At 43.6% G+C, this 144,179-nt stretch overlaps 2 protein-coding genes and 1 pseudogene across 2 annotated transcripts; all 3 read right to left on the bottom strand.

Annotated features, from left to right (window-relative positions):
- Positions 1 to 23,416: 23,416 nt before the first annotated feature.
- On the bottom strand, positions 23,417 to 34,600 carry LOC117057975 (cytochrome c oxidase assembly protein COX18, mitochondrial). Its single transcript, XM_033168816.1, has 6 exons — positions 34,232 to 34,600; positions 33,787 to 33,887; positions 30,858 to 31,021; positions 28,469 to 28,590; positions 26,453 to 26,560; positions 23,417 to 23,736 (listed from the first exon to the last, which is right to left on the bottom strand). Exons 1-6 carry the CDS (start codon positions 34,598 to 34,600, stop codon positions 23,566 to 23,568), a joined length of 1,035 nt encoding a protein of 344 aa, XP_033024707.1. The 3' UTR covers positions 23,417 to 23,565.
- Positions 34,601 to 41,577: 6,977 nt separating this feature from the next.
- Positions 41,578 to 120,544, bottom strand: LOC117058480 (ankyrin repeat domain-containing protein 17-like). Its single transcript, XM_033169663.1, is given in 39 exon segments — positions 41,578 to 42,162; positions 44,525 to 44,689; positions 45,453 to 45,631; positions 46,423 to 46,674; positions 48,228 to 48,425; positions 50,340 to 51,994; positions 52,944 to 53,093; positions 54,386 to 54,541; positions 55,636 to 56,083; positions 57,752 to 57,923; positions 58,725 to 58,841; positions 59,852 to 59,947; positions 60,446 to 60,608; positions 61,254 to 61,429; positions 62,698 to 62,911; positions 64,301 to 64,443; positions 65,831 to 65,976; positions 67,573 to 67,684; positions 68,252 to 68,400; positions 71,200 to 71,292; positions 71,295 to 71,382; positions 71,385 to 71,410; positions 71,413 to 71,584; positions 71,586 to 71,712; positions 71,714 to 71,957; positions 73,430 to 73,532; positions 78,807 to 78,950; positions 79,489 to 79,616; positions 80,244 to 80,331; positions 83,021 to 83,130; positions 83,383 to 83,574; positions 84,309 to 84,546; positions 86,350 to 86,444; positions 88,181 to 88,414; positions 91,647 to 91,794; positions 95,840 to 95,987; positions 98,261 to 98,417; positions 99,742 to 99,895; positions 120,276 to 120,544. Coding segments are annotated over 39 exon segments (7,494 nt in total). The 5' UTR covers positions 120,330 to 120,544; the 3' UTR covers positions 41,578 to 42,102.
- Positions 120,545 to 140,646: 20,102 nt separating this feature from the next.
- LOC117057974 lies at positions 140,647 to 141,437 on the bottom strand (annotated as a pseudogene).
- Positions 141,438 to 144,179: the final 2,742 nt, after the last annotated feature.

The following is a 144,179-nucleotide window of genomic DNA, read 5'->3' as shown; positions in this document are numbered from 1 at the left end:
ACGAATGGATGTTGGCAATTGCTGAGCAAACCATGGATTTGAAAAGTAACAGTCCTCTGTTAAGAAGAGTGGTATACCTGGGACAGAAGATTCTTCTTGTTCTTCGTTGGCAGTGTTTGAAGATATCTTTTTGGCTTCGGGTTTTTTGCACTGCTGAAGTTGGCAACTCTGAAGCTGCTTGGCGTTGAGTTGGCAAACTTGAGGTTCTTCCGTTGGTAAGAGTTGCTGATGCTGTTGAACCTGTTGGCATTCAGTCAGTTGTGCATCAAACTGACAGGATGGAGCTTCTTCTTTGACACGAGGCAGTCGAAGTTGTTGTTCCTGATAGTTGTTTGGTTGTGGCGGGCTGAGCTTAAAAGCTGGAGGTGACACAAAGGTGTGGACATTGTTAACTGGAGTGATGTTGAAGCTTCCACAAGAGGGAGCTGGCTCACTCACTTGCATTCTTTGGCCACATGAAAAGTGATCATCAGCTGGGTTGCAACTTGAACACTGCTGTTTCATCAAGGGCATATGTCCTTCAATGACAGATTGACCTTGATTTGAAGATGAATAAAGCTCAGGTGTTGCAAGGTTGACTTCAGTAGGATGTCTTCTCAACGTTGAAGGCAATTCTGCGATCAGAGACTTGACTGTGATTGCTTGCTGTGAAGCAGGATCAACATCAGCAGGAACTGAAGGGCGGTCAGCAGAAGGTGAACTGAATGCTGTGTTCTCTACTGGAACCCTTTGAATAGGTAAGGCAGATGATGAAACCTCTGGAACCTGAATGCTTGATGAGGTCACATCTTTTCTCTGGACATCTGGAGAGTAGATATCTCTTTGGATCACTCTTTTTTCCTGATGACCTGGATAAGGAGTAGCGTTGTTCACCTTTCTGGGACGATTGACCTTCATGATGTTCTTGAACTTGCACCCTATTGTTTTACCGGGGCCGGGGCGCGGCCCGCAGAACCGTTTCCCTGAACTGGAGATGAGGTAGGTGATGTATTTTGTGGATTCAAACGACAATCGTTCGCCCAATGAAATCCTTTCTGACAGATGGGACATCTCTCTGGCGGCTTGGCAGAAGGCCTTGGCGTTGTTGTGCACTGCGACCGGAAATGCCCATCGCCTCCACACCCATAGCACTTCTTGACTGGCGTAGAGCTGTCTTGACGTGGCATCTGTACCGCAGCTGCCAAGAGCTGTGCTTTGTAGGAGTGGGTACCGACATTCTGGCAGACGCGTAGCATCTCAGTCAATGTGGCATCTGGACGAGCTGCAACTGCTGTTAGGGCATTCTTGCAGTCATCATTGGCATTTTCAAAGGCAAGTTGTTTTGTCAGCATGTTTCTGGCATGACGATCTTCTATCTGGCGTTCCACTGCAACAATCAGGCGATCCACGAAGTCCCCATAAGGCTCTTTTGGACCTTGCCTAACTGCAGCGAATCCTGATACTGAGCTAGCATCTGTGCGATTGGGTAGTCTGCGCCAAGCTTTGACTACAATGTCTGCTATGGTGACAAGTGCAGCATCAGGTATGGCTAGCTGTTGATTGAGATTGGAGTAATGTCCTGATCCTGTGAGCATATCCTCTGTGGCAAGTGGCGTTGCACGTCTGGCTGCTACTTCTTTCCACTCTTGCAGGCACAGAAGAGCATCTGTAGGCGACAGGAAGGTGCGAAGAATCAACTTCCAATCAGATGGCAGAAGTCTACTAGTGGACAGTCCTTCAAGTAAACTTCTAGTATAAGGAGCTTGAAGTCCATTTTCGCGTATGGCTTTTCGCAGTTCACGTAGTGTTTCAAAAGGAATGGCTTGATATCTTGCAGGTTGTCCTCCATTAGCACGAATCACTGGAAAGATGTGCATTGGATCAGCACTAAAGTCTATTTGTCCCAAAGCTGCTTCCAAAGCTTGGGTTCTGCAAATGGGCTGCATTGCTGTTGGATCTGTAGGTGGCATCAGTGAGTTTAAATCTTCTTGATGCTTTCCAAATGATGAGCCACTAGATGGTGCTAAAGAGTCTTTGACATCTGGATGCCTTGAAGATGGCTGACTATGAAGACAAGATGGCTGACTTGAAGTTGGATGAAGACAAGATGGCTGACTTGGAGTTGGATGAAGACAAGATGGCTGACTTGGAGTTGGAGCATAAGGTTGTTGGCTCTGTACTGCAAGTCCTGGCATCTGGATCATCATTGTTTGGCTTTGCTCTTGTCTTGGAATCTGCATTGGCATTGGAGGTGCTGAAGGGTTGGTAAATTGCTGTTGTGCTGCTTGCATTGAAGCTTGGATTGCTGTTGATTGGAAATCAGCTTGCTGCAAAACTGGAGCTGCTGGCTTGAGCGCGGCCTGCAGGGCAGCAGGATTTGCTGGCAAAAAGGCTGCTTGCTGCTGCTGCTGCTGGATCGCTGGCAAAAGCGCGGCTTGCGGTGGAGGAAGCGGGACCGTTGCTTGGAGCGAGGTCCGCGGCTGCTGCTGACTTGAAATCGCTGGCTGGTAAAAGGCCTGCGATGACTGCTGAGCGACTGGCGGTGGGGCAGTCCGCGGCGGGGCTTGAAAGGCCGACGGCGTCTGCTGCACCGGCACAGGCGGCAATGAATCTGGCAATGACAAATTGGACAAGGGCGAGTGCGTGTACGACAACGGGGCCTGAACTGGCTGCTGCGAGGGGGCCGAAAATGGCACAACCGCAAGCGGCAGCACAGGGGCACTATTAAAAGCAGTATTTCCTAAATTCACTGTTCCATTAAGCAAAACATTTCTTGGAGCGATTTGTTGAAAGCAGTTTCTTACTTTGCTCCATACTAATTGTACAGGAATTCCGATTTTCGGGTTGGCCATAAATTCTAACCCGATCCTTTCCCATGAGGCTAAATCTTTCGTTCCTTCCTTAGGGACCCAGGGACAAATTTCCCCAATGGTTTTAACTAAAAGCTCTACTTCTGATTCAGAGACAGGGTGACCATTTCTTTTCAAAAGGTACAATAAATCTTCACAAAATTTTACTTGAGCAGTTGAGAGTGAGGAGCCCATTTTTTAAACACTTTCTCAAAACTTTTCCTCCCCCACCCGTAGGCTTCTACTAGGGGACACCGGTTCTACCCGTAGGCTTTAACCGAAAAACCTGGCACCCGTAGGCTTTAGCCAGAAAACCTCCGCCCCCACCCGTGGGCTTCTACTAGGGGCTACCGGCCCTACCCGTAGGCTTTGACCGAAAAACCTGGCACCCGTAGGCTTTTGCCAGAAAACCTTTCCCTCCCACCCGTAGGCTTTTTCGGGAGACACCGGCCCTACCCGTAGGCTTTGACCGAAAACCCTGGCACCCGTAGGCTTTTGCCAGACCCTGGCACCCGTAGGCTTTTGCCAGAACCCTTCCCACCCGTAGGCTTTAGGGAAGACCTTATCCTGCCCGTAGGCTTACACTAAACTCCTTGCCGCTCTACCCGGGGACCCCTTGGGGCAAAATACACGCGCGCAATTTCTATTTACACTATTTTTGGGCAAGCGGTGGATTCGCGCTACTGCAGCGAAATCCTGGATAAACCGGGCCGTTATACCTCACCTCTCAATGTCTGTTTCCGAGCCACTTCCGATATGTTGCCTTCAACCGGAGTCTTCGTGGAAGCGATTTTTGACTACGCTTTGCCTCAGAGAGGGCACCACTTGTCGGGGTTTGGGTGCTGGAGCTCCTCGTGCACGGCCTTGGATTGGTTATGCACGAGGTACCAGTTGCGGGGAAAGTGGCCAGCGTTCCGCGTGCTTTTGAGCACGGTCGCCGGCCAAGCCTCACAGTCTGAAGGATGATGAGTAAGCCAATTGAAGACTCTGGTGGTGTGTGAGTTCCTAATTGCCTTCTTTAAAGAAACGTTGCCTCGTAAAATAAAATATGTACCCTGACTCTGAATAGACGGACCAATTTAAAGAAAATTAAATTTTTTACTTTACTCCCCCCTTTAACCCCAAGGAAGACAGACACCGGTTGTATCTTTAGTGGCTTCGGCAGAACCCGCGTAGGCTCGTCCCCTAAGCTAAGTTCTCCTAAGCTTAAAGACCCTGCGCGCCCAATCTTCCGCGAGGCTAACTAAATAAACTAAAACCGAATTATCTTCCGCGGGCCTAACCCTAGGCTAACCTAAAGAAAACCTAACTAAGGCTAAACCGAATGATCTTCCGCGATCTAACTCTAACTAAAAGAAAAACCCATCCAACCCGTCCAGCCCGCTCCTAGTCCCTTAAACTAAACTTGACTTCAACTAAAACCCAACTAAAAGAACATAAACGAACTTCTTCTAAAGAACGTGCGGTCTCGTGCCTAAGCGGGGTGCCTCTGCCTTTTATTAGGGAACAAACGTGACATCATCATTAGTACTTTAACCAATAAAATCACTGTTGCTGCCCTCCAAAAGGGCGGGAAGCAAGTTTAACGCTCATTAACAACTTTGAACATGACCGGATCTACAAAATAAAGGCGGATTAATCTTGTAAGTGAATCACACTATTCATTCATGCTTTCACTTTCACTTTTGCGCGCAATTATACCAAAAGTAGACCTCGAAAAACTTATAAAATAACCAAATAAATATGAATCCATGGCGGATCCGTGAAACGTATTCCGACATATCATCTTTCTTTTTTTGTTTTAAATTAAATTATTTTTGATTTAGTTATATAAAAAAAAGAAGGTTAGAGATATCATAAGCATTTATCTGACACAAACATTACCATTTGTTTAGATATTGAACCTCGACATGAAAGGGCAGAGCAGTCAACAGTGCCAACAGTGTCCACATCAAAACTGTGATATAAACACCATGGCAACACTATCAACATCCATCCCCCTTCATAAGAGGAAATACTTGTACAATAATGTAGCAATAAGATCAGTGAAAATAACAAACCACTAGCCGAACATAAAAAGTGATCGATCCGATACACTGTAAACCTTTAAGGCATATATAAATACTTCAATATGTAGTGTAACACAACAAATTACCTTATAAGCATATATACTTTCGCGTGCAGCGTAAAACAACAAATTACTCCCCAAACACAAGAGAGGACCTGATACAGGTCCAAAATTAAAAATAACGGATAACGACTGCCCAAACATAAGAGAGGTCCCGATCCGGGACCCAAAATCAAAGTATAACTAGAGCTGGGGCTACATGGCCTACCCAGACCCCTCCCCCATTTTTTTTAATTTTTATTTGTAAAACCAAGGAAAATGGATAAGGTAACATAAAGGTGTGTGGCTCTGAGGCTACAGAATCGAGGGAACTTTAGATTCTGGACTTACCACAGCGACCACAGGTAACGGGGAACTAGGGTCCGATTCCAGAGAGGGGATTTAAGCCACCTATGTACAAGTGGTTTTTCACCACAAGAGGGGATTTAAGCTACCTACATAAAGGTGTCCCAGCCAGGATGAGGATTTCTACCATCTACGCAAGGGTTTCCAGCGAAACGAGATGGAAATTAAACCAGCTACATAAGGGTCTCCCATCAACAGCAGGAAACAGAGTGAAAGGAAAAGCTGGGAACCTGGTTTACTGCCAAAAGGTAGCATATAGAGGGGTATTCTTCAAAGAAAATAGGGGTACCAAAAGGGTAGGACGCCACCAGACTTGACATATATATCTTGAACAAATCCGAGAATGACCAATTCTTTGACCAAAGGAAATATCTCAAATAAGGTATATAAATGTTACCACATTTTGAATTGCAACTTTTGCAAGCACAACGGGGAGATTTAGGATCATTGAAATAAAACATATATGCATGAATATGTCTATGACTAGAACTGCACAAAGACGATGCTTTTACCTTACATAAACATTTCCATATCATCAAAATTGTGACGCTCTAAATGGAAACCATTTCAGAAAAGCTTTGCATATATAAACATCCATATCATTAATTACCAAGCTATATGGAAATCACATGTAATATGCGAGGCGGATATTTCAAGAAGCATACAAAGGTAAATATGCAATTTTTACAAGTACAATATAAAGTACAAGACAGGTTTAGAACTGCAAAATGGTGTTGGAGAGGAGGATGAAGACGATGAATGAGTTGCCGGTCGTCTTCTTCTCCGATTACACACGACCATGTAGAAGAAATAGTCCTGGAACTCAGGAAAAGTTCATGGAGCTCAGGAAAGTACTGAAACATCGAGTTCTGAAGAAACAACGATACCTGTAGAAGAAAGGAGGTTAAGCAAGCAAATCAAGGTGATCTGCTAGTGAATGCAGGTATGAGAGTAACTGGAACAAATCTAGGCAGCCGGGAACCAAGGGGCTGCCCAGAGGCAAACAAAAGGCATAGGTTGAGGATAGTTGAAGAATTGCTGCATTTGACACTGGAAACTAGTGCAGTCAAACAACGAGGTGGATATTCTCAACTTGGTTCCTTAGCTCTCCAAGGGCGCACACACCTGGCAGGCACCCAAACAGCCTTTTCTTCAAGGGCAACGGCAGCATACCCACGACCCCAAGTGATGAGTGGAACTGGTCCTCGCCATTCAATGTCAGGCAAGAGGCGATAAGAGACCAAAGGTCGAGGAAGCTGTTCTTCTTTCTTGAAGTGGAGATCCACTGGGGAATGAGGCTTGTTATGTGGAAAGAGAAGAAAATTTAAGGTGAACAGCACCTTTGCAACTGCCAAAGGGATCTCCGAGGCTGGAAGGTGACGTCCTGCGGTCTGTTTGTGGAGCAGAGTTTTGAAAGTGAGGTGTGTCCTTTCAATGAGAGCTTGGCCTGTCGAATTAAACGGAATCCCGTGGGATAGGGAAATATTCCATTGCATACAAAAGTCATTAAAGGCCTGAGAAGCATAGGCCGGGCCATTATCTGTTTTAATGGCTTGAGGTTTTCCCATAACTGAAAAGGTTCTCATGCAGTGCTGTATGACGTGCCTCGTAGTTTCTCCCTTCAGTGCTGTAGCCCAAATGAAACCTGAAAAGGTGTCCACTGTGACATGCAACTTAGACATTGGAGCAAGGGCTGGGACATGTGTCACATCCATCTGCCACAGCTGATTCGCCTCCGTGCCTCGAGGATTTACAGCGTCAAATGGCAAGCAGATAGGAGACTTGGAGCACGAAGGGCAGCATGAAATAATGTCCCTTGCTTGTGACATTGGAATGTTGAAGGTCTTGTGTAGAACCTTTGCTGATTGGTGGAAAGTTTCATGGCTTGTCACAGGATTGTCGAACAAGGAGAAAGCTAGAGTCCTGAGGGCAGCGTCTGCTACTGCATTTCCTTCCACCAGGAATCCTGGAAGGTTAGAATGAGAGCGCAAATGTGCAGCAAAAAAGGGAAATGAACGTCTCTGTAATAGTTCTTGAAGCTGCGCGAACAAATTAAAAGATTTTCGTCCATGGACGGAGACAGATAAGCAACTGGAAGCGATGATAACAGTCTATATACATACTGAGAATCTACAACGAGGTTGAATGCTTCTGTAGTGAAAGTTTGAAAAGCGAGAATCACTGCTGCCAGTTCCGATCTTTGTGCTGAAAGTTGTTTCTCTGTAAACACAGTTTTCCATTGTCCATCCTCCCGCCAAGCAAGGACACCATAGGAAGAGGAGCCATCTGTGAACAGAGTTTTTGCAGTGGGAATGGGTTGAAGCACCAACATAGATGAAAGGTGATAGTTTACTTGTTGCAACAAAGTGAATCTTTTGTCCTTAGGAGGATTATACAAGAATGAACCGACAAAATCTGCAATAGCAATTTGGAAACTATCAGAAAACTGAATCAAAGTTAGTACTTGTTCTTGAGAGAAAGGAAGGTAGATGGAAAGCAGATCATTTCCACTCAGGCGAATTGCACGGCCTCTGCACTTAACAAGGAGATCAGCAACAGCGTCCATACTGGGGTACACATTCCTTTGAGGCGTGTGCGAAAGATGAATCCACTCCACGATTGCCACCTTTGAGGAAGTATCCGGAACGTATAAGGCTGCTGTCGGCAATCTTGGTGTAGTGAAGATAGCACATGAAAGAGCGCAGTTGGCTGTTGGCACACAATCTACAGCTATTTGGTGCAGTTTTGTGTTTACCCCTTGTAAAGCAAGACGCATCTCAGAAGTGCATGGAATAACATCTGAAGGAGATGCATGTCCCTTAAGAGCAGAAAACAATGGCGAGAGTTCAGATGTTGGAACTGCTAGAGACTTTCGAGCCCAGTTTATCTGTCCCAAGAGATGCTGCAATTGTGTTAAAGTAAAGGATTCTGGAATGACTATGCTCGGCATCTCTGGCAGGGCTGTATCTTGAAGCAGTTTGTGACCCAAGTAATGAAATGGAGCAGTGCGCTGTACCTTTTCTGGGGCAATACAAAGCCCAAAAGAGTTCAGGATGCGCGTAAGATGCTCAATATGATGCTCTGAGACCTTTTCTCCATGGATCAAGATGTCATCCATGTAATGACAAACTTCTAAGGCTGGATATTGTGCTCTGAAAGGCTGTAATGCTTTATCCACAAAGTTCTGGCAGAGAGTCGGCGAATTCACCATTCCTTGAGGGAGTACCTTCCAAGAGTATCTGGAAGCTGGTCTGGTGTTATTGAACACCGGTAGAGTGAAAGCGAACTTTTCTTGATCTGCAGGTGCCAGTGGGATGGTGAAGAAACAATCTTTAAGATCGATGATTGCAAGCTGATGGTTTCTAGGAATGAGGTTAGGGTTAGGAAGTCCACATTGAAGGGGACCCATTGGAACAATTCTTTCGTTGATCTTTCTCAGGTCTTGAAGCAAACGCCATTTTCCACTTTTCTTCTTGATGACGAAAATTGGAGTGTTCCAAGGGCTATTAGAGGGTTGCACACGATCCTGGTGTAGCAGCTCTTTGATTAGGGCCTCTGCTGCAGCGAGCTTTTCTGACGTCAGCGCCCATTGGTCGACCCATACAGGGGGTCCTTCCTTCCATGTGAGTGGAAGAGCATGTACTGGCGCTGATGCAAAGGCCCACATCAAAAATGTGTATGGACAACAGTTCTTGCTTAGACAATAAGTCTCTACCCCAAAGGGTGATAGGCACATCCATAACAAGTGGACGGAGCTGCACCATGGAGCCTGAGTCTGACTGGAAGGTAATCGGATGCACGCTCTGGTGGGCGGGTTCGAAACCTCCGACTCCGAAGACTTCCTGGGTGACAGTCGTTGCCCACTGGTCAGGCCAATCTTTTCTGGCGATCACTGTGACATCTGCGCCTGTATCAAGAAGACCCTTGATCTTTCGTCCACCCATTTCTAAGACGAGATGAGGGCGTTCTTCTGTAATCTTGATTAGCGCCATTGCTGTCTGAGGAGGCAAAGAGTCTACAGGAGCTGTAGGTGTGGAAGTAAGCAAATAGAGTCTGGCAATTTCCAAACCTTTTGTTAGGACACAAGGAACAGTTGAAAATCCTGGAATCAGCAACTGCGATGAATCTGTGATTCGAACTAGGCCTGCAGTCAGTGTGACTGTGGCAGGGAGGCGATCCATCCTAGGCAGGATAAGGCAAATTGAGGTGTCTGGGAATGGACCACGAATGGATGTTGGCAATTGCTGAGCAAACCATGGATTTGAAAAGTAACAGTCCTCTGTTAAGAAGAGTGGTATACCTGGGACAGAAGATTCTTCTTGTTCTTCGTTGGCAGTGTTTGAAGATATCTTTTTGGCTTCGGGTTTTTTGCACTGCTGAAGTTGGCAACTCTGAAGCTGCTTGGCGTTGAGTTGGCAAACTTGAGGTTCTTCCGTTGGTAAGAGTTGCTGATGCTGTTGAACCTGTTGGCATTCAGTCAGTTGTGCATCAAACTGACAGGATGGAGCTTCTTCTTTGACACGAGGCAGTCGAAGTTGTTGTTCCTGATAGTTGTTTGGTTGTGGCGGGCTGAGCTTAAAAGCTGGAGGTGACACAAAGGTGTGGACATTGTTAACTGGAGTGATGTTGAAGCTTCCACAAGAGGGAGCTGGCTCACTCACTTGCATTCTTTGGCCACATGAAAAGTGATCATCAGCTGGGTTGCAACTTGAACACTGCTGTTTCATCAAGGGCATATGTCCTTCAATGACAGATTGACCTTGATTTGAAGATGAATAAAGCTCAGGTGTTGCAAGGTTGACTTCAGTAGGATGTCTTCTCAACGTTGAAGGCAATTCTGCGATCAGAGACTTGACTGTGATTGCTTGCTGTGAAGCAGGATCAACATCAGCAGGAACTGAAGGGCGGTCAGCAGAAGGTGAACTGAATGCTGTGTTCTCTACTGGAACCCTTTGAATAGGTAAGGCAGATGATGAAACCTCTGGAACCTGAATGCTTGATGAGGTCACATCTTTTCTCTGGACATCTGGAGAGTAGATATCTCTTTGGATCACTCTTTTTTCCTGATGACCTGGATAAGGAGTAGCGTTGTTCACCTTTCTGGGACGATTGACCTTCATGATGTTCTTGAACTTGCACCCTATTGTTTTACCGGGGCCGGGGCGCGGCCCGCAGAACCGTTTCCCTGAACTGGAGATGAGGTAGGTGATGTATTTTGTGGATTCAAACGACAATCGTTCGCCCAATGAAATCCTTTCTGACAGATGGGACATCTCTCTGGCGGCTTGGCAGAAGGCCTTGGCGTTGTTGTGCACTGCGACCGGAAATGCCCATCGCCTCCACACCCATAGCACTTCTTGACTGGCGTAGAGCTGTCTTGACGTGGCATCTGTACCGCAGCTGCCAAGAGCTGTGCTTTGTAGGAGTGGGTACCGACATTCTGGCAGACGCGTAGCATCTCAGTCAATGTGGCATCTGGACGAGCTGCAACTGCTGTTAGGGCATTCTTGCAGTCATCATTGGCATTTTCAAAGGCAAGTTGTTTTGTCAGCATGTTTCTGGCATGACGATCTTCTATCTGGCGTTCCACTGCAACAATCAGGCGATCCACGAAGTCCCCATAAGGCTCTTTTGGACCTTGCCTAACTGCAGCGAATCCTGATACTGAGCTAGCATCTGTGCGATTGGGTAGTCTGCGCCAAGCTTTGACTACAATGTCTGCTATGGTGACAAGTGCAGCATCAGGTATGGCTAGCTGTTGATTGAGATTGGAGTAATGTCCTGATCCTGTGAGCATATCCTCTGTGGCAAGTGGCGTTGCACGTCTGGCTGCTACTTCTTTCCACTCTTGCAGGCACAGAAGAGCATCTGTAGGCGACAGGAAGGTGCGAAGAATCAACTTCCAATCAGATGGCAGAAGTCTACTAGTGGACAGTCCTTCAAGTAAACTTCTAGTATAAGGAGCTTGAAGTCCATTTTCGCGTATGGCTTTTCGCAGTTCACGTAGTGTTTCAAAAGGAATGGCTTGATATCTTGCAGGTTGTCCTCCATTAGCACGAATCACTGGAAAGATGTGCATTGGATCAGCACTAAAGTCTATTTGTCCCAAAGCTGCTTCCAAAGCTTGGGTTCTGCAAATGGGCTGCATTGCTGTTGGATCTGTAGGTGGCATCAGTGAGTTTAAATCTTCTTGATGCTTTCCAAATGATGAGCCACTAGATGGTGCTAAAGAGTCTTTGACATCTGGATGCCTTGAAGATGGCTGACTATGAAGACAAGATGGCTGACTTGAAGTTGGATGAAGACAAGATGGCTGACTTGGAGTTGGATGAAGACAAGATGGCTGACTTGGAGTTGGAGCATAAGGTTGTTGGCTCTGTACTGCAAGTCCTGGCATCTGGATCATCATTGTTTGGCTTTGCTCTTGTCTTGGAATCTGCATTGGCATTGGAGGTGCTGAAGGGTTGGTAAATTGCTGTTGTGCTGCTTGCATTGAAGCTTGGATTGCTGTTGATTGGAAATCAGCTTGCTGCAAAACTGGAGCTGCTGGCTTGAGCGCGGCCTGCAGGGCAGCAGGATTTGCTGGCAAAAAGGCTGCTTGCTGCTGCTGCTGCTGGATCGCTGGCAAAAGCGCGGCTTGCGGTGGAGGAAGCGGGACCGTTGCTTGGAGCGAGGTCCGCGGCTGCTGCTGACTTGAAATCGCTGGCTGGTAAAAGGCCTGCGATGACTGCTGAGCGACTGGCGGTGGGGCAGTCCGCGGCGGGGCTTGAAAGGCCGACGGCGTCTGCTGCACCGGCACAGGCGGCAATGAATCTGGCAATGACAAATTGGACAAGGGCGAGTGCGTGTACGACAACGGGGCCTGAACTGGCTGCTGCGAGGGGGCCGAAAATGGCACAACCGCAAGCGGCAGCACAGGGGCACTATTAAAAGCAGTATTTCCTAAATTCACTGTTCCATTAAGCAAAACATTTCTTGGAGCGATTTGTTGAAAGCAGTTTCTTACTTTGCTCCATACTAATTGTACAGGAATTCCGATTTTCGGGTTGGCCATAAATTCTAACCCGATCCTTTCCCATGAGGCTAAATCTTTCGTTCCTTCCTTAGGGACCCAGGGACAAATTTCCCCAATGGTTTTAACTAAAAGCTCTACTTCTGATTCAGAGACAGGGTGACCATTTCTTTTCAAAAGGTACAATAAATCTTCACAAAATTTTACTTGAGCAGTTGAGAGTGAGGAGCCCATTTTTTAAACACTTTCTCAAAACTTTTCCTCCCCCACCCGTAGGCTTCTACTAGGGGACACCGGTTCTACCCGTAGGCTTTAACCGAAAAACCTGGCACCCGTAGGCTTTAGCCAGAAAACCTCCGCCCCCACCCGTGGGCTTCTACTAGGGGCTACCGGCCCTACCCGTAGGCTTTGACCGAAAAACCTGGCACCCGTAGGCTTTTGCCAGAAAACCTTTCCCTCCCACCCGTAGGCTTTTTCGGGAGACACCGGCCCTACCCGTAGGCTTTGACCGAAAACCCTGGCACCCGTAGGCTTTTGCCAGACCCTGGCACCCGTAGGCTTTTGCCAGAACCCTTCCCACCCGTAGGCTTTAGGGAAGACCTTATCCTGCCCGTAGGCTTACACTAAACTCCTTGCCGCTCTACCCGGGGACCCCTTGGGGCAAAATACACGCGCGCAATTTCTATTTACACTATTTTTGGGCAAGCGGTGGATTCGCGCTACTGCAGCGAAATCCTGGATAAACCGGGCCGTTATACCTCACCTCTCAATGTCTGTTTCCGAGCCACTTCCGATATGTTGCCTTCAACCGGAGTCTTCGTGGAAGCGATTTTTGACTACGCTTTGCCTCAGAGAGGGCACCACTTGTCGGGGTTTGGGTGCTGGAGCTCCTCGTGCACGGCCTTGGATTGGTTATGCACGAGGTACCAGTTGCGGGGAAAGTGGCCAGCGTTCCGCGTGCTTTTGAGCACGGTCGCCGGCCAAGCCTCACAGTCTGAAGGATGATGAGTAAGCCAATTGAAGACTCTGGTGGTGTGTGAGTTCCTAATTGCCTTCTTTAAAGAAACGTTGCCTCGTAAAATAAAATATGTACCCTGACTCTGAATAGACGGACCAATTTAAAGAAAATTAAATTTTTTTACTTTACTCCCCCCTTTAACCCCAAGGAAGACAGACACCGGTTGTATCTTTAGTGGCTTCGGCAGAACCCGCGTAGGCTCGTCCCCTAAGCTAAGTTCTCCTAAGCTTAAAGACCCTGCGCGCCCAATCTTCCGCGAGGCTAACTAAATAAACTAAAACCGAATTATCTTCCGCGGGCCTAACCCTAGGCTAACCTAAAGAAAACCTAACTAAGGCTAAACCGAATGATCTTCCGCGATCTAACTCTAACTAAAAGAAAAACCCATCCAACCCGTCCAGCCCGCTCCTAGTCCCTTAAACTAAACTTGACTTCAACTAAAACCCAACTAAAAGAACATAAACGAACTTCTTCTAAAGAACGTGCGGTCTCGTGCCTAAGCGGGGTGCCTCTGCCTTTTATTAGGGAACAAACGTGACATCATCATTAGTACTTTAACCAATAAAATCACTGTTGCTGCCCTCCAAAAGGGCGGGAAGCAAGTTTAACGCTCATTAACAACTTTGAACATGACCGGATCTACAAAATAAAGGCGGATTAATCTTGTAAGTGAATCACACTATTCATTCATGCTTTCACTTTCACTTTTGCGCGCAATTATACCAAAAGTAGACCTCGAAAAACTTATAAAATAACCAAATAAATATGAATCCATGGCGGATCCGTGAAACGTATTCCGACATATATGTACATTCGTCTTCAAGAAATATGTAAATGCATTGAGAATTAACAGGAAGTCGAAATTGTTGTTCGATAAGATTTTCTGTTTCTGTTTCTGTTTTTTTGTTTTTGGCGAATCCCTTGTTTTTTGTGCTTAAGGGTCGATACAAAGTAAGGCAAGGGAGGTAGGGGGCAGGAAAATATTTTCTTTTGTATGGGAAAAGCTATCAAATACGAGGTAAAAATAACACAATAATATGTAAGAACAAATGAATGATTTTGGTTATCGATTTGTGTTGTTTTTTGTATTATCAAAAATATGCAATAAAAATTATATATATATAGAAAAAAGGAAGAGTCCTGCTGCTGCTGCGGCTGCAAAGTGGCATTTCTCTCCCCTGCCTTAATCCACTGAGGTGGTTTTTGTACTGAAGTGTATCACTGTGTAGAGGAGTGGTGTAGCCTTGGCCACAGAAATAATCCCCTGTGTCCTTGGCATGGACACCGTTGATGGTGAACGAGAAGTCAGTGTTACTGTAGGTACCACTGAAGCGATCTGGGGTCCCTTCAAAACGGCTCGTAGCATCATGAATAAGCAGCTTGGGTTTCTGTCCTGGCTTAAACTGATATAAGGCCATATCATCACTCATGGAAGAGGAAGCTTTGCACTGGATTGTCACACTCTCTCCAAGACTTGCCTGTTTGGAAGCTGGTGTCTGAGTGATGGCAATCTGCCCGCTGGATTCTGGAAGGAGAGGAGGAAAAAAACAACAAGTTACTGAATCCGTAACGTCTGCCAGAGAAATTCGCTAGGAAGGACATCTCTGTGAAAGGTTACCCTCAAAGAAACTCGATATGAGCCAAATCAAACAAATCTTTAGCATGATGCTGCCGTTGGCGAAAGTCTTTCTCTTGGCTCCCAGGTATTATCACCACCAAGCAGCCCAGCTTCCGAATCGTGGGGATAAAATTGGGGGAGTTATTAAGTGCCAGGGATGGAAATCTATGCAAATGATCTAGACAGCAGACTGGGGTTTTGATCAGCTGTACGCCATAATCATCACAATTATAACAAATGAAGGCTTGACATATCTTGCTTTGCATGTCATGAGTCTATCTCATATATTAAACTCCAGTAGCTAATGAAACCAATTGCTTACATAAATGGACTTTTCCACAATATTCTAATTTTTCGAGTTTCACCTGTACTCTCCACTACAGGGCAGTGGTTCCTGAGCTGTGAATTTAGTTTCTCCTCCCCTTTATCTCCTTGCTTCTGCAATAACAACTGATGGCTGATTTGAGATTTTCAGCCCCAGCTTTCCACATTACAGATTTCTTATCTTCTAACTGTCTCAATTAGAAACGAAGGCACAATGCCAAATTCAATGGCACAAATGTGAAATATTTGCCAGGCATCAAAACATAGAAAATCTGCACATAGCATCTTTACATTAATGTAAAGATTATATCTGAAAATGTGTGTTAAGCTTTGTTTATTATTTGAAAATAAAAATATATTTGCAAAAAAAAGGAAAGAAAGAAAATCTGCACATAGCAAAATAAGGTACATATCTCTCTGTTTTGTTTTGTTTTTGTTTTTTTGAGAAAATACGGCTTACTGATAAAATTCATTAGGTGAGCCACTCATTAATCTACTGCTACCTCTTCCTTTGGAACTTCTTCTGTGTCACTCAAAAGGTTTCAAAATACCAAAAAGGTATTAAGAAACACACAGAATACGGTTTTCCCCAGTGTAAAGTGACAGGCACACTTTGTTCAAGAGAAGTTAATTCGGTAACCACACAACAGTGAGCAACATGTCCAGGCCCCACCGATTGGTTTTGGACTTCACCAGGCCTTCCTTCAGAGGTTTTTTTTAAAAAAAATCTGTACAAATGTATTTTTTTCTGACTGACGGTCGAATTAAAGAATGTATGTATGTATGACTTCACCAGGCCCCACCACAGAAGCCTGAAGTTATGGGGCGCTGGAGGGACCCAGCAATCCAAATGGGTGACCCAAATGATTCCTCATGCGTTTCTTGACTGATTTTTCAAGGAAACAAACAGAAAGGGAATTTTTGTTGAACTTTTCCATCCACACCGAGTGTGCGCAGCGAATGGCACGTAGAAATAAACAGTTGTCCACAATATCTTTTCTTCGTTTTATTTTCGAAAACATAACAACCAAACACTGCAAGCTATCGCTCCTCCTCACCAACTGCTTACAAGACCTTCGATCAAATGAAATACAGTTTCAATTAACCAATTATCCTATCACATCCCTTCCCGCAACTGGTGCAGAAAGTAAGTCAAGTAATTCCCCTTTTAATTAGGCAAAAAGTCGAGAGACCACATGTGCGTAGCTAAGTAGGTCAAACTGTAAACATACACCTCTGGAACCAACCTGGTTCCTGAGTAGCATTATTGAGCACTTTAAGATATTAAAGAAAAAACAACAGTTTTGGTCTGCGTGTATGTCTGAGTGACAAAGAGAGAAAATGTGTGCACATTTCAGGTCCACAAAGCATGAAACTAAAATTGGCCATTCTTTGTTCCGTGAAACATTGATTGGGTACTTTAATACCCAGCTGGTCTGAAATTTGCATATACGCACATGGCGCTGAAACAATTTTATTTTTTTTAATAATAAATTTTTATTGTTTTTCCAAAAATAACAAATTACAACAAATTATCATATCTAATAGACAATGCATTACTATAGCTCTGCCGAGCAATGACTCCCCTCCTCCATGTCAACAGGTTTTCTAGTCCAATTTTGTCGCGCAGTTCATATTACATCCTTATTAGTCTTTGTCAAAGGTTTATTCCAATCCTACAAGTGTTTTTTAACTTCCTCTGTTCAATCTTAGATACTCCACAAATTTACTCCAATCTCTTTGAAACCTCGAGTCATCCTGGTTTCTGACCCTGCCGGTCAGTTTTGCCAGTTCAGCATATTCCACCATCTTCGCCTGCCACTCATCAATTGTAGGTAACTCCTGTAATTTCCACTTTTGGGCAAGTAGTATTCTTGCAGCAGTTGTCGCATACATGAACAGTCTTTTGTCCTTCTTAGCTATTTCATCTCCCATCAACCCCAACAGAAAGGCTTCAGGTTTTTTTGGGAAAGTATATTTAAACATCTTCTTAAGCTCATTATAAACTGCTTCCCAGAAATCCTTAACCTTATTGCAAGTCCACCACATGTGATAAAAACTACCTTCTTCTTGTCTACATTTCCAACATAACTTATCATGCATTCTATACATTTTTGACAATTTTACTGGAGTCAAATACCATCTATACATCATCTTATAAACATTCTCTTTCAATGTTTCACACGCGGTGAATTTCAAAGTCTCATTCCATAGTTTAGTCCATGCATCATAATCTATATTGTGCCCAAAGTCCATTGCCCATTTTATCATCACTTCTTTCGTCAACTCATCTTTAGTATACCATTCCAACAACAAATCATACATTTTTGTTAAAAATTTACCTCTACCTTCTAATAGCTCAGTTTGAAATCTATATTTTTTATCTTCAAAACCAGTCTTTCTATCTTCTAAGAGCAAATTATGCACTTGATGGTATTGTATCCATCCTGTGAAACGATCTTCCATCTGGTGATATGGTTTTAACTTCCAACCTCTTTCTGTTCTCATCAGCAAGTCCTCATATGTGGACCTTTTACCTTCCATGTTAACTTTTTTTACAGTAAGAACTTCAATCAGTGAGATCCACCATGGGGTTTTGCTCTCTAAGAGTCTTTTATTCCTTTCCCATACTTCGAAGATGGCCCTCCTTATCACATGATTTAAAAAACCTCTATGAACCTTTATCTTATCGTACCAGAGATAGGAGTGCCATCCGAATCTATTGTCATATCCTTCTAGATCTAACAAATCAGTATTTTGCAATGTTATCCATTCTTTTAGCCAACACAAACAGGAGGCTTCATAGTACAACTTCAAATCCGGTAGGGCGAAGCCGCCTCTTTCCTTTTTGTCAATCAATAATTTCAATTTGGTCCTTGGTTTCTGTCCCTGCCAAATGAATCTGCTCAATATTTTTTGCCATTCTTTGAATTGTCCTGTTCCCTTAATTATTGGTATTGTCTGAAATAAGAATAACATCCTCGGTAAAACATTCATCTTGATTGCTGCTATTCTTCCACTGAGGGAAAGCTTGAGTCTAGTCCATACTTCCAAATCTTTCTTAATCTCCTTCCAAACAGGTTGATAATTATCTTCAAAAAGATTAATATTTTTTGGAGTTAACCATATTCCCAGATACTTTATTTTCTTTGATACCGCTATACCCGTTTTTTGTTCTATCTCTAAAATTCGCTCTTTTTCCATATTCTTTACCATCATCTTTGTCTTGGTTTTATTCAATTTAAATCCTGCTAGTTGTCCAAATTTCTCCATCTCCTCTAATACTTTCGGGACGCTGTTCTGGGGTTCTTCTAATGTTACTACTAAATCATCTGCAAAGGCCTTTAATTTAAATGAAACAATTTTTTTTCTAGTGTAAATATTGGTAAATTCTTTTCAGAACACAGCAGAATACACTGTTCTCGGGATATAAAGAGAAAGGGGAATACATACCTTGATAAATAAGTGTATGGGGTTCAGAAAGGGCAGGGATTATTATTATTATTATTATTATTATTATTATTATTATTATTATTATACTTCCTCTTAGGTTCCGATACAGCTGGCTGGCATTAAGAGGCCTGCCAGATAGGTTTTTGTGCTGAACTGTATCACTGTGCCATAGTCATCGCCTCAGCCGAATTCCTTGCACCATCAACTAAAGGTGAACGTAGAGCCATTGCCACCAAGTTTGCAGGACCAGCACTATTATAAAAATTCTAAGGTCTCAAATATAGAATAAATATTCATAAATGCTCACATATCTAAATATATAAACCATGTGCCTGAAAGGAGAGCAATCCTGAAGCCATTTGGACTCTCCCAAAGACCTCAAATATTCCTCTGCGGTACGGGGAGGCAAATGGGGAACACCTTCCAATTGTCTTTTCACTTACAAACCTTGTCTTAAGGGCCGATTTGCGTAGGAATAGGGTGAGCCTGTGATCTGGATTCAGGAACTAAAGCACGGGGTCAGCAAACTTTTTCAGCAGGGGGCCGGTCCACTGTCCCTCAGACCTTGTCCCTCAGACCGGTCCATATTCCCTCAGACTATATTTTGAAGAGAGAAAAATGAACGAATTCCTATGCCCCACAAATAACCCAGAGATGCATTTTAAATAAAAAGACACGTTCTACTCATGTAAAAACACACTGATTCCCAGACTGTCCGTGGGCCGGATTTAGAAGGCGATTGGGCCAGATCCATAGGTAGTTTGCCTACCCATGAACTAAAGTATTAACCACCGCCAAAGAATGGCCAGGCTGCCCAGGTAATGCAGCCAGCCACCATTATCAGGTATCCTAGCAGGCAGGATTTCTGCTGTAGATGCCTCCTGTGATGCATGTATGACGATTTTGGGGTGGTCTTTGGCTAAGGGGCTGGGGAGAGTCAAGTCTTTAAAGGTTCCTGCACACTTTGGTTCAGGGTCTATCGCTTCTTGGAAGGAGGGGAGGGAACTCTGTTGCAGCAGAGTTTCCGCTGGATCCTGCCTCCTCCGTCCATTCTTCTCTGACCGATCATGGATTTTGGGGACTCAGAGTCCCATGGGGAGCTGGGTAGCAAGAGCCAAACCTCCAATTTTTACACCAGCGCCAAAGCAGTTGCTCACACCTGCCTCCTCGAAACCACGCCAAAAGTGACCCACATGGCCGAATGACCTACACGGAGGTGATTTCAAGTGTTCACATCTCCCCTCACATTTCTCTCAGTGTGAAGCATCACCCCTGGGCCTTTCCAGTTTGGGCTGATGGGAATTGTAGTCCAAAACATCTGGAGGGCACCAGGTTGGTGAGGAAAGCTGCCTTGGACCGAGTTCAAAAGGCTCTGTATTGCTGCCCCTGACGGAGACTGGCTGCCTCACAAGAAACCTGCACATGAACCGACACTACTAAATGCTGCCTAAAGTTAACACTGTGAGGAAACAATTAGAAGCACTGAAAGCTAGCAAAATTTAAATATATCTGCTTGGTACAAAGCAGTCTAACTACCGGTAGCTTACAGTGACAAGCTTCCTCTAAACTGCTAGGCCTACATGTTGCGTTAGGCAATACTGCCGCTGGGTGTCCACAACTAGAAATGCATCGGGAATTTCAGTTTTGCATCTAAAGGTCTTAGCAGAATTTTATGACAATGTCTTCGAGGAGGGGTAGTACCTCTGGTGGGGGACACATCGTGTGCCTTCTGGGGTAGTTTCCAGCAAATCCAAGTAAACTTGCTTTAGTTCAGATTTAAAAAAAAAAAAAAGACCCCCCTCCCCAAAAGGTGTGCTCTTTGTCATTTTGCAAACTATACTTGTTAACTGCATGAAAGGAACAATCATACCTCGGAAGTCGAATGGAATCCGTTCCGGAAGTCCGTTCGACATCCAAAACGTTCGGGAACCAAGGCACGGCTTCTGATTGGCTGCAGGAATATTTTGGAATGTACATCCAGGAATATTTTGGAAATGTACATCCAGGTTTTTCCCCCCTTTAAATTTCATGGGGGCCCCCAAGAGAGTGGAGCCCTAAGCTATAGCTTGTTTAGCTTGTACGCAAATCTGGCACTGGCTGAGACGTTTCATTCTGAATCTGTTGGGCAGAGCCAGACAGAGGATAATGACAGGTGGGTGTCCTGCCCGCCCTGCCCCCGCATCCTCACTACGGCCATCCTCTCCTCTGCCCGCCTCTGAACACCAATTGGTGGGAATCGCAAGTGGCAAAAGTTTGCAGGCTTCCCCTAGACATTTGGTTGGCTGCTGCGAGAACATGATGCTGGGCTCAGGGGGGCTTTGGCCTGATCCAAAGGGCTCTCCTTCCATTCTTTTTATGCCCCCCCCCAGCCATTTCTTGAATTTTGCAAGCCAACTGCCAAGACTGCTGTGCCCTTGGTGCTGGCCACTTGATTCGTCTGTGACTGTCAAGAAACCAGGGCCAGCCGCAGTGGGGCAACAGCTTGCCCACTTTTCAGCCAGCATACTCCAACCTGAGTGAAATACGGCTAGGACCAAGCACTGGCCTACGGGCCACGCAGCTTCCCCACCTGTGCTGTACAGCCTGCCCTGAAAACATTCATATTCAGAGCATCCTGCAGCAGGTACAGATCTTGGCAATATGACGCCCGAGGCTGAAATCTGAAGCCCCACCCAAGGAATGCGTCGGGCTTTGGGAAGGAATCACAGGGGCTCTGGTAGGATCCTGGAGCTCTTCCGCCTCTTCCTCTTTGTTTTTTTTAATAAATAATTTTTACCAATTTTCAATTACTAAAATCCGGTAACACCCACATTTTTATCAGTGTCAAATTACAATTCACATTCAAATACACATCAGTTATAAAACCAATTGTACATTTTGTATGACTTGCCATGTGCTGGGTTTCAGGGTGCAAAGTTTTTATTTCTTACTGCTTCCAAAGTTTTAAAGGTAAAGAGACCCCTGACCATTAGACAACACTGGGGTTGTGGCGCTCATCTCACGTTACTTGCCGAGGGAGCTGGTGTACAGCTTCAGGGTCATGTGGCCAGCATGACTAAGCCGCTTCTGGCGAACCAGAGCAGCGCACGGAAACGCCGTTTACCTTCCCACCAGAGCGGTATCTATTTATCTACTTGCACTTTGACGTGCTTTCAAACTGCTAGGTTGGCAGGAGCAGGGACCGAGCAATGGGAGCTCACCCCATGGCAGGGATTTGAACCGCCGACCTTCTGATCAGCAAGCCCTGGCCTGGGCTCAGTGGTTTAGACCACAGCACCACCCGCGTCCCTTATGCCACCTGCATCCAAAGTCTTAATTAACCCAATTACATTCATGCTTCCATTTGTACTTTTTGTACTTCCGAAAATTTTGCGATACACCTCTCGCCTCAAAAAGCGTTTCAAAAAACATTTAATAAATTTAACACATTTAATAAATTTTATTTCTGCAAAAGTTCTGTATCATTTCCTGTGAGAGATGTTTGCCCCTCCCCCTCCCATTTTTCTTCATTCTTCCTGTTCTGATCATGTCCTGGACAGCATCTCTGCTTCCGTTTTCTCGCCCCTTCTTTTCCTGTGTCCCCAAGAGTTGCACTTCCATCTGCGTCACACGCCATCTTCTCCCGCCTCTTCCTGAAATATGGGAAAGAGTAAACTAGGCTGTGGCTCAGCGCCCTGCGCGGGGGAACTGATCGCGATGCCCTAAATCTAACCTCTGCTTGTAGAAATATGGAATGGCCAAGTTAGAGATGGAACAGACATACTTGAGCAGAAACTGAAAGTGTCAAGGATGGGGCGAGGTGGAAAACGAGTCAGCATGGGGAACAGGACAGTGTTGGATACCGAATAATGAGACCTGGGTTTGAATTCCCATGGCCAGCTGCATTTGATCCTAACCTTGCTATCTTGTGTATCAGGCGTTTTCTATTAATAACAGTACAAGAGGCAATATTTTATGTTTATTCCAATTCATCGCAATTGCATCATGAGATAACATTAGGTGGTCTTGCTTATTTAGAGACCACCCTGAAGGAATTATGGATGGGAGGCACTGTGATTGCTAGTGGAGAGACATTCTCAGCCTGGTTCTAAGGATGCATGTGAATGTCGTTCTGTCCTGTTTGTTTCACATCTCCCCATCTAATATATGGATTGCAACGTAATTGTTCCTTCAGATTTTGTACATCCCAAAATTCTGCAATGCACCCATCATCTCAAAAAGCGATTTGAAAAAGATTAAAGATGTGTGTTTTGGGGATACAGATGAGATGCATACACTGTGATAAAATAGGTACTTAAATATGTACTTTGTATGTAAATAAGCTACAAACTTAAATATGCATCTAATCACAAATTTCAGTATAGCTTTTGTTAAAATGCAGATTAATACAAAGAGAGGGACTTTCAGAAATCCGAGACAATCTGAAAGCATGCGCAATGTTTTAGGAGAGGCACCCCCAACCTTCGGCCCTCCAGGTGTTTTGGACTACAATTCACATCATTCCTGACCACTGGTCCTGTTAGCTAGGGATCATGGGAGTTATAGTCCCACAACATCCGGAGGGCCGCAGGTTGGGGGTGCCTGTTTTAGAAGCTGAACAAAATGTACCGATGAAATAATTACTGGTAGTGGTGAAGGATCGACACTTTTCCCGACTCTGCCAACATATTAGCCACAAGGCCTCCCAACATAACGACATGTACTCTTTTTATTAGGAAAATAAATAAGAGTGCCACAATTCTCATCAGTTCAATGGGGCCACATTAAATAAGTCTTTCATAGCAGAGCAGAGCTCAGTTCCAAATCTAAACATAGCACATAGTCTTCTGAAAGAGTATTTCACTTTAGGAAATACTTTGCATAGATTCCAGCAGCAATATCTCTGTAAGGAGTGTCTGAATCAGACTTGGTCCGGGGTATGTGGCAGAGTCTACGGAAAGCAGGAGAACGAAGCAGGAGGTTGTGGGAAAGGCCCATGAAACTTGAGGACACCCAGTACAAAGCCATTGCCTGAAACCAGAGAGGAAAGAAGTATTACTTTCAACAAAGACAGGATGCAGAAATAGTATCGCAACCACCCAAGAGGACGTAAGTTATCTTTCGTTTTTAGGAATATCCAATACAGTGGTGCCTTGGTTCCCAAACGCCGAAAAGTGTGTGTGTGTGTTCCGGTTTTCGAACGTTTTTCAGAAGCCAAACGTCCGATGTGACTGTCGGCTATTGTTTCCAGGGCATCTGCACCAATCAGAAGCTGCAGCTCGGTTTTTGAACATTTCAGAAGCCAAATGGGACTTCCGGAACGGATTAAGTTTGGCGCTTTTGCTATCTGTTTTGCGTTTTTGTGGCTTTTTCGGTTAATTTGTTTTTGTGGCTGTGTGGGACCCAGTTCAGCTACTGATAGATTGATTGTGTGACTGCGGAAATGGCTAAAAGCCCCCCTCCAAACAATGGCTATCATTAGTGCAGCTAAGGAAAAAAAAGAATTTTAATTATCATCTACAATACTGTCTTATTTATTTTATAGTACAGTACATTGATTATTGCTTTCATTTTATGGGCCAATGGTCTCATTAGATAGTTAAATCCATGTCAAGTTAATCCGGAATGGATTAAGTTTGAGAAACAAGGTACCACGGTATGTGGAAAACTAGATGGGGTACGTTTCGGCCCACCTTCCTTCAAAAAGCTCAGGGTGACATACGAAGTGCTCTCAGTCCCCTATTTTCTCCTCCTCCTAACAACCCCCTGAGTTATGTTAGGCTGAAAGATGGTCCAACCACCAAGGCTGATGGAAGTTTGAACCCAGGCCTCAGTCCAGCCGGAAAACCTGGCTCTTCCAAATTTACGAAGCCGTCTTAAAAACTGGAGCATCTTAGAAGCAATATTCTACCCAGCTTCAGCAGGGGTCAGCCAACTTTTTCAGCAGGGGGCCGGTCCACTGTCCCTCAGACCTTGTGGGGGGCCGGACTATATTTTGGGAGGGAAAATGAATGAATTCCTATTACCCACAAATGACCCAGAGACGCATTTTAAATAAAAGCACACATTCTGCTCATGTAAAAACACCAGGCAGGCCCCACAAATAACCCAGAGATGCATTTTAAATAAAAGGACACATTCTACTCATGTAAAAACACGTTGATTCCCGGACCACCTGGGGGCCGGATTTAGAAGGCGAATGGGCTGGATCCAGCCCCCGGGCCTTAGTTTGCTTACCTATGGCATAGATCAGGCATGTCCAACAGGTAGATCGCGACCTACTGGTAGATCACTGGACATCTGTGGTAGATCACTGGTAGACCACTGGCTCCCCCCAAAGAAGCTCAGCAACTTTGGCTTCCCTAAAAACAACAACTCTACATCTTTGCGCTGAAGCCCCCAAAACATGGATGGTTTTCCTTCCTAAAAAAAGCTCGACTCTGCAAGTAGATCGCAGTCTCTTGCAAGTTGGCCACCCCTGGCATAGATGTTCTTCTAAGATGCTCCAGTTTGGATGTTGGGCTTGGATATGAAAGACAATGGTTCAAACTCCTGCTAAGCCGTGATGTCATTCAGGTATGATATCATTCAGCTCATCAAAGGATGAGTAAGGACACTAATGCCGTTACAAATATGACGGTCTGCATGTTTCTGAAAGCGGGAAAATCCTCATGGCTTTCTATTGCAAGAGGCTTCCTGATTAAGCTGTTCAGTACTGGATGCAGGGAGCAATTGGAATTTAGATGTAGGAAGGTGTAGCAACGAAAGAAGAATGGCAGGTCAAGCTTATGGAATATGCAGAAATGGCGAAACGGATGGAAAGAATCAGAGACAGTGATAGAGGAGAATTTTAAAAAAGACTGGGAACCTTTTTATGTTGCATTTACAGAAACACTGTAAAGATATGGACTCACTAGCGGGGTTTGATTAAACGATTACAAGAAAGAAAATAAGATCAAAGGTTAAGTTAAGGACAACGTGGAATGAAACTGACTGTAAGATGCAATCGTGAAGGAAAATCTGGTATAAAACTGATAAGAAAATAAGAGTATTAAGGTGTAAGATTATAAAAATAAGATAATAATTAAGCAGAAGTAGTAAATATTTAAAGAACCAGAAGGGGAAGGGGGTTTCTTTTCCTTTTATATGACAAATGTTATATTGTGTCGTTTGATTGAATATAAAAATGTAAAAATCCAATAATTTTTTTAAAAAAAAATAAAATAAAATAGATGTAGGAAGGTGAGGTATATTTAGTCAGGCTGTTGGTCCTTCACTGATGTCAACCCCGATTGCCAGCAAATTTCCAGGGTCTCAGGCAAAGGTTCCTCACATCATCTGCAATCTAGTCCTTTTAAACCAGGCATGGCCAAACCTGGCCCTCCAGCTGTTTTGGGACTACAACTCCCATCATCCCTAGCTAACAGGGCCAGTGGTCAGGGATGATGGGAATTGTAGTCCCAAAACAGCTGGAGGGCCAAGTTTGGCCATGCCTGGTTTAAACTATGCCAAGGATTAAAACTGGAGCCTTCCTACACAGGAAAAGCAGCACAGGGTGCCTGTACACACTGCTGGAGCGTATTATTCTGGCATTACTTCTTGAAATGAAGCCACGGCACAAAAACCATTTCCGGGCTCCGAACTGGAGAATGAGGCGCTCACTCACAATGGGTTTCCCCAAACCACCTCAGAGCCTGAAAGAAGAGAGCACTGGCCCAACTCAGCGCTGTTGTTCTAGGTTACTTACTGATGGTACGGTTGCAGCGACTGGAATCATAAGCACTGAGACACCTCGAAAGAAGTTAGTGCCATACCTCTGGAGCCGGGACAGTTCAGTTTTTCGCAAAGCAAAAATCTGGAGAGACAAATTTCACTTGTAAGAGATTTTGGGGGAACGAAAGGTCAGCCGGAGCGTCGTCGAGGCAAATGTGCAACTCAGGAACTGGTGTGTACAGGTCAACGTAAGTTATTGTCTTTCCCCCCCCCCCCAAAAAAATAATTTATTGGATTTTAATAACAAAAATACACAAAACACAAATACACACACTACGAAAACCACACAGAATACACACAAACAAAACAATTATTTACTCATCCTTATCCTCTTTAAAATCCTACACTTGGGACTTCCTCACATCCTCTCTTTTGCGTTCATTTCTAATCTTCTTTAGTAACTTTGTAACATTGTGAAATCTACTTTCTTGCATCTAATCTTAGTCTTACAATTATAATCCACATATCTTAAATCCTAAATCTTATTCTTATCAAATAAACATCAAATTCCACATCTCCACTTCTTTTATCCTCTCTTCACTTAACTTTGCTATGCTGTAGCCTATAATTCTTCTGATTCCAATTTCAAATGTATAAAAAAAACAACACTTTAAAGTCCTTCCCAGATTTAAAGCGTGAGAACACCCCGTGTGACCAGAAACCTGCTTTTTATATAACAAGCTTCTCAACTCCTTTGTATCTAACGGTCTAAAGACGATGTTAACAGGAACGGTTTTGGGTTTCAAGAAGCAGAAATTAAATGCCATTACAGCGTTTGCTTATCTGTCTCTGCTGACAAACTGCTGCGCTATTTTATTTACAATACAGTGGTGCCTCGGTTCTCAAACGCCTTTGTACTCAAACAACTTGGAACCCAAAGACTCCAAACCCGGAAGTAAGTGTTCTAGTTTGCGAGCCTTTTTCGGAAGCCAAACGTGCTCAGATTTGAGTGCCACGCTTCCGTTTTGAGTGTTACACTGAGGCCTGTCTGTTTTTGCTAATTATGTTGCGTTTTTTCAACTGTGTGGAACCCAATTCAGCTATCGATCGATCGATTGATTGTGTGACTGCAGTACATTGTTTGTTGCCTTCATTTTATAGACCAAGGGTCTCGTTAGATAGTAAAATTCATGTTAAATTGCCGCTTTAGGGGTTGTTTTTAAAAGCCTGGAACGGATTAATCCATTTAGCATTACATTCTATGGGAAAGCGTGCCTTGGTTTTGGAACGCTTTGGGTTGGGAACGGACTTCCAGAACGGAATAAGTTTGAGAACCAAGGTACCACCGGTACTAAGCACACTTTTTAAAAAGCATGCATACTCATTTTGAAGGCAAAGCAGTCAAACGGGGCCCTGAACTGGATTGGGGCTCTACCAGTTGCCCACTAAAGATTGCTGTCTGACTTCTCTTTGTGCCCCCCACCTCCAAGTGCTGTTTTCAGTAAACAGCAGATTTCTGTGTGTCTCTGTGTGTCATACCCTCCAACATTTCTCCAGTGAAAATAAGAACTATTACTATTATTACTATCACTATTACATTATTATTACCCACGAAGAGTCGGACATGACTGAACGGCTGAACAACAACAACAACCCACCCATCTGACTGGGTTGCCCCAACCACTCTGGGAAGCTTCCAACATACTGTATATAAAAACGTAATAAAACACTAAACTTTTTTTTTTTTTTTTTTTTAAACTTCCCTGCACAGGATTGCCTTCATACAGCTCTGCGGTCGTTTAACACTTCTTCTGATTCACTGAAACAGAAGCGTATGAGCTTTCGTGTGCATGCACACCTCTTCAGATAACACTGAAACAGAAGTTTCAGTGTATCTGAAGAAGTGTGCATGCACACGAAAGTTCATACCAATAACAAACTTAGCTGGTCTTTAAGGTGCTACTGGAAGGAATTTTTTTAGTAAATTGCAAGTCGGCCAAATAGCTGCAGATGTGATTTGATGGTTGGTCCCAGAGTCACCCTTCCATACCTCCACTATCAGCAGATTGAGGAGCCCAAGAGCGATTGGCAGGATCCAAGTGGAGTCAGGTACAGTGAGGTCCGGAAACCAGAGGACACCTCCTGTGGAAAGTTGCTCCTGAATTAAGAACCCTGTTGAAAAACCACACACACACAGTTGGCGCATTTTGTTACCTTAAACATCCATCACTTTAGTGGATAAGGTTGAGGACAGACAAGAAAACATTGTTGGCAGATCTTGGATAAATGACTGACAACTGCAGGAACGTAACCTTTCTCCTCCTCCATGTTTCAGATTGTTGTTGTTGTTTAGTCGTGTCCGACTCTTCATGACCCCATGGACCAGAGCACACCAACCACTCCTGTCTTCCACTGCCTCCCACAGTTTGGTCAGACTCATGTTGGTACCTTCGAGAACACTGTCCAATCATCTCATCCTCTGTCGTCCCCTTCTCCTTGTGCCCTCAATCTTTCCCAACATCAGGGTCTTTTCCAGGGAGTCTTCTCTTCTCATGAGGTGGCCAAAGTATTGGAGCCTCAGCTTCAGGATCTGTCCTTCCAGTGAGCACTCAGGGCTGATTTCCTTCAGAATGGATAGGTTTGATCTTCTTGCAGTCCATGGGACTCTCAAGAGTCTCCTCCAGCACCATAATTCAAAAGCATCAATTCTTCGGCGATCAGCCTTCTTTATGGTCCAGCTCTCTCCTCCATATATCATTACTAGGATTCAGATTAGCAATAACTAATCCATCCTTGCACCCGGAAAGTCAAGGTGGCAGCAGTAGCTAAGGAGTCCTTTTAACAGTTCATGCTGTTGAACAGCTAACCAAGCACGGAAAAGGAGACGAATTCAATTAAGCCAAGGGATGAGAAATAGGGTTTGGGGAAACAAGCATACATTTTATATTGGAGGTTGCCGCCTGCACACTTCTACTGTGCTTGCTGCTGGTGTGGTGGCTCCTCTGTAAAACCACGTTAAACAGCTTTGTAGCAGTTTCTTCCTGGCGGCAGACAACAAGAGACCACAAGACTTGTACAAAATACTCAGTCAATAGTTGTTCTATTTCTTGGCTGGTTCACAAGCATTTTAGTTGCGACTATATACAAAACTATTTACATACATCTTTCCACCACGGTATAAACCAGGCATAGGCAAACTCCGGCCCTCCAGATGTTTGGGACTACAATTCCCATCATCCCTAGCTAACAGGGCCAGTGGTCAGGGATGATGGGAATTGTAGTCCCAAAACATCTGGAGGGCCGGAGTCTGCCTATGCCTGGTATTTGTAGGACTTGATCTCCTTCCGCAGGGCCTGTAAGACAGAGCTATTCCGCCTGCCCTTCAATTCGAATTAGCCTGATCCTCTATTCCCTTTCCCCTTTCCTCTTCTGTGAAGAAACCCTTCCTGGGACCCCACATTTAAATTCTTATTCACACACCTCCTTGCTGGCCCTAGTAGGACCAACTTGGCCAGTTAGCCCTGGTGATCACTGAATGTCTACTGACTGGGTCCCCCCACACACACACAAAAAAATGACCGCTGAATTTTTTGAATTTTATTGACATTGATGCTGCATTTTATGTTGTATTCTACGCTGTTTTATGCTGTTTTTAAGTCGCATTTTAATCATTGTTTTATATTTGCTCTTAGCCGCCCTGAGCCCGGTTTTTAAACCGGGAAGGGCGGGGTATAAATAAAATTTTATTATTATTATTAATTATTATTATTATTATCTCACACTGTGTGGGTACTCCTCCTTTATATTTCCACCCCCAGCTGTAACCCATCAGCCTAGAGTGTCATTCCTAACCTTTAAAGAACACTTTAAAGAATCTCTACAGCATGTAATGTTCAATTGCCCTATGTACAGATCGATACGTGCCAGTATATTAAATCCGATAATTCAGTCCATTGCTGATAAGCCAGTTGACCTACGTCTTGCTTGGGTTCTCCAAGATGTGGACCCTTATATAACTCTACAGGTTGCTAGATTCCTAACAGCCGTCATCTCGCACAAGAGACAAAATGGGATGTCAGCCGATTACTGATACCGGTAATTAGATATGTTTTTCAAAAATAGAATTAAGACATTGGTTTTAGTTTTGGGTGCCTAAATTTTAACCTTAATTCTTTTTTAGATATGTTTTATCGAAGTGATAATATTGGTCCCTGTGAGTTGTGTTATTATATCCGCGGCCTGTACTGGGTTGTCGTTTTATTTGATTTTATCTGATTTTTGATTGACTGCTTGTTTTGTATTGTATGATTGTATTGTATGATGGGCGCAAATGCCGAATAAACATCTATCTATCTTCTTTAAAGCTACAAGCTCCTTTTTTCTGTTTCTTTGAAGAAGGACTTCCTGACGTTTCACGACACCGGGTTTAAAAGCCTTACCGTCGGCAGCTGCTCTCCCGACGCTGAAGTTGCGCAAAGCCATGGAAACGAAGACCCACATTGGAATCTGAATCCATACGAGCAAGCCGGCCTTCAAAGGGTGGCAGTTATCTCGCACGTACAACTCGGAGACAATCCTTTTCAGATTCTTCTTGAAATGGAATCTTGTTGGGCAGAGGGAAACAGAAGTCAGGGAACACCACCAAGGAGGAGGTTGCATTGAGCTTTATACAAAGGGGCTCGGCTATGGGACTCTCCCCATCAAATCTACTGGAGCAGGATCTAGCTTCAGCCAAAAGAACAGTAATTTATAAACTAGATGAGATAGATTTGCAGCAGAAGGTGGCACTGGGTGATGGCACTTGCTCCCCCTTAAACCTTGGCTTATTACCCTTGCAAAAACTCCCCGAATACTTGGATTCTCTTTCGGTAGCAGCCCACAGATATGCCTTTATAAAGGCAAGATTCAACGCCTTCCCTTCCAATGTAATGGAAAATAGAATCTCTAATGGACAGATATCTCTTTTATGTGACTGTAACTGTGGATCACCTGAATCGCTGCACCACATACTCCTTAGCTGTCCTCATTATTCCTCGCTCAGGAGTAAGTTTCTTGCTCCATATTTAATGGGATGCACGGGTGATGCCAAAGAAACCAAACTGAGATTTCTATTGAACGACGAAGATCCATCTAGATCACGCACTGTTGCCAAATACTTGAACAGAGTCTTAGCTCTAAAGAAGAAAAAAGGGCTCTGATATGGTCAGGGGAACCCCGCCAATCCAGGAGCCAAAATGCGAAAATAGATAGTCGGACAGTCTGTGCTTTCATTTAGTAACGAGCAGAGGGTTTCAGCCTCTGGCGAAGGTTTTAAATATTATAGGTTGTTTGGAATTGTATTTTTATGTGTTGGGCCAATGGCCGTAAACAAAACTTACTTACTATAAAGGGGCTTACTAGCATCGCTGGAGAAATGCAGTTAAGCGGGCAACATAAAGGAACAGAGAAGGAGGGGAAGGACTTGCAGGCAGGTCTGTGGGCAGCACAGGGTGGGCACAGTGCTGAAAGGCCAAGCGCAGGACAACCATGCGCTGCCTTATGCGCCACATGCTGCCTGGGATCCATCTGTCTCGCGAGACAATGCAGGAGTGCGCCTTCAGGGATGAAGTCAAACCGTCGGAGTTACAGCACCTGCTGTGGCTGTAGAGACTGACAAGGGAGAGTGTTGGTCTTTTGTTTTTAACTGGAAAAAGCCTCAAAAACAGTTTAGCACTTGGAAAACACCAATGGCGTCCGGCAACGCTTCTCGCTGCCTTCCCCCTCTGCTTCTCCAGTGCTTTAGCAGCGTTCTGCAAACGTCTCCTGCGCAGCGGTGTGTGTGTGTGCCTTTCTTGCCAGCATATAAATTCCACAGAGTCCAGCTTGTTTTAAGCAAGCAGGCTTTATTTACAAGCATAAATCACGGACGTTCTTTCCCCGGAGATACGGACGACATCTCCGCTCCGGTCAAAAGTGAAATTGAACAGAACAGGAAATAAAACAGTGCGTCACAAATCACACAGGCTTTGCATACAGCGGATACCCGGATGTATGACACATTCTTCCCTGTGGGCGGAGCGAATCTCTTGATCTTGTTAACTGTGAAAGCTCCAAACCTCACAGAGAGACATGTTTTGTTGCAGGTGGGACAGGTGGTTGTGCTGCTGCAGATGAACCATGGCATTACTCCTCTCTGCGCTCCTCCTAGCGGTCATTCCTCCTCTGGTCACTGCTGTGGATGCACGACCTGACTGCCTGCGTTCACGTGCAAGGGGGTTCTCCCACACGGCAGCTTTCATGTCACGTCTGCGGACATCTTTGTAATACAGAGTTACAGAGTCCGCCCACGGGCCTGGTGCCTGGAGCCAGCTCCCCACAGAGCACGTCCTTGGGGATACTGTCATCTTTTGTTCTGTGGACATGAGCAAGCCAGCGTAGACGTCGCTGAGACAGGAGTGAGAACATGGTGGGAGTGTGGGCTTGGGAGAGCACATCATTGCTTGAGACTCCGTCCTGCCATTTGATACCCAAAATCCTCCTGGCGCAACGCATGTGGGAGGCATTGAGGCGTCATTCCTGGCAGGTGTAATTTGCCCACGACTCGCTTCCATAAAGCAGCATGCGCTCAACAGAGCAGCTTGGTAGATTTCCCCCACAGAACCACATGGGAATCTTACAAGTACAGTCGTACCTTGGTTCTCAAACGCCTTGGTTTCCAAACACCGGTGTTCGAACGTCTGATGCGCGTCTGTCGGCTATTGTTTCTGAGGCACCTGCACCAATCAGAAGCTGTGCTTTGGTTTTCGAACATTTCAGAAGTCAAACGGACTTCTGGAATGGATTAAGTTTGGCGCTTTCGTTTTCGCTATTTATTTGGCATTTTTGTTTTTGAAGCTTTTTCGGTTAGTTTGTTTCTGTGACTGTGTGGAACCCAGTTCAGCTACTGATTGATTGATTGATTGATTGATTGATTGTGTGACTGTGGAAATGGCTAATAGCAATGATTATCATCAGTGTAAGTAAGGAAATATTTTTTTAAAAAAATTTATCATCTACAATACTATCTTATTTATTTTATAGTACAGTACATTGATTATTGCTTTCATTTTATGGATCAATGGCCTCGCTAAATACTAAAATCCATGTTGAATTGCTGTTTTAGGGGTTGTTTTTAAAAGTCTGGAATGGATTAATCCGTTTTGCATTACTTTCTATAGGAAAGCGCGCCTTGGTTTTGGAACGGGCTTCCGGAACGGATTAAGTTTGAGAACCAAGGCACCAATGTCTACTGCTAGGTGGCTTGCGGTGGCCATGGGCAAGAGAAATGTTAAATGCCACAGAATTTTATTCTAGCTGGGTGAGCTGAGATACTGCTCAAAATGCTCTTACCTTGCTTCCCTTTCAGACCAACTCCGTTGTTTTGCACAAACAGAAACTTCATAGCGAAGCTGCTTGGCTAGGCTGTGGATTTCAGGCTGCAAGTTTTCCAGCTAGCTGAAAAGACACGGACGACTTAGTTATAAACCAGTTAAGTCCTTCTCCCCCCCCCCCCCAGCACTGTCCCTTAAACAGCTCTCCCTAATGGATAGGCCTAACCATTTTAAAAGCTTTACCGGACTCGAAATATTTTGCCGGATTTGTGTCCTTTGCTGTTTATTTAAATTTCGCGCGGACCACACCGACCTACTCCGACCCCCGCCACGGAAAGTCAGGCCGTACATTTTCCCTCCCTTCCTTTACGCGTTCCACCCCTCCGTTCCCGGAAACCCAGCCCGGCAGCCCTCTGCAGATGCTCAGGAGCCCCCCTCTCCGTGCGCCCCTGCGCAGAGCCCACCTTGGCGAGGACGCGGCTCTGCAGGGCGGCGAGCGGGAGGGTGACGCCGGTGCGCAGGAGGGCGCTGGCGGCGAGCACGGCGGCCCACCAGGGCAGCCCGGACGAGGCCTGCAGCGCCACCAGGCTCGACTCCATCCACGCGACGGGAGCAGAGGTCGACAAAGCTTCGTACCAGGCCCAGGACGCGGCGGGCTCTCCGGGGCCACCGCCGGCGCCGCCACCGACCGGCGCGCAGAGGGCGCGCGTGGCGCCGCTGCTCCCGCAGCCGCGGGAAAGCAGCAGCAGCCGAGGGCCCGGGCGGAGCGGGGCGCGCAAACTGCGCGCGGCCGAAGCGGCAGCCAGGAGCGCTGGAGTGGCGCAGGGCACCATCTTGGTCACCGCGCAGCGCGTGCGCCCAGGGCGCGCCGCGGCACTCCTCTCCGCGCTCCTCCCCGCCGCCTGCTCCAAGCCCGGCGGTTGTTGGAGAGCCCCGAACGGCCCGCGCGCAACCCTCGGAAGTTGCTTCCCAATTGCATCCTGAACTTGTAGAGTCGGAAAGGGACCCTCATCTCTAGTCCAGGGTTCCCCAAGCTTGGTTTTTTTTTTTTTTGGACTACAACTCCCATCATCCCACTGGTCCTGCTGGCTAAGTATGATGGGAGTTGTAGTCCCAACAACAGCCGGAGACACAAGTTTGGGTAACCTTAGTCCAAAACGTAACAAATAGGAGCCAACACAACACAACACAACACACTATTGCTGTATGTAGGTTTTATTTTATTTGCGCCTGCCTCGGGTACCGAGAGTTCACACTACATTGCAGGTGGCACATACCTGTCAACTGTCCGGTACATCCCGTTTGGGGGCGGGGACACGGCACCCAAAAATGTGCACGTCTCATGTGAGAGCACAGCACAGGTCACATGACTCGCGCAGGAGCACATGCACCCCAGTTTTGCACTGGGACATGTTGGAGGGTACGGTGGCACCATTCACACAACAAAAACTAGCACGGAGATATCAACATTTTCAGAAGTACTGTTTCCATGGCTTGGCTTTCAAAACACAGGGGGGGGGGTCTGCAGCACTTAGCTAATTGGGAAACAGTGAACTAAAGCATTAATGTATCTAGGCCAGGAAACAGAAAGTGGCCTTCCCGAGTTGTGTTTCTCTTTCACTCTTCTGCTTTGCAAGCAATAATGGTGCTGTAGAAAAGGATCCAGGTTAAGCTTCTCATCTTGTCTTCTTTATGGGACTATGACTCAGTATAACTTACTTTTTCCAATGGACCACCCTGGTTTACAACCACCTCCTTGTTTCTTGCACCAGTATAACTGAAGTGAACCTGGGAAGCTGCCCTTTCAAATATCATCTCATCCACAATCGCATTGGGGTGTGTGTTAATTCTCTCACCCTCAGCTCACCGTATGCCCAAGGTGGAATTGTTGCTGGCATCTTTTTTGAGAGACTGTTAACAGAGTGCATTTCCGGGGGGGAAGTCAAACTGCTGTTTAGCAGCTCCGAAGTGACATACCTGGGTCACAAGCCTGGGCAGTGTGTCTGGAATCATAGAATCATAGAGTTGGAAGAGACCACAAGGGCCATCCAGTCCAACCCCCTGCCAAGTCTGGAGATCCTGGGCTGCCCAGACAAGAAGACCCCCCTCTTGGCCTCGCTTCCAAAGGAAGTCAGCAATATCAAAAGCCAACACGATGACCAGAAACAAATACAATATGAAAAACTTTATGGAATGATTCAAAACATCAAAACTAACAAACAAGTCTCTGAAAGTCTTTAAATGGGCACTGTTCCAGAGTATTTTTCATTTTCACGTATATCTATTCGGGGGGGAAAGATTGGTTAATGAAGAAATATCTTTCTACTAACGAGTGTTGAACGAATTCGCTGATGAAGAATTCAACGAAACATTAATTGTTATCCGGAAACACTGTTCAGAGTTGGACATCAGAATTGGACATTTGCTGATTATACAAAGCTTCACAGCTTGTTCTCTGCCAGGTAGAGTCTGGCACCGTGATTCATTTAAGGACTTCCAGAGACTTGTTAGTTAGTTTTGATGTTTTGAATCATTCCATAAAGTTTTTCATACAGTAGTACCCCGGGATGCGTACATAATTGGTTCCGGTTTACAGTTCGTAACCCGAAAAGCAGGCAACCCAAACAAGCGCGTGAAAAACCCGGAAGTAGCGGTTTGCGCATGCGCGAACGTGTCCACGCATGTGCGAATTGCGCAGAACGCTTCTGCGCATGTGCCGTCGCGTGCGCTCCGGGTTGCACTTCCGGGTTACTGGAGTTCGTAACCTGAAAAGTACGTAACCCAGAGCATATGTAACCAGAGGTACGACTGTATTGTATTTGTTTCTGGTCATCATGTTGCTTTTGATATTGCTGACTCACATTTTGCAACACAGGGGTTTGCTTACTCGTTGTGGTCCAAAGGAAAGCAGAGCGATAGGTTTGACACCAGCTTGGCTGCAGGAGCTGCCAGAAGGATGCAAGACGCCATCCAACCGTCTTAGGGACTCCACTCCAGATTAGTGTCGGGTTTACTCCTTAGGCTTTTGATATCCCGCAAAGCAGCAAAGGTTTGGGATCAGTTTTTTCCCTCTTCCTAGACAGGCTACCTCCCCAGGTTGACCAGCCTCACCTGCCCTTCACTTCCCTCTGAAGCATGTGCAGAAACCACTTGCTGGGCCGTCAGACGCACGTTTGGCCTCATTCGCTCCTCATGTCTTTGCATGCAGTGGAAGCCCCTAACTCACCAAGGGTTTAAGACCCATCAACTAACCTCACTGGGTTTAGCTGGCTGGTTGAAGCCGTTCCCAGGGTGTGGCTGCTGTCACATACTGAGAGTTTCTAGGAACCACAGGTGAGAGCTGAGTGCAGGGGGGGGTGACCAAAGGTGTACCCAGCTCTCAAAATACAGCCTTTCCTCCCATCTCAGCAAGGAGAGACGAAGTTGGAAGCTTCCCATTCTGGCATGTTGATATTTCAATACTCTGTTTCCTGCTGACTGGTGCTGGAAAAAATCTTAAGAGTGTCACCAGTCAGCTAGGCAGGGGAGGCAAATGATGTGATCTCGGGAATCGCCACGCGCCTGCTCCTCAGCTGCTGCCAGTACCAACCCTGAGATGTGCAGGAATAACAGAAGAAAAACAAGTAAAATTGGACATAAAGGGATAAAGGGAAAAATAGAATCAGAAGAAACTGGACTGGTGGAATGTTGGAGGGGAGACCGGTGAGAGATGGGGAAGGTAATGGGAAGGGTGAAGATGGTCAGGAGTGGGGTAAAGTAGGAATTAATGGGTGGGGTAAAGTAGGAATTAATGGGGGTATTATGAAGGCTGACTACGGTACTCCGGCAGCAGAGGGAAAACGGTTTATGAGAATGGAACAAATATTTAGGTGTTTGTTAAGATGTGATGTTTTTTATATATCTGAAATTGGAATCAGAAAAATATAGGTTACAGTATAACAAAGTTAAGTGAAGAGAGGATATAAGAAGTTAAGATGTGGAACCTGATGTTTTATTAGATAAGAATAAGATTTAAAATTTAAGATTATTTGATTATGATTGTTAAATTAAGATTAGATGTAAGAAAGTAGATTTTATGTTACAAAGTTACTAAAGATTAGAAATGAACGCAAAAGAGAGGATGTGAGGAAGTCCCAAGCTTAGGATTATAAAGATGAGGATAAGTAAATAATTGTTTCGTTTGTGTCTATTTTGTGTAGTTTATGTAGTGTTTGTATTTGTTTTTTTGTGTATTTTTATTGTTGAAACCCAATAAATTCTTATAAAAAAAAAGAGATGTGCAGGAAGGACGCCAGGGAATGCCAGTATGTGTTGTACAACTTTCGTGAGATTGTTCTCACATAATGTAGGCAATCGGAACACTTTAATTAGTCTGTATAAATAGTATTACTTCATGTGGTTCTCTCCTGCTATGAATTGTGTTGAGCAGCGGTTAATAGCAGGTTAACATGGGAGGCGCAGAAGTGGAAACTTTAAGAACATGGCCGTGGTCTCGGATCGAAAGAACTCCTTCCAAGAACCCAAAGGAGGTTTTGATTTGTGTTTCTTGAGCAGCAGGTTCTCAGCCCCCATACCAGAGCCTCTGCAGTTTGTGGTATGTTTATGTCTGCCATTCAAAATGGAGAAAGCTAAAAACTCATCCAGTCATGCTCAAGTCCCTTAGGTACAGAGAAAACAGCAGGTTAGATACCGCATGCGGTCTGAAACGCACTTCGGCACATTAGGATTTTAAAGTGCCTGGGTGGGTTTATGAAGCAAGTTCAACCACATTTAGCGTGCTGAGATTTTAAGGAGTGAATGTAGGGCTTCTCTTTCATACACCAAAGCGGAACAAAATAAAAATACCCCATATCAACCCTAAATCACACAGGGGGAGGGGGGATTCTGCTTGTACTGTACACGGTTCCTGTATGTTATAAAAGAATATGTTTTTTTAAAAAAATAGAGAAGACCTAGAAGGTCTCAGAAGAGGACGTTCCTTGTTTTTATTGGTCAAGTTACGCATTACATTTGAAATATAAAAAAGTGTTCCAAAAATGTTGCTAATACAGACTTCTATCACCCCCAGCCCACCCCACCCCAAATATTTTGTTCAACAAGCCTCATCCAGGAAACAAGACACGGGGCGTTGTTCTCCTATTAAGAGTTTTGCTTTCAAGTCAATAAAATACAGATAGCTTTAATAAGAAATCACATCCTAAGAAATTAAGCTCAGCCGATTCTGACAATATAGTTTGCTGTAATAAATACTGAGCGTCTACTCCACTGAAGGATTATTTCACGTGAGCAAAAATAATCCTAGTTAGCTGTGGAGAGGCATTTTGCACACACTAAAGGGGAGTGGTGTTATATAAAATACTTGAAGAGCATTACTCCCCCCTCCTACATAGTAAAGTGCTGAAAATTAGTTTCTCTCCCTCTCCTTTCCACCAGTGGCTGCTTGGTTAGGTTGGGCATTCATTTCGCTTCAACCAATTTCAGACATATCAGTAGGAATAGTACATGACAATGGAAAGATTATTATTATTATTATTATTTAATTTTAAGAGCACCAACAGAGGGCATGTACACAGATGAATTTATTCACAAGCCTCTCAACATCTTTTTAAGTTAAATTCAGAAGGCCGCAGGGTTCTTTGGGGAAAGAATTGTTCTTGCTGGCTTTACAGGCGAAGCAAGCATTTTAGAGCTCGAGTTTTGTAGCTGAGAAATTGAGCTGGTCTAGGTCATCGGAGATTTCCATTCATCCAAATCTTGAGTTAAGAGAGCCACTACCTCTGTATGAGAAAGGGCTAATCTGAGCGCCAGTGTAACATTAAAACAGACTTTCAGTTCACTTTCTTCAAACTAGCAAAGGAAAGAGACAATGGACTGTTTGTACCCTAACATGCAATACTAAACATGATTAATAGATCAGTTTATAAATTTTAAAATGCACATCACACATTCACAGACATATCAGTTATATGTAGGGTCTTCCGTTAGGATAATTGGGTGTCACCAGCTGCCGCAGGCACTTCTAAAATCTCCTCTAGAGCTAAACAGCTTCTTTCTTAATTGGAATGCATATGCTTTCATGCCATCCAGCTTTCTAGGTGATGCAAGTAACTAAAGATGGCCACGTTACTCATCTTAAGATTGGAATCTTGCAAATCAATACAACTGAGCAGTTTCATTTAGCAACGAAGCAGTTTCATTTCAGAACAGATCTTTTTCTTGGCCTAGTAGCCCAACGTCTTCTGAATAATGCTTGTATTTGGGATACGCCTGATAGTGAGGTTCTATCAGCAGATGATGCAGGACACGCTCATCCGGTCTTCAAAAGTTGCTAGCCTGCAAAACGTTTCACTAGCCTGCTAGGAGTACAATAGCTCAGGGTCTCGTCCACTCAAAGTCTGCCCGGAGCCTGTATTTACATGCAGGGGAAGTCGGAAGTGTCCAGCCCTCCTTCACATGCTTGCTTGACTTCTACGCTGTGGTGAAGGAAGGGGATTTCCTTCCTCTGTGGCTAGCACAGAAACCAAGCGGACAGGTGCAGGGAGGAGTGGAAAGAGCTGTCTCTTCTCCACCAGACTCCAGACTCACCTGCATGGAACCCCTGGTTGCTTATGGCTACCCAGCAAGTTGTTGAATACAAGGCTGCTGACTTCACTGTATTTATTTAAAGAATTAATGAAACTCACTTGAATCCAAAATAGATTTTAGGGGCAGGACGCATTAGAATTTAAAATCCACAACGCAATATTTTACTTGTTCTGTTTTGTATTGTAAGATGGGCGCAAATGCCGAATAAACATCTATCTATCTAAGACATAAATTAAAGGGAAAAGCAACAAAATCGAGAGGAAAAGAACTGTTTAGCCAGCTGAAAGCAAGCATTTTAAATGCCTGGGCATATAGAATTGTTTGAACCTGTTGCCAGAAAGAATCCTGCTACCACCCTTGCAGTAGAATTTCAAAGTCAGGGTGCCACCACCGAGAAGGCCCTCTCTTTTGTGCATGCATAGTGTCGCCCTCCTACAGATGGAACACAGCAAAGGGCCTCTCCTCTGACAATCTGAATACACAGGCAAGTTGATATGGAAAGAGACGCTTGTTCTGAAATCTGGGCTCCAGGTGATTTAGGGCTCAATAGGTAAGCACCAGCACCTTGAATTGGGCTTTCCAGTACATAGGCAGCTTATATAGTTCCTTCCCAACTGACGTGGCTTCTGCACAGTTTGCAGGGGCAGCCCCACACATAATACATTCTGCAGTAATCCAGCCTGTGTTATCAAAGCACGGACCACTGTGGCCAGGCTACACCTGTTCTAGAAAGGCTGCAGTTGACCACTTGGGCCTCGAGTGACAGCAATTCTATGCACCTCCTCCTTCAGGGGAGCTATCTGTAAAAGGACATATGGCAACAACAATGGATGACAAAAGAAAGCAATGGAGGACTTTGCTCAAACCCACCTTGGGGCATCATTCACCAGGCTTTGTAAACCCACCTTTGGAGGAGATCAGTTAGATGAGATCTCCGCAGAGCTGCAAAATCTCTTAAAAGAACAGCGAAGCTTATTGAGGAAGGGGGAAAAGATAGCTTAGAAAGCGCCTAACAGTAGTTGAGACGAGAGATTTGTGTTCGTGTGTTGTGTTGCTCAATGTCTTCTGTAAAGGAGCAGGGGAACTAATTCCTCTTATTTCTGTTACAAAATTAAACAAAACAATACTGAATTGATGCCAAATTCCGTAGTATAAAAATGTGGGGCACCCCACAAATAATGCCCAGTTTTATGCTGTATTTAAAATTACACAAGTAGAAAAAAAGTTATGCTTATTAATAGTTTAATGTATGAAGGAAACATCCAGACTGCTGTATATGTAGATACATCTGTCACATTAAGTAGAGCCTGACATACTGAAAAAATTTACTTTCTGCGTAGCCATTTCTGTTATGTAAACAATTGTACATTTATTTGCCATTCTAAAACTTCAGGATCAAGTTTACATAATTTTGCTAAATTTCTGTGTATGCCCAGAAGCAGCTTACAGTACTAAAAACCAACCAGCCAAAGAACAGCTTCAACAGAAAGTTATGTCCCAAAAAAATTAATAATAATCAAAGGGGAAAGAAAATGAAACTAAGAGAGGCTAAGTGGAACCATATGACGGCGGGGAATGGGCAGTCACAATGTTCACAGAAAAGGGTCAGTTAGTACGCTCCTCTGCAAAAGCCTACATCAGTCCAACCTATCAGAAGAATGATCCGAGAGACGAGGGAAACGGTGCTGTCATTTGCATTCTCCTCCAAGCCGAAAGGAAATCTCCGGGCTATCCGAAGAGACCCCCCTCCTCAACCCAGCTGGTTCATATGCACACTGTTCATATGGGGTGTCCACGTTCCAGTCCATACCTGAAGAAGAAGAGCAGCAGCGGGGTTAAGCTATGCAGAACCAGCTGTTTCATATAGGTATAAAAATGGGTTGCAATTCATCACACAGTTACAGGTGGGTAGCCGTGTTGGTCTGCCATAGTCGAAACAAAATAGAAAATTCTTTTCAGTAGCACCTTAGAGACCAACTGTGTTTGTTCTTGGTATGAGCTTTCACCCCTTGCCTTTCCCTGCAAGACTAATTGCAGCCGAGAGTCGTCAACAGGTTTTCCACACCTATCAGCTGATCACCCATTCCCACCACCCTCTGAGTAATACCCCTCCCCACTCCCTCACTATATTTAAGGATCTGGTGACTTCTGTTTCAGTGTATCTGAAGAAGTGTGCATGCACACAAAAGCTCATACCAAGAACAAACACAGTTGGTCTCTAAGGTGCTACTGGAAAGAATTTTCTATTTTAATTCATCACACACACAGCCCAACAAGACAACGACAAAAATCTACCGACAGCATACAAATCAATATGGCTAACCTGATCCAAAACACCCACCCACCCCACTCACACAGGAAACCAAAGATCACCACAGCCAACCACAATGGAACAATCACAGCCTACACCAATCCCGACCTCTCACCGCCAAAGAAACACAAGCAAGCAACAAAGAACCAACACGAATGACGCTGACACCAAATCCTACATATATTAAGGAAAATAAAAGCATCATCTCCCCACCCCACCCTCCCCCATCCCACCCACTTCCTTCCCCCTTCTCTCCCTAATGTCTCAACAACCAAAACTGATCTGTAAAAATGTTATATGGGGGGAAAAAAGAGAGACATTACACACACTTCTGTAAACCAAGAAAATCTTTAATAATAATAATAATAAAATGGGTTGCAGTAGGGTTATATACTGCCTGGCTCTGTATTTCAAGAGCAAACTACTGTACGTATCTCAATTTACTTTTTTTTAAAAACCATGTGTAAAATAATCTTAGCATGCGTGCAACCATACTTGTAAACTGCTCAGAAGCCTATTTTGGCATTTAGTGGAATATAAAGCAGCAGCCGTTCCAATAGCAGTAGTAGTCATGACGATTATAATAATATTGCCACCACTATGTGACATGCACTTATCACTTCTTTCATTTCCAAAGCAAAAGCAAAAGGGGGACGTAAAACTGGTAACAACTCAGGGAACGTGCTTGCTAAAGGCTTGTGAAAACAAAAGGAGTGTGGAGTGCTAGGACTTAAGACGATGGGGCTTCGCTGTCCTGCAAAACTCCATGTTTCTGTTCTTTTCTTCTTCAACATCATTTTCTGCAAAAAAAGAGAGGCCAAAATTCCACAGGAACTCTGCTGTTACCATGATCAGATTAGTAAACAGCACAAAACTGAGTTGCTTTAATGCACCATCAGAATGTCAGTGCAGTGATAAACATATGAAGAGCCCCGCCAACTCAGGCCATCTAAGTCCAGCGTCCTGTTCTCACAGTGGTTAAACAGATGCCAAAGGGAACTCTGCAAGCAGGACCCGAGGGCAACAGCATGTTCCCGACTTGTGATTCCCAGCAACCAGTATTAAGCACATTGCCTCTGACTGCAGAGACAGGTTGCAATTTAAAGGCCACCTCTGCTCAAAAAACTCACCCACAACTCAGCACTAGGGTTATACATATCTCATGTAATTAGTAACAATGCCATGTTGGATACTGGGCCAACTAAATATGTGGTAGGGTCATGGTCAGACATATAAAAGAAAGGCCAAGTACCCCCTTTTGTGGAATAGTCAGTGTCATTCAACCAACATGCTTAAGCTTAATTAATGCATGAAGGGGTTAATGCCACAGAGCAAGCTGTTCTGCCAGGCTTAGCTAGGTCACTTGGAAGGAAGGTAGTCAAGCCTATTGTTCCTCTTCTGTCTACATGTGAACTCTGAGGAGCTCTGAGCTGCTGCCTCCAGCCACATGGCTCCAACAAGCCTCTCTTGAGTTCCTATACCAATAATTTAAGAACTTTCTTCACTTTGGAACTAGACTAAGTTCTACTGCCTGTGCATCTTTTTCTGACTATTGCATGGGAAAGTACAGGAAAGAGGGAAGTTTTGGAATTCACAAGGGCATATTTTAAAGGTCTAACAGCCTATATTTCCAGGCTTTACTTTGCTGCGTATTTTGCCATTTTAAATCTCTGCTGGGGTTCTTTCACCAAATAATACTTGCCCCTAACTTGGATCTAAAATCCAGGAATTATCCTGTTATACCTAATCCCCACCCCCACCCCTAGCCAATCAACACTTTTAACTTGGAAAAGGAGGTGGAATAGTAATGTTGTAGTTTGAAAGTTATCAGCACATTGACTACACAAACCCCTGAGCTTACCGTCTGAGGGCCATTATTCTCTGTGGAATTTGAAACCATCTTTATAAGTGAGTTCCAAGATGGGTCAGCAGCATGAGGTGCATTGAATATTGGCCCTCCAGTACCATCTGCAATGGGTGCGACAGGAGGAATCATTGCGTTCCCATACACTGAGAAAGGCATGCCCTGTAAGGGGAAAGAGAGCTAGTTGTTCGACATGCTTTTTATATTTCCGCAGTCACAATAAACATCATTTTATCTCTCAAATTTCGAAAAGTGTGTGCCTTTTCACCCAAATTATAAAGTCAACACACTTAATCTGCCAAAGAAATTGGTTTCAAAACTTCTCTGCGAAATGATTTTGTTTGCATCGTCTTGAATTACCGGTAATAGTTCTAGTTATAGGTAGGTAGCAGTGTTGGTCTGCCGTAGTCGAAACAAAATAAAAAATAAAATTCTTCCAGTAGCACCTTAGAGACCAACTAAGTTTGTTCTTGGTATGAGCTTTCGTGTGCATGCACACTTCTTCAGATACACCGAGTTTCTGAAGAAGTGTGCATGCACACGAAAGCTCATACCAAGAACAAACTTAGTTGGTCTCTAAAGTTCTACTGGAAGAATTTGTTTTTATTTTGTTTCAGTAATAGTTCTGCGTGTGTAAAGGTGGCCCAAATGTGGCTCCCAAGAAGCTCGAGTGCTGCTCCTGGTCAATTTAAGGAAGTAACTAGGAACAGTCAGTGCACCACACAGGCAACTTGATACTTGCCCACCCTCTGGCTATAAAGAGGTTTATAATACAAGGCCCAGCAAAAACTACTAAAACGGATTGACAAAGGTAATGCAGGCTCCGTTACAAAAAGCAAAGTATGGTGTAGCTTTTAATCAGGGTATTAGAAAGCTTCTATGTCTGAGTTTCTAGCAAAAACAACAACAACATTTGGATCGTTACCCCAACTTTAGGGAAGTCCATGTATCCAGCAGGGACATGCTGATGGAATGTACCGGAAGGAGTTACAATTCCTGTGCTGTCTCTCTCCATTGTTTGATGTTGCGAGAATACGCCTGGATCGGACATTGGTCTGTGCATCATATGGTTCCCCATTCCACTTTGACACCAATCTACTTTATCTAGCAAGAAAGAAGTGGGTATTATCCGTTAGCAACACGCTTCAACCTAAATTATTCCGTTTTGGTAGTAGCAGTTAGTGTCCTGAACACTTGGCAGAACCATCTAAACAAGAAGTACAGAGCCAGATTGGTCATTGGTAAGGTAAGGTATACTTAGTGGCAGCTAATACTTCATGGTGGGACTAAAAAGAAATTACGTTCTTAAAAGCAGGATTAAAAAAATTGTGAACTTTAAATTAGTCAATTCATGAACAATGCTGCAATGCAGATTTGTCAAGGCTACCATTTGTAGTGGGAATGTTATTTCTGCATTTTAAGTTGTCCTAATCAATTGTCTTTTTAGGACAATTAGGACACGGGTGGCGCTGTGGTCTAAACCACAGAGCCTCTTGGAGTTGCTGATTGGAAGGTCGGTGGTTCGAATCCCCGCAATGGGGTGAGCTCCCGTTGCTCTGTCCCAGCTCCTGCCAACCTAGCAGTTCAAAAGCATGCCAGTGCAAGTAGATAAATAGGTACCGCTCAGGCGGGAAGGTAAATGGCGTTTCCGTGCACTGCTCTGGTTTGCCAGAAGCGGCTTAGTCATGCTGGCCATATGACCTGGCAGCTGTTTGCGGACAAACACTGGCTCCCTCGGCCTACAGAGCGAGATGAGCACGCAACCCCAGAGTCATCCGCGACGGGACGTAATGGCCGGGGTACCTTTACCTTTACCTAATCAATTGTCTTAGCTCTCCTCTAATAGAAAATCAGAAGATGATAAACAAGTATGTCTGTTCAGGGGCAATACATACCAGCTTGGTTTCCTCCTATCCCTTCAAAAGACCATATACCACTGTGCCCCACTGGAGTGGCCAAGTTGCTCCCTATAACAGAGGGTGTGGACGTTCCAGTTTGTCTGATACGTGCAGAACGCTCTGTTCCAATTGGGACAGGGACCTTTCTGTCCTGAGAGACATTGCTGGGTTTTTCAGACCCCAGGGAAACAGATGAAGGCGTTGGAGATGGTGCTCTGACTCCAGCAGACACTGGCTGAGCAGGTGGTTCTAGAGGAAAACAAGTATTTAAATGAGTTACAGACATCCGTCCTAGTATTTAAAGGCAATATGACTGCATTCAAAAATACTCTCTCTCTACACCAGTCTCAGCAGAAGTAGCAATGCAGGCTCAGGAAATTTCATGACTTACTAAAACAGCATTAGGTACAAAAAGCCTACTAGAGGTTTGCCACATTATGCCACATTGAGCCAGTAGTTTAAACCTTTTATAACTGGCTTTCTATAATCAACGTAGAACAGAATGAATCTTCGTCAGTTGCAAAAATCACTGTCACAAGTTATCAGAACTCAATATATTAAAAAGTGATTACTTAGGATGTAATGGTCCTTTTTGCAAGTCATATTAAGCCACAGTTAAAAACGAAATGTGGTTTAATGTGAACGCTCAGTGTGCTGTACATACTTGACGAAAAGTTCTCTCTACTCTACTCCCGCTTTTACTGCTGCTGCTTGAAAACAAGGCAGAGTCTGGCTTGTTGTGATGTTTCTAGTTGGTTTCCTGGAAACAAACTGGGAGTAGTAAGCCAAGAACCTGATTACTGCTCAAGGTTTATTTGGAGAGAAATTCATGAGCCTGGGTTTGCACATCAGATCTGCAATGTTGTTGTTGTTGTTGCTGCTGCTGCTGTTGTTGTTGTTAACTGACCCGGACCCTGCAATAAGCACCTCAGGCCCTTCTTCACAAGAGGTCAGGAGGGTGGCAACATGAGAACAGGCCTTTTCTGTGGCGGCTCCCCGTTTGTGGAATGCTTTCCCCAAGGAGGCTTGTCTGGCACCTTCATTACATATACAGTGGTGCCCCGCTAGACGAAAATAATTCGTTCTGCGAGTATTTTCGTCTAGCGGTTTTTTTGTCTAGCGAAGCACCAATGCAAACCGCGGTTTTCGCTAGACAATTATTTTTTTTTGCGTCTTGCGAGGCAGCCCCATAGACAAATTCGTCTTGCGGGGCAGCCTTCCGCTAGACGAATGCCTTCGTCTAGCGAGTTTTTTGTCTAGCGAGGCATTCGTCTAGCGGGGCACCACTGTATTTAGACACCAGGCAAAAACATTTCTGTACAATCAGGTCTTCGGCTGATTAAAAATCTATGGCCTTTTAAACGTGTTTGTGAGTGGAGGGGGTTATTAGTTTCTTTTTGCTTATTATGCATTTTGTGTTCTCATTTTGTATTTTTATGTTGTGAACCGCCCTGTGATCTTTGGATGAAGGGTGATACACGAAATATAATAATAATAATAATAATAATAATAATAATAATAATAATAATAATAGTAGTAGTAGTAGTAGTTTTCTACTTTAACACCAGCTGAGCTACAGTGCACCAGACTTTGGTCTATAATTAGGCACACAGCATTAGAGCTTCATAGCAATGGATTAGAAAGAAGTACTTGGAAGAAAGCAGAACAGATCTCCCCAAGAAGGCAACCATCCCACTCTTCTCTGCGGCATCCAATTCTGGAGTTCAAAAATAAAGTTGGAACACCCGGAGCTATATTACAGCAACATAATAGTGTGGTGTGTGTTTTTTTTAACAGCTTACCATTTGATGCAGAGGAACATGGAGGCAATAGGTTCAGTGGAGAAAAATGCTGTCTGTTAAAATTAGCAGCTGCCGGTGCTCCCCCAAGAGTTGTTCCTGGTGCATATACTTGACTGCTTGAAAGGTTTGAGGCAAAGGTACCCAAGTGCGCAGAAGGTGGTGTTACGGAACCATATGGTGAATCCATACTGACAATACCTATAGAATGATTTGCAAAACGTCAGTACTTCCTGGGAAAATGGCAGCATTCAAAGCAGGAGGCGTAGGGAAGGAACTAACTTCTGCATCTTGTACAGCTTGCTTCCAGTTTGGACTATAATAGTTACGATTCTCTTCTATGGAGCCTGGAAAATTAATTTGTTCCAGACTGCTTTTCTGTAACAGATGTTTCTATGGCACTGATTCCTGAGACTATGTGCTTCCTTATAATACTATATTCGTACGGTTTGACCATTCAAATACAGTATATCTCAATGGATCAGTCATTCTATTTGAAATTGAACAAGATGCTCAGTAACACACATTTAAAATCATCTCTTTGAAAATTACACCTCCAGCATACTTTCAAACAAATAAAACATCTGCCTTATCCTCTCATGAAGCATAGCACCAATAGGTTATAATTTTGTTCTCATTTTCAATGCCCATCCACATCCGTTTCCATTTGTTTTCCCCATTCATCCTTACACTGAAGCCTCTTTTGCCAGTATCGAGTTGCTCTATAAAGTATAAAAACTGCCTACGTTTTAGAGAAAATATGTTATGCAAGCCAAAACCAAGGCATCTGTCAAAATCTCTTAATGATGTCTGTATGGCAGACTTAGGAGGAAAGGGCAGAAGAGCAAGTGATGCTACTATTTCCAGCTGGGCTACAGGCGAGAACACCACTCAGCAGCCCAGTTGTTGGACTGATGCGCCCTTGCTGCCCACTCTCAGTCAGAAGAGGTGGAGACAAATTTTCTAAGCCAAGTCTGAACAGCTACGTGCAGAGCAGCAGACTGAGAATTCCATCCCAGATTCCCTACAAAAAGTAAAAATGCATCCTTGACTTCGGAAGTGTGTAGAGAGGGGAGGGATGATTTTAAAGGGTTGAAAAAAAACTGGGGGTGCAGGCGAAACCAAAAGTCAGAAGAAGATGGGAACTTCAAGGGTCTCCAGGTGACCAGGGCTGCTCCCCATCCCGCACCAAACTGGGCTACTCTGGTCTACAGAGCTCACCCCGTCTTTCAACCAAGAGAAGGGACTATCCTGGAATGTGGTGACTGCATTCTGGCCATGGAGGAGTATAGATAGGAGATTGCACAACCTGAATCTATTCTTGTAAGATGCAAAGAATGCTTGTACAATCTCCCAATTCACTCCTCCATCTATTTTCACTGCAGGTGATCCTCAGTGGGATTACCCATGTCCGGACGAAAATCTAGCAACTGAAGAACTGAATCAAAAAGAAGTGACAAGGCAAGTTCTAGGGGAATTGCAAACAAGTCACCTGCTACAGTTGGCATCCAAAATTCTATGTCGGTTAACCTAGCAACTGTTTTGGTTAAACTGGGGGAAATAAATCATTATTTTAAAAAACCATAGAATTATGAAGCTTACAGAACAAGCCTTTCTGGGGAAGAATCACAGCATGCCTTGTATAAAGGGAAGTTCTACCATGCCAATCTTTTACTCTGAGAATGTTAACAAGCATATGAATAGATGTGATCCAGTCAACATTATATACCTGGATTTTCAAAAAGCTTTTGACAAAATCCATTACCAAAGGCCCCTAAATAAATTTAGAACATTGTGGTTTTCCTATGGCTTAGTAACTGGTAATGGAAAGAGAAAAAGGAAGCATGGAAATCTCCCAAGGATCAGTATTGGGACTGGTGCTATTTAACTTGTCCATAACTGGACTAGAGTCAGCAGTGATGTGACCAAATTTACCATTGTAACCAAGACAATGAATGGACAGCAAAACAGCAAATGAGGCTCAAGGTTTAAGTGTAAAGATATGCATGTTGGGGCAAACCCCACTCCCACCCCCCTACCTAATCGCACACACACCGATGGAACAATCAGACCCAAAGATCACTTTATCCTTGTGGAATATAAAGAAATATTCACCTGAGGGACTCGGAGCTGGTCTCTGAAGTGGGGGCCTGAAACCTGGGGCTTTGGAAGTATCTAACTGGTGCAACGGATCCGAGTTTGGCAGAAACGAAGACTTCCCAGACAGAATGGATTCCGGCGCTGCCTGAGACGACAAGACGGATCCACCCCAGAAGGCATGAGCAGAGGCGGGGCCGTTCTCAAACAGTGTGCTGAAGGGCCCAAATGGCAAAGCAGCGCTGAAATTCGGAGCCATTTGGGGCTTGTTTGCCGGATGGACAGAATTCTGAGGGACGCTTTGCGTACTTAAGGTAGAAGGAAGTTGCACTGAAGAAGGAACACTGTGGGGTCTTTTTATGTGGCTGATATTGAGGACGGCGACTGAAGAGCTCTGAACGGGAGCGGAATTCTTGTGCACGGGGTTTGCCCCATGGGATGGCAGCCTGATCGCGGGGCTTTCCATTTTAGCTGGCGGAGACGGCTGGGCAGATCCCGCCGGTGCCTGAGGCAAGAGATAGTTCGCTGGCGTACTAGCAGGCGCAACTACCGGGGCAGAGGAACTCGCAGTTACTAGGTTTGGAGGCACGGCCATTCGCGGGTCTTGTGACGGAACCTGAGGCTGCTGCAGAGGTAGCCTTGCTTCCTGGGGAACAGACCCGAGTGGCTGCGGCTGAGGAAGATGCTCTGAGGGAATCCCAGCAGAGCCGCCATTCGCCTGCCTGTTTCCGGTCAGATTTGCTGCTTCCGCTACCGGGGAGCTACTCACTTCCTGGTCCGAGGAGGGCACCCCTTTGCTCGGAGAACTTGTGACACATTCTGAAGGGCTGCTTCTGGAAACCCTGGCTGGCTGGGCTGGCGGCGAAGGGGAGGAAGCGGACGACACAGGGTGGTGCTCTTTGGCAGTAGGAAAAGGGTATGTGGCGTTGGTGGGTGTTGTGCTGTTGTTGCTGGCCGTGGTTGCAATAGTGGTCGTGGTGGTGCTGGATGTCTTGACCACGGTGACAAACAGTTGCCTTCGGACGGAAGGTGAGCTGGGGCTGCCATTTGCAGAAGGAACGGGCACAGCAGACACGGCAGGACTTGTGGTAGCTGTTGGGCTGGGAGCCGACGAACCCACTGAATTCACCTGAGAACCGCTGCTGTTCTGATTGCTATGGCGAGGCACCGTGTGAGGCTTAGGTGAGTTAGTAGCTCTTGCAGGGCTCAGAGGCCGAACTGGGAAAGGGCCCCAGGTGGACTGAGCCGGCGGAAAAGTCCCTCCAAAGTGGGTCATGGGTAACCTTGGCGGACGGATCTGCTGGAAAGTCTGAGCAGCGAGCAACGCGTGTGCAAACTGGGGAGGAGGGTATGCCAACGGCAGAGAAACTGGAAATCCAGGCCGCACGTTATTCACCGGGTTCTTGACCGCTTTATGCGTTGGTGCTGACGGGAGGACAGGCACAGAAAGTGCTGTGGCCATCTGAGACGACGACGAGATTGCGACAGTGGTCACCTTGCTCCCAGCGACGGAGTTGTGAGCAGTCGTGGTGCTGGCGTGCGTCCCTGTCTTGGGATAGGCCGCAGAGCTTCTCAAACGGTTCTTTGGAATTAGTTCATCGATTTCTTTGTCGGGATCCTTAATCAGAGCGTTTATGAGCTGTGTTGCTTGTCTTGTTGATTCTGTGCCTCCCCTGTAAGAGAGTTGAATAGAATCATAGAATTGTAGAGTTGGAAGGGAACCCGAGGGGCATCCAGCCCACCCCAACCCCTGCAATCTCTTGGCCAACATGGGGGTCGAACCCACAACCCTGGGATTAAGAGTCAAGCTCTACTGACTTGAGCTATCCTTCGCGTCTAAATGCATCCTTCGGGAATAAATGCATGAAGACCATTTCTTCATTCGTGGATAAGCTTAAGAATAAATATTTCCCCTTTTTAGAAAAATGCATGCAAGTGTAAAAACCTTCGCATGAATGAAATTTAACGGTTTTATGATACAACGGTTGAATACACAACCGTTCCCTCGGACAGCAAGGTGAGGTGGTTTAGTGCAGACAGGACTGATTCCATTTTTAAAATGTTGATGTTTCAGCTGAAACAGGGCCCCTGAGAAACAAAAGTGGGGTATCAGCATATATCTGAGTTTAAAAAATAATAATTAAAAAGCTTGAGGAGGATTGAGCATGCTCAGTGGCCTCCAGAAGCTACAAAACAGGCGGAATAGGAAAAAGCTGACTAAGTGGGCGGGGAGCATAAATGGGCCTGCTTGGGTATTGTAACTGACAGACTTATAGCATCTTGGAAGAGGATATGAATGTCTGGCTGGAGTTCTGAACAGGACCAACCCTGCTGGAGAGTAAGGAATCACGGAAACATTCTGATGCATACAAGTCCCATGTATGTTTACCGCTTTGAAGTTGCTGGGTTGTTTTTTTCAAAGTAATCAAGCAATATATAAATTGAAACAGCACATAAATTGTATTAAATAAATAAATGAATGAATGAATGAATGAATGAATGTCCATCTAACAGAAATTAGTTTGAAATCTGTTTCCCATATAAACTGAATGGCAAATTGATACGGTGACCTCCAAACTAATTCAGTAACTTAAGGTAAACAGTGCCTGGATAGGAATTTACCTTATTGTTATGATTCTGTCCCCCGTTTTGTCTTTCTGCTTATCAATGTCTATATGCGCGCCAGTAAACTCTCGGATAGCATTGATGTTGCAACCACCTCTTCCAATTACTCTGGAAATGACAGTTGATGGAACAGAAACCTTCTTTGATCTAAGAAACAGAGAAAATTATGGCAATCGGGCATAACAGATTTAGTATAGTATACAAGTTTGGTAGCGAATGGTCAGAAGAAGAAGAGTTTGGATTTGATATCCCACTTTATCACTACCCGAAGGAGTCTCAAAGCGGCTAACATTCTCCTTTTCCTTCCTCCCCCACAACAAACACTCTGTGGGGTGAGTGGGGCTGAGAGACTTCAGAGAAGTGTGACTAGCCCAAGGTCACCCAGCAGCTGCATGTGGAGGAGCGGAGACGCGAACCCGGTTCACCAGATTACGAGCCTACCACTACACCACACTGGCTCACAAGTATGTATGACACAATGAGATGTGCCAGCGGCTTGTAAACTTTGTAACATGTATTCCATGCCTGAAATCAAAGAGGCCCAAAGGCTGGCCATGGATGCGATCCAATGTAGCACAAGCAGGTGTCTGCTTGCACAATTGGGCTTCTTCTTTCTTTCCTTTCCCCTTTAGTCCCCTGCACCCCTCCAAATCCGCTCTGGGGGCTGGGGGGGGGGGCGAAAGAGAGAAACTGGAAGTCCCATTGAGCAAGCAAGACATCAATGGAATTCACCCTATGGATATTTAGTGGAGAAGAAAGGCATTCTTACGAGACATTCTCCTGTCCACCCACCTTTCAAATGTAAAAACAGAAAAGCTAATGCAGTGGACCCTCGAGTTACGTACCGCTATGGAAACGTAACTTTTGGGTTGCGAACGTGGCAAACCCAGAAGTGTATACTTCCGGGTTTCGCTGTGCGCACGTGCACAGAAGCGCTCTATCACACCGCACGTGTTCGCAGAAGCAGCGCCTCCAGTTATGGACTTTTCAGGTTAAGTACAGACCCCCGGAACGAATTTAATTTGTATCCGGAGGGTCCACTGTATGTGGCCTTTGGAGACTGAGGTGAACAGGGCCAAACATTAGAAAGCTTTGGCTGAAACAAAGCACTGAAGCACTCTGCTAATAGTTGCAGCTGTGAAAGTGTCCCGAATCTACACAAAAAGCTGAAGAGAGAGGAGAAAAAGAAAAAGAAAACAGGAAGACACTAGCATGGGGAATGATTCTCAGGCGCTGGCACAGAAAACAGGCTCTAATGCTGTCTCTTGGAAGTTGCAGACTTTTGACGACCAAGGAATGAAACTGTCATACCATGACTAATTTTGCCAGCAATGCAAAGCATGGTTTAAAGTAAAATATTCAAAGCAAGGACTAGGGGTGGGCGGGCGGATGAGGTAGAGAATCACTGGCAATTACCACCATCACGGAATTGGACTTACCTTCTTACAACCTCCTTCCATCCTTCCTCCCTCTTCTGACCACGTTTTGGGCTAGCTAAGGTCAATTTTCCATTAGGAGAAGACAGCGGCGATGGAGAAGGTTTTGTGCAAGTAGATAAGGAATTGCCAGTTACTTCGCTAATAACTTCTGACAACCTTTCAGAGGAAAGGGGGAGGGGAGGAGGAGGAGGAGGAAAAAAAGAGTGCTTGTTAACGTAACTCTTATGAGAAAAACGTAAAAGACAAATGCAGAGACTCTCGTCTAGCTCTTTAATAACATCTTTAGTAGTAGAATATTAAATTTAACACCATGCTAAAAAGTAAACTGATCAATCATAGACAAAGTACGCTTGGCTTTTGTTTGCTTGCTTTCGTTTGTAAGCCTGTTTGGAATAAAAGACATTTGGATATAAATGAGGATGAATCTCAGTACCGCAAGATTCACAGTGGGGGAAAAATGAGGCAGATGAAGAACAGCGCCAAAGCAATTAACACTAGCAAGACATAAGAAAACAAAGTTTTCCTGTTGCATTTCATGCAAACCATAGCTTGAAATGCACCTACTGTAGCAACTGATAATCAAAGTCCATTCATATGTAAAAACGCAAGCAGCAGAGTGTAATTGAACGCTACCTCCATCACAATCTAACTCAAAATTGGGCCTTTCCCTCTTCATCAGCAGATATGGGCCGTCTGAAGGCAGAAGTAAAATCTTAACGGGGAAAAGCTGCATGCGCTTGGATAGTCTAGGATGCAAAAGCCACCAGTTGTCACGGGACTCTCTTGATTTCAATGTTTGAATGTAGCCTGATTTTCAGCAGTGATTCTGGGAGGTAGGGAGGAGGGCTGAGGTGAGGGGCTGCTGTGGGGCTAGGATCCTGAAAAGCTCCCACCTATGATTTTGCACCGGCTGCATTAACTGGTCTTCTGTTACTACAGTCTTCAATTAAGCAACTCAGAACTAAGCCAAATTAGTTTGGCTGCTCAAATAGCTATTGATTATGCTATTTTATCTGCTGCTTCACGGTCAGTTCTACTGGCATCGTATATTCTCGTTTGTTCTTAATAATTCTGGTAAACTACTTTGAGTACCAAAGTTGGTAGAAAGGCAGCAGAGACATTTCAGCTAAATAAAAAGTAAATAATAATTTCACAGTTCTGTTGCATGAAGTAACACTGGGGGAAGAAGGTGGAAGCACTGAGAGATGAGATTACAACTTGTGTGTGTTTGTGTGTGCAAAGTAGCTTACTTGACTGAAGATTTTCCAGAAACTGCTTTTCGCTCTTCTTTTGGGAAAGTGACCAGCACCGATGGCTGCTTCTTGTTGCTCTGAGCATTAGTGACTGCTGTGGAAGAAAGACTGTCACTCTTGTGGCTGCTGTTACTATTGCTGCTTTCATCACTACAGCTGGAAATCCTCATGTTGTCACTATCGCCACTTTCACTGGTACTGCTGCTTTTTGATTCGCCATTTATTTTCTCTGGTTGAGAATAGGAGATGGGGAGCTGATCATCAAAGATGATCTGAACGGTATCTTGGCCAATTTTGTTTCTCCTGCTTTTCCTCTTAGAGCTGCTCGTAGTGACAGTATTGTTTCTTTTGCCATGGGAACCTGCCAGAGTTGTCCATGTTGCGGATATACCTATGGTGGTCGTTGTGGTAGCACTGGGTGGTTCTGTTAGGATCCCTGGCTCATCTAATTGAGAACGAGAAGAAGAATGACTAAAGTCCACAGTAATCATCTTGCCTTGAACAGGTTTTTACTATGCTACTGGCCCATGAATGTCAATGCAAGTCACTTATACAGCACAAACACCCTTTAATACTACCGTATTTTCTGGCGTATAAGACGACCCCCCCAACTTTTCCAGTTAAAATATAGAGTTTCGAGATATACTCGGCCGCAGATTCTCCACCTGGTGTATAAGACGACCCCCGACTTTTGAGAAGATTTTCCTGGATTAAAAAGTAGTCTTATACGCCAGAATATTCAGTAATTCATATTTCAAACCTATTTACCTAGTGCATATGCTCCCCCCCCCCCCACAAAATTTCTAAAAGCAGTTTAAATCAATTTACAATTGTAATTTACAAATATCCAGGGAACAGGAACACCTGGGTTTAGAGACTGATTGATAAGATAACTTTATTGCCTTTCCACATGAAGAGGGTTTGGAAAGATTAAGCTCTCAGAGCAACCTATGGAAAAGGTTTACAAGCGGACAGTCATATCTGAATGGCCTGGGATAAGGGGATTCCAAATACTCTCGATTAGAAACATGCTTACATGGGCACAAATGATTATTTGCATAGGTGGATAATGACATATTGGACTAAGCCACAATGTATCCACATAAGCAATTTTAGTTAAGTATTTGCAATTGAGAAAGGCTGATTCCTACTTTGATATGCTCTAAGCCTTATCAATTGCAGCCTTTCTCAATTGCAGAGGTGTACCCATGTTAGTTGCTTTCAGCAAACAAAAACAACCCAAAGAGTCTCATGGCACAAATTTATTATGGCAACTCAGGATATTATTTTGTCCATCTGATAAATCTGTGACATAATAAATGTGTATTTATTATGCCACAAGTCTCTTGTTTTTATAATAACTGCTTATTTACTAATATGCAAGTTGAGAACCAACTATAATCAGGACTGAACTGTGAAGAAATGCCTATCATGTTCTGCCTGTTGGCCTTGGTGTGCAACCTCTTGAATACCAGGATCCAAAGAATCATAACACAACTTCCATGGGCCCAAGGAGTCTCCACACTTATTTTACTTCAAGAAACAACTTTGAGTGCCTTGCGGCAAACTGCTGTTTAGAGAGAGGTTCGATCAGAATTAGACAGATGATTTGGAGGATCAGCTGCTCACAAGGTAGCCAAATGCCCCAATGGGAACTCAATCTCTTTGTGTGAACCTAAGCAGCTAATTGGATCCCAAACCAGGCGGTTTATCCAAAAGCTCATGAAAGGCAATGTTTCCCCCACTGCACGTGTCAAGAGTGGTAGTCCTTTGCAAAACAAAAAAACAAAAAACACCCCTCTAGTGAAATGTTTGTTATGACGGTTGAAAGGAAAAACCAGTTGCAGCAGATAAACTATGTAACTGACTACCATTTATCTTTATCCCATGATTTTAAGACTGATCTATGACAATGTCCTATTTTCTTCAATCATTTGTAATTCCTATTAGATGTAAACCGATTGAATATATTCAAGCTGACAGGATTTAATGATTTAACATTCAGTTGTGTTTCAGAGGAGAGGTGCTGAAAATGGAAGAACAGCCATCTTTTGTGCTTTGGATAACTGCTTGCACCTGCTCTGAGCCCATGGGGTACAAATCAAATACCTACCTTCAGCTTTTAGTTTTTCCTTTTCTTGAGCAGCTTGTAGTTCAAAATTCTCTTTGTTTTTTGCCTCTATTTCTTCCAGCTTCCTCCTTTGCTCTTCCTTTTTCTTTCTTCTCTTCTCCTTTCTCTTCTCTCTTTTAGCAGCTAATGCCAGCCTTCTGCTTTCTTCGCGTAGCTGCAAGTCAAATTCATTCAACAGTGATGAAAGGAAACGGCCAAAAAGAAACTGCACCTTGGGCAGATAAGGCTGCACAGCTTAGCATTAGGAAGAGACCGGATGATGTGCATCGGTCTCAGCTGATTACTTATAAGAATGCCCTGCCTTCCAAGAGTTCTAAACTAGTCCCCCACATTGGGGGGAAGGCTGGGGTAGTGGGGAAGAAAAACTTGCCCAAGCCCACTGTCACAGGCCCAAGGCGAAGTAGCTAATTTGATCATCCTGCATCCAGACCAAGTGGAAGCCAGCAGAGGGGAAATCATATGGCCTTGAATCAAGCTTTGTGGGCAAGCTGTCTATCAATGAGCCCGCTGTGAGCCACAGAAGCCAAGATTCCTCGACTGGTAAAGCATGAGACTTTTAATCTGAAGGTCATGGGTTCTCGAGACCCACATTGGGCAAAAGATTCCTGCATTGCAGGGGGGTTGGACTAGATGACCCTCGTGGTCCCTTCCAACTCTACAGTTCTGTGATTCTATTGGAAGAGCCTCTCAAGTTCGAACGTAAAGGCTTTCCACTCATGGAGGAGGTTGAACCTCTGGCCCCACAGTGAATTGAAGGTGATTCTTTCAGCTGGGAATTAAACATTTTAGCAACTTTTCCTTTTCAGGGAGACAGTAGGGGGATTCCTCAACTCCACCACAAGGAGTGTTTTTTGATGGCTAAATTTTTTCTATTCTTGCATGACCTGCCTTGAGCAACTACAGAAAGTCGGCATATAAAGTGTTTTAAAGTGGAAATCTGAACTTGCAGCGTTACCTTCTCCAAATCCAACTCCTCTAAAAGAATGCTTGCATTCTTGTTTGCTTCAGCAGCCTGCCTGTCTTTGGCTTGAACAATTGATTCTATACAGAGGTGGCACTTCTTCAGCATTTCCTGCAATGACAATGCAAAAAGAACATCATTTCTGAATTGGCCCAAGCAGCTGAACAAATAATGGACGTACCAGCCTCAAACACTGCAATAAGGGAACTGACAGGGAGCATTAGGGACTCATTGTGGCCTGCAAAGGAAGGGAAGCTGCTTGACAAACAGGCGAGAGTGCAGAAATGAAAGGAATGGATTGGAATGCTCCTGTGGCATTAAAGGGGCTGAACTGCTAATGACTGTAGATATGCTGTGTCTCCTCATGTAAGAATGGAAAGATGGCTGGAGAGGAGAAAACAAGAGAGCACATTGTGAGAGGGGTTTTATTCTGCCAGTAAAAGGTAAAGGGTTGTAATTGTTTTGGGAAGGTTGTGGAATGGCAAATGCTGCAGGGACAGAATTCTCCAGAGTGGGAGTCAAGAGATTCCAAATGGCAAAACAGGATTCAGAAGTGCTCTAGTTTTGAAAAAAAAAGTTTGGTTGGGGGGGAGGGAAGACTGCATATAGGCATTGGAACCAAGGAAAGGACTTCTTATGCTAAGACCAAATATGAATATAATAAGAGAAAGTGGGAAGGGAGAGAAGCTTTGCAACCTTTGGCTAATTAAACTATTGATGACCTATTTGTGTGGGGTGTTATTGTTTTGCATTTTTGTGTTTTTATATTGTAAACTTTCCTGGAATCCTCGGATGAAGGGTGGCATTGAAATTTAACAACGTTAACTTTGGTCTGCATTTTATTTCCCCCCCTCCTGTGGTATTTAACTGTGTAGCATACTTTGGGATTGGGAAGGTTAGTAGATATTTAAACACACTAAAACAAAAAGAGTGTGCTCTTGAATGAAGCCATACAACTGAATTGGGAGTGTGAAGTCAGAGAGAAAGAGTCTGTCCAATGCTGTTCATGGTCGAGATGTGCAAGTTTTTAATAAGCACTTATGATGTATTCATCAGCTTACTGGGAAACACTTGTTCTACCAAAGTTTTGCTGAGTAACTTAAGCAGCAAATTATTCTTACCTTGTCAGTAACTGTTGCTATGTATCTCATACATTCTGAATCTGATGGGAACTGATTTACTTCTTTTACCAGGTAGCGTACAACCTTTACATGACCCTAAGAATGAAGGTTTCCAGAATTAGCCCCTTTCCCATGAAGGCAGGCTGCACATTCAAATGCAATTAAGTTAAATAACTAAACTATAAAAGGCAATTCAGTGAAAAGAGTAACTGCAGCAACCTTAATTCCCCAATGCAGCAGAAGCTTCAGGAGCATACAGTAAATTGCCAATCTGAGAAGCTAGGGAAGAAAAACTCCAGTTTTCTTTAATAAAGCAAGGAATTTGAAAATACTCTGAGATACAGGAAAGCAGTGAGGGCAGCTTATTCAATTGCAATATTGCACACACTGCCAATATGTTTCTCCACCCCCCAATGGTTATATAAATCTCCCCCTGAAAACCGCACGCTATGGGAAGCGTAACAGTACATTTATTAAATTTCTGCCATGCACTGTGTGGGTGATGCAGTTATATTTCCAAATTCATGCTGCAACAAATTAGTTCTTTTTTTATCAGAGGGTTAAAAAGAAGCAAAGCAAAAGCTTTCACTCTACCTTTCGAAAGGCAGCCATCAGCGGGGTTATCTTTCTGTTATCAGCAGCATCTACATCTGCTCCAGCTTGTACTAGCAACTGGACAACATCTAAATGACCACCGTTTGCAGCAAGCCATAATGGAGTATTTCCTTTTTTGTTCCGGACATCGATGTGAGCTCCCCTGCAAAAAAAAATCAAAAAGCATGATCAAAATACTGAATGCATATTTTACCATTTAAAAAAAACACACAAAAATCTGAACTGAAGGATTGGTTATTGCTACTGGCTTTAGAAAAGTGGTAGAAGTTGGAGGGACAGCACTTGTAGAGAACATCACCTGCTCTTCATAAAACCGTTTCTAAACAACTCTGAAATAGTTCATTTCTGAAACATGGATTCCTGGCATCTGCACACCTTCTATTTTAACAGCTGCCATTTTCTTCCTATATACATAAAAATGTAAGGCTGTCATCATGCAGCCCCCACAGGGGAACTTGTAGTGCCACATCAGAACCTAGTGCCTCTGGAATTGCAATTATGGAATTGCCACTCAGGAATGGAACATTTCTGCAGGACCTTCAATGAAGATCCACAATCTAAAGCACACACAGTTGTTTCCTGAAAAAATCACCAATCAAAATTTTCTCATCAGACCAACTCTTCTACTCTTGTAAGTGCAACTTCTGTGTGGGCTGAGGTTGCTAATTCCTCAACAAAACTCATTAGTAAACACCCATAGATAGCATATCAGGATCATAAAGCCAGCGGCATTCTTTGTAACCTAGGCCTCTTGACCCTCCCGTTCAAATCAAATCAAATATGGTACCTGCTAATAAGCAGCTCACAGAACTTGTAATGCCCTTTGTCTGCTGCAATGGTCAGAGCTGTGTCTCTTGAAGAAGGGACTGGCGGAGCGTTTACATCTGCACCTTTGTCTAGAAGAACTCTGCCTACTTCTGCATATCCACCAGAGGCAGCTTCCATTAAGGGTGTCAGGCCGGTCTAGGTTAAGAATACATTAGAAATGTGTGAAAACCTATAGCTACAAGCAGGCAACAATCATATCTAGTTTACAGAGTATCAGTGACCACTGTTAACTCACAAAGCATGTGCCTTGTAAACCGAATCAAAACCGAAGAAAATAAAGCACTTCTGACTCCATTATCAGTTTGGCAATATATTTGGGACAGTCCTTAGGACTCTCTCCCCACATCTTGCCTATCAGTAATGAATGTCAGGACACCTCCCACCCAAGGGTACTAAAGGAGCTTGCGGATGTAATCTCAGAGCCTCTGTCTATAATCTTTGAGAATTCTTGTAGAAGAGATGAGGTCCTTGCAGAAGTGGGCAAACATTGCCAGAGTTGGATGGCCATCTGTCATGTATGCTTTAGCTGAGATTCCTGCATTGCAGGGGCTTGGACTAGATGTACATTCAGTGTGCTGGACCCAACCCCCCCACCAAAAAATCCTGTTGACAGTCCTGGATGCAGTACTATGCATGCTTCCCGAAGTAATTCCCATTGAATAAGCTTCTTAAGTGAGCTTGCATATTATGTTTATTATCAGGTACTCTACTGTACGGAATATTCAACTATTAACAGCTGAATGATGAGATATCCAACAGATTCATCACTTTATACCCATTCCACTTCTCACCAAATAGAATGTGTTGGGAATAAAGAGCTCCCTCCTTTTACCTACTTTTTAAAACTTTCTTCCCCCCGCTATCCACATCAAACCTGTTTCATCTCCATAGTGATGATTTAAAACAGAAGCGAAGGAGTACAAAACACATGTGCTCCTTGGGTGGGTGGGTGGATGGATGGATACCAGCTCCAGAAAGGGACACCAACAGTCTGAGATAACTATTGGGGCAACCCCACCTTCCCTGGGTTGAATGTTTCAACTCCTGAAACATGCCGGAAAATATTCTGTTCCATTTCCCCCCGTTAGGATTTTGCCTTGTAAACCTCTTTGGGTACCTTGCCAGAAGGGCAGTATATAAATGTAATAAATAAATAAGCATGATAATTTCTTTGCTGTATTTAGTAAGTGCATATCCCACCTTTTACAAAGTTACTCGCAAGGCAGTGAGGAACAATATAAAGTCAACACTCCAATAAAGCAAATAAAATTTGTTTGCCCTGACGGTGGGCATAGAATGGCTGAGTACATTCAAGACTGAGCAGACAAGCATCTGGGAGTGTGAAAAGTAACAGAAGCACTGACAAATGTAAGCTGAAGACATTTAAACCAAGATCTTCCTACCTTAGCTCTGTGCTCAACATTAGCTTTTCTATCGAGGAGAAGGCTAACCACTTCGGTTCTTCCTTGGAAACAGGCCAGTGTCAAGGCAGTATTCCTATTGGTCTCTATCTGTGCATTGATATCAGAACCCATGTCCAACAGCAGCTTAACAGCAGCAGTATGACCATTCATGGCTGCCAACATTAATGGAGAGATGCCCAGCTTGCTACCAGTTCTGGAAACAAATGAACACGGGTTACATTTGAACTTTATATAGCATGGTGATTTTTTAATTCACATTTACCTGTTTCTGTAATATGACAGTCCATGTACATATGAACCTATAGCTGCCTGTAGACCTCCAAATGGGAGCTAGAGGCCATAATACAGTGGACCTTGGGGAAACGTAACTTCCGGGTTGTGAACGCAGCAAACCTGGAAGTGCATACTTTCGGGTTTCTGTGCATGCACAGAAGCACTCTATTGTGCCGTGTGGAAAAGCAGCATCTCTAGATGAGGACTTTTCGGGGTATGTACGGACCCCTGGAACGAATTAAGTTCGTATCCGGGGGGTCCACTGTACCTGTAAGTGTAATTAGTTATGATCAACGCCTATTAGTTTAAACACATTTTGTAAATTTACAAGCCAATACAGTGGTGCCCCGCTAGACGAAAATAATTCGTTCTGCGAATCTTTTCGTCTAGCGTTTTTTTCGTCTAGCGAAGCGGCAATGCAAACCGTGGTTTTCGCTAGACGAAAAAAAAAATTCATCTTGCGAGGCAGCCCCATAGACAATTTCGTCTTGCGGGGCAGCCTTCCGCTAGACGAATGCCTTCGTCTAGCGAGGCATTCGTCTAGCGGGTCACCACTGTAATCAAATTTACAAGCCAATATCATAATCATTTCAAGAGCTTTTAATTCAGTTCCTCTTTGGATTTGTTATACAGCAGATTGCTCTCTGTATATTTATATTTAAGTTTCTAGTTCAGTTATGTCTTTGATCGATAAGGGGCATGTTTTGTTCCTTCCTTTCCTTAAGTAACAGTATCCACTGATTAATTCTCCCCAGATGACTGGTTTCAGAGTTTCCCAAAGCAAAGACTGGATAGGATTATTATGCACAAAAACCTCTCCTATCCATTGCTTCAGACTATCAACTATTTCTCTTCACTGTAGGAGGAGAGGATTCAATCTCCAAGTAGGATCCCTTCACGGTTCATCATTGAGCTGTAAAATGGTAAATAGTGGGCTGTCATGTGAAATCAAGATAAGACTCGTAGAAGATGCTTTGGCATTACTAGATAGGGTGGAGGGAGCATAACAAGGAATCGATTCTGTTACAGGACACATAGCTACTGGAGAGAGAAAGAGAAATCTATCTCAACAGAAGTCCACTAAATTATACTGCAGTAATAGGGTCACCAGGGCACCTGGTCGGGGCATAGAGGACACCAGTAATTTGCTCTGTTTCCCTTTCTTTGGATCAAGAGCCCAGTTTAAAGCTTCTCTCGGTATGAGAAGGGTCCTCCTGGAAACCTGTTGTGAACCTAGGGTAGAATGGAAGAACATAACAAGAAACAAGAGCAGCATGAAATGAACAGGAGCGTAAAAAAGAGAACTTGCCTTGAATTGATCTCTGCACCAGCATTCAACAGTATTTTGATGATGTTCACATAACCACCAGAAGCAGCTAAGCTTAAAGGTGTGTAGTCAGAAACATTTCTGTGCTCTTTATTTGCCCCTCTAGCTAGCAGAAGCTCCACCACCTGAATTGTTGCAAAAATACAAATAGTTACCTTCGAGAAATGATTATCACTCCCATCCTGAACACAGAACTGCTATCAGAGGCCCCACAGGCACCAGCATGGAAATGGAGGCTTACTGCCATCTCTGTGTTACTCCAGGTAGAACACACAATTCTGTTCATGTGGCTCAGAGATAATGTATGAATATGTACCATGCTAGTGGTGCTAAGTTATGGTATTAACACTTCTAAGATCTGCTTTAACCATGCAAGATGATCATACATTGACTTGGGGCTGCAATGGTACTTTATATACAAATGGTGCCTAAATTAGATATCGTTTATTCATATGCCACAGCATATTTGTTACTTAACATAGAAACACAGGAGAAGCTTCCCAAATACATGTTCCATAAGGTAAATGGGGGGCAGAGAACCCTTATTTGAAATCAGTAGTGTCACTTGTTGGATTAATGACCCTCGGGGTCCCACCCAATTCTGAAGTTCTATGATTCTATATACATGGAGCTAGTCATAAAATTCTTTGGATAGCTACCACCATTATACTTAGTAAACACCCTTGTTTTTTGGCCCTTCGGGGTACCAAGGAGTAAACAGAGAAGATCTGACAAACTCCTAACCCGATTCTACCTTAGATATCTTAAATCACAGTTACAGAATTTAAAAAATGCTAATAGCAGTAATAATAATAATGATGATGAAGAAGAAGAAGAAAAAGAAGACATCTACTACAGGGTGGTCTTTAGGTGACTTACAACAACATACTGTACCAATTACAGGTGGGTAGCAGTGTTGGTCTGCCATAGTCAAAACAAAATAGAAAATTCTTTCCAGTAGCACCTTAGAGACCAACTGAGTTTGTTCTTGGTATGAGCTTTCGTGTGCATGCACACGAAAGCTCATACCAAGAACAAACTCAGTTGGTCTCTAAGGTGCTACTGGAAAGAATTTTCTATACTGTACAAGTTGCTGAAAACAAGAACCATTGTAATTTGCACAATCAAATAAACAACATAGAACAGTAGATGTTACACTGGTTATAAAATATGGTTAGCAAAGAATACTATTGTTAAATATTACGTGTCTAGGGCTGAGCTGGCATTCTAATACTGCACCTCAGTTTTGGGAGTAACAGTTTGGGAGGCACATGTTTAACATTAGCCTTCACGAGCCTGCAGCTCTTGTGCTCTCCCTGCCCTCTGGTACAGCAGTGATGAGATGATCAGAAACACCTATTTTTAAATTGATTAGAATTCTGTAAATTCTAACTGGAAACAGCTGAACAAGCTTTCAAGGAGTGTGTTCGGAATCAAGGATTATATGACGAGCGTTAACCATGGTGAAAGGCTTTCAGTTAGTATGCAACAATAGGGTACTGTTTACTTCACCTCCTGTCTTCCTCCAGAACAAGCTAAAGATAAAGGTGTGTCCTTGGTTCTCTCAGACTGAGCTTCGATATCTGCACCATTATCCAACAAGATCTCTACAACACCGACGTGACCAGCTGTAGCAGCCAAAATAAGGGGGGTAAATCCTGGAAGGGGAAAACAGGCACCGCTTAAGGATTTTTGACTTGCACCCATTTCTAAGATAACAACAAATTTTAACAGGAGACCAAAACAACAACAACAATAACCACAACAACCCAAATATAGGACACCTGGAATAAAATTAATTTTACAGATGGAAAATGTTATCTACAGCAGAAACACACATTAGTTGGAGGAGGATCTCTTTCCACAGGAATATAATGTAAACATTATACAGTGGTGCCCCGCTACACAAATGCCTCGCTAGACGAAAACTCGCTAGACGAAGGCATTCGTCTAGCGGGAGGCTGCCCCGCAAGACGAAAAAGTCTATGGGGCTGCCTCGCAAGACGAAAATTTTTCGTCTTTTTTTTTCGTCTAGCGAAAGCGCGGCTGTCATTGCCGCTTCGCTAGACGAAAAACCCGCTAGACGAAAATTTTCGCAGAACGAATTATTTTCGTCTAGCGCAGTGTTTTTCAACCACTGTTCCGCGGCACACAGGTGCCGCGAGATGTTGCCTGGTGTGCTGTGGGAAAAAAACCAGCCAGAATATCAGCTTTGTGTTCAGCCAAACACGCCCTGGTTGCGCACTGAATAAAGTATTTTATAATTTTTCATATTTCTGTTTACTTACTATTTCATAATAAAGTAATTATAAAATACTTTCTTTGTGTTTATTTGATTCCTATTCAAGAGAATTACTTTATATATAGTCAATATAGGCACAGAGTTAAATTTGTTAACATTTTCTAATGGTGGTGTGCCTCGTGATTTTTTTCATGAAACAAGTGTGCCTTTGCCCAAAAAAGGTTGAAAAACACTGGTCTAGCGGGGCACCACTGTAAATGTAAACATGTGATACAGTGACAATAAAGTATTTCTATTTCTAATAATATAAATAATAATAAAAAATATTTATACCCTGCACTTCCCGGTTTAAAAACCAGGCTCAGGGCAGCTAACAGCAAATATAAAACACTGATTAAATGCGACTTAAAAACAACATAAAACAGCATAGAATACAACATAAAATGCAGCATCGATATAACTAAAATTCAAAAAAATCAGGGGTCATTTTTTTGGGCGGGGGGGAACCCGGTCAGTAGACATCGAATGATCACCAGGGCTAACTGGCCAAGTTGGTCCTACTAGGGCCAGCAAGGAGGTGTGTGAATAAGAATTTAAATGTGGGGTCCCAGGAAGGGTTTCTTCACAGAAGAGGAAAGGGAAAAAGGAATAGAGGATCAGGCTAATTCAAATGAAGGCAGGCGGAATAGCTCTGTCTTACAGGCCCTGCGGAAGGAGATCAAGTCCTGCAGGGCCCTAGTCTTGTGGGACAGAGAATTCCACCAGGTCGGAGCCGTCACTGAAAAGGCCCTGGCGCTGGTGGAGGATAGTCTGGCTTCCTTAGGGTCTGGGACCTTTAAGCTATTATTATTCATGGACCTTAGGGTCCTCTGTGGGACATACCAGGAGAGGCGGTCCTGTAAGTATGAGGGTCCTAGGCCGCATAGGGCTTTAAAGGTCAAAACCAGCATATGTAAATCTGTCATCTACAGAAAACTCTGTTTATACCATTACTTTATCAGCAGGCATGTACCTTTTTTGTCCCTGTGTTCAATATTAGCTCCCCGCTCTAGGAGCGTTTGCACCAGCTCCTCATGTCCACCAGCACATGCAAGGGTCAACGCAGTGTCATGGTTACTTTCAGTCTGGAAGACAAATGCCATGTCAACACATTAATGGCTTTCCTTAATGTGAAGGAAATGTACATCATTTAACTACAACAACAAACATCATTAAATGTGAAATATTATTGCCTGTAGAGTCTTTGGATGAGGCGCTCTGCTTCTAAAGCTGCTTTGTAATAAATACAGCGCAATTTAGGAAATCCATCTAATTCAGCCTCTGCTAAAGAATCACCATTTAAACCGGGAGTCATGCTTCCCAAAACGTTCCTAATGTCTCCATGTCAGAAACAAAACACAAAAGCACAATTAAGAACTGAATAAATGTACATGTGCAGCCCAGTTCATGTATCACAAGTTGTGATTTGATGCAACAAAAGACACCCTATGGTAACAGAGGGCTCGTGTTCTTCCAAGAGTTTTATCTAACAAACCAGGATTATTTTCTCTAACCATGGTTAGGTTCAAATCATAGCTCATGATATGTAACAGGCAAGTGCGCTTTGTTCCAAAAACGTAAGAAGCAGCAGCTTTAAACTTCTTAAAACTGGAGGAGTGAGTATGTATGTCTATGGCTTATTTCCGGCTTACCTGCGCATCAATATCTATGGCAGGGTAGACTGGTAGCATGGCTGAGGGAGAAATGATAGGGCTTGGAGCCGGTGTCTGAGGTTGGGAGACAGACGTCGCAATGCTGTGGGTAGGGGTATTCGACACCGCAGATGCTCTTCCACTCACTGCTATTGGAGAGAACAATTGTGCTTGTTAGAAGTATGATTGGCTAGAACTTCTGAAAGTTTCTCAAAATGGTCTAATTAAAAGCTGCATGTTAGGCAAGATGTGAAAAGCGGTATTCCTTAGGCTGAATCAATATCCAAAACATGCCATGCTCTTGCCTTTCTTTCATTGGGGTAAAAATGTAGCCAAGAAGAGTCGGCTGCATGGGGGAAGATGACAGCATTTGGCCCTAATGAGAGCAGTCCGAAATTTAGTCTGTACCAATTTAATCCTTGTTTGGAATGAACTGATATGTCGGATAAGAGTTGCTGAGAAATGGAAGGTTTGATAGAACAGAAGTTTGACTTTTAAAAAAATGGCTATCTGGGACTGGATTGTTAGAACCCAACAGTCACCCAATCCTTCTTAAAATATTTCTGCTTCTACCCAACAGTCTGAAAAACGAAAACCACAAAGTTACAATTATGTATGGATCAGAGTATTTAGTGAGAAGAACTATAGGGATGCCTTTTGAACTATGTTCAAAATATCTGACCTAGGATAGAAGGCACTGGGCCCAGTTTGCATGCCGTACAAAGTCATGCTTTAGTGAGACAACCATATGTAGGAATTCTTGTGAGTCTTGGGCTCCTACACTTTCTGCATGGCCAGGAGGACTGCAACTGCTCTACTTTCACCATTCTTAACAGTTTGATTGTTGTGGCATCCGGACCAGGATTTAAACTTGTTTAAACTCATGTCAGTTTCAGAACAATCTGACTTCAAACAATGCTTCCTGAAGCTAGTTTAAGCTAACTATACTGTATTTATGCGAATCTAATGTGCCATCGAATCTAATGCACACCTCAATTTTCACAACCTTGAAACCAAAAAAGTATTTGCTATGTCAGCGGTGTTTTTCAAGGTTGCAATCGAATCTAAAGCGCCATCGTATCTAATGCACACCCTAATTTTTGCGATGATATTTCGCCAAAAAAGGTTCACATTACATTCAAATAAATATGGTAATTTTTTTTTACAAACCATGATTCCTGGGTACAAATGACCTAAAGGTGTTCAGGGAAAGCAGGGGGGACGGGACCTGCTAGAGTCCTGCTCCCAGAGAAGCCATGGTTTAGGATGACATGTGAACCAGTCCTTGAATTAAGTCAATTGTATTAAATATCTCGAGGAAGCTTCTCTCACCCAAAAAAAAAAAAAATCCAGGGGGATATCAAAAGCTTGAGAATTTGATGTCGAACAAGAAATAGCAAATCAGAGTCAGAGCTCACATTATCTTTATTTTAATTGTCTTAGAAAACATTAATACAAACTGAAAGAAATCTTAACTGCCAGCAGAATATGAATTTTTTGAGCAAGTAAATTACCGTGTTGTGGTCTCTCATACCTTTTATCCTATAATTAAGGTTAACAGTCTTTATGTATCAGTACATGGCTATGACTATGAGAGCACAGGACCACTAACTGCTCAAATTCAGATTCATATGACTGGTATCAAGAAACAAGCCTGCCTACACATCAGAAGATGAAAATTACCAATACTCTATTAGTGTCACCACAAAGCTTCTGAAAGGGTGCTAAACACTTCTTTGTGTAAATGAAATTCCACCTCACCCCTAGCCTTTCAAAAAAAAAAACCATTTCTGGCCAAGTCACGGACCAGTTGGAATATTAAGGGCAAATGACCCAAGAGCCAGGTGTGTGTCAGAACTCTTTGGGTGGATTTGCCAAATGACCCAAACGAAGGTCTTCTAGATGCATGTAATAAAGCCAGCTAAGGCTGCTGAAATGAAATGAAGGGCCTGTGTCAGATGCAAGGAGAAAGGGCAGCTTGACTTGCACAGTAAACTCTTTGGACTGAAGAGCCGAAGCTTCAATACTTGTAAATCGGTAAAATTTACAAATGGCAGCACAGATCATCTTTAAAAAGACAGGTTATGGTGATGACCCTATTTTCACTACTGCTATCTTTCTGCTTCTCACATACTCAAGGGGTTGACCAAAAGACGTTGTCTAGCTGTGATTGGCCAGATGAATCTGAACTGGCACCACCTATTCTGCTAAACCAAAACAACCATGAACTCAGGTTAACCAAGGAATGCAGTTTAAACCCAGAGTCAATTTGCACAGACTATGCAGAAAAGGCCTTCCCTTGTTTAGTTCTTGTTTCTGCAAAGGGGATGGAAGGGGATGGAGAACTCTGTTGCTGCCACAGAGCTCTGGAAGGAGCGCATTAATATGGCTAGATCGATCTTGGCTATGATCTCTTAAGAACATTACTGTGGAAGTAAAAAAAGTAGAAAATTAAATTTCTTATCCAAGTCCTCCTTCCCAAAGTAATGTTCTTCTACAATTCAAAGTGTTAATTCAAGTCAATTCAAAGTCTTTTTCATGTATTTCAGAACATGAATGAGCTGTAATTAAAAAGTGAAATTAATTCATGGGAGCGGGCATGGAACACAGCATCCTTATCAAGGCAAAGACCTCTGACTTCCGGAGCTTGGGACCTAAAAGGGACAACGTACTCGCCAACAGCAAACTTAAATGTGAATGTTGGTTTCAGTTCTATTTCAGGTATTCCTTATTCTAAAATAAGGGGCCAAAACAACCCAGGTTTTCATAGAATCATGGAATTGGAAGAGACCACAAGGGCCATCCAGTCCAAACCTCCTGCCAAGCAGGAAAGGTTTTGTAAGCTGAAAAAATAAAAATGTTGGCATGCCTCAACTGTTGGTTTGGTGTTTTTTTTTTTTTTTTTAAAGCATATGACATTTCACTTGTATGTAACAAGTTATACACACCTGCCATGATGTCATCCAGCGTGTCATTGAGGGTCTGGGCAGGGCTGGCTACCATTAACCCCTGCTGTGCGTCTGTCAGAATTCCTTGCCCAGCCCTGTAAGTTGTGCTTGGCCCAGTACTGGCTGTCCAACTATGACACCTTGCAGTTCTGTAAGATTTGCAATAGACCCCTGGAGGTAAGGAAACCCGCAGAAAGAGGCAAAGCTTGTGCATTGCAAGAGGCTGGATTGGAGCGAAGCCCATCTGGGCCGCCGTTTGCTGGGGGTCGTCTTTGAGCAAGTAAGGGTCCACCTGTTGCAACCGTGCATAGTCTCCCTCGGTCAGCTGCTCTCCTACCCCAACAGGAGTCAGAAGTCCTAAGTGCTGACACGACTGTTGTGTGCTGCTGCTGCTGCTGAAGTTGAATTCTCTGCGCTTTAACCTCCAGGTATTGCTTTTTCAGTTGCTGCTGTGTTTTCAGCTGCAGTTCCCGCTCTACTTTCTGCAGCTCCTCTAAGATCTTTTGCTTCTTGAATTTGCTCCTCTCTCGTTTTGTTCAGCTCCTCAATCTTCTCCTTGGTGAGCTGGTCGGCATGCGCCAGTTCCAAAGACTGCAGCTGGGCATTCTTCTCTATGGCCTCCTTTATCCTTTGCTCCAACTCTGTCAGCTTGCCCTGAGCCTCCTCAACAATACTCTCTGGAGACTGATTGGCGATGTAACCTTGTACATCTGGGCTGTTTGGTTGCAAATGGTTGCTGGACTTTTGTTTGGAAGTGGCTGTGTGAAAGAGAAACCCCCTCAGAACCAAATGGAAGTTCATGTGAACAACATTCTCATTACAGACCTACTGATCAAGAAAGCACAAACACACTGCGGAATCCACAAAAAGGCGAACGGTCTCTATGGGGGAAAGAGACATACCTATTTTTTTTTCTTCTGAGCATTTTATTGAGGAATTAAGATTGTAAACCAAGAGCTTAGTTGCTTCAGGGTACAGATATTGTACAACAGCTGTGCACTTCAGATAAAGGGTACATAAACTGCAGCCAAGTGCTTTGCAACCTACTTGCCATTCAAAGAACACAGGTGCGCTTAAATTGTAGGGTGCAGTCCATATGACCCCATTCCCATCCACACTACACCCCCAACCTTCCGCATTGATTGGGAAGGGATGAAGGAAGAGCTTTGGACATTTGACTGAAAGTGCTTAGAATCTTCCTCGATCTGGAAACCTGCAGGACTGAGGTTCTCAGCAGCAGTGAGATACTAAGCATGTTCAAACCAAATGTGTGAAGAATTCCCATTCAGATGACCATATTCAATGTGGGAAGGACAGAGGTCGAGCAGGAAGGGATGCTGGAAGTGGGCTGGCGGCGTGCATCGTTTAATGCAAAAACACATTCTTTGAAGCCTCTATGAAGTTTAAACACTATATTGGTACCTTACTAAAAATGTTAGCTTGTAACATTTGAGGGCTTGTGCACAGTGCCCAATCTTCAAAAACGGAAATCATTAAAAACGCCTGCAGTAAGTACACTTCCATGTTCTACATAAGAAGTGGTTTGCACATGCACCAATCTGAGTTTCCTGAACTGAAAAGCAAATAATCCCATCATTGCAGAATAACAACTGCTAGATTACAAGTTTTCATGGGTTGGTTTTTTTTTAACCAATTTGAGCTACATTACAGTGATTTAGCTGCAGATGCATCACTAGGGACAGAGTTACGCTTTTATTTTAACAGGCAAACAAAAACACAGCATGAGTAAGAAGAAGGCAACATCCCCTCATCTGAATGCAACACCCCAGTTTCTAAATAAGTTGTTGCCCTTTCTCCCAAATACAGGAGAGTTATTAACAACCCTTTACAGAGAAGTGTATCTTAAAAAGGATAAATGTGTTAAAAATTATATCTAACAAGAATATTTTAATGGCAACATTCAAAGTGCACACATACCAAATTTTATTGGTGTAGTGCTAGCAGAAATTCTGCCAGAACAACTGTAACGCCACAATTATCTCTCAGTTGCACCACCATGAAAAATGTCTCCTTATTAATGTGAAAACTCAAGCCAGCAATTTAGCTAACTTATACATAAAGACAGATTTCCTGGAAAACACCCCTTAATCATTTTGTTTTCCCCAAATACCCACTGGAGAAACTAGAGTGATGCTGAAGAATTGAAAGCAATCCTAATATTACACCTACAAAACGTATTTTACTGATAATCTGTAGAATTACAACTGACCTTTATTTCTGATGGGCAGGGTTGTGGCGACATTGGCAGGGGGTTTGTCAGGCTCTTGGGGAGGGACGACCATGGGAAGTGCCTGCACTGGTACACGAGGAGCCTAGAACAGGGGACACTAAGATTACATCCTTTGTTGTCCTACATGACCAAAACAAACTGTTCCAACAAAGTGGCATGTGTAAACATCTCACAATTCATACAATAGACTCAGCACCAACAGTTACAGCTTCAGGCGGTTATTCTTTGATTTGTACTAACAGAAGTAGCTTTCCTAGTGTAATGAAAATTGCTTTAAGACAAGTGTGCAGTCACAAAATTGCCCTCAAGAGAGTTAACTGGGTAAAATGTACCACTGTGCCTACCTGAAAGGTAGATCTGCTTGTCCAATGTAGTATCACTGGGTTGGGTTTTATTGTGCCTCTAGTGGACGAAGGCAGGAGTAGCTTTTACAAAAAATAGGCTGGCCCCTCTTCAGTTTTGTGTATTTCATAGAATCCTAGAGTTGGAAGAGACCACCAGGGCCATCCAGTCCAACCCCCTGCCAAGCAGGAAACACCATCAAAGCATTCCCGACAGATGGCTGTCAAGCCTCCGCTTAAAGACCTCCAAAGAAGGAGACTCCACCACACTCCTTGGCAGCAAATTCCACTGCCGAACAGCTCTCACTGTCAGGAAGTTCTTCCTAATGTTTAGTGGAATCTTCTTTCTTGTAGTTTGAATCCATTACTCCGTGTCCGCTTCTCTGGGCAGCAGCAGAAAACAACCTTTCACCCTCCTCTATATGACATCCTTTGATATATTTGAAATGGCTATCATATCACCCCTTAACCTTCTCTTTTCCAGGCTAAACATACCCAGCTCCCTAAGCCGTTCCTCATAAGGCATCGTTTCCAGGCCTTTGACCATTTTGGTTGCCCTCCTCTGGACACGTTCCAGCTTGTCAGTATCCTTCTTGAACTGTGGTGCCCAGAACTGGACACAGTATTCCAGGTGAGGTCTGACCAGAGCGGAATACAGTGGTACTATTACTTCCCTTGATCTAGATGCTATACTCCTATTGATGCAGCCCAGAATTGCATTGGCTTTTTTAGCTGCTGCATCACACTGTTGACTCAACAGTCCAGAACTGAAACTTGGAATAGTGTTAACCTATTTCTCACAACAAACCATTAACTGAAAGCTAAGTGTGCAAATAGAGGTGGGAAGAACGTGTTGCGGGCCATGCAAAAGTGTGGCCCCAGAGATGTTACACTAGACTAACAGATCTACCCTTCAGGTAGGTACAATGGTACATTTCTTGCTAGCGTAGCATCACTGGGTTGGGACGTACAAAAGACCACGCAACTAAGGTGGGTTTCAATTGCAACAAGTTACTACTGTGGGAGAGCCTGCTGTAAGACCCTCAACAGATGCACTTCCGAGGAAGCAAAGGCATCCAACTTAAAAGTGCCAGGTGAACGTGCTTGGGGACGCTCAAGTCACTGCTCTGCATATTTCTAACAAGGAGGCATTTGCAGAAAAAGCAGCAGTAGTTGCCCCTGCTCTCATGGAATGGGCGGTCAGGCGTTTGGGAACAGGCAGTTTCTGTGCCTTGTAGGACAGTGAAATGCACGCTTTTATCCATCTGGGAAGCGTAGTTGGTCACTCCTCTGCTCCAGGGAGGAGGGGTGAAATGAGACAAAGAGGGAGGAAGTTTGTCATATGTCCTTTGTATGGTCAATATATACCTCCAGAGCCAGGCAAACATCGAGGGACGCCAAGCCTTCTCCAAGTTGTGTGATGGATTTGGGCAGAAGATGGAACAGCACCTTGGGAAGGAAGGTGGTATCCAACTGGAGAATCACTCTGTCACTATGGAGAGACCGAGATGCCTTGCTACGAAAGGGCATTGATCATGAAGACTCTGTGGGCTGAGGTGATGGAAACAGGAACAGGACATGAAAAGGGAGGATCTTCAATGGTACTTGTTTCAGTGGCTCAAAAGCTGGTCATTGGAGAGCTGGGAACACCTTGTGAAGCTCCCAGGAAGGAAAACAGTGAATAACTGGAGGACTTGGAGAATGGACCAAGTGTTTTACTAGTGAGTGGTCAGAACGGACATATGGCCATGCCAGAATAGAATTTTTAATATTTTGGGAGCAGCCCAGAGTGGCTGGGGCAACCCAGTCAGATATTATTATTAATAATATATATAGAAGAAATGGCCACCACTTGTTGTTAGGCATATAAGTTTTGAGCCCTTGTTGAAGGCCTTCCTGTAAGAACAGTAAGTCAGGGATGGAGGTGGTTTCGCCGAAACTTGCCTGTGCCTGTGCCATTTAAGAAAGGCCTCCACACCATCTGGTAGATATGGTTGTGAAGGGGTGTCGGGATGCACAATTGTGGAAATGACTGTCAGTGAGAGCTCCTAGTTCTTCAGACATTGCCATTCAAATGCCAGGCAGTTAGGTATTGCTAGGCTGAGTCCAGATGCAGGACTGGTCCCTGTGAAATGAGGTCTGGTCTGGTTAGAGTGTCCGTTGGGGGGTTGTTCACTGCCAGGGTCAGGATCCCAATAGGGAGCCACCAGGATCAGCTGTGCCTTTCCCCCTGTAGCTTGCAAAGACTCTGGGCAGAATCGTTACTGGCAGGAAGGCATAGTGGAGACCCCGAGGCCCAGGCTTCCACTCCTGGATCCTTGAACCTTGAGTAGTGGTTAGGAAGCTGGTGGTTCACCTTGGAGGCAAAGAGGTCTATGTCTAACGGACCTAGAACTTACTGAAAGTGTCGAAACAATGCATTGTGTAGTGTCCATTTCCCTGGGTTCAATCTGGTGCGGTTCAACCAGTCAGCTTGCATGTTGGATATCCAGACATGTGTTCCGCTGAGAAGGGAGTTCTCAAACCCAGAGTAGGAATAATGTTGTTTCCTGTTACCAAACCGCTGCTTTGGTCCTGCCTTCCCTGTTGACAGGAGCAAACACTTGTGTTGTCCGTTCTGATTAGGATGTGAGACAGGCATGTTGTGGAAGAAGTGCTAAGTGGCCAGCCGTACTAAAGTTCAAGCCATTGATGCTGTGCTGTGACTCAACAGGTATCCAGTCCACCTGGACCAGTTGCCTCCGCAATGTGCTCTCAGCAATGCCGGCTGGCAGTGTCTGGTGTTATGGTTGTCTTTGGGGGATCTCTGAACTGGGTTCCTTTCAGAGGTTGCAATCCCTGCTCCAACAGCACATGGTCTCTCTTACGCATGGAGGGACTGAGATGTAGCAGTGCTTGCTGTGAATGATCAACCACTGGTGTGGTAGAAAGACCACTGGAGTGGTCTCATTTGAAGCTTGGTCCACGGGGAGACTTGTGAGGCTGACATGCATAGGCCCAGGATAAGAACCAATAACGTGATCCCCATGCTTTTGGAAGATGTAAGGAACGTGGCTGCTGCCTTGATCTGATGATACTTTCAGGAGACAGGTGGCATTTATCAGTGCAATAAGATGTATGAGGAGCTACGTATGGAGGAAATGGCTCTTCCTGGCTGATGATGAATCTGTGAGTTTGGAGGGTCCTCAAAATGCCCTGAAGATGGCGGGCTGCCTGGCTCATGGTTGGAGAATGGATGAGGAGGTTGTCTAAGTACTGGTAGTTGTGATTGCCCTGGGGGAGGTGAGCTACCAGGGTAACCATTATCTTCATGAAGACTCTTGAAAATGAGATAATCCAAACAGGAGGACTACGAATTGGTAATGGTGCAGGTCAATGAAGAACTGGAGATACTTGTGGAACTTGGGATTAATAGGAAGATGCAGGTATGCATCCTGTAAGTCAATGGATGTCATGAGTTGTTGAGATGAAGGGACTGCTTGATGGAGGCTAGGGATTCCACCCAGAAAATTGATCACCCAGCAGTTGAGATCCTTCTGATCAAGTACTGCCTTCCAGGCTTTGTGATCTTTCTTGGGAACTACAAAGACGACTGAGTAGACACCTAATGAGTGTTCTTCTGGGGGTACTGGCTCTATTGCTGCCATGATGAGATGCTGTACACACACACACACACACACACACACCCCAATCTGGCATTTGGAGGGTGAGGCAGGGTGAGTGATGGGATAACTGATTAATTCCTTGCAGGAACCATAGATGATATTCAGAACCCACTGATCCGTCGTTGAGTGGTGCCAACTATGTATGAATGCTTGAAAGTCTCTCTCTCTCACACACATACACACACACGAACTTTATCGCTTATGGTGTCTTTGGTGGTTTTGAGGGTTCTTGGTGAAGGCTGGAGTTGCTGAATCTGTCTCCTACTGTCCCTTCGGAGAAAAACATGTTTTGTTCCAGGGTTGTTGTTTTTTGTCTGTATTCCTTCACTCTACCTTGCGTCTGTAGCCTGCCTGTCCTCTTTTCCTGCCTGTCCACTGTGGTAGCAGTAGGCCCTTGAAAGTGCATGTTTTGCATGAGGCCTTACCGAGCTGCTAGGCTCCATTATCATCCATTGGGGCTTTCTGTGGGGCCAAGGCTGCCATCTCTCCATATAAAGGAGGATATGAGCTCCAGTGGTGAAAGGAATGCCAACGCAACTGCTATGGAGAAGCCATGGGCCCCAAAAGGCTAATCTGGCCTGCTTGGGAGCATGGTGGGATGCTTTTGTGGCTTGGGAGTCTGGGCAGGGAACGGCCCATATCTTGACTAGTGCTGCCTGGACATGTCTCCAGGAATCCACCCCAGCTGAAGCCGCCTCCGTAAGGGCTGAAAATTAAAGCCTGTGGGGTGGTAGGTCTCAGTATATTGCCACCACCCTACGGATGACAATCCAATGCTCCCTGCAATGGGGAGACCATTCACTGCTTCACCCAAATGAGAAAAAAATTGTAGACAGGCCGCTTGTCCCAGAAGCCAGTCCATGGAGAGGAGGGAAAGGAAGGATTCTAATCTTTTTATTTTTAGAAAATACAGAAAAAGAACCGTAAAAAGAGTGAATCACAGAAGAAGAAAATTGCCAAGCCAAGATGGATTAAGAGGAGCCAAAAGAGAATTTGACTGTTTTGTTGAAGAAGGAGCAAAAACTTCCTGTAAAAGATGCTCCTGCCTTGGTCCACTAGAGGCACAAGTAAGCCCAACAAGTGATAAGCAAAATATTCTTTCCAAGCAAAGAGTCCCCTGAATAGTTTTTTTGCAGATCTGGAAGGCAAGGATTAAACTACATCTGACAAAGGACGGCAGTATTTCCTTTGAATTTTAGCAGCTTCTCATTGAAGATTACCGGGACTTCTACAATATCTGATGACTACCAACACCTTTTTTTTCAGATGAGAGGCAATAAATTCATCATTAAGAAATTGACTGAAAAACATTTTAAAAGGGGGCAAGCATGCTGCCGCTTTAAATCTTACCCTATTTAAATCGTGGGATGGAGGAGTCAGCTGGGTGGACTCGGGCGGAGGAGCAGAAGCAGATTGTTAGGGTAGTCCAACAGGTAAACAAACCACACTGGTATGACCACCTTTAGCGGCTTCTATTAGCATGGTTGAACCATCCTGTAAAGAAATCATGGGTTAAAATAAGGAGCCACACTGAAAGATGTATTTTGGTTTTGAATTCTAAAAAACACCACACCCCAAAAACGGCATGTTACATGATATCTAACATTTTACAAAACATTTAATTGTTTTTAATTACTCTTCATATGTTTAAAAAGTAAATTAACTAGTATTAATAAATTATTTTGGCTCCTGCCCACACTTTAATCAGTTTTTGGCCTCCTTAAGCAAGGTTCCCTGGCTGCCTATAACCGGTAACAGTGGACAGAAAGTTTACTAGGAAGGTTATATTCAGAGATGAATATAAAAACAGCATAACAGCCAATTTTTTTCATACAGAGTTTCTTACAGATTCTCCCCCCACCCCCCCCAAAAAGAAGTTAGAGGGGAACTTGATGCAAAACCCATTTATGGATGAAAAATACCCAAACTTTGTAATCAAGTCGTTTTTATTTTATATTCCCCGCTGTTACACTGGTTTATTGCCCTAAAACACACACACGCTACAAAATATGGAAAGTAAAACACTGTATACCTTCAGTCTGTGTGTAGGATCAGCTCCATGAGCTAACAACAACTCCACAACCGACAGGTGGCCTCCAGCACAGGCAAGCGACAACACTGTATGATCATTGTTAGCTGTGGTCCTATTCACATTTGCTCCTGACATAAAGCATAGAAAGAAGATGAAGAGAACTTCGTATTCTGAATCACACTTTTACTTCTAAGGTGAGAACCTTCCCATTGATCTCCTCCTATAAGGGGCTGGGATTGCAATCTCATCCCTATCCCTGAAAAAACCATATCCGTCTGTGGCGCCTCCTATACCATGACTATTTACTACCAAGGCTGCTTAAAAGTTGTACATTTCTTTGGAATTGCACGCTGTGTTGCAATATATTCATCACATTTGCACCCAAATCACATAACCAAGAAGCTTATCCCATTTTATTCTCACAACCGCCCTATGAATAGTGATCTATCTACCCACTAAGCTTCAAGGCTAAGTGGAATTTGAACTCTTTTCCATTATTCAAGGCCACACTGGGTCATGGAAGTAACTGAAGGAGACGCAAGTCTGACATAGAAGAAAAAGCATGAGCGTATACGACAATTTTTTCTTCCTCGACTGAATCACAGGCAAGTGAAAGAAATTAATTTCACCCTTAATTTCTGGAAGACTCAAATCTATGAAATTATACTTTGCTCAACAGTGATTCAGTTGAACTGCTGGGCTATTAAACAAACACCTGAAAATCCTTAAAAAGGTGAAACATTATTCAAACTTACCCTTGCTAATTAAGAACTGAACAGTACAGACATGACCTGCTCTTGCAGCTTTCATTAAAGGAGTTCTTCCCCCTTCAGATTCATGTTCCTGGGGGAAAGAAAAAACAGAATCCAACTTGGAAACCAGAAATTCCTAGTTGTTGTTTTTTAAATGTTTTTCATGCAACCTCTGTTTTTCAAAGTTGTTTTACCTAATGGTTATAAAGTGCAGTGTTTAATAATCTGTTAGCTGCAATGGAACCTTTCTACGCTTTCAAAACTAAATTTGCTGGGTTAGGTCAAGATTTGCCCCTTCACAAATGGAAGGGCTCCTTCTATTCATGGAAGCAACTGGGAACCAGTGGAGGCTCCCCACCGAAGGAAAGAAATAGATGGAAATCTTCATTCATTCCTCCTCCCACCTTTCCACAGCAGCTTTTCCTAGGGGAACAAGAGGCTCTAATTGGAAAGGAAGAATCAGTGACAGTCACCCCCTAACACACAAATACACACTTCAATCAATACGAGCACAACTCTTGTGAGGGCAACTCTAGATTCATCACACTTACTCCATAAGAAAAATGTCAGAACGAATGCATATAGTTCAATAAATGCAAAGAATAATTGGAATAACACACTATGGGAGGATAATAGGTTCTAAAAGTAACTCTGTACTTCCAGCATACCTGCTGGAGCTGAACTTGAAAAGATTCAGGAAGGCAGCCCAACAAATAAGTGGGTGACCAGCTACAAAGCCATCAACTGGGGGAAATGCAGATTGCAACAGAAACATAATTTCTAGATGGAATTACCAGACTTAAGAGATTGTTTAGCTGCTGCTTGGCCTAAGCACATAGAGTGTCTCATATATGCAGCCGCCACACCAGCAAGAAGAAGAGGGCTTCTTTTATTGCCTGCTAAGCTAGTCAAAAGGAATGGACTCCTCTAAATCACTGCGGCTTTAGTGATGAAACCGACTAGAAGGCAGGCAACCCTAGACTTCACCCCAGAGTCATGCCCAGGACTTGGTATACTATATTAGTGGTTTTGTATAAAGATGCAATGAAATAAGCTTGGGCAGGAGCTTTTTAAATGTTCTCTCTACAGAATTGATCTAACAAGTTTCAGGATTGCCTAGGTATTTTGCTCCCAAAACTCAGGAGGTGGTTCCCTGATCTGTGTCCTGTGATATTCATTCAGACACTGCACAATTCCCTGGAGCCTTGGGAGCTTTCCCACAAATATATCTGAGCTGTGATTAGTGTTCAGACTCGGATGAACTGAAGGGGCAGTTGACACCAAGGATCCCAGTAAAAAATTTTTGTTTTCTGGGCAAGAAATACACTGCTCGGGCTACCATTATACATAACGTGATAAAATCACACTTTGATAGCTACGTATTCTCTGCAGAGCTGGTTCTGAAGTGTGGTCAGAAACTACAACTGGTTTAGAATGCAGCAGATCCTATGACACTTGTCCTGTAGAGGTCATATGAGTTATCAGCTTTTTCTAGGCTCAATTTAAAGTGCCTTAAGATCAGCTGGGGAGGCTGGAAGAAAGTCTAGAGAAGAAGTGGGGAAAGGCCAAGTTGTTATCCCCTTCTGCAGACCAAGCGGGGCTGTGATATCACAACAGCACCAGGGGATCCCTCTTTGTTTGCAAGACTAGAATTAAAGCCACACAGGGAAAAGCACAGCCCATGCACAGCGCTCTGCAAGTCCACCAATCAGAGTCTTTTGGAGCACTGTGCCCAGCGCTTCAAAAGCCCCATGCGCCAGCTGATTGTCGGACTCTGTTAAGTCAGGTACACAGGGCTTTGCCGTTGCCGCCAATCAGCTGAGTGGCAGTTGCTGCATACCCACTTTCAGCTCAGCCGTGTCCCTACCTGCCCCACACCTGATCGATCATGTCGGGTGTGGAGCGGGGTATGCAACTTGGCCTAAATAGTCTAGCAGGCCTAATTAGCCCAACTGGGTTGAAGGCTCCCCACGTCTGGTCTAGGGCTTTCACAGCTGAAGTATCAACTCTTGAACTCTCTTCTTCAGGGAAGCATGTCTGGTTGATCAGCTGAAGTATCAACTCTTGAACTCTCTTCTTCAGGGAAGCATGTCTGGTTGATTAAGTCTTTAAAAATCTTATTAAGCGTGCTTGCTTGCTTGCTGTTGTTGAACCTTCCTTTTATGCCCCATTAGACACTGTAGCCCCCAGCATTGTATCTTTTAAAGTTTTTGTTAGTGGTGATCAGCTGTTCATTTTGTCTGATGAATATGCAACTTTCCTCTAATCCGTTTAATTATACTTTGTTATTTGCTTTGTTATTTGTTATTTGTTATGGGACGCGGGTGGCACTGTGGGTTAAACCACAAAGCCTAGGGCTTGCTGATCAGAAGGTTGGCAGTTCAAATCCCCATGACAGGGTAAACTCCTGTTGCTCGGTCCCTGCTCTTGCCCACCTAGCAGTTCGAAAGCATATCAAGTGCAAGTAGATAAATAGGTACCACTCTGGCGGGAAGGTAAACAGTGTTTCCGTGTGCTGCTCTGTTTCGCCAGAAGCGGCTTAGTCATGCTGGCCATGTGACCTGGAAGCTGTACACCGGCTCCCTCGGCCAGTAAAGCGAGATGAGTGCCACAACCCCAGAGTCGGACACGACTGAACCTAATGGTCAGGGGTCCCTTTACCTTTACCTTTATTTGCTAATACTTGGGAGAACTGAGGGTTGGGGTGGATCAATATAACCAAGCCCAATAGGGTCCTTACACAATGTAAGAAAAGCTCAAAGCTTCTACTGGCAGCTTACCAGATCAGCATCTGCTTGAAGCAACACATCTGCTACATCGGTATGGCCATTCTCACAGGCATATGTCAGCGCTGTGTCTCCTGTTGCTGTTGTTGCATGCACATTGGCTCCTGAAACAAGTACAATAAGCTTAGAAAATATGCAAGTGCCTCATCCTCTAGCAAGACATTTAATCACATTTCAAAACAGTCAAGTATTAGGGTGCTTGGCTACTATGTTCCAAAGCAGCCACTTTACATATATTTGCATGGACTACTAAAACACACGCAGCAGGGAAATACAGCCCCGTGACAGTACTGCTTTAAGAATAGGTTTTCAAATATAAACATGAACAAATGTGTGCAAGGAGAACCATTCCGTACCTGCAGCTAATAAGTATTTAACTAGCTCCAAGTGACCCTCCTGAGCAGCTTCCATCAAAGGGGTTGAGCAGCCAAGTTCTATATCAGCTCCTGCTTTGATAAGAAAATCAGCCACTTCCAGAAAGCCCCCACAGCATGCTAATGTTAAGGCAGTTTCTTGGGTCTCTTCTGTCTGGGCATTGATGTTGGCTCCTTCCAGAAAGAAACATACCAATGGGAATTAAGCTTAGAAAACAGCACAGAAAGAGAGACAATATTTGTACATGGGTATCAAGTCCTTTTCAAGACGAATTACTAAATCAATTGAGATAAATCTTCCTCAGGTTATTGACTGGTAGTTTTTCCAAGATCTCATGATGCCCCTTCTTTACAATTACAGTGGTACCTCTGGTTATGTACTTAATTCGTTCCAGAGATACGTTCTTAACCTGAAACTGTTCTTAACCTGAGGTACCACTTTAGCTAATGGGGCCTCCCGCTGCCGCCACCGTGCTATTTCTGTTCTCATCCTGAGGTAAAGTTCTTAACCCGAGGTACTACTTCCAGGTTAGCGGAGTCTACAACCCGAAGTGTTTGTAACCTGAGGTGTTTGTAACCTGAGGTACCACTGTACGTCAGTACAGGAGTCTACCAAGTGCACCTATTAAGAGAATATGGACTTTCTAAGGTGACCTTCTAAGGCATGTATTTCCTGCTGTGGTTGACATGTAAGGTATTAACAGAACTCATAGGAAGGTTGGCATTCCCTGGAGTCAACAGGTTACGTTTTGAAAAGGGAGCTTTTATATAATGCGTAGTACAAGTTAAATAGTAAAAATGGGCAAAACAATTCAGTCTTGAAAAGACGATTCCTAAAATACACAGTTTAGGATATTCAGAAGTTTTCAGTGCCGCTATTAGTGTACTCGTTATATTGTTGCAGTTACCTTGACCTAGGAGTAATGCCACCATCTCCTCATGACCCTCTCGGGCTGCTTCCATCAATGGTGTGTAGCCTTCATCGTTCACCTCTTCCAGGTTAGCCCCTCGCTCTATTAATAAGGCAGCCAGCTCTACATGTCCACCACAGGCTGCCAGAGTTAATGGAGATTCGAAGGAATCAGCAGGCATGTTCACTTGAGCACCACTATCAAGGAGTAGCCTTGCAACTTCCACATGCCCATCCTAGAAAGCAAAAAGCATAAAAGGTTAACTACGCGAGCTGTGGGTGAAGAATTTCTTCATTCTCACTAACTTATTTCACACCACTAAGTGAGGCATTTATACAAAGCTTTGCAAAGCACAGTTGGCAGATAGCGGTAGGTTCAGGTTTTTGGAAACTGTTGCTGGCATCCCTCTGTCTCAAGAGACAATGGAGTGCGCCCTCCGGGGATGAAGTCAAATGGCTGTGTTAGCTGCACCAAAGTGACCTCTCTGGGGCGCAAGCCTGGGCAGTAGGGCCGGGCGGTATATCAATATATTGCCCAAAACCGGTTAGAAGCCCATATCCACGTGGTTCCCACGCGTGAAGGCAGTTAGATCTCTGGCCCACTATTTGAGTGATCTGATAAATCCTATGCTAAGAAGGGCCTTTACACTAGCTCAATTTCATGCCATTCCCACAGCATTCTTATAGGGTGTATTTTCCAACACTCCTCTGGATCTTCGACTCTGCCCATGCAACAAGGGAAAGATAGAGGACTTTATTCACTTCTTCCTCTACTGCCCACTATATGCCTCAATAAGACCTAGGCTTCTCCCTCTAATCCCGCCGACTATCGCCAGGGACGTTGACTGCATGAAATACTTACTGGTAGATGCCAACCCCTTGGTTTCACGTGGAGTGGCCATCTACATATTACAGGCCCTGAAACTCAGGACCACCTTTCTGGCTAACTTCCCTTAGCCTTAGTCTTATGTATCTTCCTGACATGGACTCTGTCGTCATGCCCTGATATTGCTTTTTATTTTGTTTGTATTTTCCAGCACGATTTTACCTCCAATGTTTTAACTGTATCTGTTGTATTCTTTGTATAATCGTGCCAGGCCACTGCCTGGTCTTTTACTATGTGCTACAGCCATATGGCTAATGCAATAAATAAATATAATATCGGTTTCATAATTTTAGACCTGGTATTATATTGTGAATCATGGTGTGTGTGGGTGTCTGCATGCACACTATGCAAAAATCACAACACTGGAAAAACCATGAAGCCAGCCAATGCTTCTCTCAATTCCTGAAGCTCTTCTTAAAGCTGTTGGCTCAGCTCTCCCCTGCCTCATGCAGGGGGAGGCGAATCACTAGAGCAGTTAAACGAAAAAGCAAGACATTTTATAACGGGGCGGGGGGCTTCAGGGAGCAGCTTGCGTAATTGCTTTCTAAAATGACCCCCACCCCCCCGTTAAACATTGCTGGACCAGTGTTTAAAAGACTGTGGGAGGAGCTTCAGAGAGCGCTTTGCCAAACTGTTCTCCGAAGTGCTTCCCACCCTGCTTTGAAAGGGGTTGGAGGTTTCTCTGAGCTGTGAAGGGATAGGGGAGAAGGGGGGAAAGTATAAAGGGAAGGGAGTTGTTCATGTTGAGGGGAAGGAAGTGGCAAAAGGGTGGAGGATTTGGTGGAGCTGGTAAGTGGAATGAGCAGCGGTGGCAGCCCCTAGTATACATATCAACATTTTTTCCTTATTATTTTAAAGCAAAACTGACTGGTCTCCTGCTACGTTTTGAATTTCACACACAGTGAGAATTTAGCTCATGAATTTTAAGATTAGACCCCCACTGTGGTTGTAGTTATATTTCATATTCATAGTTCTTTCTGGGATTGCTTTTTTATGTGTTACGCATCCTGAGTCATGATCAGATGTACATTTATTGTAATACTGCCTTGTCTAACGAGTGCAGAAATTACTATCAATTTCGGGAGTAACAGCTTTATACCAAAATTGAAGCACAAAAGCAGGCTGATCTCTGGGCATCATCTACCGTACTTACCATGCATGCCTCCATTAATGCAGTGTGCATTTCATCTGTTTTATGCTCCTGGTCTGCACCTGCTTCCAGCAAAAATCTCACCATTTCTAAATGACCTAAAACACACACACAAACACACATTTTAATAAAACAAAACACAACAAAGATTAATTGGCATCCACTGACGATTTCAGAAAGACATTGCCGTATTTTTCCACCTATAAGACGCCCCCTATTTTGGGGGACTCAGATTTAAGAAAATGGGGGGTGGCCCCGTGTATAAGATGCCCCCTAATTTCTGACATTATGTTTTTTTTGGGGGGGGGACCTAGTCTTATACACGGGGAAATACGGTATTTTCTCTTTAACGGTGCAATCTGGGAACACATTTTTTTGTGGGGGCGGGGTGGTGGTGGAGAGAAAGTGTTTGTATTGCTATAAGCCATGGAGAAACAGCAGAATACAAATCCAAATAAAAGCTCTCTGTCAAAAATGTGAATTTCTATTTGCTCATGAAACTACTAAAATCAAGGAAAAGTGGATGAACAATACCCAAAACAGTGGGTTTGTTCTTATCGACACTCACTGAAGTGCCGCAATAAAAGTACTGTCATACCTCTGGTTGCGTTCGCTGCGGGTTGCGTTCATCACGGGATACGAACGCGCCGAACCCGGAAGTACCGGAATGGGTTACTTCTGGGTTTGGTGCTTCGCGCGTGCACAGAAGCACCGAATCGCACCGCGCACATTCGGCGCTTCAGGTTGCGCTCTTTTCATGTTGCGAACGGGCCTCGGGAACGGATCCTGTTCGCAATCAGAGGTACCACTGTAGCTTTCAAATCTCAAAAATGAAACCAGGAACAAAACCTGGGAAAGTGAAAAAGATTGTCTCCAACAAATCAGCGCAAGGGATTCTTCTGCCAGTGCAACAGGACTTCTTCTCCCTCTCCTAAAGAAAATCTGCCCTGAAGGGTTGGGTGATCCACCAGAACAGATTAGGCCAGGCATAGGGCGAACTCCGGCCCTCCAGATGTTTGGGACTACATTTCCCATCATCCCTGACCACTGGTCTTGTTAGCTAGAGATGATGGGAATTGTAGTCCCAAACATCTGGAAGGCCAGAGTTTGCCTATGCCTGGATTAGGCTGTGCGCAGGCAGATGAGAGGGTACTCCATTGCGCAGGTGTAAGTCCCTGCACTAGCAGGATGATTTCATTGAAAAAAACTTTAAAAAAAATGACAAAGGAACACAAAGTTCCAAAGTTTCTTCCTTTGTGAGTCTTGCAGAAAATGTTTTTTTTTTAATAGCCTCAAATCTTTAGCTGTTTTCTTTCCATGGGGCACTATATTTCACAGCTTAAAATTGAAATATTATAATTGTAATTGTAATATTAGTAATCTGCTTTAGAAGTCTTCCACTGCTTCAACCTGTTTTCAGCCCTGGAAAGACCTGCACCTCACTCCTTAGCAGAAAAGAACAAAAGTATAGCATGAATACTGAACACAATACACAATGTTCAATATAACAGTCCCTGTTATTTTGCAGCATGTTCCAGTACTGAACATGTGTAATTTAAGTAGGGGTTTTCTTTTTGGAGGGGGGCTGGGAAGCAGGAGTAATGAAAATTGCTGAACATCGAACAAAGGTAGGGCTGGATTCCAATGGTTTAGGTCAGAAATTAAAACCATTTACAGTCTCACTCACTTTATTCGTTTGAACCAAAAGTGCAAAAGCAAATGAGAATTAAGATCTCCAAATTCAATCCTAATAAGTTGACCGAGGGGTTTGCAAGCCCCACAAAAGAGTGATGTCAGTTTTTATCAATGAAAGGCTTTAGTTGAGATACTGTACCTTTATAGCAAGCCAGTGTCAGTGCACTTTCCTTAAATTCATTGGAATGCGTATTGATTCCAGCTCCGTTTTCCAGCAGGACTCTGGCAACTTCCACATGCCCAGCGCTCCCTGCCTCCATGAGAGGAGTATGGCCATTTTCGTTATGGTCCTCAATACTGGCACCCGACTCCAACAGGGCCTTGACCACATCTACATAGCCTCCAGCACAGGCATACGTGAGTGCCGTGTTCCCTAATTTCAGAAAAGAAAATATATTGAAGTCAGTTTCGATAATCCTCTCTTGCCCCCCAAGTTTGTATTGGCGCTGGCCACTTGCACCTATACTTCATGGAGCTTTCGTGAGAAAAAAAAGGTGGTCTTGCAGCTAAGAAGCTGAGCTATGAGACTGGAAATCCTAAATTCCAATCTTTCCGCTCATTAGCGGTCCAGAGAAAGTCCACTCTCCCTCAGAGCTCATCCGAGATAAGGAAATAATAATACTGCTGCCAAGAGAGAGAAGCACTTTGACCCCTTTAAACTACAATATAATCGTCATTGTGAAAAAAACACCACCATACAACAGGGGTGTTATCCGGAAGTAACTTCTACATGACCAAGAATTCTGGATTGAAAAAAGCAACAATAGATCACTAATTCATCGGTGACAGCAATGGCTCTCCTGTGAGTTTCAAGGTACTAATTACAAGCAATGAAGCCCCTGCCACAGGGACAATCCTGCATTTCTGTCATTCTCAACACGAATTGAGAATAGTCAAGGTGGCCCAGGTTCAAATCCCACCCTGGCAGTCCAAAATCCTCTTGATAGTGGCACAGCCTTTTGTAAGACACTGCAAAACTGTTGTTTTCAAGCAGGCCTTGAACACTGTATATTATTGTGAAGGTATGACTGATGCATAAATGAGATGAAGTTTTATTGTTACTGTATTATAAGTGTTTTATTATTGATAATTCTGTTTTAAGCCACCCTGAGCTCTCAGAGAAGTGATTAGTGAATGATTCCCAGTAATGATAATAAACAGACTCTTGTTTTCATGATCATTTCTCTTAAGAGTAAAGTGGTAGCAGGCATTCCCAAACTCGGCCCTCCAGATGTTTTGGGACTACAATTCCCATCATCCTTGACCATTGGGTCCTGATCGGAGTTGTAGCCTCAAAACATCTGGAGGGCCGAGTTTGGGGATACCTGGTGGTAAAGTGTACCAAATCTTGCCAAGCACATCTTGCCTCAGTCCTAGTTTTTTTTTATCCTGCTCCACATCAACCCAAAAATTTTGGAAGTGCTTGCTGGAAAAAGAACTAGTTATCAGAAATGAAAATTCAGAGGACTAAGAAGAATTAGAGAACACCTTCCAGATAACTGGAGAAGGGTACGCGGAAGGAAAAAATGGCTTCTATCTTTGGGGAAATATGAAATAAGTTGTACCAATGCAACCAAGTTTTCGTCTTTGAAAAAGAAAGCAAGATCAAGTTGAAGGCCTTTAACCTAGTCCCACAAGACATCCTCTCAAAAAAGCTTGAGAAAAGCAGACTAAAGGGAACCATAACATGAAACGCAACTGGTTGAAAAAAAGGGTCATAGCAAATGGTCCAATAAGTGGTTTCAATTGTACGTTAAGCTAGAAAAAAAAGATAACTAGAGACATTTCACTATTTCTCATATGACAGCAAGACAACAGGAAGGAAACTAATCAGTGTGACATGAAGTGAATGCACACATCTCTTATTAAGAAAAATAATGTGAAGCATTGTAAATTTTCAGATAAAGAATGTGAATCTGGAGGTTACTGTTAACTCACTGTATGTAAACTATACGAAGAAGTTTGAGCTGGTTTGCTCAAAGTTTGGTTTTGGCTTCTTTTCAAGGTTAGTCTTCAAATGACGTAAAACATGAACGTGTGGGATGGGTTTTAATGGGTAGGAGAGGAAATTAATTGAAATTTATCCCTCCATGCCCCCACATGTGTGGGTTAGACAGCGTTTCGAAATCGCATCCTTGGCAGCAAAATTAGAAGCACAGAAATTGAGCTGCAAAGCCTCTTTTCCTGCAAGTTCACCTAACGAAGAAAGCTGGCTTCCCCCTTCTTCCCTGCTTAACAAAGAATCAGACAACAACCTGTAAAGTAAATTTTAAAATAAGATTTACTTACTTTGTATTCATGCAGCGGTTCACAGCAACAGTAGCAGTGAAAACTATGCAGGCAACATACTTATGTTTACAGTATAATCAGCTTCAGGCATGTGCCTGGAGCTGGAGCAGGCAGAGGCATGTCTGCATCCATCACTGGTCAGAAGAAGAAAGAAGAACAGAAAGTGCTCTCTGCTCCTCCCTCTCCAGGAGAAGAGGGGAAATGACACCACACTGAGCCCTCCCTATCAATTGTATTTCTGTGGTCTGAGTATCTGCCTTTCAGAAATACAGCCCCTCCTCACTCTAACTAGCAAGGATATGCATTTGTTAGGTTTGGCTGCTCATTCCCCATGGATTGGTTTGTTTCCTCCGTGGCATGGCAGCAGGAATGGGCAATGAGCAACTCACAAACTTTTGAGCAGCCTCCCCCAGCTTGTTGCGCATTCACATTGAGCCACAGATTAGGTAAAGGTAAAGGGACCCCTGACCATTAGGTCCAGTCGTGTCCGACTCTGGGGTTGCGGCGCTCATCTCACGTTACTGGCCGAGGGAGCCGGTGTACAGCTTCCGGGTCATGGGGCCAGCATGACTAAGCCGCTTCTGGTGAACAAGAGCAGCACACAGAAACGCCGTTTACCTTCCTGCCAGAGCGGTACCTATTTATCTACTTGCACTTTAACGTGCTTTTGAACTGCTAGGTGGGCAGGAGCTGGGACCGAGCAACAGGAGCTCACCCCGTCCCGGGGATTCGAACCACCGACCTTCTGATCATCAAACCCTAGGCTCTGTGGTTTAACCCACAGCGCCACCCGCGTCCCAAACGAGCCACAGATTAAACTACTGCAAACAGGGCCAGTGTGTATCGGTGTGTCTGGTTTTTTTGGTGCAGTTTTTGCAACAACATAAAGGGGGAGGGCAATGAATTTAAATTCAAAAGTTGCCAGCATTGGAACCAAGTTGCCAGCTCTGCAGAGAAACTGCTAGCATTCCTGTACTCTCTTCACATTCCAACTTCACCTAGTTGTTTTGCATTGTTTTCTGCCAAACTTAAAAATAATGTCTTCTTGACCCAGATGAGGGAGAACGGTGCATTAAATCCCCTTCCCCTTTTTCTGCACTCACTTCTTTTGGAAACACCTCCTTGCTCCGGTGTGGCAGTATCTCTGTTGCCTACACTCTACTGCCAACCAATCTCTGCCAAAATTCTTCAGATTTCCCCAAATGGTGTAATATTGAACAGCCAGCAAAATACTGAATTCCTTCATATAAGAAATGCGGTACAGTTCCCAGGTTGCGACACGTTCCGTTTACGTTTAATTGTGACACGTTCATTACCTGTTGATGACTGTGCATTCACGTCAGCGCCATGAGCTAGCAGCAACTTGACCATTTTGACATGTCCTCCATTAGCAGCAGCCATTAAAGGTGTCACATCTCCTTTGATGCCTCTGTCTTCAACATTTGCATGCATGGCCAGAAGAACCTGTTGGCAGAGAGAACAAAAAACTGGTAAGGTAGAAGGGACTGGTCCAGTTAGGTGCAATTCTCGTGTGCTTACTGTGTCTTGTAAAATAATCTGTGCGAGAACCTTCAAGCGTAAAATGTACAGTGGGTATTTATGGGTTCCATTATCACTGCAGATGATGACAGCAGCCACAAAATTAAAAGATGCCTGCTTCTTGGGAGAAAAGCGATGACAAACCTAGAAAGCATCTTAAAAAGCAGAGACACCACCTTGCTGACAAAGGTCCGCATAGTTAAAGCTATGGTTTTCCCAGTAGTGATGTATGGAAGTGGGAACTGGATCATAAAGAAGACTGTTCGCCGAAGAATTGATGCTTTTGAATTATGGCGCTGGAGGAGACTCTTGAGAGTCCTATGGACTGCAAGAAGATCAAACCTATCCATTCTGAAGGAAATCAGCCCTGAGTGCTCACTGGAAGGACAGATCCTGAAGCTGAGGCTGCAATACTTTGGCCACCTCATGAGAAGAGAAGACTCCCTGGCATAGACCCTGATGTTGGGAAAGATGGAGGGCACAAGGAGAAGGGAACGACAGAGGATGAGATGGTTGGACAGTGTTCTCGAAGCTACCAACACGAGTCTCACCAAACTGTGGGAGGCAGTGGAAGACAGGAGTGCCTGGAATGCTCTGGTCCATGGACATGACTAAACAACAACAAGGTATATTAGCATGTTTGTGCTTCAATTATGCAGTGTTTTGTCTACATTACATTACACAAACTGTGTCCCAGGAAAGAAGGAGCAGCTGCTGCAGTATTTGCATCGCAGGAATGACAACATTATTAAAGTACAGTGATGGTTCCCCCCCACCACCACCCCCAGAAAGATCTAGACAAGCAATCCCAAGGTTTCGTCTCCAGTTTTCAACTTCTTTTCCATCCCATTCTATGGCTAATTCAGCCAGCGATGACTGAATTTGCTCCTTTTTTTATTTCTGCCACACAAAAATTCAAAGTTAATCCCCTATAAACTTTGCAAACCTTGCTCTTATATGCATACTTATGACTGGGTGTTGCAAGGGCAGAGAAGCAGCGACTGTACCTATATTCTGTGCTATGTAACTAAATCCTAAATGAAAACTAATCCTATTCAGGATAATGCTCTTTGACTAGGCAAAATACTTCTATTGCGTTTTGCAGCTATGACCCCAACACTGAAGTGGATTTTTCAACTGCAAAAAATGCTCACAAAACCCAGAAATTATTGGGACTTTTCTGTGAAATTCTGTTCTTATCAAGGCAAATGGCACCAAGTCCTTGCATAAGCTTGCCGATCAGGGCACTGAAAACAGCCCCCCCCCCCATTTTGAGTATCCAGAGGAAATGGGGCCTCTCACCTCAAACCCCCGTCATAGTTGGCAAAGCACCCCACTGTTTCAAAGAAAGTAAAAAGATTAAGAACTTCCCTTGGGTTACAGAAGATGAACTGGCTAGAGGGAAAGGTAACAGTATGAATGCTCCAGAATGTTAATATTCTTCTCCTTTATGGTTGGGGGGGGGGAGGCGCAGAATCTAACAGCCCAAATGCTTTTGCAGTGAGCACTCCATCCACTTGGTTGACATCTGTTGTGATCACCTCATTTGAGAGTTTTTCTACCGGAATTCCTGGGTTCAAGTGTCATATTGATCCTTCAAGTGATTGATTTCAATGGACTGTGAATGAACCTGGAATCCTAGGAGTCCTAGGGAGAATGTTTGCCTGTGTGTGCAAAGCTCCATTTCACACCCCAGGAGAAAGTCTTGACACAAGATCATCATTCTGGTAGAGGTGAAGAAGAGACAGAGATAGGAAACAGTGACTCTACTCAAGCAAAGATGGTTAAAGCAATGTCCTTTAGAAGTTTCTTCAAAGAGTAAGAGTAGATTAGGAACCAACCTACAGCAATCAGGGCCATCAGATCTTACAGAGAGGACTCTAGGATGAAGAGACTACATACTCTTCAAACTGGGGGTGTGAAGGTAGGCCTCTGAAGTTGATCAAGGTTGATTAAGGTACAGGTCATCATCAAAACAAAGCATTTTCATATAGAATTTGCATTTGATTAGGAAGCAGATATGTAATTAAGGACAATATAGGTCTCTTCAGCACTGTGTGCACTGTAAAATACTTTTCCCATGCCTTGCTGCAGGGATGGCAAACCCAGGGCTCATATATATATATATTGTGGCAGCTTTGACAATTTGGTGGCAAAATTCTGCACATATACAATTACACACACCGTTAAAACATTTCACTGTCTACCAACCTTCATTGGGCTCCCTCGATTTTTATTTTCCCGAACCACAGTTTCAAAAAAAAAAAAAACACACTCCAAAACATGTCCTTTGTAAGTGTGTTTTGCCGCTATTAATAGTGCTAAACAGGAAGCTGCCCGTAGTGCCACCAGCAGCCGAAGATCAACTAGGACTGCCAATTCCTGCCAAAGGTATCAAAGTGGCAGATAGAGCTGCAATCAGTAGAAGGCCAGCGTTCACCTGAAGATTAACCATCACTGTTGAGTCCTTATGAAGGCATCCAGTGCCAGACAGACAGCTCACAGCGGACAGCATGAAGCAGTGAAGAGTCTGAGCTATAACTGCTAAGCAACAAAACTTTTCTTTGGATAATTTTGGTTGCGGGAGGAGGAAACTTAACTGAAAACTGGCAGAACTAATGAGAATTTTTTTTTTTTTACCAAAAAGGACTGAAAAAGGAATGATAACCATTTGAAAATGTAATTGTAAAGTAAATAGAAAACAACATTAAAATGAAATGATAATGTTGAAAATGAAGTCAACCTCCTTAGGATGGAAGAAGGTACTAAATGGGGGGGAAATTTTAAAAGAGGACTTAAATAAAGGAAAGAATTTTGAAAAATACAGCTAATGGCAATTGTGAGAAAATGATTCCTTCAATCTGCCACGTAGTGTGCTATCACACAAGTAACCTTGAGCACATTGTTTGTTATGTCTTTGCCAATACCGGCACTGAACAGCCCTAGGATACAAACAATGTGGCTTCCCTCCCACACTGCAGATTCGTGGGAAGCAATTGTGGTGGCCTCCACTTGTCCCAGGAGCTTCAAGGGCCGATTGCAAGTTTGCAGAGTAGTGGCTGAAATATAATTGAAGTCTGAAACTTCAAGCAAAGACCAATTATTAAGGTGGAAGAGTTTGTATTCTGGGGTGCAGGGAGATCTACACTTTCCACATGCTCTAATTAACTGAGGGCATCACTTAAATTCTAGCCCCCTCTAAGCTTAAAATCAGCTCAAATCAGTTTACAAAATGAAAGCAAAACGAACACAGTTAATCAATAAAAGCCAGAAATCATAATATAACAAACATCCTGGCCACAAATCCAATATAATTCCAGGTCTAACCTACTCTAAATCTAGGTGACCCTTTTGGCATATGCATTATTTAACAGGCAGCTGAAGAAGATAGGGTGGTCAACTGGTAAACTGGTCAACTGTAGTCTGGATTTGGTGCTCAAAGCAACTTTAATTATTTTATAGAGGCTCTCCCTAATTTTGGGTGTGAGGAAAGAGTTTTGCCGTTTGATTTGAAAGGAAAATCAGAAATGAATTTCTGCATGTATTTCCCAGAAGTTATTTTATTGCCATCTTGTACACATTTGGGAACAGCGAAGAATCACTACCCATATGCTCCTTAAAGATTCCAGGATGCACATGGGTTTTTCCTGTCCTGTCCCAAATCAATGACATCCCAGCATCTGAGTGCACAAAATCTATTCCCATGAAGTCCAGATGACCTGTTAGCAGATACCTATTCATAAGTATATGCGGAGAAATTGGAATGCTCCAGCCTTCAAAACAATAATTGGAGGGGGGTGTATAGAAACAAACAATTCAGAAGTTGGCTATCCCTGCTCTAAACACCATTGAGCTTAACCATCTTAAATGTAAAAATTAAAAATGCCCCCCTCCCTGTTCAAGATGGGTTATGAATCCAGAAAAGTCAAAGGCCAGTGCTCTGTATTTTCTGCCAAAATAAGGTACCAACCTGAGCTAGTTCATAATATCCAGCTGAGCAAGCTAAACAAAGAAGACTTTCCCCTTCTTCGGTGTGCTCATTCACACTTCGCCCTTCAATTAGCAATTTTCGCACAGCATTTACATCACCTTCTGAACAAGCTTCTGCCAAGCTGCGGCTATAAAGAGAAAGAGGAAATTATGGTTATACATCAGTGCTTTGAAGTGGCAGCACTGGGTCCCCATCAAATACAGACCTGGCATGCCACCTGGATACACTAAAATGCAACAGGTAAGCCTTAGAAAGCAAAAGAAGAAGAAGAGAAGAAGAGTTTGGATTTGATATCACGCTTTTCACTACCCGAAGGAGTCTCAAAGCGGCTAACATTCTCCTCTCCCTTCCTCCCCCACAACAAACACTCTGTGAGGTGAGTGGGGCTGAGAGACTTCAGAGAAGTGTGACTAGCCCAAGGTCACCCAGCAGCTGCATGTGGAGGAGCGGGGACGCGAACACGGTTCCCCAGATAACGAGTCTACCACTCTTAACCACTACACCACACTGGCGAGGATTACTATAGGACGTATAGTGGTCATCACAATACTTGCCCCTGGTTCCTCCAAAATTAGCAATATAACTAGAGTGCTAGGAACTGTCCTTGGGGCCAAGGAACTGGACATCAGGAATGGCTGCATGTCATGAATTAGGCCTCATGGAAAAAAATATGGAGCTAAAAAAATACACTGCCTGGCTATGGTTGTAGGTCAACTTTACTCAATCTGCTGCCCTCCAGTAGCTTTTAATTAGAACTCCAATCATCTCTTACCTCTCATAATCTAACACATTCATTTACACCAAGGTAAATCTGCTGGTGAACTAAGCAATCCACACAAATTTATTACTGGTGAAAATGGGGGGGAAACACATGAGGCTTAGAATATATTAGCTACTTACTAAAACTATAATGCAAGGATTTTGGCCACCCTCTTCTATTTTAGGTAACATGTATTCAAATACAGTCATACCTCTGGTTACGTCCGCTGCGGGTTGTGAACGCGGCCAATCCGGAAGTGTTTACTTCCAGGTTTCGCCCCACACGCACGCGCAGAAGTGTTCTGCGCGGTTCACGCATGCACAGAAGCGTGATATCACGCTTCTGTGCATGTGCAATATTGCCGCTCGGGATACAAACTTTTTGGGGTGTGAACAGCACCTCGGAACGGATCGTGTCTGCAACCCGAGGTACCACTGTATATGCCACATTAGGAAGAACCATAGGAAGCTCTCTTACACTGAGACAGACCCTTGCTCCATCTAGCTCAGTATTGTTTACACTGACTGGCAGCAGCTCTCCGGGGCTTCAGGCAGGGGACATTCCAGGCTCTACCTGAAGATGCCTGAGATTGAACCTAGGGCCAAACCTGGTACCTTGCTCCACCACGGATCTATGGCCCTTCCAACTGTTAACTGTTTAAAGCCAGCTTAGCTCAAACCCTTTCTTAAAGGCTTCCTGCAGGAATTGTTTCAAAACACAACTGAACTTTTAATATTTTTGTCCGAAACAGATTTTGCAGGCACTGAAGGGGCAAATCATAAACTGTATACGAGACAGGAAAATGAAGTCCAATTCGGTTTTTTATGCAGCACTCATCCACTGGATCTTTCAAGACAAGACAACACACTTTAGCAAAACAAAGTCTTACATTATCTTTTAGGAGGAAAAGGTCTAAGAACACAGGAACACAAAGGAAAAGCTTGAATGAACATCTTGAAAAATATTCACAATAACTAGACCAATACTATTGGCTAGAGTCTTGGAATCTTCAACAAATGAAATTTTAAAATAGCAGAAATTGATCCTGCATGTGCAGCAATATATTTGTATGTACATGTACAGAGAGAGAGTGCAATTCTAACAGTTTTAGGCCTGTGGATAGGGCTGGCAGTAGCAATCTTCACATACCTCTGCCCCAAATGTACAAAATCTTCCTCCCTCAATTCTCAGCAATTTGCAGAGAACTTGGAGAGAGAGAGAGACGTATTTCACTACGCTTGGTATGAAATATTAATCCTCCCTTTGTTGCCGAGTCCTGTGGCACATGCAGAGAACTTGGGGAAGGGAAAGGATTGTTCTATCTCTTCATGCTCCGTTTTGCAGAATGCAGCCATGAAAGATATTTGCCAGAGTGGGCCTAGATGGTGACCCCAAACAATGCCTGACTACGAAGACATGCCAAGATTTGCGCACCCCTTCCTCTGGGGGTTCCAAGGTTATTCCAAAGTGCACTGCTTTCTCTTTCTCGAGATCCCTAGTGCCAAATGGATTAAGTGGGAAATAATATTTGTATTAATGATATGGGTAATTTAGCAGACACTTTCGTTTCAACCATCGCAGAAACACAAGGAACAGCTGTCAAGACTGTTAGAACAGGCTCTGGTGAAACAAACACTCACTTGTCCATCTGCCCTGAATTTGCTGTACTTTCAGCTCTCATTCGGGTGAGCGCAGCAGCAGCTTCATCCAACGCACAGCTGACCGAAGACGTCAATCTGCGAAGCACCTCGGGATCTGCAAAGGCTTTTCCATCGGCTGTGGATAATTTACCTATTCCTTTTGTTCCAAGATCAAGAAGCCAGTGGATAAGCAGTTTTTGCATGGGAAAGAGAAGAACAAAGACCATTTGAGCCCATTCAAAATACTAGCAAAATACTAGTTTTATCATATCGGAAAAGTCCAACAAACTTTCAGCGGTGGAAATGTAGTGTGAAAATTCACTGGAGATCAATCTTTTGAGGATATTAAGAGTTACTAGTACATTCTTCCTGGCTTCAATGAGTTTATACTTTCTTATTTCAGGTTACTACCGATAGCTACCAGTCCTCGATTCTGACTTTTGAATCAGAAACCAGAATCTCCACACACCCAAATATGTATGGACCTAACGAGAAAGAAACTGACAGATTGTGTTTACTACAATCTCTCCTTTTATACACTGTTTTTAAATTTAAAATACATTTCCAAAGCAGATATCAAATCAATAAACTTAGCATTTAAAATATAACAAAAAAAGTCTGTCAACCAAGGTACAGGCAGAAAATAAAACCAGAATTAGCAAGTAAATGAATAGAACCTGCTCATAAAACAACATAAAACAGTCTGTGCAAATGTTAAGCGGGTAAAAAACAAGTTTGTACTTTGCTAAAAACTCAAAAAGGCACTGGAAAATCTAAGGAAGTACTGTATCTAAATTAAGATCAATAGTTTTTGGCAGGCAGGCATTTTCTGTTAGTGGCTCCCCGTTTGTGGAATCCTCTTCCCAGGGAGGCTTCCCTGGAGCCCTCATTACATATTTAGGTGCCAGGCAAAAACGTTTCTCTTCTACCAAGCATTCAACTGATTAACATTCTACGGCTTTTTAAGTGTGTTTGTGGGAGGGGGTTATTGGTTTGTTTTATTATATATGTTGTGTTTTCATTTTGTATTTTTCTGTTGTGAATCACCCAGGGATCTACCAATAAAGAGTGGTAAAGGTAAAGGTAAAGGGACCCCTGACCAATAGGTCCAGTCGCGGACGACTCTGGGGTTGTGGCACTCATCTCGCTTTATTGGCTGAGGGAGCCAGCGTACAGCTTCCGGGTCATGTGGCCAGCATGACTAAGCCACTTCTGGCGAACCAGAGCAGTGCACGGAAACGCCGTTTACCTTCCCGCCAGAGCGGTACCTGTTTATCTACTTGCACTATGACGTGCTTTCAAACTGCTAGGTGGGCAGGAGCTGGGACCGAGCAACGGGAGCTCACCACGTCGCAGGGATTCGAACCGCCGACCTTCTGATCAGCAAGCCCTAGGCTCTGTGGTTTAACCCACAGCGCCACCCGCATCCCAATAAAGAGTGGTACACAAATATAAATAATAACAATAATAATAATATTTACCGGCAGCTTCCAGTAAAGCTTCTAACCTAGCTTGGGTTTCTGGATCTACTGTTCTTAGATCAGCACCATCAGCAGTACTTGACAGCAGCAATTTTGAAGCTGTCTCCAGCATTGGATTTTCCAGGTCATCCTGATCCAAAATAAAGGACTCCACCTAAAAGTAAGGAAAATGTTTTAACACATACTCAATTTGCAATGCTATGACAAAATCAAAAGACACTGGTGAGGTCCTTCAATATCTAATTGGCTATGTTATAGTGTGAGAATAAATGGCAATACAAAGCATTCATACTGACTTGTTTCCAAAACACTGGCCTTATTTCATAGAATCATAGAGTTGGAAGAGACCCGGAGGACTATCTGGTCCGACCCTGAGGACTATCTGGTCCAACCCTCTGCAATGCAGGAATATGCTGTTGTCCTTTACAGGAATCAACCATACAACCATGGCGTTAACGGAACCACGCTCCAACCAACTGAGCAATATTTATGAAAACAACAAAATTAACTACAATACATATTATTTGTCTCTAAATTTATTGGTTTCTTTTGCACTCCTACCTAGAAGCACCATGCACAGCTACTTCTGCACCCCCAGTTGACATGCCACTCCATCTCTAGCCTGACAAAAGCTTCACATTATTAAGGGACTTTAGTCATTGCGAGCCATGATGCAATCAAAGTGTCTTAGATTAAGACTAACTGAGTAACTGTGGGGCTCATCTCATCTTCTGCATTGTTTACTAGCTTATTTACACAATAACCATGGGGACTGAATTCGGATCTCGATCTCTGTGTTCATTTAAATCTGTATACTAGTAGTTAATTACATAGAAAGAACTTAGACACTGTAAGTACTATCAGGATCCATATCCTCCTTCCTTCTAATAACTGATACCTGCTAGACTACCTCTTATGGAATATTGTATATATGGTTGATCCAAACACAGCAACTTTGCTAAATGAATAAATGCTTAAGCCAAGAAAGAACTTTGCATATGAAGTGTAAGTATTGATTCCTGTATTCATTTATCTTTTCAGTAATGATATAGAAATTCTTGATTATTCATATAATGAACGTGTAAATATTAACTAGGTTTGGTTTATATCACCAGTGAAAGTGTGTAAATGTACCAAATCCTTGAGAAAGAATATTTTGAAGAAGAAGACTAGATGTTCTAGTTTAGATGAGATGTAACATGTAAATTGTAAGTATGGATTTTTTTATCTGTCTGTTCAGACACTATTTACAAACTTTGATACCCTTTGCACTGTATGTTTTAATACTAATAAGGTTTGACTTATCCCACCAGTGTATGTATGAAAATACAGTAAATCCTGGGAAAGAATTTACTGAAGAAGCCCAAAACTGTCCATGGGCGAAACAGGGGACAAACGCCGGCACCCTGTCTAACTTTTGTGCGTAACATCTTCAATATTTCATCTGATTGGACTTGCTTTCATCAATTAACATCTGTGCGTATCATCATTGATATTTCATCTGACTGGACCTATTTTCATCAATATCTACAGGAGCCTGGCTAAAGAAATGTAAAGACTGAAATTGTCCTGTTGCACTAACTTGAATGAGTTTTCTGTTTGTGGCTTCTTTGTTAGACTTCTTGCATTGCTCTCTCTTTGGTTGGACTACCAATATAGAATTCAGTACGTGGAATGGTTTGGTAGATTTGTGTGCACCGTTTTTGTGCTGCTTACTGTATACTGATTATTTACACAATATGGCACAATGAAGTCCAAATGGGTTTACCATGTAGAGTAGGGTCTCACTTGAAAGGCAAGGACAAATACAGAAATCAGATTCAGAAGTAAGATTCAAACTCAGGGGAAATCCCCAGGGGCAGATGAGGGGCTACCATCATTATTATTCCCAGAAAAAAAGTTTCTGGATTTTGGGGAAACATTCTTTTAAACATTTTCTTCAGTTCATTATACACCATCTCCCAAAATTCTTTTGTTATCCTGCACGACCACAATCATCCTGACTTCTTCAGCTTCACAGGTACAATACATATAAAGGTATGGGTTTGGGGGGGGGGAGATAGCAGCTTAGGCAAAACAAAAAACAAAAAATCCCATCTTTACTAGGAAGGAAAAACATTTTTGAGGTACGAATAAATTTTAACTGTGTCCATCTATGAACCTCCTTTTGCTCTTCTGTAAGGACTACATAACTGACCTCATATAATTCCTCAAAATTGCAAAGAACCTTTATTCACTCTGTTAACTGCACACTGTTTTTTCTGCAAGTTTTTTCCTCCTCTCTCCAAATTTTGGGTTTTTAAAATATTAATACTATTAATAAAAATAATTAAATCATTATACCGCCCTTCATCTGAAGATCCCAGGGTGGCTCACAACAGGGGGGGGGGGGGAAACAAGAATACAAAATACTCTTATGCTCAGGTTAGCAGAAGACACACCTGAAATTCAACCTCATCAAACCTGCCAAGCAAACACATCCTCTAGTCTCAAAATACAGGCAATTTATACACAGCTTATATTTTTACGAAGATTCCATGGCATCCCTGCAACTCATACAATTGTGAGGAACAGCTTATAGACAGACAGCTGTCAGTCATTTCATCTCTCAAATTTGGCACTCTGTAACAAAGTAGGGAAGCTAATGCATTTCAACAGGCACTATTACTTTACACCACATACACCGCTTCAGGACCAAGGCAAGCATTAAGAGGACTTTCCCCAAGGCTTTTGACAAAGTCCTTCGCCAAAAGCTCCTCTGAGTACTCTTAATAATAATAATAATAATAATAATAATAAAATTTTATTTATACCCCACCCTCCTTGGCCAAGACACTGAATATAAATACAGTAAAAACATTTTAAAAAACAAACAAAAAACCCCAAACTTAGAAATCAAGGAATAAGAGGATAGGTTGCAGTGGCAACAGAATGGCAAGGACAGTTCTCACAATGGAGGAAGGCCAAGGAGGAGGGTGACCAAAATACTTGTATTGGAACTGGTGCTATTTAGTGTGTTGATGAAGCAATCCGAAGTTAGGGGCAAGCAGTGATGTGGACAGATCTACGGATGACACCGGATCATGCAATGGTGAGAACGCAAGTGGGATATGCCATGTTCCCAAAAGATCTCTTCGTTCTGGGTAAATGAGGCACACACTAACAAACCCTAACTTCACATATCCATTGAAAGGGTCTGAACCGGCAGTTATTAAGCAGGAAAAAGATATGATGGTCATGGTGGATAGCCCAATAAAAATACTGCCCCATGTACAGCAGCCATGGGAAAGGGCAAATTTCTTGCCAGGGATTATTAGCATTGGGAATGAACACACAACTGCTAATATTGTAAAGCTCTTGTACAAATCTATGGCACAACCACATTTGGAATATTGTGTGTGGTTCCGGCTGCCCCATCACAAAGAAGATACCGTAGAGCTGGAAAGGGCATCTGAAATGAGTTGGGAACATCTTTACACTAATATAAGGCATTTCTGGCTTTTTGAAAGACAACTAATATGAACTATGATGGAAGCTTGTAAATTATATATGGAGTGGAGGAAGCAGATAGGAACGTGTTTTTCTCCTTCTCTCATATTACTAGAATTGAAGGTCATTTTACAGATATCATTTCATCAGGAGCTCCCTTCTGCACAATGTAGGAACCCAGGCCTCTAATATGGCGGCACCTACAATACTCCCTTCCAATAGAAGGAATAGGAATCACTGATTTTATAGGGTAATAAACATTGGTTATGCTTCTTTCAGAAACAGAGCTAAGTTCCATCAGTGCCAGTTCCATCTCATTCCCTCAGCACCAGGATTTTCCCTTGTGCATCAGAACTCCCCCTGCACGCCCACTAAATCTGTCCTAAGGGTTTTCCAGAGCAGATTTTGGGAGGCTACAGGGTACATATGGAGAGAGGAGGGGCAAAGGTCTGTTGTGGAAGCATAAATCCTTATCCTAATTGAAGGAAGGCGTTAGACATTACCCCTAGTAGGCAATATCTACATGAAACTGCTGGGAGAGATTATTCAGGGATTTGGAGTGAAGTGCAAACACTCAGCTCTCTTTTGGGAGTCAGGTGAGGCAGTCAAAATGCTGAGTAACTACCTGGACTCAGTAATAGGCTGAATGAGGGCCAATAAGCTGAAGCTGATACTTGAGAAGACAGAGATTCTGTGGGTAGTTGATCTGCCCATCCAGAGAGATGGTGCTCAACCTGTCCCAGATGAAACTGCACTGCCTATAAAAGAATCCAGATCACTGCCTGGCAGTACTACGAGATCAAGTTGCAGCATCAGAGGACCAAGTAGTCACCTTGGCAAGGAGTGCCTTTCAGCAGTTTATGGCCAGTGTGCCAGCTGTGGCCTCTCCTTCAAAGATACAATGGCCACAGCTGTAGGCTCTGGCAATATCTAGGATTTACTGCTGCAATGTGTGCTGGGGGGGCACCCTTTGAAGACTTCGTAAGCTGCAGTTTGTTCAAAATACTGAGTCTGGTTGGCAGGAACATTTGTTGCTGTTCAGTCGTGTCCGACTCTTCGTGACGCCATGGACCAGAGCACGCCAGGCACCCCTATCCTCCACTGCCTCCCGCAGCTTGGCCAAACTCATGCCAGTTGCTTCGAGAACACTGTCCAACCTCATGCCAGTCGCCCCCTTCTCCTTGTGCCCTCCATCTTTCCCAACATCAGGGTCTTTTCCAGGGAGTCTTCTCTTCTTATGAGGTGGCCAAAGTACTGGAGCCTCAGCTTCAGGATCTGTCCTTCCAGTGAGCACTCAGGGCTGATTTCTTTAAGGATGGATAAGTTTGATTTTTTTTGCAGTCCATGGGACTCTCAAGAGTCTCCTCCAGCACCATAATTCAGAAGCATCAATTCTTAGGCGATCAGTCTTCTTTATGGTCCAGCTCTCAGGAACATACCTAGTCAATTTTGAAAGACAATTTCCAAGCATGCTTCGAAGTGCTGCTGCTCACCTCTGAAACCCTACACTGCTTAGAACTCTGCTCCTTCAGGTATACAGGGCCAAAGCTGACAGCCAGCCAAGCCAAACACATCCTAGGTTTGAGGTGGGCAGAAAGTGAACTAGGGAGAGGTTGTCTGTCCCCCTCAGGCAAGCCCTGCTCATTTGCATCTTCTCTCCTAGGGCAGCAATTGGGAGGAGACAACCCATTCATGGAACCCCTCTTCCACTGCAGGAAAAAGAAAGAGAGGTCCCGGGTCTTGGGTTTAAGTGCTCCTTCCACATCACCCTTACTGCTCATAGGAAGTAATATTTGATGCAGGTGAATACTCCTGTACACGAAAGCTTATGCCATCACTGGTATTGAAGGTGCACTGGAATAGCAGGTAGAGCTTTGCAGTTTGGGGATATGGGGTGAGGGAAGAATCCTGGCAGGCTTGCCTCACAATCCACCAAAAAGAACCAAGTTCCCCAAACAAATAGATACAGCAGACACTATTAACCAGACTATCAGGTTTAACTTCCCTATCCCTTGTACAAGCAGAATGTATTTTCAGATGTGGCAGGTAATGGTGAGATAAGGTCTAACGTCCAGATCCTGTTAGAGACCTAGTTACCTAGGCTTAGAAAACATCACCTGGGAGATTTCAAGGTCTGTTCCAAGCTGAATGCTCAGTTACCACATCAAGTAGTGTCACTCTGTTGCCTTTGTGCGTTAGAACACAATCTCATTGCCAAATAAAGGCTTCCTGTGCAGGAAGGATGACAGCCTCAAAGATCAAGGTCACTTTCTTGGTAAGCTGTATAAAATAAAATAAAAAGGATCCTGATTTCTTCATAAAGGAAGCACCAGAAAGAAGAGATGGCAGGGACACCTAAAGTGTTTTTTCTCTGTGCAGCTACAAAACATGGAGAATTGAAAAGAAAACCAAGTGGAGAAATAAAAACCACATTTCAACGGCACTGTTATGTACTAGCTTAGTTGGACCTGCTTCCTCACTCTGTGGAGAAATCACGTAACAGGCCAAATTACTTGACACCGCACAACGGGAGATATAAGGTACTTAACGGTAGCTTCCTCTTAACAGTGCAAATATAAAAAGTTGAAATACAAGGTAGATCAGGCTGCAAGCAACTGTGAACGGGGCAGCAGCCCAGCTTGTGCTCTGTGGACTCTCCTTTGGCAATCCCCATACAGCAGTAGTGCGCTTAACCCAAGTCTGGAATAGCAACAACAATAAGGTCTCACATGGAGCCTTTATAACCTCACCTGCTTTAAACTGGACAGGGCTATAACCTCTCTTGTAGCCTGGCTTCTATCTCTTAGGACAGGGGTCAACAAACTTTTTCAGCTGTGGGCCGGTCCACTGTCGCTCAGACCTTGTGGGGGGCTGGACTATATTTTGAAAAAAGAAGAACGGATTCCTATGCCCCACAAATAACCCAGAGGTGCATTTTAAATAAAAGCACACATTCTACTCATGTAAGAACACCAGGCAGGCCCCACAAATAACCCAGAGATGCATTTTAAATAAAAGGACACACTCTACTCATGTAAAAACACGCTGATTCCCGGACCAACTGCGGGACAGACTGAGAAGGCGATTGGGCCGCATCCGGCCCCTGGGCCTTAGTTTGCCAGCATGTTTTTACAGGAGTAGAATGTGTCCTTTTATTTAAAATGCATCTCTGGGTTATTTGTGGGGCATAGGAATTCATTCTTTCCCCCCCAAATAAAATATAGTCTGGCCCCCCACAAGGTCTGAGGGACAGTGGACCATCCCCCCTGCTGAAAAAGTTTGCTGATCCCTGTCTTAGAAGAAGGAAGAATGCGTACCTTCTCTCTCCATACTGCGCTCTTAACATAGAAAAGGGTAGTGCTTCAAAAGCTGCAAGGAGGCTTGTTCTTCATTCTTTCCTGCCACTGGAGGCAGCTATCCCTCTCCACAAGGCTAAAGTTGGCTAAAACAGTCTTATGCTGAGACTACTGTGCAAACAAATACAGCTTTAAATTAAGAACGGTGGGACATGCGGCAGGGCAATATATAGCAGCCATCTCCTCTGCCGCTCCATGTGTCATTTCCTAAAAGCTTTCCCTTACCACCGCCACCCTTTAGGCCAACGCCCAATTAAGGCTAGAAAGGAAATGACCTCTTGTGCAGATTCTAGAAGGTAGCCCTGGCTGCTATGTGGGATGACCAACACTGCTTACCCACCCTTTCTGTGCTTCTAAGTGAGCACTCTGAACATATTGTATGGGATTGCTTCTGATCTTGTTGCTTAAAAAAAAAAATGGCAGTCACGTGCCTTGTATTCATCCCTCAGAGTCATCCCTGCTGAACAAAGTCTGCCTCTTAATCCATAGAATCAACTGTTTAGGACAGGAGTAGGGAACTGGATGCAGCCAGTGGACCAGATCCTGACCTCACCAAACTTCCATGAGTCACACTGAGAGAGTGGCAGGTCTCCATGACCTGAAATCACCATGGCATCCGTTCAAGTGTTTTCCTTTGCGGGCCAGCCTGAATTGCAAACAAAATGTTCCTTTGCCCCCCGTTTGATTTCAAAACCATGCAGGCAAAGGAAGCAGCTGCCTACTGCAAAGCCCATTTTCTTTGCTAAGGTGGTGTTATTTCAAGTTGCATGCAAATGAACACCATTCCTTGGCAGGCAGGCTTTACCTTTTAATGGTCAAAGGCCTGGAAACAAGCCTTATGAGGAACGGCTTAGGGAGCTGGGTATGTTTAGCCTGGAGAAGAGAAGGTTGAGGGGTGATATGATAGCCATGTTCAAATATATCAAAGGATGTCATATAGAGGAGGGTGAAAGGTTGTTTTCTGCTGCTCCAGAGAAGCGGACACGGGGCAATGGATTCAAACTACAAGAAAGAAGATTCCACCTAAACATTAGGAAGAACTTTCTGACAGTGAGAGCTGTTCGGCAGTGGAATTTGCTACCAAGGAGTGTGGTGGAGTCTCCTTCTTTGGAGGTCTTTAAGCGGAGGCTTGACAGCCATCTGTCAGGAATGCTTTGATGGTGTATCCTGCTTGGCAGGGGGTTGGACTGGATGGCCCTTGTGGTCTCTTCCAACTCTATGATTCTATGATTCTATAACGTGTGTGTGCGCGCACACACACACACACGACATGAGGTGTGAGACAATTGAGTGTGGTTTCAGGTAAATAGCTTTGCATGCCAAATTAGGTCCTTCTTGGGCACAATTTATTTACCGGTATCTGGGCCTTACTGTACTGTAAAATGTACAAACAAAATAAAAAATAAAAAATTCCTTCCAGTAGACCTTAGAGACCAACTAAGTTTGCTCTTGGTATGAGCTTTCGTGTGCATGCACACTTCTTCAGATACACAAGAAAGCTCATACCAAGAACAAACTTAGTTGGTCTCTAAGGTGCTACTGTAAAATGTACAGTATGTGATTTCTGTAGGACTACCTCTATTTGTGCATTCTTTGACTTGTTTTAAATTGTTTTGTTGAACTTCATTCTTACTGGATTCTACGGTTGTAACTGGGACCTTATGATGAAGTATGGGCAAGAAAATTTTTAATGAGCAAAGTATAGTGAAATCATCCTAATCTATACAAGTTTATTTCCTTCAATACAGGATATTTTGTGACCTGAGTAAACACAAATCAAATTCTGCACCTAACACACCACATTTTGAACCTAAATATATGTTCATTAAGCAACATTCTGCAAATATCATGTTATGTATATACGTTTTAAGATTTTACAATTTGGTACTAAATTTTTAAACAATTACTATCTAATGGAAATCAATTTATTTCTCAGAATGCATACAAATGTCATGCTTTATTCACTACATTGCAATTGGCAATGATCAGTGAAATGAATTTAAGTTAAAAAATGTGACTGGGGACAGGAGCACCTAGTCATACAAACTATCCCTAAACAGAAAAGCTCCCATTCTTTTTTCAAAAGCCACCAACATTCTTACATGTATTTAAAGCTGAAAATATAACAGCCAGCTGGAATTCTCAGGAACCTTTGATTGCTGTTAGATTCTGACAGATTCCACATAAACAGATTATTCAAGTAAATCTTAATATGAAGAAGTGTGCACTGTTAACAACTGCTTTAGCACTAAAATCTACATAGAAATTTGTGCCTCAACACTCAAATTTCTGCAACTGTGAGGGGAGCAAATAAGTATTATTGGGATTGTTAACTAAAACCCATAGGCTGCTATAAAAAAGCCAGTGTGGGGTGGTTGAATGCAGCATGCAACTTACTAACCCCGTAACTCCCCCAAATCATGCTACACAAATTTCATTCTCATGACAAAATCCAAAATGACAGCTGAGAAAACAAAGAATTCTTTATATATTGTATACATAAATGTGGCTGGAATAATAGCTCACACTAACACAATAGTAAGCCCTGAACTGTATAATAGAGGGAAGTGTTTTGTCCAACCTAGATGGTACCACATTTCCTCATTAAAAGATGACAGCAGGGACTTAAGGAGGAACCCTTCTAATTAGCATGTGTCTTCCTAACTGTCCCAACTCCCTGGTAACACCTAATGCAAATTTTATAATTAAAAAGGTGTGCAGACAAATATGTTCTAATTTTGTTATCATGTACCCAGCATCCTTCTGGGGCCTAAAGGTAATTTGTTACCATATGTCTAAACCACTGGCCTTGTAAGGTGAGTCACACCAGGGCACAGTCATCAGAAAGATATGGTATATCCTAAAAGGAGAAGGAGAAGAGGAGTAAAACCCATTTCAGAAGACAGGGTTGGAGGAAGGTCCCAGCCCTAAGACAACTTTAGATGACTGGCCTAGATCACAAGGATTTCCTTACCATTGTTAATAATAATAATAACAACAACAACTTATTTGTACCCCGCCCATCTGGCTGAGCTTCCCCAGCCACTCTGGGCGGCTCCCAAACGAAATGTTAAAACAATATAGCGTTAGATATTAAAAATGTCCCTAAACAGGGCTGCCTTCAGATGTCTCTTAAAAATAGGATAGCTGCTTATTTCCTTGACATCTGATGGAAGGGTGTTCCACAGGGTGGGCGCCACTACTGAAAAGGCCCTCTGTCTGGTTGCCTGTAACCTCACCTCTCAATGAGGGAACCGCCAGAAGGCCCTTGGCGCTGGATCTCAGTGTCCGAGCTGAATGATGGGGGTGGAGACGCTCCTTCAGGTATACAGGACCGAGGCCGTTTAGGGCTTTAAAGGTCAACACCAACACTTTGAATTGTGCTCAGAAACGTACTGGGAGCCAATGTAGATCTCTCAGGACCGGTGTTACGTGGTCCCGGCGGCAACTCCCAGTCACCAGTCTAGCAACCGCATTTTGGATTAGTTGTAGTTTCTGGGTCACCTTCAAAGGTAGCCCCACGTAGAGCGCATTGCAGTAATCCAAGCGGGAGATAACCAGAGCATGCACCACTCTGGTGAGACAGTCCGCGGGCAGGTAATGAGTGAGTTACCTGCATAGACTTCCAAAATACTGTTTTATAAATGAGAGGGGGGGTGCATTATAGATGTATTGTTATAGTTAGATTAATGGTCTGATAAATGTGGTTTTTTTAAGAATAGAATTGACATGAACACAAGGCAATACCAAGTGGACCAGCCATTACGTGAGCAATACCATTTAAGCCAAAGTTACATTCCAGTAAGGATTCCACAAATGCCATGGTCGCCATCACAACAGTGACCCCACCCTTCCCCTTGCTCGTGATCCTCCCCTCTTCTCTGACTTGAGTGAAATGAGGAGATAAGGATAAGGCACAGGCAAGCTTTAAAGTTTACTGCTGATTGTGCTGATTAGCTCAAATTCACGAGGTGCATGAGAACATTTGTTCAATTATTTTATCTGTATAATCAGTTGGAAGAAACAGGTGATCCAGCTTAAAAATTAATGCTGTGGGGGGGTGGAGTAGAATTCAGTTCTCTCTTTTGGTCTGCAAATCACTAAGAAAAAACATCTTCAACTCTAATATTTCAGGTTCCTGGTATGATCTGTGAGGTACTAAATAGCAACAAATAAAAAATAAAATACAGCCTCTCTACTTCTCCCCGTACCTTGATGAGGCTCCTAGATCGGGTTTGTAATTTAAGATTTCTGAAGAAAATTCATTCAAAGTAATATAACTTATTTGCAAGATGGTTTAGCTTTCAAAGATAAATGTATAGAGTAGACTGTATTTCAGCTGGCTAAAGAAGAGATGTTGTTGACCAAATGTTCAACATATATTACAGATCCTATCCATGTTTACTCAGAAGTAAGCACTAGTGAGCTTAATAGTGCTTACTTCTGAATAAAATGTGAATTGCAGTTTTAGAATGACATGGTGAAAAGTCCAAGCTTTTACTCAGGAACAGTTGGAATTTAAAAAGTGTCCAATGAATCAGGAGACGTCTTTCCCCCATCACCTGCCACAAATCCTTTTGAACCGTTTTTAAACAGTTAAAATCCTTTCAACTCACTGCTTAAAAATAAACTTCTTTTAGGCCAGTATTATCAAACCAATAATTCATGTGAAACTTGTTCAACAGCTTACCAAATTATGGATTTTCTCAGCAGGCATTTAGAGTAAAGTGGCATCTGCTTGTGAAAGCATGACTGTACCATACATATCATGTGTCATGCAAGCTGGCAAAGGAGAAATCCAATCATGATCTATCTTCACCATTATCAGCACGCTAAATGAATAATCCCAGACGCTAAAAATAGTTTCATTATAAAATCCAGAGTACAGCTTTTCCAAACCACATGGCCAGAGAGTTTCAACAATCCATCTAGGAAAGACTGCATATGATAAATATACTCTCGTCTACGAAATCTCGTCCAACAAAAAAAGTTAAAGTCATTCAGGTATACCAGGACTCTGCACTGAGAAACTGACAGCTATGTCATTTTAGTAATAACATTTCTCGGTTAGGAAATTAAAATAAGCATCTAAATTCCAAAACCCACACATGCCCAGTTTGGATTTTGAACCTGAAAACAATTTATGTGTTTTAATATGCATGCTTATATAATATAAATACTTTATGGGGGGTGAGGGAGAAACCGCTCAAAAGCTGTGAAATGAATCAAATAATAAAAGTATATAAGCCTTTCCATGTGTTTATCACATTTATCAACTTAGATAAAGCCTGGGTTTACAAAATTCATCAGACTGAGATATCTGCAGTATGCACATTTACCTGGCAGAAAGTCCCACTCAGCAGCGTTGGACTTTACTTCTGAACAAATATGCATAAGGTTCACAGCATGCATTGCACAGCATGGATTTAGCATCACAAAAAGAGCCTAGGGCAATGCCCACTAGGGGCTCAGTGTCCAAGAATGGACCCTCAGAATAAAGTACAGTCGTTTTATTTCAAATATCATTTAGATTCACCTAGACAAAGGATAGAATAGTTTTATATTAGGCCACGCTGATTGTAACCTAGCCCAGTAGTACAAAATGTGTATACTTAATATTAGGTAAAGTAAAGGTAAAGGGGCCCCTGACCATCAGGTCCAGTCGTGTCATCTCGCTCTGTAGGCCGAGGGAGCCGGCGTTTGTCCACAGACAGCTTCCAGGTCATGTGGCCAGCATGACAAAGCTGCTTCTGGAGAACCAGAGCAGCACACGGAAACGCCGTTTACCTTCCCGCTGGAGTGGTCCCTATTTATCTACTTGCACTTTGACGTGCTTTCGAACTGCTAGGTGGGCAGGAGCTGGGACCGAGCAACGGGAGCTCACCCCGTGGCAGGGATTCAAACTGCCGACCTTCTGATCAGCAAGCCCTAGACTCTGTGGGTCCACCTGGGTCCATTAGACTGCCTCTAAAATGTTTTTCGTTTAGTACAACAAAAACTGTTTTAACTAATTTGAAGAGTGTACCTGACTTGTACAACCAACATTTAAAACATGTCTTTTTCTGCTGATGCACCCACCCAAGGAAGCCATTTTTCATAACGTATTATGGTTGTATCCAATCAGACTGAATTAATTCACTGAAATTAGTGAAACTGAGTTAGCCATGCCATCAACTGCAATGGGTCTACCCTGAGGAGGACTGGCTCTGGATACAACCCTTATCTCAAAAGCATTTCTATAATATACAAAGATGTGACAATGAACAACTGTATACTTAACATTTTAGCTCTAGAAGTGAACCCACTAAGAGCATTGTTCTCTCTAACTAACACGATGGTCTGTACATTAAGGGGAAAAAACACCAAGCTTATAATAGTCACTTATAGCAAGCAATAACTGGTTGTCTTAAAAGACATAATCAGTGTATCAAAAATAAAATAAAATTATGAGGCAAGTTGTCTAGTAAAAAAGGAGACGTAGGCCTACTAATGTTGTAAACACTTGCAAGGCTAGATTGGTGGTTTTGTCATTAGATTTGATGAGAATTCAAATACAGTCAATATGCATGAAAAATTAAGCATTCACATGCTTCTTTACTTGACTGTACTTCAGAAGCCAGCTGAAAAAATGCAAAATTCGTAAAGAATCCCTCTACCAAACTCCATATCAAAGGGGGTGCCCCCAAGAAAATAATTTTTATTAAGTGTTATTAATGCAACTTGCCTTATAGAAAGACCCTTTGTACAACCATCTGCTTTGTTTGCGTATTAGGACAAAATTCTGTGGGCATAAATAATCCCCAAATAAAATAACCAACTCCCTCATACTTCCTTCTTGCATTTCTAACATTAGGGCAGGACGGCTTGTTTTGACTACAAGGTTTAGTGTGTTCAGTTATGTGCTTCCTCTCTAGAAAGAACTTTCACATTCCAGCAAGGCAAAGCAGCAAGAAAGGTTTTGTCTTAATCAAAACAGACCCCTCAGGAGCAACATCCACTGCAAATCAAAGAGATGTAGCTAGTGGTAGAAAAATACATAAGCACTTCAACATGACAGATAGGACCAGAAGTCCATCTAGAACAGTATCCTGTTTCATATACTTTGGCCAACCACATGTCCACAAGTAGCCTCCTCCCAGTGCTGCTCTCCAGAGCAGGGGTAGGCAACCTAAGGCCCGTGGGCTGGATGCGGCCCAATCACCTTCTCAATCCGGCCCATGGACGGTCCGGGAATCAGCGTGTTTTTACATGAGTAGAATGTGTCCTTTTATTTAAAATGCATCTCTGGGTTATTTGTGGTGCATAGGAATTCGTTGATTTTTTTCCCTTCAAAATATAGTCCGGCCCACCACATCGTCTGAGGGACAGTGGACTGGCCCACGGCTGAAAAAGGTTGCTGACATACTTCTTCTGAAACTGTAGTTTGCCTACATCAGCCATAGCTACTAGCTATTGATCAACTTTACCTTACATCAATAAACCATTCCCCTTTTATAGTCATCTTATGCAGTGGCTACCATTAACTGCTTTTGGCCAACTCTGAAGTCATGGAATCTGTATCTGGTCACAGTCTTAAGATGGCAGCAGGTCTGTCTTCAACCTTAGGCACAGCACTGAGTGGATTACTCAAGTAGTAGTAGTGGTAGTAGTAGTAGTAGTAAAATTTGTACATCGCCTTTCATCCAAAGATCTCAGGGCAGCTCACCCCATAAAAATACAAAAAATAGAAACACAAAATACCTAATAAAAACAAGAACAAGAACAAACACGTAACACGCTCCCTCCTACAAACACATTTAAATGAGCATTGGATGTCAATCAATCAGCCGAAGGCCTGGTTGAGGAAAAAATCTTGAATGGCGCCTAAAAATGTAAACTGAAGACGCCAGGCGAGCCTCCCTGCGAGAGCTTTCCACAGTCGAGGAGCCATTGCAGAAAAGGCCCATTCTCGTGTTGCCACCCTCTGGACCTCTCGTGTAGGAGGCATAAGAAGGAGGACCTCAGCCAAGTTGGTTCATATGGGGAGTGGTGGTCCATGAGGTATTGCGATCCTGAGCTGTTTAAGGCTTTATAGGTCAAAACCAGCCTTTTGAATTGGGCCTGGAAACTAATTGGCAGCCAGTGCAGTTGGGCCAGGATCAATGTAATATGCTCAAACCATCTTACCTCGGTGAGCATCCTGGTTGCCGAATTCTGCACCAGCTGAAGTTTCCAAATAGTCTTCAGAGGCAACCCCAAATATAATGCATCGCAGCCATCTAACCTAGAGGTTACCAGAGCATAAGCAACAGAAGTTAGGCTACCCCTGTCCAGATAGGGGCACAGCTGGGCCATCAGCCAAAGCTGATGAAAGGCACTCCATACCACTAAGACAAAAAGCCTTCTCTGTCAACCTTCTCCACGTCATTTATAGTACCGTATATTCCGGTGTACAAGGCGACTGGGCGTATAAGACGACCCCCAACTTTTCATGTTAAAAAACAGAGCTTGGGGTATACTCACCCAACCCGGGCTCCATGGTGGCTGAGGTGGCGGCGGCATGAGCGGCGGGGAGAGCCTCCCCTCTCGCCGCACAGGAGCTCGTCGCGCTCTCCGCCCATGCCCAGCCCAGGCTCCATGGCAGCTGAGGCGGCCGCGGTGGCTGGAGCAGCAGGGAGAGCCTCCCCTCTCACAGTACAGGAGCCCGTCACGCTCCATGGCGGCTGAGGCGGCGCGCACACGCAGCCAGCAGCAGGGCAGATCCCTGCGTCGCGTCACGTTGCCGGCGTCGCCTGAAAAACTATACCCGCCGTACAAGACGACCCCCGACTTTAGAGAAGATTTTCCGGGATTAAAAAGTCGTCTTGTACGCCGGAATATACGGTAGTTGTATTACAGTGGTACCTCTGGTTATGAACTTCATTCGTTTCGGAGGTCTGTTCTTAAGCTGAAACCGTTCTTATCCTGAGGCGCGCTTTTGCTAATGGGGCCTCTGGCGAGCGATTTCCGTTCGCATCCTGGGGCAGAGTTCGCAACCAGGAGCAGCTACTTCCAGGTTAGCAGAGCTCGTAACCTAAAGCATTCGTAACCAGAAGCGTTCGCAACCAGAGGTACCACTGTATCTGATTTATTCTAAGAAATGTATAAACCCCTCAACATTAAAAAAAAATGCTGATGTACAAAAGATAACAATGGCAAATAAAATAACCTAAAATCAATATAAAATGCAGTCTTTTTCCTATATCTAAAATAGCCAGCAGGATACTTAGCCCACGTTTCTAGCATGTGCTGAGACCTCTGTGCTGCCCAACTTACCTTTTCTCCTTCTGGACTGGCTAGAGGGGTTGGGAGCTGGGGGCACTGTTATACAGTGGTTCCGCTCTTTCCTCCTGGGCCGTGTTCAGAAAGTGGTGGTGGGGGATGAGTGTTCAGACCCCTGGGCTCTCACTTGTGGGGTGCCTCAGGGTTCTGTCCTCTCCCCCATGCTTTTTAATATCTATATGAAGCCGCTGGGAGAGATCATCAGGGGGTTTGGGTTGGGTGTTCATCAATATGCAGATGACACCCAGCTCTACCTCTCTTTTAAATCAGAACCAGTGAAGGCGGTGAAGGTCCTGTGTGAGTGCCTGGAGGCTGTTGGAGGATGGATGGCGGCTAACAGATTGAGGTTGAATCCTGACAAGACAGAAGTACTGTTTTTGGGGGACAGGAGGCGGGCGGGTGTGGGGGACTCCCTGGTCCTGAATGGGGTAACTGTGCCCCTGAAGGACCAGGTGCGCAGCCTGGGAGTCATTTTGGACTCACAGCTGTCCATGGAAGCGCAGGTTAATTCTGTATCCAGGGCGGCTGTCTACCAGCTCCATCTGGTACGCAGGCTGAGACCCTACCTGCCCGCAGACTGTCTTGTCAGAGTGGTGCATGCTCTGGTTATCTCCCGCTTGGACTACTGCAATGCGCTCTACGTGGGGCTACCTTTGAAGGTGACCCGGAAACTGCAATTAATCCAGAATGCGGCAGCTAGACTGGTGACTGGGAGTGGCCGCCGGGACCACATAACACCGGTCCTGAGAGATCTGCATTGGCTCCCAGTACGTTTCCGAGCACAATTCAAAGTGTTGGTGTTGACCTTTAAAGCCCTAAACGGCCTCGGTCCTGTATACCTGAAGGAGCGTCTCCACCCCCATCATTCAGCCCGGACACTGAGATCCAGCGCCGAGGGCCTTCTGGCGGTTCCCTCACTGCGAGAAGCAAAACTACAGGGAACCAGGCAAAGGGCCTTCTCGGTAGTGGCGCCCGCCCTGTGGAACGCCCTCCCGTCAGAAGTCAAGGGAATAAACAACTACCTGACATTCAGAAAACACCTAAAGGCAGCCCTGTTTAGGGAAGTTTTTAATTTGTGACTCTGTATTGTATTTTGATATTTGTTGGAGGCCGCCCAGAGTGGCTGGGGAGACCCGGCCAGATGGGCGGGGTATAAATAATAAATTATTATTATTATTATTATTATTATTTCTCCCACTAAACTAAGTCCCAAATGCTTTAACCTTAACTCATAGTAAAGATGTTCAAACTCATTTCAGTTGTCCTTCTCAGCACATTTTCCAACTTGACAATATCTTTTTTTGTGGTGAGCAACCTAATTGTACACAGTATTCTAAGTGTGACTGCACTACAGATTTCTATAAGGGCATTACAATACAAGCAGTTTTATTTGCAACTTCTTTCACAATAATCTGTAGCATGAAATTTGCCTTTTCCCATGGCTGTCGCATGCTGGGTTAAGGTTTTCAGTAAGCTCATGACCCCAAGATGCCCTTCCTGGCTCAACGCTGCCAATTCATACCCTACCAGTGTATATGTGAAGTTTGGGATTCTTTTGCCCCAGTGTGCATTACTTCACACTTACTGACACTGATCCTCCTTTGCCAGTTTTCATCTGATTTGGGGAGATCATTTTGGAGTAAGGTTACCAGATTTTTTTCAATGGATCCAGGGAAACTTTTCAACTTCAATGGATTTTGTATGGGGACTGGTTTGTATATCCGGAGACTGTCCCCAAGAAATGGGGACGTCTGGAAACCTTATTTTGGAGCTCTCTGCAGATTGCTTGTGACATAATTTGGTGTCATCCTGGCTCACTGCTTGCCCACCATGCCAAATAATTTATAAACAAGTCAAAAGCATAGCTCCCTGCACAGATAGAAGGAGGATCCTGCTTCTTACTCCCATCTATTGTGAAAACTCACAATCTATCACTATTTTTCACCTCCTGTTACTTAACCAGTTACTAGGTTTAAAAGATGACCTGTTTCTACCTTTCAATTCAAAACTTCCAGGGAAGTTTACAATAATAATGCTTTCCACCAATTTAACCATATTCAATGTTAACCTGACCTGCAATTTCCTGGATCCTTTAAAAAAGTTGTAACGACTATTTTTAAAATTCTCTGACATGGAATCCACTTTTTGTTAGAAGCCCATTAATTTTAAACTCTAGTTCTTTCTGAACCCTCTGCTGAATGCCATCTAGTGAGCTGTTAACTTTTAATTTGTTGATAAGCCCCAAAGCTTCATCTCATCACCTCTGTTTGACTCAGTTCTTCAGCATTCCCGCCTTACGTATTCCTCGGTGAAGAGATTCACAAATAATTCATTCAACCTTTCTGCAATCACCCTATTCTCTTTTAACAGATCTTACACCTCTTTGTCTAATACTCTAACCTCCTCCCTGACTGATTTCCTGCTTGTGATGTGCACCCAAAACCAGGAAGGACCAAAATTACATTAATCTAACTTACATTAACAAAGCAACACAATTAATGGAAGTACCTCCTACTCATTACACACAATTAAACCTATGGAATGTTAAAAAAACAACCCCAAGCTTAAAAACGCAAGTGGACTATAAATATAAATATAAATATAAATATAAATATAAATATAAATCTTCATAAATGCAAGTCAAGCAACTGTTACTAAGCTAGGAGAGAACTGCAGGGGATGGATTCTTGCTGTAATTGCTCTGTCACCCATGCTTTTCCCACAAGGCATCTGACAGTCACTGATGTTTTTCACCTGTATACACTTCTCCCTCCCCATGGAGGGAGACTTCAGACTTCCTTTACTGATTATCTGGCTTTGGATTTTTCTGGTTGTTTTACTTTACTGCTTGATTCTAATTCTCGCACAGTTACTGTATTGCATTGTTGTGGTTTAAATTCCATTATCTGCTTCAAGAGTCTTGTGGAGTATTTTCATAAAATAAAAATTGTAATGCCAACCGAAGCTGTAGTGATAATCCAAGAGCAAGTAATTTGAAGAGGTCATATATTTGGTACCTAAATCTTTAAATTAATTGTAAACTGGGAAGCAGTTTCATAACATAGTTGCTTCAATCTACCACAACAGTAGATGCAAAGCTATGATGCTTACAAACTTTTTAAAAATCAACTGCTGTTTTGGAAACTGTAGACAGCATGTACAACTACAAGAGAAATGCTAGCTATGCACAGGGCATTTAATTGTAAAGGGAAAACTACATACAAAAATGCTTTCCTACTTTCATTTTCCACGATTTCATCAAGTACATGCATTGCTAAAAAGTACTCCCTAGCATGCTGAAGATGCACCTTTAGAAGTGAACTTCTAAAAAGTACTGCTTGAGTCTGAAAGGCATTCAGCCATTGGTATCTGACAACTGCGGCGTGGGGTGGACTATTTTACAGATTCAGATTCAGTAAAAAATTCAGATTAGTAAAAAACAAAAACAAAAAAACAAGCAAATTCAGTAACATAAATTACAGCATAAGCAGCTTTTCATTCACCAGATCACAGAGGCATAAAACTGCTGCTGCAGTGTCATTCCCAACCACAAAACACACACTCGCTCAATTCCCATCTCTCTCTCTCTCTCACACACACACACACAGACTCGAGAAAATGTTCATTGATCATGCAGCACTTTATAATGCGCAGTAGGCCTTCATCTCCTGCACTGCCTCTTCTCCTCCCAGCTCAGCATTATTGTAACTGAGAATTCTATTAGTCGGCATGCTATAGACATATTAAAATAAAATAAAAACCTGCCTGACCACCCGGCCAAGCTGTCATATTTAAATAATAACTTGCAAGTCTGCAGTCACTGCACAGTGCATAGACCATCACCTACTAAGTAAAGACACTGCTAAACAGCACTTCACCTTTAAAACGGCAGTCAAGATGTGGCCATGTATTTTACTTGGTAATTAATTTTCTGTTGCAGTTCTCTTAATTGAATCGATGTCAACACTAACATTAAAAACAATTCTGCTCCTCCAAACTGAAATATAAAAGCATATGTTTCCTTCCAAATAATTAAGTATGTCAGACTCAGAATCTAACATGATTATCTGCCGATTTGCAGCCCCACCTTCTAACGAGTTAATCTAAAGGTCACAAGCAGGCAGGCGTAATGTGAAATCCCAGACTCCTCTTTCTTTCTCCCTCCCTCCCCCTCTCCCTCCCTCTCCCCCCACTGCATATTCCACATCCACAATTTATAAACACTGAATGTTCCATTCTCGACTAGCTGCACTGCAAGTTAATCTTAGCACATCAGACACGTAACAAGGACTCTGTGACTTGCCTTAAAGCACAGCTTCGCCAGAAAGGGACTTTTAAAATTATCGGCTTTCAAATGCACCCTGCAATATGCAAAAAAGCAAGCCCTACCTCAAGAATGTCTTCTAAAACATACGCTTCCATTTCAGCCGCTGTCTCCACCATGTTTTATCAAACTGCCATGATTCTTACTGCACTATGATTAGATCACTGCCAGTAGGAACACTCCTCTGTGTCAGCAAGGGAACAGGAAATGGAATGTTCTATTATACCCCTCAAGCAGCTTTACTGCTGGCAAACCAGGGATCTACCAACAGAGCAGGGGTGACTCACTGGGTATCTTTTTTTAAAGACACAGCTGCTCTTTTCTGGAAGCACACAAAGCAAACACAAGTAGATTTATCTTATTTTGCAATATCCTTTTCTGGACGTGCATTTGAATTGGAAATATAAAGCCAACTCTTCTTCTTCTTCTTTTTTAAAAAAAAATCAAACCATCCTGTATTACCATTTTTAAAACTTAATTTCAATTCACCTGCACCCAAGAACCCTGCATGCTGTTCTGCTTAGCTCCGTCAGATATACCACAGAATACCGGACACTGAATGAATCTGTGCTTAATAAGTATCTGTGACAAATTTCCAATACTCCGCTCATCCATTACAGCAAATGATAGAACTGCCTGAGTCTTCTAAAACATGAACATTCATGTGTTTACATGGGATAGCTCCCTTCCTAGGATTATTTCATACCTAACACAAGCTGACCTAAAGAACAACACAAACACCGCCTCTCTGCAACAAACCTAACTAATCTCAGAGCTGTATGTACTCTGCAGTGGAAAAGTTTAAAATTCTGTGCCCAGGCAATGCATTATTCTACAGTGTGAAAAAGCAAGACCCAGTTGCATCATCTAGTAATAAGGGCTTATGAAGACAAAGTATATGCACTTCGCTAAGGGGCTAAAAAACAAATATATTTCCTGAGAGATCTATTTAAGAGGAATCTGGTCAATCTACTGCCATTCCAGAATGCACATGAAATATCAGTACAGTACCACAGGTATCTATATTTGGAATACAGGTGAAAACTATCTTCTTCTTTTCCTTACAAGTGTTATATTTCACTATTGTTTTATTAGGAAAGTTTGTACAGTATTGAGGTATTTCAGATTGATGCCATAAAGTACGACATAATTTCTGAATTAGGAAAAATCCATTTTTAGAAGTCCTGAAAAGAGGGGGAAAGACGCAAGATAAGAGAGATTATTTATACAACGTCAGTCCCGGTGGTGTTGAAGGAACCCTAGATTTCCAACTCAGCATAAATATGCACTATACTTCATTGCCAGTACCATGCAAGAATATCCCAAAGTGAGCCTTCTCTATGCTGTCCTAACAACACGTAAAGGTCAAGAGGCTGTCCCTGAAAAGAGGAACGAAACAGTCGCAAGGAACGCCAAAAGAAGTGTCAAACAAGGCTACATTCTGGAGGCTGTATGTATGAAAAGTTCCTTCCCGCTGCCAAACCTTAGATCCACAGCCTCTAGCATTGCAACAGTTACAACACATGGACTAAGGAACACAGCCCCTGTCCAAGGCAAGGCTGCATTCTGAAAGCTGCGAGGCAACTCTTCCTTCTAGACCGTAATACAAGGCTCCATTAATAGCATTCTACGATTATGAAAAACAGAATTAGGAAACTGAATAACCAAATTCATAATGATTTCCAGACTGTCTGAATGGCCATTTTCCTGGATTTGAAGTAGGGTTGCATGCCTAAAAACACATTTAATTAACTTCTTCAACCCTTATCTTCTGGAAGCAATTTAAAGGGCACATATTTGTCAAGAATAATAATTGCATCAATGAGAGTTTAAAGCGTGGTTTGCTGCCAACACTTGCTAATTAGGATTGACATGATAGTTGCAACATCATTAAAAAAAACTCTTCTGTCCAATATTTACATGTATTGGAGGACATGATCAATTTTTGTGGGGAAAGAAGGGGAAAATATTTGCTGCTGTGAAAGAGATGCAGTTCTAATAAACATTTGACTGGATTCCACAGAGAATTATTGGGTTGTAGCCAATGTTAGTCCCTCTCGGAGTAGACCTACTGAAATTAACGATATACTTGGGCCCATTACTTCTAATGGGCCTGCTCTGAGTAAAAGTTGAATATAATCCATCATTTCTATTTATAGGACATTTTGACCACTCAGTCCCCAAATTAGGGAGGAGACTATGAGATGCTGCATTGAGGAACAACACCGTGAGATAGGTACCTCATGTGAAGTCAAAGCACGAACCCTTCCCTCCCCAGATTCTGTCCATGGTCACTAACAAGTGATGTCTCAAAGTTCCAGAGATAGGGTCCTAAATTATACCAGGTCTGAACAATTATCCATGTTTTGCATTATGGTCAACCCCTAGCTGGCAGGACCACCTGAGTCTCAGGTACAAAGCTTTCTCCGTCACACTTCCCAAAGCAGAAATGCTAAGGATTACAAAAAACCTGGACCTTAGATGCTCATGGCACATGTTCTATTTGTGAGTTGCTTGCAATTTGTTTTACATGCCAACTTGTCAGTAGCCTAACGCAGCCTTGCCATATGAAACTTGCCTGCACCCCTGGGGCAAGCAGCAATTGCATCAGATGAGCACCAAGTGGCAAACACAGCTCCTCTCCTCTTGCCTTGAAAAGAAATAAACCGGGAACAGTGAATAACTGGACAGTGATCTATATACCACCATGTATTTAATACAGGGCAGCACTAAGGCTGCTGCATATGCAAACTGAGACAGGAAAAAGTTCAAGAGAAGCATCACCCTAGTTACTTTCACCATGGCAAGCGATCCCTTGAAGTGAGCGTGATGAGGAGTCCCAGCCTTCTACTTTTGCTCAGTGCTAGGGAGGGAAAGTGCAACACCCCTGGAGTACTGAACCTAGGAGCACAGGTCAGTTACAAAGAAAATCCCTGCCCTTGAGACTGGCAGCTTTGGTGGTGGGGGCACTCAGGAAGCCCACCCATCCAGTGCCAATATAAGGCCCAGCCTTTTCCTCCAGCTCTGTAGACAAAGCTTGGGAATGCCCACTTTGGCATCAAGCATGGAGCACTGGAGAGCTCAGACAGCCTACCTGCTTAACACAAAAATAAACTCTAACCTCTCTCTTTGGCTCTATGGAAAGAATCTGGGGGTAGCTGGCTGGATGCTAGACAATCAGTGTTCCATCTGCCCCTGGCACCACACCCCAACAACTTACTCAAGCTTGGACATGAAGTAAAGGGATCATCCACACAGTTGAACAAACATCGAGATGACCCACATTTCCTCCTTCTCCAGCTTCATACTTGTGGTGTGGGGAGGCAGTGTCCCTGACACTGTTCACAGGTGCAGTGTGAAGCCAAAGGGAAGGGGAAGGAAAAGTCCTGGCATCCACAAGTTTTGACTGGACAACTAAGACCAGCCAAAATTTGTGGAGCCCTGTGTGAGTATTTTAACTTGCCACTGCAATCATGCTTGTGCATATACCTCAGTATCCTTCTGCTTCAATGTCGACTATGGTAGCCCTTTTAAGGCAGCTGAAGGACAGAGAGATCTTCCCCTGTGTTCAGTCTCCTACTCACTCACTCACTCTCTCTATCAATATATGGACAATAAGCACAGGGATCTATCTTCTTTGTCACTTCCCAAGGATTGTGGGAAGTACCAGCAATGGAGAGGAGAGCCTAGAGACATAGTTTAGCAGTAGGGCAACTGATTTTTGCACGTTGAATGTTACAGGTTCAATCCCAAACATCTCCAGGTATGGCTAGGAGAGACCCCAATCTGAAACTCTGGAAAGCTGCTGTATACAACAAATGGCCCAATGGTAACACTCAGCATAAGGGAGATTCGTATGTTCCTCATTAAGTGCAAGCCTGATTTATTAAACAAGTTCACATGGTGTGAAATAGTCAAGAAAGAATTTTCTGACTTCACAAATAACAGCAAAACCATGGTTTAGTCATCAGGACCATGGCTCAGGCTTACATATTCTTTATTCCCTCCCTCACCCTCCTGGTTTGAACAAACCATAGTTGGTCTCTAATACTGAACTAGAAACCATAAAGCTATGGCTTCCAGTTCTGCATCGCAGGCCAATTGTGGCCAAATGTAAATGGCGAACTGTAATTTACCCAACCTGGAAAGGAAAGGAGAGCATCTGAAGAGTGCAAACCGAGGCACAGCCCTGAAACCATGGTTTTGCTATTTTAGGTGTATTGTACAAAATGGCCCTAAGAAGACGAGACCAAGTAGCACATATAAACCCAGCAAATTTTAATATACATTTATGCAAAAAGGATGCGACAGATACCATACCAGACTGGAATAGGCAGAACAAGATAGGGTGATGTAACCAGTGGGCCTCAGGCACCAGCTTGCAAGACCAAACAAGCCAGCTGTTACAAGGCTGCATGGACATAAAGACACAGGGAGTCATTAAGTAATGAGCCCTACCTTCCTTTGCTACATTCTCACTGTACATCTAAGAGTGCAGAAGAGTGCAAAGCTCTCATGCTAGAAGCAGCTCACATAGCACCAGAACAAAGCAAGAGAAAATAAAAACAAAAAAGCAGAATGGACTGCCTGGCTTTTCCATCTCAGAATGAAATATTCCTATGTCTGTTCCTTGTGCAACTGAAACATATACAGGGCAAACAGGAAGACTTTACTGACTCTAGCCCCCAACCGTAGGGGGCTGCTAAAAGACCAGAAACTTTGGCTTCTCCTCTCCTCAGGTGCGCCAACTCCATGGGGCTGAGGTGTGTTTGCCCACCCAAAAAAATATGTTGGAACCGGGCAAAGGAGGCTGAGCATGGAGCCAAGAGCGATGCAGCTTCAGTGACTGGCTCCACACAAACGCGAAAGAGGAGCCACCGACCAGTGAAGCTGCACCACGCTGGGCTCTGGGCTCAGCCTCCTCCTGATTATGTGATGCTGTGTTCAACACCCACATGACGTCGCGTGCACACATGACGGCGCATACATAATGTCACACACGTGTGACATGTGCCACCGCCCCCCAGTCTTGGGTGCAAGTTGGCGCCTCTGCCTCTCCTTGAAGATATTCCATTCCATTCATTTTTTTTTAGACTGCAAACCTGAGAGCAGAGGCTGTTATCGATGACATTTGAAAACTCTTTTCTGTTTTGGCTGAATTGTGGGATAACAATACTTTAAATAAAACAAATAAAATGATTACGATTAAGGTTAGTTGTAAGCTTTTCACTATGTTCCTTCCGCCGCTGCTGCGAACAGTTTCAAATTACTATAGAACCCAGGTTCTCCTGGAAATTGGGGGTGGGATGGGGGGTTTTTTGGGGGGGGGAGTGCAACACAATGTTGTTGGGGTTTTTCCAGGTCATAACTAGAGCCATGCTTCCAACAAAATGATACAGAGAACCCTGAAGTCTGTCAGTTATTAAATCCAACATACTTTGTACATACTGTGTGCAAAAGAAAATTGTAACTACATTAAAGCCAGTGTGGATGCCAGAACCAGCAACTACACACATCTCTCTCTCCCTCTCTCCCCATACTCACCCCCGCATCAATTATGTTTAAAGCAAAATGCATCATGGGACTTCATCCCTTAAGAATTCTGGATCTGGCAAATGGCCCAGTCCAGCATCCTGTTCTCACAATGGCCATCCTGATGGGAAACCTGGAAGCAGGACATGAGCACCAGGGCATTCTCCCCCTTCTGCAGTTTCCAGCAACTGGCCCACAGAATTTGCTACTCATCCAAGATGTCCGCTAACTTAGCCTTACAAATTGCTTAGCAATGAAAGTTGGTCCTCACCCCATTCTTCTCACTACAGCTACTATTACACTACCCTAATTGTGCAGCTGTGCCATTGCCCCCACCCCTTGGCAGCACTATGGTGGCTATACATTATCTACTCAAATATTTTAAGGACCAGGGTGCTCTTTCCTCTTTCCCTTTCCGTATAAATCTCTGTATAAATTAAAGGAAGAACACACTGATTTATTAACTACAGGAGGAATTCAATAGGTACTAACTGCCTAGAATGGCAAGGAAACCTTCACTGTAGGACAGGGAAAGGCTTCCATCTTAGGACAGGGAGTTGAACTGAATGGACTAAGGCATTCACCCCAAATCTTAATGTGTAATTTTAAATAAAATAAAAAATAAAATGGGAGAACAGCATAGCAAAGGATTGGCAGAAACATGTCACTTCTGATGTCAGCTTTCCTCCACTATTTTAGTTAAATGCTTTATTTACATGTTTGTTTTGAGAATAAAACCTGAAGTTCTAACCACTCCGGAAGAGAAAGCAAATTTATCCATGGTTTCAGTGTTTCTGTAAAAGACCAACAAAGCCAGGTGAACCATTATTTTTTACTCAATACATAAGTGTCATTTATTCCTTTTACTTTATTTTTGCCAAGCTTGAGCATCATATGGGGTTCAACAGCACTTGTGAAATTATTAGTGCTGACCCGTACATCTGGTACAACAGGGATAGGCAAACTCAGCCCTCCAGATGTTTGGGGACTACAACTCCCATCACCCCTAGCTAACAGGACCAGTGGTCAGGGATGATGGGAGTTGTAGTCTCAAAACATATGGAGGGCTGAGTTTGCCTATGCCTGTGGTACAAGGTCAGCATGGAACCAAACTAAGAATCGTATTTGCTATTTTTATTTCTCTAGCTCCAAAGCAATGGAATATATTGACTTCATTCCCTAAATAAATAGATGCTATTTATTTCTCCCATCAAAGCAGTCTTGGCTCTCTCTTATTGACTCTTTAAAGAAAGCACAGGGGTGGGGTCAAGGAGAAAAGCTGGGGGTGGGGGAACTTCCTAAATATTTTCTCTATACTGTGCAATGATGTCATCATCAGCATGTATATTAAAAGTGATATCACGTCTTCAAATGCCTTTACTTATATGGCCAAAATACCAGCACCATGGTACTACAGCAAATTTCCCGAATCTTGGGTCCACAGATACTGTTGGACTACAACTTCCATCTGCCCCAGCCAGCACGGTCAATGGTTTGAAATGATGGTCATTGTAGTCCAACAACATCTGGGGACCCAAGATTGAGAAAGGTTGTGTAACTGGAGGAATATATCAGCATGCTTTTGGGAGGAGGGGCGGGAACTGAGGTTTGCCAAAGACAAAAGTACGGGGGGGGGGATTTAAAGAGTAAACGTTCATGTTCAATGGTCACAGAATGCTGACAAGCCGAACGAAATAAACTGAACTATTTATTTACAACATTATTTACAACATCCTACCTCCAAGAAGCTCCGAGTGATATTCATAGGATCTCCCCACCCGCTTTTATCCTCCCATACCAGTGAAAGGTAAGGTAAAGGTAAAGGGACCCCTGACCATTAGGTCCAGTCATGTCCAGCTCTGGGGTTGCGGCGCTCATCTCGCATTACTGGCCAAGGGAGCCGGCGTACAGCTTCCGGGTCATGTGGCCAGCATGACAAAGCCGCTCCTGGCGAACCAGAGCAGCGCACGGAAATGCCATTTACCATCCAGCCGGAGCGGTACCTATTTATCTACTTGCACTCTGACGTGCTTTCAAACTGCTAGGTTGGCAGAAGCTGGGACCGAGCAAAAGGTGCTCACCCCGCTCCTGTTTCGATTCGAACCGCCGACCTTCTGATCAGCAAGCCCTAGGCTCTGTGGTTTAACCCACAGCGCCACTACCTGTAAAAGGTAGGAAAGGCTTAAAGACAGTGGATGGCATTGAGCAACTAAAGGAATTTCACGACTGATTATGAACTGGAATCCAGCCCAATAAGCTGCATCTCAATTGTTACAAATGGAGCTTTCTGTCCTCTTGACGGAAAGTGGGGCAAAAGGACAGAGCAACATAATTTTGTTGCCATCCAATCTGTGCTGCTGCAAAGGTGTTGGAGCCAAGTTTCAAATGCAGAAATGTAAGTGGTCGTAGCACCGCTTCTGCATTTGAATGGAGTACAAACCAAGCAGCACTGTTAGGGTTTGGTGTTCGAAAGGTACTTTCATATGTTGCAGAGAACAGAAGAACATCTTCAGGTATTTAGCCAAGGAATTCAGCCTGAAATTCTGCCAAGGGTATCCCTCCTGCAACATGATGGCAAAGCCTCAGCACAACATAGCCTCTAGACTCAGCTGCACAGCTGCAAACAAAACGTTTTAAATGTGTTGTAAAGCGCATAATACAAACGTGACAGTAGATGGTGACAGTGAGCTATGCAAAATTCAATGTATTTTTCACAGCGTTTTTTTATTTGTGTGTAGATTCCACCTCTGACTCAAGATTCCCCCATCTTCTGCAGCATGTGAAAGAAATGGTCTATGTTTGGAAAGACACCCAATCGGAGGGGGGGGGGGTGACCTGACATAAGAAATGGCAGAAGCTTGTTTCAGTTTGGGCAAACCTTCAGGCTGTAGAAGGCCGTGATAAACTTGATGACAAATACAAAGAAACAGAAACAGATATTGACAGTGTAGAAAAAAGAGACTGATTAAATTTCATGTTGTGTTCATTGAAACTTATTTCCCCTCTTTTTCTCGTCTCCTTTTATGTCTGCTTGACGCTGTGGAGGATTGGAGAAGACATAATAAAAAAATAAATGGTTTTACAATATTAGTGGTTTCTGGTTTTGTTTTGTTTTTGCCTGCTCCTTATTAACGGCCACAAGCAAATAGTTGCTAGATTCCTTAAAGTTCAGCAGCCTGTTAATTGTTGTCTGAATAACCTGTACTTTTAATATGCCAGAAATTTTATCTATGGTAAACATAATACATCTTATGCTCCTAAAGTAAAAAAAAGTGGCTTTTGATATGTAAAATACTTTTTTTAAAAAAAAACATACTGCATTTTAAAAATATTTTCCCCAAAATCCATTTTTCCCTATAGAAAGGGAGGATTGGGGGGGTTTCCCCCATGGTTTCAAAATTTCTGGAAATTTTACATCTCTAGATATCATACAGTAAGTGAAGAGTAAGGAGGCTTTAAGTAATGTATTTTAATATTTGTTGGAAGCCACCCAGAGTGGCTGGGGAGACCCAGCCGGATGGGCGGGGTACATATTATTATTATTATTATTATTATTATTATTATTATTATTAAAAATGAACTTTTAGTTCTTTAAGATAACAACAGTATCAACAACAAAACCCAAGTAGTATAAGAATCTGAATCTAGAAGAACATCTTTAAGAAAAAAAGGTAACACTTCGGTAGTTTATTTGGCTGCTTCATCTAGAGTTTGATTTGGTTAGCAAAGATATTATAATTGGCATATATTGCTTTCTCTTTATTTACAGCCTTTGCCAATAAGTAGCTTTGCCAGAAGACCACCAGCAAGTCTTTATTTGGAACTTATCTGAAATGGAAGAAAAGGGTGCAATCTTATACTGAATATATGTCAGCTGAGATTTGCTGAACGCCTCCTTAACAGTCACAGAGTGCCAGATATGCCACTGCCACGAAAAATGTAGCATCTTACATGTGCAGAACAATTCCTCAGCAAAGATATGCCAGCAGAAGAGTTTAAACAGGGCACAGTTACATCATTCCCTATGCCCCTTCAATCACACCATGTTCCTGTAAACAGTGCAACTTTACACCAGAACCTGGCACCAATAAGTTGCTCCCATCAACTTAAATGAAAGGGGAGAATTAAAACAGCCGCTCGCATCAATAGTTGCCACAACAGAGCATAGGATGTAGTGCAATTCAGCACCCAATCACAACACATCACCATCAATATATAAACCTCAAAGAGGAAGACCACAACACGGATGATAAGAGTTTACGGAATGGGATATTTATATTAAAATGTGAGCTATTTATTTAGTTATTTATTTTTCAATTATTGTATAAAGTATGGAAAGTTTTATTTTGTTATTAAGGGAAGCGATATACAGACAATTGGAAGCCAATTTTTAATCGTTGTTTATAATTCTTTGCTTTTTCCCCAAGTGTTTTGTTTTTTCATATATTATTTTTGGTGGATTACTATGTCGAGATTACATGCTTTTTGTTTTTTGTTTTTTCGTTTCTATTGGTTGATTTGATATGGTTGTATTTTATAAGTTTGAAATTAAATAAAGCTATTTTAAAATAATAAAAAAGAGTTTACGGAATGGGTTTTAATTCCCTGGCCTCATGTAGTTCACACTTTGAGGTTACAAGTGGGAACTTTGGTGTTGTAAAACTATGAGGAAAGGGCATTGTGCACAAAACAGAAGGTTTGCAGAGCCCACATGGCTAATGCTCCTGAGCTGAGAACTCCACTGGATACCCTGCCTCAGGACTCCAGACACACACACCCGAACACCAAGCTCCATTCCCACAACTAAGAGTACCAGGAGAAGGCACCCAACACAGGTAAGCAAGGGAAGAGGAAAAGACACATTGCAAAATTTAACTGCTGTGACTGTCTTGTTTCCCCCACCTTGTTTGCTATAACTGAACAATGGTGTGTTGTTTGAACTGACCCACTCCAAGACCAGTTCAAACCTTTTAATGAAGGTGAAAGAGGAGAGTGCAAAATATGGTCTGAAGCTCAACATCAAAAAAACTAAGATCATGGCCACTGGTCCCATCACCTCCTGGCAAATAGAAGGGGAAGAAATGGAGGCAGTGAGAGATTTCACTTTCTTGGGTTCCATGATCAGTTCAGATGGTGACAGCAGTCACGAAATTAGAAGACGCCTGCTTCTAGGGAGAAAAGCAATGACAAACCTAGACAGCATCTTAAAAAGCAAAGACATCACCTTGCCGACAAAGGTCCGTATAGTTAAAGCTATGGTTTTCCCAGTAGTAATGTACGGAAGTGAGAGCTGGACCATAAAGAAGGCTGTTCGCCGAAGAATTGATGCTTTTGAATTATGGTGCTGGAGGAGACTCTTGAGAGTCCCATGGACTGCAAGAAGATCAAACCTATCCATTTTTAAAGAAATCAGCCCTGAGTGCTCACTAGAAGGACAGATCCTGAAGTTGAGGCTCCAGTACTTTGGCCACCTCATGAGAAGAGAAGACTCCCTAGAAAAGACCCTGATGTTGGGAAAGATGGAGGGCACAAGGAGAAGGGGACGACAGAGGATGAGATGGTTGGACAGTGTTCTCGAAGCTACTAACATGAGTTTGGCCAAACTGCGAGAGGCAGTGAAGGATAGGTGTGCCTGGCGTGCTCTGGTCCATGGGGTCACGAAGAGTCGGACACGACTGAACGACTGAACAACAACAACAAGCCTGAAAAAGAGGAGACTGAGAGGAGATATGATAACCATCTTGAAAGGCTATCACATGGAGGATGGAGCAGGCTTGTTTTCTCCTGCTCTGGAAGTTAGCACCCAAATCAATGGTTTCAAGTTATAAGAAAGGAGATTTGAACTAAACATCAGGATAAACATTCTGATGGCAAGAACTGATAGCAGAACAGACTCCCTTGGAAGGTGATGGACTCTCCTTCCTTGGAGATTTTTAAAGAGAGGTTGGATAGCCATCTGTCATGGATGCTTTAGTTGAGATTCCTGCATTGCAGGGGGTTGGACTAGATTACCCTTCAGGGTACCCTCTAACTCTACAATTCAATGATTCTAGCTTTGTAGCAAGGCTAAACCAAAGGTAACAGCCTGCAGTGACCAGGAGCCGATAACCAGGGGTCATGGGATCAGACAGCAGTCAGGACCTATAAGTCAGAACTAGAAAAAAGGCTAGAAGGATGAAATCAGGACTGACCAATAACTAGAAAAACACTAAAACTCAGGAAGACCTTGCTGAAAAAGGAAGTCCTCTTATACTCTTTGATGCCCAGCAATAATCCAATGGCCAACATGGGTGGACAGAGTTAGTCTGAAACCTGAAGGTATATCATTGAGAAGCTGCAACTTGAGGTTCAAAGGTCAGATCCAGCTGTTCCTGCAATATAATGGCAAGAAATAGTAAAGTTCTGAAGAAGTGTGCATGCACACGAAAGCTCATACCAAGAACAAACTTAGTTGGTCTCGTAAGGTGCTACTGGAAGGATTGTTTTATTTTTTTATTTTGTGTCCCACAAGACAGCAAAATTTAGATCGGGGGTAGGATTCAACCTGTGCTAGACAGTGTAAAATTCCCATTGTACAGTATTGTGGGTATGCTCTTGGACCCACAGGTGAGCCTAGATGCACAGATGTCAGTGATGGCCAGGGGTAGGTTTGCACAGCTGATGCTGATGCATGAACTGTGCCCATTCCATGCGGCTAAGCTGACAATCAACCTTAGTTACATCTTGAAAGCGTTATAATAACATAATATGTGGAACTGCTCTTGAAAATCATTTGGAAACTTCAGCTCGTCCATAACACTACTGATCAACTGCTAACCCAAACCAGTTACTAGGACATATCTCACAGGGATATGGGGAGAGAGAGAGAGAGAGAGAGAGAGAGAGAGAGAGAGAGAGAGACTTTATTGATAGCTACACCCAGGCTCTGTAATGCACTTCCTTCCAGTGTTCAAAATTCCACATGCACGTGTCGCAGGTCCAATTGCGACTGAAATCTCCGACAAGTCAGCTGACTTGTGTACAGCAAAAGTTGTCTCTTTAGCCTTGGATTGGGTCCAGCAGTCATCCCACTTTTGTTTTTGAGGGTAGCAAGTGATGAAAATCCCATCTTGTACAAATATTTGAAAAATAAAACATGTTTTCCCCATCATCATCATCCAAACCAGCACTACATTATGAAAACCGTGGGGCCTAGGCTAGGGCCTTGTTAACCTTTGGATAATTCAGTCCTCCGTCATCATATCAAGGAAAGTAAGTGCAGGGCTGACTACAGATATATTTGACTGTGCTGAAGCCTTTCCACAAGCCACCCAAATGGAATTCACAGACCACAGTTTTAAAATCTCTGCCTTAGCCAACAGTTAATACCATTTCCATTTCCACTCTGTGTGTTTCTCCTTCTTGCATAATGGGACAAGTGAACTGTTGTAAAAGCAAGCTACAGTCAAGCAATGTAGTTGAGGTCATAGAATCATAGGATTGTAGAAATGTAGCGTTGGAAGGGACCCTGAGGTTCATCTAGTCCAACCCCCTGGTGAATATTCCATTATGGTGACTGTAACCTAGGTTTAAGGTGCCATTTGGTGTCTAGCTCATATATTTGAGTTTCTAATACTACTTCCTTCCTTTAGAGGCCCACCTGACCCATTCTTTGATGGAATTCTGTCAGCATGTAAAGCATTCTTTGTTAAAATAAGCTGTTCACCTAAGTAAATGTGTCTTCCAATTAGAGATATAAAATTCCCGGAAATTTTGAAGCTCGGAAAAAACCCTAGTTTTTTTTTGGGGGGGGGACAGAAATTTTTGGAAAAATTGAAAAAAATGTTATATTAGCACTTCTTTTTTCTTTTCCAGATTGAAAGCCATTCCGTTACTTTAGAAACATAAAATATAACTATGGACAATTTTAATGGGCATAAAATTATCACAACTAGCATATTAAAAATATAGTGTATCCAAACAATTATTACAAACAGAATTTACTTTTAAAATACTATTTATTTGTATTTGTAACAAATGGAGCAACAATCTCCTGAACTGTTTACTAGTTTATGTGGAACAAAAAAAAAAAAAACTCCACAAAACAATTTTTAAAAATCCAGAACTAACCACCATTCGTATTTCCTCTCCACAGTATTTAAAAGAAACATTCTCATAAAAAGAACTGAAGGAGGAAGTGGGACTAAATTTCAATGAAAGGGCATGAAATTTAATCAGAATCATTTTCTGAGCTGTAATGATCAGTAACAGTTTCAGTTTCTGCTTCTGCATCTACTCTGTTGTGTCTGTCATTATCACAGTTATTATGGACTTCTAAAAACTGAATGTTTGCTCGGATTGAAACAATTTTTCCAATTTTTCGGAAAAAGGCCTTTCCCCCAAAAAAAATTTCCAGGTTTTTTCCGGGCCTTCACATTTCTACTTCCAATGCTAAGTGAAAGATTATATCTTTCAGGGTTTTTTAGCTGCTTTGTTGTTCAATTGCTTTTTTTATCTGCTTTGTTTTTTATACTATGTATAAAAAGTATGGTATTTATTGATTTGCATACAGTGGTACCTCGCAAGACGTATGCCTCGTTAGACGAAAAACTCGCTAGACGAAAGGCATTCACTAACGAAAGGGTGACTCGCAAGACGAATTTCCCTATGGGCGCGACTCGCAAGACGAAATTTTCGCTAGGCGACAGCACTCGCAAAACGAATTAATTTCGTCTTGCGAGGCACCACTGTATTTATTGCTGTAAGATGCCTTGGACATGATGTACAGTGGTACCTCTGGTTGCGAATGGGATCCGTTCAGGAGGTCTGGCCGCATCCCGAGGAATTTGCAACCAGAGGACCACTTCTGTGCATGGTGTGTAGAGCACTTCTGCGCATGCACATGCTGTGAAACCCGGAAAAATACTTATGGCTTTGCCGGGTTCGCATCCCCAAGTTTATGTATCCAGAGGGATACATAAGCAGAGGTACAACTGTATAATTATTTCAATAGTATATAATAGAACAATTTTCATAGGGAGGGAAAATGTGGCTAATAATAGCCACATCACCTTGAGGGAAGTTCACACAAATGTATTTTCCTTTATCTATAAAGAGATGTCTAGATATGATTGGTGCCAGAAAATCTAACAAGAAGCGGTTATTAAACCAAAGAAATGGTAGTGTATAACTACAGGTTTTTAAAAGATGCAAGTCTAGTACCGGTACTCTGTCCAGCTTATGCATGCAGCTGAACAGCAGATTCATTTTGGGATGAGGGATAAAGAGGGCTGTTAAACAAGGCCCATCTTTGCTGCAATCGTGAGCTGTGTTCTGGATGGGTGTTTTGCCCCCAAGAATATTCAAACTACCAAGCAGCAGAAAATAAATTTTCCATGGAAATACACTTGGAGGGAGGAGCAACACAGCTGGAGTAGCTGCTTTAGTAATCAAAGTCACTACATATATCTGCCCTGCATGTCTCTAAGCCCCCTCCCCACCCACCCCCTTCTCCTAGCATCTTTGTTAACAGAAGTGCATTATATACAGCTGTAGTCACAAAGGAAATAGCTTGCTCTGTGGTGCCCACCTCCTAACTGCCCTCCCTAAGGAGACACATCGCGTGTTGACATTACCACCTTTCTGGCACCAGATTAATACTTTCTTACTTGTACTAGTCATTGCTAGGTTGCCTTTTGATTTGGTTTTTCCACAAGTCTGCATTTCTGTTCTACATGTTGTTTTAACACTTTTATATGCCACCCTGAAATCTTCCCAATGAAGAGTAGTTAAGAAATTTTAGATAAGCAATAAAATTACAGTTAAACAAATATGCTGGACTTTACCATTGTTTCCACCAGGCAGCTGCCACTTCTACCCTGTGGTTGACCTTCCTCCAAAAAAAGTGTCAAAAGGAATTAGGTAGTCTAGTCCTCAGACAACGGAACGATCAATCTATATTTTGATATAGGTCTAGAGCAGATATTGCGACAAAAACTTGTCACTTCAGAACGTGTTGTTTGTGAAGGTGATAGTATGCTACCCTATGTCACATGTTCTCTCAAGAACGACAAGTCCCAAGACCCTTGCATCCTGATGGCATTTCCTGTGCACAGGCAGAAGCCAACAGAGTATGACAGCTAACTGGCAGCAGGAGGGAGAAACAGGCAGCATAATAATCAGGAACAATTAGATCACAGGAACAATAAGAGTCAGTGCTGCTGGTAAGGTTTACAGACCATAGAAAATGTGAGTAAACAAGTTAGGTCTCTGGTCTCTAGGCTCCACAGGGAAAAAAAATGATAGTAGATCCCAAGATGAACAATGTCTAAAGCAATTTTGCATGCATGTCCCAAACTGCCACGTTTGGCTATAAGTACAGTCCAGGCAGTGGAAAACGTAAGAGAGTATAAGCAAAGAAAAGAAACTAAAAAGACAATAATCAAAACATCGTAGTGGTTCTTCCCTCAACCTGCAGTGAAGATTTCTTGGCATTTCAACTGCCACCCTCAAAAAATTCCAGAATTGCAGCAATGGTGGCCTCATGGAGCAACACATCAACTGCAACCAGTGACCAAACTATGGGCTGTCATGACCACAGGCATTATAATAGTGATTCCATAAACATCCATTTTTCCTTTGCATTTGGATGCACCTTGTAAAAGAATGCAGGATGAATGCAGAAAAGTTGGAGGAGGGACCTGAATTAATGACTTCTGTGAGACACTATTGTATATGAACACTAGAGAAATGATAAGTTTGTTGATGCAGTCCTCCAAGGCCACATCAGTAGTACTGTGCATATAATATAAGTCATCACACTAGAAAGGAAACTCCTGCACACTTAAAGATTCTAATAGATGAAAATCAGGAGCCTGACTGAGAGATGACAAATATACCATCCATGTGAAATGAATAAAACAGAAGATTTAGATCATTCTGTATAGACTGATACTCACAGTGTAACAAAATAGTTTTAACAGTGTTTTCATTTGGAACTACTGCTAGTAATAGCTTGATAGAAATGTAAACTGTTTATCTTTGGTTTTGGAAGATGCTGGAGATAAATTACTACCAGTTTTAATAATGTTTCAGAACATTTAATAGCACCTGGTTTTAAGTTTAGTCCACAGAACTCATATCTATCCTGTAGAACCTATTTGCAAAATAGTTGAATAGTACTCATTCTGTATTCCGCAGTAGGTGTCCTGTGCTTAAAGCAGACACCTACAGGGTAGGATATTTCTCCTCTCAAGTTTCAAAAAGGGAATCAAGAGCAAAAGAAACCTAGCTAAAACAAACAGAGCTATTTTAAGGCCATACAGAATGTTTTCTCAATACAAATGCTACAGTTGCACAGATTTAAGAAAACCATGCCTTAATGCCGAATGCTTCCTACCTTAAATTTCTAACAAAGCAAAACAGCATACAGTAGATATATTGTGGCCTTCCCAGCAGCTGAATACTGAAGTATTAACCAAGTGCGAATTTCAATGGGATTGAGACAAGCAGTTGACATCACACCGCAACATTCATCCCATAGGTATACTGACTTGGGCATACGTTATAGCTTCTCTGCCAATGGCATTGAGTTGACCATGAGCATTCTCTCAGTCGAGCCTACTTCACAACATGTCAAGAAGCTGAAATGCTGCTTCAGGTTACTTGGAGGAAAACTGAAATGCACGTGTATGAAAAGAATTAATGTGGCTGCCCAAAAACTTCTTAAAAACTGCACTGGGTGTAGAACAAAGCAGCCTACCTCCTATGATGTACTGTAGATCCACTTCATGGTGGATTATCGCACAAAATATCACGACCAACCTTGTAGCAGCCTCTCACCTAGCCATTGGGGAGATTAAGAATTGCTTCCAGGTGACCAAGCAGGGAAACTCTGCTAAGGCTGGTCTGTTTTTCTTTTAGGCCACGAATGCTTCCGCAGACGTGAGTGGTTGGCCACCTATTGTTTATGTCAGACAGGAACTGGTCAGTACTGAACTATACAGTATTTCCCTAAGAAGCATGGGCTTTCCATATCATAGATACTGTCTTCTTCCCACAATTCCCATTACGAACTAGCTTTCTTGACTGCATTCTTCACACAAAAATTAAACAGTGGCCCACATTCCTCTGTCCTATCCACCAAAATCTACAATTCTGTCAAATCCATGTCAGCAAGGTTCTGATAGGTTAGGAAATTGATTTCCTTGGAAGCTGACAATACTGCCTTGTAATCAGTCTTAAATCTTAAACTATGTTCCCTTTCCTGCCTTTTTTAGTCTAATCTCAATATTTATTTCAGAACCAGCACTGGGAGTGAGGTTCCAGGGATTGTGTGTAAAGTCAAAATTACGTTTAGCCAGAACAATCCTAGAACTGCCCCTTCACAACCATCCCTAACATTCTGGAGTTGGTGCGCCAAGCTGGCATCACCCCCACGCTGGGCTCTGGGAACCTCACAGGGTCCACACAGAACCTTTCCAGAGCCCGGTAAGCAAGGCAGAGCACTTAAAGGTGCTTTCAGTGCCAGGAAAGTGCTTTTAAGCTCTCCATGTTTAATTTGTGCAGTCACAACCAGCTGGCCGCCAAGCGTGTAAATCACGCAAGTTATATGTGTGCAAGATGCGAGTCAACTGTATCTGTCTTGTCTGAATTAAGCCTCAGCTTCTTAGCCCACATCCATTAATATACACAGGAACTCTGGTTTCTTTGCTATTCGATGGAAAGGAGCCAAGTATCATCCACATATAGAATATGGCATATTATTCACTCTCACTGATTTAAGTGGGATATGCTTTTAAGGCTTTTTTCCTTAAGGTAATGAGCTAGCCAGCGAGGAAAGAACTTCATTGTATTAACTGTGCATGAATCATATGAACAAATCTATGCTAAATTATACATGGCCTGTTTCTATTATATAAATAGCCACACCTTGGTTTTTAAAAAGCTAATGATGCTCAACACAATATATTCCCACCAGCATGCTGCTTGCGTTTATTTAAATTATACTGTATGTGTTTTTATGCACTTCTTTATATGGCTCAAGAGTCAATTGTACATATAAAAATCAAATTGGTGGGAGACTCACAACTTCAGAGACATCAAACTTTAAGTATATTAAGCAGTTATGGGTTTTGTAACACACAAATCAAGCATGCATCAATTAGTCAAAACAGAGGAGATGCTTACACATAAGAATTACCTCCATTTGAGTTTTAAAATATGGAGCCATTGCAACCACACTTACCTGGAAGTATCTGCAATCTGAACCAATTGGACTTATGATTAGAATAAGGTTAGAATCACGCTGTTAAGGCTGGAACTATATGAATTCATACTAGGAAATTAATCTCATCAAAAGGCAAACAACCATGCTTAAGACATAAGGCAACGGGGGCTGAACAACCAGTACCTAAAGCAGGGATAGGAACCGGTGGCTCTTCAGATGTTGTTGAGCTACAACTCGCATCAGCCCCAGGCATCATGGACAGCAGTAAGGGATGATGGGAGTTGTAGTTTACACGGACATGCATGCCACACAAGTACAAAAGACAGCTCTTGAGAATAGTCTGAGGTGCCTATGTCTTTGTTGGCACCCATCAGTCTCAAGGGACAATGGAGTGCACCACCAGGGGTGATGTCAAATGTTGCATTAGCAGCTCCAAAGTGACTTCCCCAGGGTGCAAGCCTGGGCAGTGTGTCCTGGGCAGAGGTCCTGGGCTGGCCAGATAACCCCTCTCTCGTTCTCACTGATGTGGTCCAAAGGAAAGCGGAGCAATACGTTTGACACCATCCAACTGTCTTAGGGTCTCCACTCTGGATCTGTGTAGGGTTTACTCCTTAACCTTTCCTTCTCCTGAATATATTCCTCCAGGCAGAAGGTCAGAATTTTCCTTCTCCTAGATGAGTTGAAGAGCCCCATCTGCCCCTTGCTTCCTTCTACAGCACATGCACAAACTGCCTTTATTTAGGAGGCAGCAGATAAGAAACTAGCTTCCGAAATAAAAACTGATAGAGAAAGCATCTAACACCCCAAGCAAGCAGGCCTCTCTCACATTGCCTCCAAGAGCCTTGTGCATGTTTCTAGCTTGAAGAGCCCTTTTCCTTTTCCCCACCCCATAGCAGAGGCCACTCAATTTACTGACTCACTCCAGGAGAAAGCAAGAGACACGTGCAAGCGGCTGCAACCATTCCCATGGAGCAAAAACCCAACAGATCCCATCAGGGCCTTGTCCTGAAGAAGCACTTCCAAGATCATTGCAGCCTGTAAGACTCCCACCAGGGGTGATGACAGCTGTTTGAAGCTTGCCATAGTGCAGTGCAGCTTCTGTTTGTTTCGGGGAGAGTGGTAGAGGCAGCTCCAAGCCCTGCTGCCAGCTTGGGGTGCAGAGCAGATTTAGGCCACCCTGACCCCATTTCACCCCCACTCCCCCCCCCCAGTCCAGGTCGGACCCTCCCCCTCCTGCCCACTCATGCTCTCTCACTCTTTCCCCCACACATACACAACATGAACTTCCTGGCTGTCAGGTAGAGCCGGAGACGGGTGGGTTCGGTCCCTACACTAAGCAAAAAGACTCCTGCATTGCAGGGGGTTGGGCTAGATGACCGGCGGGGCCCCCTTCCAACTTCACAATTCCACGATCGGCTCCTCCTCAGGCAGGCAGGCAGGCAGCAGGGCGAAGTAGCCAAAGGGGGCAGATGCCTCCGCCAGGCTGCGCTCTCCTTCCACCCGGGCAAAAAAACAAGATTATGAAACCAGATCAGAGACAAGGGGGGGGGCGGGGTGTATGAAGAGGTTCCCCTCTGCCCTTCCCGCCCCGGAGATCCATTTGGGGGGGGCAAGGGGCAGAGGTGACCCCCCCCGCCATCACCCACCCCACCTGACCCACCTCAGACACTTCCTCCTCCTCCTCCTCCTCCTCTTCGTCGTCGTCGTCCTCGTCGTCTTCCTCCTCCTCCTCCTCATCTTCCTCCTCCTCCTCCTCCTCGTCGTCGTCGTCGTCGTCCTCTTCCTCGCTGCTCTCGCTGCTGCTGCTGTGGCCGCCGACGCCGCTTTCCCCGCCCGGCGGTTGCGGCTGCTGTGGCTCCGGCTGCTGCCTCCGACGACGGCGGGTCCAGCTCCGCTTGGCCGGCGGCTGCTGCCCGTGAGGAGGAGGAGGAGGAGGCGGCGGCGCCTCGCCGCTGAGGAGGAGCAGGTCGCACACCCTCGCCAGCCCTTCGGCCGCCGGCGGGAGCCCTTCGGGGTCCCCCTCGCACCCGCCGCCCTTCACCTCCGCCTGGGCGGCAGCAGCAGCAGCAGCAGCAAGAGGAGGCGGCGGAGGCTCCATGGTCGCCCGCGCCACCGCTCTGCCGCTCGCCCGCCCGCGCCGTCTCGCAGCCGGTCACCTTCTGGAGCCGTCGCGGTGGAAGTGGCGGAGGTGGGAGCGGGGAGTGAGGCGGAGGAGCTCTCGCGAGACCCGCAGGCCAGCGCCAGGGCCCGACCCGGCTCGCTCCTTCACCGCCCGCCCTCAGGGCCCGCCCCTCCCGCGGCTTTCCGTCAGGCCTGGCCTCGCCCCCCGATCGACGCCGCGTCGTTTCCGCGCAAGCGCAGCCGCCCTCTGCCGCGGCCGGAACGAGCTCTGAACACAACAGGGAATAGGGTTGCTCTTTATTTTTTTTAGTTCACCCTCTGCGCTTGCGCCAAGGTTTGGGTTTCCGGGTGGCGGTTCGTACGTCATCGCCGTGCGCCCTTTCTGCGCGGGTTGGTGTCTGGGCACGAGAAGTGCTGCGCTAGGGAATCTCTAAGTTGTCAGTCTAGGGTTTTCGCCTGTCCTGAATAATACTGGATGGTCCTGTTTTTCCATGTAAAATATTTCGTCCTGTATTGATACATTTTTGTCCTGTGTTTCGGGTCTTCTCTCTTTCTCCCTTTCTGTCTATATGTATGTATGTGTGTGTATATATATATAATATATATATATATGTTATAAGCTTCTGATACCAAGAACAAACTTAGTTGGTCTCTAAGGTGCTACTGGACAAATTATATATATTTTGACTGCGTCAGACCAACATGGCTACCTACCTTTCTGCCAATTGTGTTTGAAAGGGGGTCTGAAAGGTCATGTTTTTAAGCTCTGTGTAGCGAAGTACACACGACATAGCTGTCAACTTACCCCTTTTTTTTTAAGGGAAATTCCCTTATTCCGAATAGGATTCCTTGCAAGAAAAGGGAAAAGTTGACAGCTATGCACACAGATTTATGGATTCATGTGAGTGTATGCATGCATGAGTGTGTGACAAATTCCAGAGGGACCATCCTGCAAAAGATTGTAATGGATTGCTTTGAAGTCGCTTAAGCAGCTGGTGGTAAAAAAGAAATTGTCCCCCAACCGTCCTGTATTTTGTCAGAACAAAAGTGACAACCCTAATTGTGACTCCCCCCCCCCACACACATACAGCTTCTGTTTTAATTTAATTTTTTATTAAAAGAGCTTCTAAACAAATACAGTTGTACCTTGGGTTACATACGCTTCAGGTTACATATGCTTCAGGTTACAGACTCCGCTAACCCAGAAATTACGCTTCAGGTTAAGAACAGAAATCGTGCTCTGGCAGCGGGAGGCCCCACTAGCTAAAGTGGTGCTTCAGGTTAAGAACAGTTTCAGGTTAAGAACGGACCTCCAGAAATGAATTAAGTACATAACCAGAGGTACCAGTGTATTTGTACATTCATTAGCAGGAAAACAAACATAGAGCACCTGATGTTGCGAGTTTGTGGGCGCCAGACCCCTCAATTCATCCCTGAATCCAGCAAGTGTTAAAATTAAATCAAGGTTTGGAGTGTTAAACTGGGTGCCAGACCAAAGGCCTTCTGACAGTTCCCTCACTGCGAGAAGTGAGATTACAGGCAACCAGGCAGAGGGCCGTCTTGGCAGTGGTGCCCACCCTTTGGAAAACCCTCCCATCAGATGTTAAGGAAATAAAGAACTATCTGACTTTTAGAAGACATCGGAAGGCAACCCTGTATCGGGAAATTTTTAATGTCTAATGTTTTACCATTTTTTTATGTGCTGTAAGCCGCCCAGGGTGGCTGAGGAAACACAGCCAGATGGGTGGGGTATAAATAAAATTATTATTATTATTATTATTATTATTATTATTATTATTATTATTATTATTATTATTTCCCTGGATCCAACATGTGCTACAATCTAATCATGCTATACTAGCTTCCTGTGAGGTGATAGCCTGGGTGATGAGCCATTGGGGGGGATTAAGGAGCCTGGGGTAAGATGGCAAATGGGTGGGGGCCTCTCAACAGATAAAGCCAGAGTAGAAAGTGTGTGTGAGAGAGATATAAACTAGAAGCAAAGCAGCAAGATGGAGAGAGAGTGTGAACATGATGTTTGATATGTGCTTGAATCCAGTGCTGCGGCTATGGGAGAAATAAGACTCTCTTGGGGGGTTAATACTGTTAACCCCTCCATCATAGGCTCAGGTTATATGTGTGTAAATAAACCATATATCACAAAGCACCTCATTTTCAAAAGGAAACATGAGCCCCGGGTAAGCTCCTGGAACCTTTGTAATCTTGCACTGCTTAGAGATTGGGGGGGGGCATTCAACAATAACATTGCCGTACGATTCTGTAAAGGATCATATATATTCTATAAAGGATATATATTGACAAGTAAAAAGTTGAGGGTCAAAAGTGGTTTCTTCCAGTTGAGCTAGCTACTTATCTGTCCTTATGAGTATTGGAGGAAGACAGTCTCTTTAAAAGAAGGGAAAGTTCTCAGCAAAACAGCAGATGAGCCACCTGGTGTTTGCAATCTTCAAAGCAAATAAAATTATTGCTGTGGCACATCCATGTGTAGTGACTCAGAAAATGAATGCTGAGGACTACCAGTATATCCCAGTCTTAACACACACACAAGAATATAGGAACATACGAAGAGCCCTGCTGGATCAGGCCAATGGCCCATCTAGTTCGGCATCCTGTCCTCACAGAGGCCAACCAGATGCCTGTAGGAAACCAGTATGCAGAACATGAGCACAAGAGCATAAATATATGCCTAGCTGGGTACTTTGGATTTTTACTTGTGTGTGTGTGTGTGTGTGTGTGTGTGTGTGTGTGTTTGCTTTGAAAGTACACAGCACCTGGAGATCATTGTCATGACCAGATGCTCAAAAGCCGGGAACACTTGGTAAAGAGGACAAATTGGTTTTCTCCTCACCACCCTTCCGAACTGTCATTTAACTCAATGTGGGGGGCTAACACTCCTGCTGCTCCAGGCTGGCTCCACTTGGGAGTCTAGGAAAAGGAGGGAACAAATTGGTTAGGGCAGTGCTTTGCCTTCTCCACCCCTCCCTGCCTGCTGTTGCTGTTCTACAACATGAAAATGTGTATAGTTGGGTGGACTACTGAACATTTACACAACTTTGTAACTATTGTGGACTTGTAAAGTTACTTTATA

Source organism: Lacerta agilis, chromosome 14 (assembly GCF_009819535.1).
Source record: "Lacerta agilis isolate rLacAgi1 chromosome 14, rLacAgi1.pri, whole genome shotgun sequence".
NCBI classification, from domain to species: Eukaryota; Metazoa; Chordata; class Lepidosauria; order Squamata; family Lacertidae; genus Lacerta; species Lacerta agilis.
The sequence above is the reverse complement of the archived record's forward strand: the minus strand, read 5'-3'. Positions and strand labels throughout refer to the sequence as shown.

What these genes read in the sequence shown, in the direction of transcription:
- LOC117057975 (XM_033168816.1), bottom strand. Translation starts at nt 34,600, where the DNA reads ATGGTGCCCTGCGCCACTCCAGCGCTCCTGGCTGCCGCTTCGGCCGCG. An exon ending in TCAATCTGCTGATAGTGGAG is followed by an intron (nt 26,561 to 28,468) that starts GTATGGAAGGGT and finishes TTGTCTCTCCAG; the next exon opens with ATTTTTGCTTTGCGAAAAAC. An exon ending in TCGCTGCAACCGTACCATCA is followed by an intron (nt 23,737 to 26,452) that starts GTAAGTAACCTA and finishes CTCTGGTTTCAG; the next exon opens with GCAATGGCTTTGTACTGGGT.